Genomic DNA, 144,179 nt, shown 5'->3' with positions numbered 1-144,179 from the left:
CATGGATCAGTAGCCTCTGGTGGAATGCCACCTGTTTTACACGGTACTAAACAATTATCATTTTTCTTGTGCCACGTCACTAAAAAAAATTGGAAACACTGCCTAAAACAGATGCCATAAAAGTCCATTGTAAGAATTGATGGCCATTTAAGTAAGACCTTTTTCAGCTACTTCCTTATTAAAATTATAAAAGAAGCAAAATATAACCAGAGACATTGAAATAAAGAACAAATTGATAGTAACCAGGGGGAGAGGACAATGAGAGAAAAAGGGGGAAAGGTCATCAAGGAACATGTATAAAGGACACATGGACAAAGCCAAAGGGGGCTAGGATTGAAGGTGGGAGGTGGGGATGGGTAGGCAGCAGGGAATGGTGAGGGGAAAATGGAGACAACTGTACTTGAACAACAATACAAAAACTTTATAAGAGAAGTAGTTGAATTTTCAAGTCTTTAAGTGATATTTAGATGTCTCCCAAACCTGAAAGGAAATTAAGTAACCTTAAATTTAAATATGAATTTGGATTAAGTTCAGCTACAAGTAACTTAGAGTCTCCAAGAGAGTGGTTTAAACAGTCAGTTCATTATTATCCCCTGTGGTGGCTTCATCATCATCAAAGATCCCGCTTCTTTCAGCTTTTGCTATTACATTGCTAAAGGTGAGTCTCAGCTCAGGGAAGGAGAGCCAGCACGTCCACAAACCAAAGAGCAGGATGGAGGAGAAGAAAGGTGTGTCCTTTCCCTTTTAGGGAGACTTCCCAGAAGACACCAACCTATTTCCATTGAGGTCTCATTGTGAGGAACTTAATCACAATGCAAGGATGGCTATAAATGAGGGAGAACCCATCCAAACCCCAGAATTTATTTATAAAAAATTGTATATTTAATCTTATATGTTTAAACTTCAATCACCTTCAAAGTACTCTCCATTTGTTACAGTACACCTATTGAGACTTTTCCCCATGGCTCAAAACAGTTTTTGAACTCGTCTATTTTGATATCTTTTAGTGCTTCTGCTGTTTTTTTGTTTCACTTCTTCCACATTGGCAAAATGTTCCCCTTTGAGGACTTTTTTCATCCGGAGAAACAAACAAAAAAAATTGTTCCAGGTGAGACTGGTTGAATAGGGAGAGTGGGACATGGGAGTCATTCTGGTTTTTGGGCAAAAACTCCTGAACATTCAGCACCACGTGGGCAGGTGCACTTGTAAATCACCCATCATGATATGGGCAAACCCATTGATAAAGTCTTCCAAAAAAAAAAAATCACTGAAGCCGAATACAGCCTCTCCCAATAATGTCGGCTGGTACATTGATACAGATGGGTTCCTAGAACACTCACCTAGAGAGGGAAGCCAGTACTACAAGGGGCCTGCCCTCCAGAAGATAATTCTCGTTGGTTTTTACGGGGTACCCCCTTGTATTGTGGTCTTTTAGCTAGAGGGCACTATGTCCAGCTTCAAATAGGAATTGTGTTAATCCGAGAAGAATGTGTAATTGCTGTGTGAACAGCAGTCTTTACATCTTTTAGTAACTGCCATGTAATTCATTTCAAACAAAATCAACCTGTCAACTAGTTATTTTATACACATTGCTATAAATGCTGACATAAGCATTAAGGAAGACCAATTAGCAAACTCATTATTTGAAGTCTTGATTATACATTGTTAGATTTAATAATTCATGATTAGGGCAGTGTAGCTAGGGGGTAAAAACTCAGATTCTAAAGCACATTGCCTGACTTCCATTAGTTAGTAGTGTGATCTTGGGAAAATTGCTTAAGTGGTTTGTGCCTTTGTTTTCTTTTCCATAAGGTGGAGATAAAAGTAATAATACCTATCTAATACGATTTGGGGGGGATAAGTGAGTTAATACCTGTAACATACTTAGAATAGTGTCTGGCATGTAATAAGTGCACAACAAATGTTAGCTATTCTTATATCTTTTACTTAAAACTTTTTCCTTTAACATCATAGGTAGTTGTGACAATCTCTCTATTAAGAATTTCCAGGTAAGCAATATTTTCCTGGTTTTGCACTTGTAGATACTTAAGAATGCTGATCCCTGGAATTAAACCATAAGACTTTTACTTGAGCTAATAAATGTTATGTACCATACTAGCATTATGAAAGGAAAAGGACTTAGACACTGGTAAAAACGGAAAAATAACTGGCTTGTCTCTTTTTTCCCTCCCTTTCTCCCACTTCTTCCTTCTAATAGGTTGTAATGAGGACATTACACCCCGCCCGCCACACCCAGGTCTGACAGTCTCCTGTGGCCCCAGGCCTGAACAGACTCTCGTTATTTCTACCCCCAGCTCGGAGCCTGCCTCGCCCAACCAGACTCCTTCCCAGTCATGCTCCCTGATCATTTCTGGCTACTCAAAATTATAAACTGCCCAGATTGGTCCAAAAATACCATTTACATGTATTTCCTTATTATTTTATTTTTTTAATCAAGATTTCCCTCAAACATCTCCACAAATATGAGGATCTATTTCCTTTTAAGAAAAGTAATATTTAAGTGAAATTTTGATGGTTACTTGCACTAACACTATAGCTAAAACACTCTCACTTTTTAAATAATAAAAATTGTATTAAGGCAGTCTTAGAAAAAAATTTCCACTTACATATAGCTTTCACCTCTGGACCTGAGGCAACTGCTTCAGTTGCTGCCATTTCCTTTTTAGAGAGCAGGAGGAAATAAGGTATGAAGAGCCTGTGCCTCATCACTTTTCTGTGCAAAATAGGGAAGCTGCACACATTCCTTATGCTCACATTCTACTGGTGAGAACCAAGTCATATGGCAATACCTGGATTCCAGGGAGGTTGGGAAATGTGGTCCATAGCTGGGTGTTCCTGTGCAGCTTAAACTGGATGTGGTTTCTGTTACAAAAAGGAAAAGGGGAGAACAAATATGGAGTGTGTCAGCAGTTTGTCACACAAATGTGTCACATAGCTGCAATATAGAAAACAAAATTTTATTTTGCTTTTTTATTAACATTGTATCAAAAGGTTTTTTCGTGTTACTACATAGTCTTCATAATTATAAACTTTCATAATTATGCTTTATAATAACTCACTGAATATATAATCAATAAATTCTTTAGCTCTTCCTACTGTCAAAGATGTAGATTCTTTCCAGTTGCACACTATTATAAACAATGTCTCAATAGATCTTTTCATGAGTACAATTTTTTTTCATCTTCTTGGGATGATTCTCTTAGGATAAATTCCCAGAACTAGAATTCTTAGGTCAAAGGGTATGTGAACAGTTTATGATTCTTAATGTTTTTATTCCAAATTGGTTTCTGAGAAGGCAATACCAATTTGTTCCCAAAGAAAATATGCACATTTTTTCTATGAATGTGGAGAGGGAGACATATCCACACATCCTTGTGGGTAGAATAGTTTGTTTTCAGGGTCTTGCTGTAACGATGGGAGACAATACAAGACTTGGGTTTGAATCTCTTATTTTGCCATTCCCTAGCTATCTCAGAGGCAGGTACTTACTCACCCTGTGACTCAGATGTCTTATTTTAAACTTAAGAATAAAAGTATTTCCCTCATGAGGTTATTTAGCAATCATTAAAGCTGCTGACAAATATTTTCTTTTATCATCTTCTATGCACATGTTAAAAAATGTAATTCCCTGCTCCCTTGAAGATAGATGTGGCCATGTGACTTGCTTTAGCCAGTGAAATGGGAGCAAAGTAACATGTCATCTCCAGGTATAAAGGATTTAAAAAAATCTGTGTGTGATTTGTTATATTCTCTTTTTTTCCTTTGCCATGTGACCAGAAGTATCCTAGATCACCCCAGCTCTTTAAATGAGTCCTAGCATAAGGATAACACAGAGTGGAGTCCCAAGCCAACCAATGATGAACATGTAAATTGAGAAAAATAAATACATCTTTGGATTGTTTTTTTAAAGCCACTGAGACTTTGGTATTATTTGTTACCTCAACATAACCTAGCGTACCTTGACAGCGGCAGGTATTCTCAGGATTAATAAAACAATATGCTTAAGACATTGGATCAATGGTAGAGCTTCAACATATGCCATTTATGATAAGAATTACTATGATTCATTCAGTGCCCTGCATATGCCAGGAACTTTATGAACTTCACATTTGTTCCTGTAACAAAACCTTTATTTTCTTAAACTTGTTGCAAGATAAACAGAAAATATGTCAAAGGTACAGTGGCTTGCTACTCAAGCCCCTGCTAGTTCCCCCAGAAGAAACCTCATGAACTCAAGTAGCTTTTACATTTTTCTTGGCTTGATTATATACCTGAGAGCAATTAAGATTTATACGCTTATGAAAAAAAAATGGTTTCAAAATTGGAGTGAAATGAGTCAGAATTGAATGCGTTAGATGAGATTAAATAAATTCTCAAACCCATCCTTTACTATCTCTTTCTTTTAACAGTTTTTTATTAAGATATAATTCACATACCATACAATTCAACAGCTTTTAGTATATTCAGAGTTGTGTACCCATCACCTAACCAATTTTATAATGTTTTCATTACCTCAAAAAATAAAATTCCACACCCTATAGCTGTCACCCCAACCTTCCCATCCCCTCCCCCACCCTACCACAGCCCTAGGCAACCACTCATTCACTTTCTGGACTCTGCCTCATTTCCCAGAATGTCAGTTTCCCACCACCTTAAACAAATGGTTCTTCCTCTCTCCCAGTCCAGCCCCACCACCAACCCTGTAAACTTTGTTCAATTATTTTTAATTCAAAGCTCAAATTCATAAGTATCTGATGTAATAAAATACATTTTTAATAAAAATTTTTACTTTACTAAATTCAGAATTACTTTGCCGTGTAATACTAAAGGTTAAAAAAAAACCAGTTTAACTTTTTTGAGCTCTCATTTGTTCATGACCTGATCATGCAGTCTGAGATGCATTCAAAATCTTTTCTTTTTTCATGTTCTCTTGTAAGCCATTTCACAACTTGTTAGTACCTCTAACTCATTGTATAAAATAGTCAAACAGATGAGATTAAATTAAATTACTCTCTTACATGAATCTGGTTTCCAAAATGTGTTGGTTAAGAGAAAGGCAGAAATTGAAATTAATGGTCAGAAAGAGCATTAATGATCATCTGTGAGTTTTAGTGACCTATATTCACAATTACTATGAAGAGTTTCTGATTTATTTTTTATAATGCTCATCGCCATGAAAAATTATTGGCAATTTGTTTAATCAGGTTGTATTTGTTACCATGGAACTCAAATTATCTGAATCATGTGGCTGGAAATAATGATTTCTAGAACTAGCCTGAACTTCCAAGGCTTGTTGATGGGAGGTAGTCCAGATGTTGACAGATTTTACTGATATTAAATAAAACAGGAAGCAACAAAATGCAGTTAAGCATTAAGAGGATGGGAAATATGGAAGAGAATTGTTGCCTAGGAGGAAAGAATGAATGAAACATGTGAATGCTAACACACCCCTAAAGACTGTATTTCTATAGCATACTGAATTGAGGGTGAATTAACTAATTTATGGGGGGGGGTCTGGTTCTAGTCTCCACTTGTGCTGTGCTGGCTTGTTTTCTGTGTGTTTTGGATACGGGTGGTGACAGCAACCTGTTAGGCTCTGGTAAAACCCAGTCCAAAGAGATGTGAAGCCTGGACATGTGAGGTTGAATAAGCACATCCTAGAGCCATAATATATATTAACATTGTTGGGCAGTTATGGCAACGGAGAAACAGTGCTGATGAACAAGAATGCTTCAAGGGTAATGGCTTTAGAAAAAAATAGGCACTTTCTAGGTAGACATGACATATCCTTTAAACTTTATTCATTGTGCTTTGCAAATTCTAATTTTGCCCTAATTATAACGCCTTCTTCTCATGAAGCTTATCTTCAGCAAATGTCTATTCAGCAACTACAAAATTATGCATAAATTGTGGGGCTAGGAATGGTGAGAAATACCATAAAGAGATGACAGGATTCCTAGCCTTGAGATTCTGTGGAAAAGCTCAGACTGTGTTTGGGAATCAATGAGTCCAGTTCATAGACTACTACCTTGGTGGGAAAATGGAAGACAGAATTGAAAAGGAGTATAGGACTCAAATTAGTAGGTTCTTGAATGCCATGTTTATGTATTAGGACTTTATTCTTTGGAAAGCAGGGAATCACTATTCTTTTTTTCTTTTTAACGTAAAAAGGAAGTGATCAAAGCTGTTTCTGGCTATTTATTCACATATTCATTTTTGTCCCATTGAAATAATCCTTTTTCAATGGTCAATTTTCAGTGAAGAAAAACACTATCTTACTTGTTTAATGTCCAATGCAATGTGGTAGGCTATGCTTAAATTTAGTTCATGTAAATAGCAGCTGTTATTAAAAATTCATGTGTTCTTAGTGCAGAAAGGAAAAAGAACTCCCCATTGTTCTTAATATTTATTTAGCTAAACTACCATCTGCCTCACCAAAGAAAAATAAGAAACCCAGGTAACTGTGGCAGATCATTTGCCCAAGAAGACCACTTTCAAATTCTTGCAAAGCTATTGGTGCTATCATGGAGTATGGAAACACTATAAACTGGTTATCTTCTGTATTTCATTGATTCAGCATTTTTTTACAGGTTATGTCTGTAAATAGATTCCAGGGGGATTAGCAAGTATTTAAATTATCTAAGGTTCTAGTTAAATGCAATCAATCTTACTGCTCTCTTTCATTGTCCTTTATATCCTCTATAGGATCTCCTAGCCCTGAGTAATTTGTCACCATGGGCAGGATGTGAGGGACACCACCACAGGCACCCTGCTGTCAGGGCATCTGAAGAAAGGAGGGGGAGATCTACAACAGTCAGAGGGAAGCAGGAATAATGTTGGCTAATGTGGGGCCTACATTGGTTCCTCCAGGAATTTAAAAGGGAGGGTGGGGGGACAAGAGTTTTTATAGTTTCCAGAAATAGGACTGACTGCCAACTTCTTTCCATCCTCCGTCTTAGCCTAGCTGTGGGTGAAGAACAGGCAGGCACATGCAGGCTGACTTCTTTCCTGCTTGTGACAGCCCCAGATTACAAATGTACAGAACAGGATTACAGTGCCAGCATTCCCAGGCCCAGGGAGCAAAGTGGGGCGGGCTGGGATGAGGTGAAGGAAAACCATACAATAAGATGGAGATAATGAGAAGAGGAAGTAGGGGTGGTAGATATGCTTTTACCGTAACATGAGAAGGCTGAGTGGAGGAGAGGATGAGGGCAGGAGACAGAAAGCCTTGTGCTGCCTTGGTGTACATCCGAGAGCTATGTGGGTGTGTTTGCAGAGGAAGTTGTGGGGGCATGTGTGTGTGCAGAATGTACATTAGGGAGGGGTTTTATTGATGCAGGAGTGGGAGGGTGTGTGCGGTAGGGTGTGGAGTGCGGGGGTGGAGAGAAAAAAGAGTGCATAGGGAGGGAGGAATTTCATGGAGTGCCAGGAACACCCATTTCACAAAGGAAAATTGTCAGCTGCCAGAGAATCAAATCTCCTTTGTGGGAACGTTTCAGCTCCCCATGGTGGATTCTGGCTGTAGATCCTACCCCAGGATGGTTGCCAGATGTTTGACCCATGAAGGGAGGAACACAATTTCTGGATTTTTACCACACCCTCATCCATGATCTTTCCCAGGAACTGCTGTTTTTGCTTGTGTATGTCACAGCACTGGTCACAGAGTAGCATTTCTTGGCAGACAGTCTAGAGAAAAGAACTGTAAATTACAGAGAAAGAAATCCTTTCCAGTCTTGGTTTCTTCATGTGCTTTTTGATGGCCTTTGGAACTCTACTATAATATTTCTATGTCTTGGTTTCCAATTTTCCTAGTAACAAAAAAGAATATACTAATTAGCTAAGGGAAATAATGGTATAGAATTAATAACTGCAATGAATAAATAATTATAAAGACCAATGGGTGACAAATTTGAAACCAGTATGAGAAGAAAGTTCTACAAATTAGAACTGTTCAAAACTAGAAAAGATTGATGTAGGAGGAAGTATGTGTCATGTCTTTAGAAGTACTGAAAGAGAAGGAAGATGTCCAGTTGTCGGATGTTTAGGGAGAATTCCAGCAGCAAATAAGAGGTGTACTTCAAACACCCTGAATAATTAAGCAAAAACTCTGAAATGTTATGATTGTAGGATGATACAGTGCTTTAAGCAATATAGAATGATTTCAAATATTAAAGTACTACATTAAACATGAAATAATCAAGGTGTTAAATGATCAACTAACAAAGAATGTCTTGTATAATTAGCCTATTCTTAGACAGGCTGTATGTATAGCACATAAATGTAGATAGAACTTGAGGCTCAAGTATTCCACAGGAACCCTGAAACAAACTAAATATAGGGAAGAAGGCTATGCTATGTACCAGGGAGAAGTATTCAATAAAAACAGGCTAGGACTCATCAGTCATTCCTGAATAGTCTCTATTTCTATAAGCAATCAATTTCAACTTTGTATAGTAACTAAAGAATCCTACAAGTTATCTCTTCAGTGATAAAACTTCTAGATATTTATAGACCACCAAGTTCAGCTATACCAGATGCTTGTTTGAGAAATGGTACAGCTGTCCTCAGAGCTTCCTTAACTTTGCAAGTACTGTTGATGAGTCTCCTCACACATTAATGTGCATTTTAATCATCAGGGGACCTATTAAAATGCAGAGTCTGATTTAGCAGGTCTGGGGTGATGTCTAAGATTCTATATTTCTAGAGAAGCTGATGATGCTTTTCCATAGGCCACTCAAAGAAGCAAGGCTGTAGATGAAAGCACTTAGGGAATTCTAGGTACTCATCTATTTGCCTGGGCAAGGGCTCACACTGGGGATAAGATTCAATACTGTGCAATTTATGGAATCACATAATTAGTAGCAAGACAGGAGAGGAGCTTTGATATGCCATCTAAAAAAGAATTTGGCTCTTTTCATTGGTGTATGTGAGGGAATACGAAATCTGTGTGGGCTGGATTGGGGTCTCCTTAGGGTGACGATAACATGATCCATTAGGATAAATGTCAGGGACTTCTTGGGAATTCCAGACTACACTGTCAAGTAGATGAAGTTTGTTTTAGTGCCCTCTTACCTTGTCTCTCCCTTCTTAGAACAAACCTTTCCCTAGGAGGAAATTTTGATCTTTTCTCTCAAGACTTTGACCTCAACTAATTGTCTTAATGTCTCTGAGGAATCAGATAGCAAAGAATTTAAGATGTGATCTTTCCCAAGAAACTCGTTAAGACTCTAGACTTTCAAGACACAAAAGGATAAAGCTCTATCAGCAAAGTGTCAGACCTTATGACAGGTATAAAAGTATACTTTGATAGGAAGGCTTGCTTAAAGTGCCTTTTGCTTCATCTGAAGACTGACCTTACCCACAATAAAAGGAGTAAGAAGTGGCAGTGTTGTGAAGAGTCCTAAGAAAGGTTTCAGTCTCATTCTAACTCATCAGGATTGAGAGGGTATAGGATGAAAGTGTTGGTCCAAAGGAAAGACATTTGAGGACATACGTTAGCTAAGGTTGTTAACTATTCTCTGAATGGTTATTTATTTATTTCACATCAATGAATCAGAAATAATTGGATTCCACTCTATCTCCTACCTTAAAATAGACAGTAGCAAATGTTGTACCATACATTTTAAACCATAATAGAAATGTAAGAATTATTTGCTGTAACTTTCCACAACTTAGCTCTCCAGTTGTTCCGTCCATCTGAAACACAACTAAAAGCCAAGAATTATGCAAAAAGTTCCCTGAGTAGATAACATAGATGTCAATAAGTTTATATGCCATAGCTCATATGAGATAAGGTTTTGGTGGTTGTATAACTTACATCTCTCTCTTAATGTCAGTAATGCATTACCAAAAATCAGATTCTGCACACACACAAAAAAGCTGACTAGAAGCTTTTTCTTTATTTTAAATGGGAAAATTTATAATGTGTTACACATCAGCCCTAAACCACCAAGAACTTCTTAACAAAAACATAGAAAGATATATACATGTAAGTTATAAGCTACATGTTATGATGTAAAATGACTAAACAGTGTTTGCAGATCAAAGAATTGACACAGTTCTTAATAGCTACTTTTTATGCTGTGATGTCTCTCTTAGTACCAGTGATGGAGAAACTTACCTTTGTTGACAATGTCAACTTTTTAAAGTGTGTGCACATGATTCTGACTTTCTACCAATTATATTCATTTTCCTACATAATGTTTAAAATTTTTCCTATTGAGTTTTGAAAATGTAAATTTATGTTTTTCATATAAAAACATTAGTCAAAATGATATATCAAGAAAAATATGTGTTCTGTGAAGTTGGGTATCAAAATGAGAAATGTTCTACAAGAAAAATGTTAACTGGGGAGGTGTTTGTGGCACATGTCTAATGGTGTGCTGGAGCCTCTTGTATTGATTCACAAGAGCCAACAGTTAAAATTTCAGGAATTTAGGAAGCTAGTTGATGTCACACTGATAACCTGAAATTGTCCATGATGGGAGTATTTACAGCAAAAAAATAGGCAAATGCTAGAAATCAGGGACTCCTCCCTCTCCCGAGAAAGTTTACCAGCATACCACAGAGTATTCCTATACTGTATTTCATCAAATCTAAGATGTCATTGGTTGTTGGAGGGATCATAGTGTTATAGTAAGAATATGCTAGGCCAATATCTCAGATGAATATAGATGCTAAAGTCCTCAACAAAATAGTGGCAATCCAGATTCAGAAATACATTAAAAAGGTCATATACCATGATTAAATGGGATTTATCCCAGGGATAAAAGGATGGTACAATATTCACCGGTCAATAAATATAATAAACCACATAAACAAAATGAAGGACAAAACTTAAATGATCAACAGATGCTGAAAAAGTATTTGATAAAATCTAGCACCCATTTATGATAAAAACACTCAGCAAAATGGAAATAGAAGGACCATACCTCAACATAATAAAAGCCATATACAAGAAACCTACAGCCAACATTATACTCAATGGGCAAAAACTAAAAGCTTCCCCTTAAAAAGTCATAGGTGGAGAGTAGGATGACAGCTAGTGGTGGGCAGGGGGAGGTTAGGGGGTGGAGAGATTGAGCAAAAAGGAAAAAGGACTCATGGACATGGACAAAAATGTGGTGATTGCTGAACGTAGGGGAGTATAACAGGACTAAAAGGTAATGCTATACCAGCCCTGGCTGGTGTAGCTTAGTGGATTGAGCACAGGCTGTGAACCAAAGGGTCTCTGGTTCAATTCCTAGTCAGGGCATGTGCCTGGGTTGCAGGCCAGGTACCCAGTAGGGACCACGTGAGAGGCAACCCCACACTGATGTTTTTCTCACTCTCTTTTTCCTTCCCTTCCCCTCTCTCTAAAAATAAATAAATAAAATCTTTTAAAATAAATAAATAAATAAAATGACAATCCCCCCACCTTGCACTCCCTCTAAAAAAATAAAATAAATAAAAGGTAATGCAAAAAAAAAAAAAAACCCGATAAAAATTTAAAAAAAAAAAAGCTTTTCCCTTAAGATCAGGAACAAGATAAGTGTGTCCACTTTCACCAGTCTTATTCAACATACTACTGGAAGTTCCAGCCACAGTGATCAGACAAGAAAAAGAGATCAAAGGCATCCAAACTGGAAAGGAGGGAGCAAAATGGTCATCATTCTCAGGCAACATGATAGTGTACATAGAAAACCCTATAGTCTCCACCAAAAAACTACTTGACCTAATAAGTGAATTTGGCAAAATAGAGGATATAAAGTCAATATTCAGAAATTGATGGCATTTTTATACACCAACAATGAAATATCAGGAAAAGAAAATAGAAAAAATTCCATTTACTATAGCAACAAGAAAAATAAAGTACATAGGAATAATTTAACCAAAAAGGTAAAAGATCTGTACTTAGAAAACTACAGAACATTGAAGAAAGAAATTAAGGAAGGCACAAACAAATGGAAGCACATACAGTATTCATGGACTGGAGGAATTAACATCATTAAAATGTCCATACTACCCAAAGCAATCTATAGATTCAATGCAATTCTTATTAAAACACCAATAGCATATTTCACAGATCTACAACATATATTTCAAAAATTTATATGGAACCAGAAAAAACCTCAAATAGCTACAGTAATCTTGAGAAAAAAGACCAAAGTAAGAGGGATCAGAATACACAATCTCAAACTATACTACAAGGCCACTGTAATCAAAATAGTCTGGTACCGGCATAAGAACAGACACATAGGTCAATGGGACAAAACAGGGAGCCCAGAAATAAACCCAAGTCTCTATGGTCAATTGATATTTGACAAAGGGGGCATGAGCATATACATGTATATATATACATCCAAAGATAATGTATATATATACACACACACACACACACACACAAATTAGTATATAAAGATAGCCTCTTCACTCCATTGTGTTGGGAGAACTGAATGGGTACATGCAAAAAAAAAAAGAAAGAAACTCAATCACCAATGTATACAATACACCAGAATAAACTCAAATGGATACAAGACTTAAATATAAGTTGGGACACCATAAAAGTCCTGGAGGAAAACATAGGCAGGAAAATTTCAGATATGCCACAAAGCAATATTTTTGCCAATATATCTCCTAGGGTAAGGGAAATAAAGGGAAAAAAATAAACAAATGGGACTACATCAAACTAAAAACTTCTTCATGGCTAAGGAAACTGTCATCAAACTGAAAAGGGAACCGACCTTATGGAAAAACATATTTGCCAATGATACATCAGACAAGGGTTTGATCTCCAAAATATATAAAGAACTTTATATGACTCAAAACCAGGAAGACAAACAATCCAATTAAAAAATGCACAAAGGACCTGAACAGATATTTCTCCAAGGAGGACATAAAGAGGGCCCAGAGACATATGAAAAGATGTTCAGCATCACTAGCTATCAGAAATGCAAAATTAAAACCACAATGAGATATCACCTCATACCTGGCAAAATGACCATCATTAATAAATCAACAAATAACGAATGCTGGTGAGGATACAGAGAAAAGGGAACCCTAGTGCACTGTTGGTGGTAATACAGACTGGTGCAGCCACTGTGGAAAACAGCATGGAATTTCCTCAAAAGACTAAAAATGGAACTGTCTTTTGACCCAGCAATTCCACTGCTGTGAATATACTCTAAAACCCCCAAATAACCATTTCAAAAGCACTTATGCACCCCTTTGTTCATAGCCGCACTGTCTACAGTAGCCACATGCTGGAAGCAATCTAAGTGCCCATCCGTAAACGAGTGGATCAAAAAGCTATGGTACATTGACACAATGGAATACTACACAGCAGAAGGAAAGAAGGAGCTCCTACTACCTTTTGCGAAAGCATGGATGAAACTGGAGAGTATTATGCTAAGTGAAACAAGCCTGTTGGTGAAAGACAAATACCATATGATCTCATCTATAAGAGGAATCTAGTGAACAAAATAAACTAACAAACAAAATAAACTAACAAACAAAAGAGAACCACAGGCATGCAAACATGGAGCATACTGAAAGTGACCAGAAGGCAGAAGGGGGATAAGGGTGGAAATAAGGGGAAGGGACTAGGCTAAGAACACGAATGAATGACCCACAGACACAGGCAACAGTGTGGGAATCGATTGTGGGAGTGAGGGGCAGGATGGATGGAGGAAGGCCAAGGGGGAAAAATTGGAACAATGTAATGGAATAACAATAAAAAATGATTTTAAAAAAGAAAAAAATACTAAAAAAAGGAATATGCTAGACTTATGTCCCAGTAAAAACAACCTCTAAACAGTGGCTTACTCAACAGAAATTTATTTCATGCTACAATGAGGGTCACATGGGACCTCTAGCACTACTTAATTACTCAGGGGCCATATGCTGATAAAGGCTCCATCATCTGTATAAGAGGCTTCAGGGTTTACTGTCGTGAGAGAAAAGTATGTGGAGGTCAAGACCTAGTTTTCCTATGCTTTGATCCAGGTATAATACAAATCACTTTCCATCCACACCCCTCTGGCCAGAACCAGTCACATGGCAGTGAGCACCACTGTTCCGTCACATACACTATTATTTTATAAGGAAGAAAATAAACCCGCTATCAATTAAACTGTGACTTAAGGCTTTCTTATAACATAGAATGAGTTATTGAGACACAGATTTTAAAAATATCATTTATCACTCTTTTGCACACCAAAGAAGGTAAATTAATCAAAACAAATTGGTTAGTGTATTTTCTAAAACTTCTGCACATTTAGAGGCTGGTTCTTCTAAATCACCTTCATATTCAGAGTCACTGGTATCTGTGGTTGTCTACACACATTGCCATCAAAAACTCAAATAAGAGTACTCCATTATTGTCTATAAGACTTTCTTCCAAACCACTGACATCCAATGTGCAAGTTTTAATTCTGCAGCTTTATGGATCCCACTAGAAGGTGTTCCTGGAAAGTTTTCAGATAACAACAGATTTATACTCCTACCTCAAATATCCTCTACTGATTTATTGTCTGGAACAGTGCAGTCACCCATCAGGCCCTGATGGGAACAACCAAGTCACTCTATTTTCAGTGAGCTTTTTGGCTTTTTTTTTTTTTGGCACTGCATATTATGCACCTCACTTTAAAATCCACAGCAAACTGAGATTTTCCAAAGCCCATAATCTTGATGGAAGAGGTGTTTTTTTTTCTTTCTTCCAGTTAATCTGGTTAACCTGCAAATGTCCCAAGAGTACCTTTTCTCAGCGCCATGAATTCATCTTTCTGTGAGGAGCAGGTCATATTCATATCTATTGGCAGGACAGCAGCTTGGAAGGCTCACCATTATTATGGAGAACCCTCAACTGAGGTTTGTGGGAATAACTATAGGTTTCTGACTTCTTCTAACACCTTCAGCTAGAGCACCTGTTGTAAGATTTGCTGCCAGAGGTTAACCTGGGCAATGCCCATTTGCTCAAGCTTTTTTATCAGTAAGTCTCAGCAAGTCTCGCCTAGTTATGTCACGCTGCTTGAATGATTCACTGTAGATTTGATACTGATCTACAGCTATTCTCTCAGAGCTTCCCTAATGCACACATAACTTTCTTGGCCTAGGTACTCCTCCTGCCCTGCATTCCCCCCCACCTCGCACTTTCGCCTCACTATTTTGCACTCATCTGCTCCAGGACCACCAGCTTGCTGCAGTCATGCAACGAGAGCAGCAAGCCTGTTTTTTAATGGACTAATTTCTCAGAGATACAGGCAGCTATGTCATGAGTGATTGTGAAAAGCCATAGATTCTAAGGTTTCAGAGAGATTGAGATCTAAAAAGTTTTGGAATCTGTTAAATATCATACTCTCCAAAAGGCGAGCTTGGACTGAAACTTAGCCTCAAAGATTTTTGAAAACTTAATGGGCAGAGGGAGAGAAAAAAGGCCAGTGATTTAAAAGCTATAGGCAGTTTTTTTCCTCCCTAGAGATGGCAGCTAGAATTCACCTTCATAACAGATTGTTCTTTTATTTTGGGAAAATCATTAGAATGAGTCATTTAGGTGTTTAAACATAAGCAAAGGCCTTGTTCTGAACTAGTGATTTTCAGTTTGGGTGACTCTGAGATGATAAACATCTCTGTATTGTAACTCAACAACAAATGCCTGTTTTGTAATCTGCAGAATTACCTCTCTGCACTTTGTATTTCCCTTAGATAAATATTATTTTCTTCTAGGTATAAATTTAGATTTAATTGTGCCTGAAAAGTATCACTTATTCATTTGGACATTTGTGTGCATTCCTGTTGAGAAGGAAAATCTGGACATTGCATGAAAAACGGGCAGGCAAGATTTGCCTGTCACACCAGCAGACAAAACACATGAACAGAACTCGGTTTGGTAGGGACTAACCAGGCATGGACTGTCAGTGTCTGTGGGCTATGTAAGGTGGAATAATCTAGAATCCATTGCTGTTGGACTGGTATGTTTTGATGCATTATCTTACTGGGAACCATGCGACCAATTCATGACTCTGCTGGTCTGTCACTTTAGGAAAAGTAGTAAGATGTTGGCACCAATAAATGATTATTATAGAAGTGGGCCTTGGATTGGAGGGAGGAGATATCTCTCTCCCCTCTCTGGAGCCTGACCATGGGCTTGTGCTTGGAATTCTGGATACTTTTGGCCTGTTCCTGTAGATAGATTAGGGTGGACAGGAGTGGAAACTAAACAGGCATGTTCTTATGGAGGGTCTGAGGGTCTCAGAATGGGTCTGACCCTCCCTGGGTTCAGGGTGAGCTCATTTGGGAGCCAAAGCCAGCAGCAGTACTACAATGTACTTCTTTTCTGTTTTTATCCAATCTTCAGTTAAGCTTGTTAAAAGTGTGGCTTGGTTTCAGGGGGCTGTCATGAATAAAGAGAAGGTCTATTTCACAGCCAGGATGACATGACACAGAAGAGAGTAAGTAGGGTGCTTTCCTCTGAAGTCAGAGGTAGGAGCAATGTATTAGGAGTAAAAGGGTTTTATTCTGCAAGCCCACTCACATTAGTGAAAACAAACCTGAAGAACAGGGTAGAAGACCAAAAGTTTTATTTGTAGTAGGCACAAATACTGAAAGCAATGAAGAAAACAAACCACCACAGCTCCCTAGGACCACATTATATTCAAATAGTGCCACACATCTCAGCTGATGCCCAGGGTCTAGGGCATCACTCTCCTACAGCCCAGTACAATAATGTGTGTTCGCCATGACAACTCCAAGTTTTCAAAATTTGGAAAACTCAGTTTAAAGTCACATAAAAGTTTATATTACCATGGAGGAAGATTTTTATGTAATTTGTTAATGTAAGGAAAACACTTGTGATACAGTAGCTTAAGCCTCAGTCATTTGGAAAACCTTGGTATTGTGGATTTTGATTTCCCCAAGAAACCTGGATAGACAGACATGGGCCTGTTCAATTGATGGCATTTGCACTACAGGACACTTTGAAGAGAAACATGGTCTTCCCTGAAAACATTTGGAGACATTCCCTGTGTGTTTCTAACAATGCTCTAGCAGCTCATATGAATCTAACAAGCATGAATTTATCTAAGTCTTTCTTTACCCTATTTATATTTGTGGACTACGCAACATCTTGAGGATAATGAGTTCCATATGTTTACTACCCACTGTATAAAGTAATGCCATCTTTTATTTATCTTTAAACCACTTTCAGAGAATTTCAATGGGTGCCCTTGAGATTTTGCATTCCAGGATTTGAGGATGTTCTCACTCCAGGGCTGCAGCTAGCACAGACCGGGTTTCTGTAGATAAGAAAGCACCCCTCTGGGGGCTCAATTAAGGAATGGGTGCTCCTCTCTCTTTTGGGCAGATGCAACATTGTGCCAGGTACACAACTCAGTGAACAGAGCACAGCTAGACTTAAGTCCAGCATGGCCCCCTCCTCTGCCCACTCCTCCTCACCATGCTGTTGGCCAGGTGCCCTTGCAGGGTACAGCTGGTACAATAGGTCTCATTGTACAGCAGTCCTGGGTCTCATCACACACGTCCTTTAAAGATTTTACTGATTTTGATAATATTCTCTCTCAGATACCATCTTTCTAAGGGATCTATCTTAGCCTTCCTTTTTATTCTTAATCTATGACTGCTGACCCTTCTCTGCCCTTCCTGAGGTCTCAGGCTGACAGCCCAGACACTTTCTGCCCTCTCCTCAGGACCCTCTGCATCCAGCAATGCTTAGGAGGCTGTAGGGCTTTGGAGCAGCTACAAGACATAGGCCAGAGGAACAACTCTATAATGGATTCCACTTTCAGGGGTTTAAATGGATAATTCAGAGATCACCATCTTATAATCATAGTTTAACTTGATTTTCCCTAGACTCAAACTGTCATCTTGTTCCCTATGCAGAGAGTTTTTGACAGAGAGTTTTTGGATACTTTTGTAAGCTTGTTGAGGTCTTTCTTCATTTTATCTTCATCAGCTATGAACTGTATCACCTGGACCTGTCACCTTCCAGATTTCATTTTGTATTTCCTTTTGAAAAATATGTCTTAATCCTAAATCATACAAGAACCATAGCAGTAATATAAGGATAACAAACTCTTAAATAATTCAACCTTTTAAAAACTACCAAAGACCATGAGTTTATTCCCCTCTTCTTTTAAAAAAAATCTTTAAGCCTATTTCCTTTTTAGATACACTCACCTAGCACAGTGTCTGACACTTGTTTGATACTCAGTGAAAGAAGGAGTGACCAGATTCCTCCTAAAGTCACTTGTGTTTTGGTTTCATTTGTTGTTATATAGAAGCAGTCTCAGCCGTAAATGTTTGCAAGGCCCTCATTCTCCTTGTTCTGCTCAGTGAGCACTGGAACTGTATGATGCATGAGTCATGTGTTAACCCTTCTAGTAGGCTGGACACAGCACTTAGTCAGCCAGCCAGTTTTGATTGTTTAACTTTCCTTCATCCTACGTCTTTGTCCCCATATTTAAAATATATCGAACATTGCTCGAAACAAAATTTCAATTTCATTTATAGCCATAGATAAAATGCTTATATATTTTTCTTTTTTCTACCATAGTAGAGGTTTTCGGGGGGAGAAATGTTTTATGTCAACCTTAAATAATAGAGGCTTTTATCCTAAGCATTTTCTCTTTAATGGATAATTCCATATTCAAATTATTTAATTAAAATTTAAAAATTATTATAAAAAATTTTAAACACACAAAAAATAGACTCAATAGTAAAAGGAACCTGCAGATACCCACCATCCTGTTTCAAAAGTTTTCAACAACTCCCAAATTTAACCTAGTTTTTTGTTTGTTTTTACCGTGCTTTGACTTCTGTTGCCCCTCCATGCCTGAAATTTTCAGGCCCTTCCTCCTCTTAAGGGAGTTTTTAATTTTAACTTCTTCTGGAAGGTTGCAATTGTATTTATGTAATTATAAGTTCCCAACGCCTCTATTTATTATCTACAGAGTGATGTGAACTGCAGATTTAATTCCTAGTCACTGAGGATTTGAGTGCTAGTCCCATGTTGTTTGTTGCCAGGTATTTCTTTACACTAACAGAAATGATTCTTTTTTAAAAAAGATTTTATTTATTTATTTTTAGAGAGGGAAGGGAGGGAGAGAGAGAGAGAGAAACATCAATGTGCGGTTGCTGGGGGTCATGGCCTGCAACCCAGGAATGTATCCTGACTGGGAATCGAACCTGCAACACTTTGGTTCGCAGCCCGTGCTCAATTTACTGAGCTATGCCAGCCAGGGCAGAAATGATTCTTTAAAAAATGAAAAAATATAAAAAGAAATAATTCTTCGTGTATCTTCTATATTTCTAGACAGCCCTGTGAGCAACTCAATGACTTGCCTTTTGCTCCTTTAAAAGGGTATCTATGCAGCCAAGAGACTTGAAAGTGACAGGTAGTGACTCTCTCTTTGGAGCACACAGCAGGGGTATTTATTGACCATTATAAAAAGATTCTGGCTCTCTGAGCTCAAGGTTCCTGTCTCTGATCCTATTCTCTTCACCCAGGGGGAACTGGGACTTGAGGAACTGATATAAAAATGCCAGTGCTCTGGCTGTTGCGAGTGCTGTGATAAACTTAATCTCTGATCTAGTAGTCTCGGGTTTCCTACCAGCATCCATGAAACTATGGCAGGATAACTTACTGGTTTGAAAGGCAGGTAAATGCCAGATCCTTCACAGTTCTTGACAGTTTTGGCGATGCTCTTGGGATGTTGACAAAGACATGGTTTTTTGGAAGAGGAAGGATGACTGCCTTACATGCCGTTTAACAAGATTTGAGGGAAGTCCATGGGGATCAATAGTGATTGATTAAATTGTGTGGCTGACTGGGAAATAAATGTTTCATTTTTTAAAAGATTGTATTTATTTATTTTTAGAGAGAGGAAGGGAGGGAGAAAGAGAGGGAGGGAAACATTAATGTGTGGTTGCCTCTCACACCCCCCTCACAGGGGACCTGGCCCACAACCCAGCTAGGTGTCCTGACTGGGAATCAAACCAGCGACTCTTTGGTTTGCAGGCCAGCACTCAGTCCACTGAGCCACACCAGCCAGGGCTAAATGTTTTACTTTTGTTTATATGTTTGTTTTTTACTTTATTGCCTGTTAATGAAAAGGAATTGGGAAGGTAGCTGGAAGGAAGTAGTTTTAGTGAGAGTTGCCTGAGCAGAGCCCCTGCTTATTGTGAAGTCTCTAGGTGAGGAACTTCCTCCCCAGCCAAGGGGTCAACCTCAAATATGTCTATTGTAACGGCTGATACTAAGATTCATCCCAAGTGGGCAGGAAGTTCCATACTCATTCACTCAAGTTACAGAGACATACCCACAGTGAGAATAAAAGGATGGAAATTTGCTACCACTATGGATAAAAAGCAGACTAGTCATTAGAGCTTTGGCTGGTCTCTTGGGAGATGAGGGGTTGGGTTGTATTATATGCTTCTTAAAGAAGAATGTCAACAGCTGGGCTAGCTTACAGCTCAAACTCTCCTGTAATCTATAATGCCAGCTTTAGATCCATTTGGAGATGACAGTGGATCCTGGCTGCTACAAGGGAGCACTGACCTCTTTCCTGAGAAGGTTCTTCTGAAGAGAAAAACTATGGGAAACTGCATATGTGACACTGACTAGGATCCAGGCCCTTCCTACTTTGGACTGGGTTTACAATGCTGATGAATGAGAATGAGAAAATGATTGCTCTCTACCCCTTCCAACTTCCACCACATTAAGGAGAAACAGGGGTGGAGGCCGAGATTTCCCTATCCTCGAGGAATATCAAAGGTCATACACATTTATCTTAGTGAGACACATCCATCTTGGAGTGAATCAAAACTTTTATGGTTCTGGTGGATATGGGAGCCCAATTCACTATCCTACCTGGATGTGTGAAAGGAAAAGGTGTGAAGATTCAGCTAACGGAGTTTGGGCAAGGTTCACAGTGGAGGAAGGAATCTAGACTGACTCGGTGAGCCAATTCAATATACTGTTGTTGCTGCTTCTACATCTTAATGCTCATAAGAATTGCTTGTAATTCCCTGTGCCATAAGTACCAGAGAGGATTCTCCCCAAATGAGAAGAGAAGCACATAGAGAATGCTAATGGGAGACATAAACAATTTTAGTGACGTCCAGGAACTTTAAGTACCCCTGGAGAGCACTAAAAACATACTGGAGGCCTTCAAGCACCAGTGGTATGTGTGCCATCAGTCTGTAAATGGATTTAACCGCAGCCACAACACCTGGCACAGCTAGTGCTAATGGGAGCAACAACGGAATTTAGTTGCCAGTGTGTGCATGTCATCATTTAGTGACTGCCTCTGCCCTCTGAATCCATAGCTTTAATTGTGTAAATAATATCCTGTTAGTTGGCAGATCAGAAGCCTCAGTTCAACTACTATGACTGCAGAATTATCACATCTCTATTATCAGAGGTGCTGATGACCCTGACAAAATTCAGGAGTCTGGTGCCCAAGTAAAGTTTTTCAAAACTATGTGGATAGATTCACAACATTCAATTTCTCTGGCAGTCAAGGAAAAATTGCTGTCTCTTTGATCCTCTACCACCAAACAGGAGGCCCATCTTGGACACTTTGAGTATCAGAGACAGTATGTGCCTCACTTAGTATTCCATTTGGCTCTTTATATGGGCTAAAGTGCAAATCAGCACCCTGTGCGTGGGCCCAAACCAACAGGCTGCCCTGGAAATGTCCAGAAAGTTACAACACACCCTCTGAATGTGGGGCCTGAGACTCTGATGACCCCCTCTAAACTACAAGTCTCTGATTTTGTTGACTGGAAGCAGCCTCCAGCCAGAGGTGTGCCTTGCGTTTTGGACTCATTACTTCCCTGATGCAGCTACTAGGAACACTCCTTCTGAAACCTGGCTATTAGCTTGCTACTGAGCTCTTATCAAAACTGAATGCCTGACCCATGAAAGCCTTGTGACTATCATATGTGATGTTTTTATTTTTGGGGGGAGTTGACTCAGATTCGATGGCTAACAAAGGGGATGGTCCCAAAAAGCTTCACTTGTCAATGAAAGCGATACATTCCGGAAACTACCAGATTGGCCTTAGCAGCATCTAGGCTATACATGTAAAAGTGGTACCTACTCCTTCGGGAGAAATCCATCTCCCACTATGCCAACTGAAGCAATAGCACTGACTCTATACTGTCCTCAGCTCACAGCAGTTTCCCTAAGTGCCTGGGCCTGATTATTCTGTTCAGCTGAAACCTGGTAGTATTAACTGGGCTGCTATGGCTGTTCAACTTTAGTGCCAGTGATGAAGTTGCTTCAAAGATGAAAACAAAAACAAAAACAAAAACAAAAATGAAGTTGCTCCACTCAGTGGACAGAACTGAAGACTGCTCTCAGAGCTCTGTCCTTGAAGAACCTGGTTATATTTTTTACTGATTCTTGAGCTGTTGCCACTGGTCCACCTATGTGGCCTGCCACTTAGAAACTTCAAACTGGAAGATTGAAGATACTCCTCTTTAGGGCTACGAACTGTGGAAATAAATTGTGGCTGCTAATAGAACTATCTGGAACAGCCAATGCTAATAGTCAGTTCTCTGATAAGACTGACAGGTTTCAAGTTACTGATTAAGTCTGCACTGCCCAGATTTCTATCATCCTGTGTGAATCTATCACCACATCGGATCTGGAAACATATCTGCCATCATAGATTGGGCACAAAGTAAAGGCCTCTATGTTTCTGATATACAGGCTACTGCTGCCTGGCAGACCTGCAACTCCTGCCCAAAGTTGACCCACTTGTCCTTCAATGAGGGACAACATCTCTTGGGGCACTGCCTGCACCCACTCTTGACACATGGACTACATTTGCCCTTTGATTCCCTCCCAGGTTTACCCACGGAGCTTCACTGTTGGTAATTTTCCAGGTTATGGTGTTTTGTTCCAGTCTGACCAGCCAACTGTGGCCACAACATTGTGGCCTTCGAAACTAGTCCATGTCAAGTTTTTAGCTGTCTGGACCATTTGTAGTTTGACAATGGTGTGCCTTTTATCAAAAGCTACTTAACAATAGGCTGAGAATCAAGGTACTTGATGGACTTTCCATGCTCCCTGCCATCCATGGACATCTGGTACTGCTGAGCACTGAAGTGGCCTCCTCCATAACTGACTCAATAACCGCCAACTCTACCTCCCCCTCTTCCTCCTTGTTCATATACCTCAGTAAGACAATTTGATAAATGAATGCAACTCTCCCCAGAAGGCAGTCATTTTCTCTCAGCTGCTTCCTGGATAATCATTAGGATGCAAGGGGTAGGAAGTGTTTTAATTAGAAAATTTATGACTCTGCTCTCACCATTCCCAGGCATGATGCTTTTACTCTTTTACTAATGGCAACCCCAGACCAGCCTGGTTGATTTACCAACTATTGCTGTAAGTAATAAACTATCCTTTGTCATTGATTTATTTTAGTTTTTTTATTTCTTCTACCACAATACATGGAACTATGGTGGTTTAATTTATTAGCTTTCATGTACCATACTTGCATATACCATACATGCAAGCTAATATCAGACTCTTCACAGTTCTTGACACCATCCCCACACTGAACAATGGTGTGGACTGCAACACAACAAGCACAGCATTGAGCTCTACAACAGTGAGGTTTAGTTTTCATCTTTCTGCCTAGTGGTATCAGACTGATGGTGAGCACTCTGTTATCTGCTCTATGGACTCAGCAAGATTATACTAAGGACATTCTGACAAAAAATGGAAATGAGTAGAATCCAGGCACTATTTGTTCCCTCTGTACTGCCATGCAGGGTAAGAAACTATGTTTTCTTTGCCCATTGCCATCACACTGTTAAGGTCCAGAGTGTGATCACCTATAGGAAAGTGTGGCCCTTAATGACCTCTTCTCAGTGGCGAAACAAAGGATCTAATTACAGTACAGATTGTATGTGGCTCGAATCAGGGTTGCCTAATTGATTCTAATATTGTTGCTGATAGCGATGAATATGTTTAAAGAACTTGTGGTGTAAGTGCCTCTTATATTTACTATTGTGGTTTAGCCTCCATGTGGTGAGATTACAGTTCGGGAGGTTCCTGATACTGCAGGGATAATGCTAGCGCACAGTGTGTGCACGTGCACTCGTGCACATGTGCTGCCTTTCAGGGTCTTTTAATGTGTTCAAACTTGGGCAGAATGAAAGAGCTGTTTTCTCATTTACTAACAAGGGTTTCTGAGGTTACCATAAAGCATGACCTCAAAAGGCCTTTGTTTATGTTAGTCAGTGTGTGACAGTTCTGATACACAATGCTTCACATCTCTTCACATACAGGTGATAGTGCTGCTCATGGAAACTTCATGAGGCGGCGGCGGGGGGCGGGGGGCTGGAGACTGAAGACAGTTCAAACATAGACCTGGAATTGGTTATGGGCAATTGGACTATGACACATTACTGCTGTTAGGGAATTTGTGGATTGTTCAGTAAACAGTTATCGAGTGCCTACTATCAGCAGGTCTTGTTCTAGACACTGAGAGTACACAGATACTACACTGTTTGTCCATGAAAAGCTGGAAGTCTAGTGGGGGTAACCATGAATAGGCCTGTAAATCAACAATTACTCTAATGTGGACATGCATACAAAATATTAAATGGAAATGCAGAGGAGGAAATGACTAATCCTACCTGGATTAAAAAAGAAAACTGAGAAGGGAAAGTGGTTTGGGGGTTCACTACTGTGTTCAGGGCAGCATTCTCTGTGCTATGAGGCTTAGATCTTTCCAGAGGTACAGGCAGAAGAGTGGGCTTTGCAGTCACATAGCCTTGGGTTTAAATTTCAGCTAACTATGAATAACCACTTAGTTATGTGACTGAGTAGGGAATTCAAACTCTGTTAAATGTGGTTTCTTTATTGTTAGAATAGGAATGATGGTATTACCACGCTGAGGTATAAGGATCAAAGAAAATAACCAATCAAAACTGTATATATAACAGGTACTCCATAAGTGTAAGTCTCTTGTCCCCCTACCCTTCTCTCCCATCCCTATACTGAGTGATCTAGAAAAGTCAAGTTACTAGTTTTCTGGTAATGATCGTTTGTTCATTCTTCAGGGATTCATAGCAGATTTCAGAGTATTCTGGAATTTGAAAGTCAAATAATTGAGTGTAGGAACAGGAGAAACTAACAACAGCGACAACATAATTTTTTTACCAGTTGCTTTACATACATACTCTTTTTTTAATTCTCAAAAAACCCCTGTAAGGGATGTAGTGTTTCCTCCGTATTAAAGATGATTTTCTTACCTACTATAATGCTTAGTATTATTTAATTTACTTTGGGGTGTGTGTGTGTGCTGCCCTTAATAACCTTGAGAGAGGCTTTTTAGAAAAATTAGCACCAAAATTTAGGTACAGATATATGTTCCAAGACCCCTAGTGAATGCCTCAAACTGGACCCTCTACATGTATACAAGAGGGACCCCCCAAAACCAGAATTATCTTCTGGAGTGTGAGTCCCTTGTAGTACAGGCTTCCCCCACTAGGAGAATGTTCTAGGAACCCGTCTGTATCAGTGTACCAGCTGGCATTGTTGTGAGAGGCTGTGTTCAGCTTCAGTGAACTTTTTTGAAGACTCAACGCATTTGCCCATTTCATGATGGGTGATTTACGAGTGCATCTTCCCACACCACACTGAGTGTTCAGCAGTTCTTGATCAAAAAGGGCATGACTCCCATGTGCCACCCTCCTTATTCACCCAATCTCACCCCAGTGACTTTTTTTGTTTCCCGAGATGAAAAAATTCCTCAAAGGGAAACATTTTGCCGATGTGGAAGAGGTGAAACAAAAAATGGTATAAGTACCAAAAGGCATCAAAATTGATAAGTTCAAACACTGTTCTAAAGAGGGGAAAAAATGTGTATTGCATCAAATGAAGAGTAGCTTGAAGGTGACTAAAGTTTAAACATGTAAGAATAAATACACAATTTTTTATAAATAAATTCTGTTTTTTTGAGTCCCTCCTCATATTATGTTTTTTCTATAAATAAATACCTATGATAAAATTTAATTTATAAATTAGGCACAGTAAGATATAAAAAACAATATAGTAAAATAGAAAAAATATAACTGTACTGTAATAAAAGTTAAGTGAATGTGGTCTTTCCCTCTCTCAAAATATTTCATTCTACAGTACTCACCTTTCTTCTTGTGGTGATGTGAGATGATAAAATGATATAATGACTTACTAAGTTCATAACTTCCACCTTTTCACTTAAAATAAGCACTTTATAAATTCTTTCTTTAGCATGTTCGAGTGGCCAGCATACCTACTCTTGTGCTTTGAGGCCATTATTAAGTAAAAGAAGGGCTGCTTGGACCCAAGCACTGTGATACGGGAGACAGCTGACCTGAAACCAAGATAGCTTCTGTCGGGAGTTACACAGCGTGGCTACTCTGGACAAAGCAAGGATTCATGCCTTGGGTGGGCTGGAGCAAGACTCGCAAGATTTCATCACCACTCAAAATGGCATGCAATCTAAAACGTGTGAACTATTTATTTCTGGAATTTTTCATTTATTAATTTTGGGCCACAGATGATTGAAACTGCTGCAAGAGAAACTGTGAATAAGGGGGAATTACTGTACCCAGCTCATTTTCACGTCAGGTGTTTCCTTCCCTTGCTGTTCCTTCTGCTAAAGGGCATGTCCTCACAAAGCCGCCTCCTTTGAATATTCAGGCTTCAACCCAATGTGACCTCTTCAGCAAGGCCTTCTATGACCACTCTAGCTAAAGCAGCCCCATCCTCCCAGTGACCATCTGTTAATTACTCAAAAATATTTCTTTTATGCTATGCATCATAACAACTGTTATTTCCTACTTATTTACACTTTTATAGTATACAAGCTCCTGGAGACAGAAACACTGTCTTGCTCCCCGCTGTCTCCAGAGCTCCTAGTAGGCAGCTGTGAACACAGAGCAGGTAGTCTGTGGATCTCTGTTAGCTGCCAGGCTTGATCTCTGTAAAACAGTCAAAGCATTTTACCTAGGTAGTCAATAAATATTTATTGGCTAGAACTAGCTACAAGTTTTAGTGACTCAGAGGGATAAGGGGTGCCATTTGAAAAGGCTTTACATAAACATTCTGTGTTTAAATAGTATTTTTCTGAATATCAAAGACAAAGCAAGCTTTATAAAAAATACAGATTAACTACAAAGTAAAGTCCTGCCACTGATAGAAAACCATTGTTAACATCTTGGTAAAAATTCATATAGCCTTTTCTCTTGTATGCATGCACACATAATTTTTAAAAATTGATATCATACCATATATAAATTTCAATAGAAAACTTGCCAAGTATACTTGCCAGGAAATAATGCTTAAAGTTTAAAGATAAACATTAAGATAAATTAAATTATGAGCTTCACTTATATACTTCAGGTGGTGATTACAGGAAACAAAGAATAAGGTTTGCATACACATCTGTAGGCAGGTGCACTTATGCCCCATGCCAGGGGATTTCTGCAAAGCAAAGAAAAAAAGAATTCTCTAGAAAAGTTCCTAAAGCCTGAGATGCTTCCTATTTTTAGCTCTAACTCTCCTTCCTTTCTGTAGAAAAGCTTTGATTGTCTTTTATCTTTTCTAGGAAAAGATGGTATCACTGGAAGAAAACTACTCAGCCATCCATGCATTTTTACCTTTACCATGAACTTGTATTAACACAAACTCCCCTGATAGAACTCCAGAACTATGGCTATGCTATCAGAATATCATGGGTGCTGTCTTTCTGGGAGGTGAGGGGAACAACTCAATTTGGAAATCTGGCATACAAATGTATATGAATATACAAATGACATTTATAGATCCAAATATACCCATCCACCCATGAATATATACAGTTGGCATCAAGTCACTAAGCATAAAAACGTTGTGGGTGTTTACAACATTTTTTAAAAAGGCATTATTTGCATTAAAATATGTTTTTTAATTTCAAAAATAGTCTGTGAAATGAATTAGAAAAGTTGGGTTAAACAGTAAGGGGAGAAAAAGAAAGCAGTGGAAAAAATGGAAAAAGTATGCATATAAATATCACAGTCCTTTGTGTTTTCAGTCTTTTATATATGTGAAACAAGGTGAACATAGTTTTTCCAGTTCTGACTTTGCTCGGCTCCCCTATATCAGTTTGGCCAAGTCACTTCCCCTCCCGAAGCTTTCATGTCTTCATCGCCAAAATAAAGTCAGAGAAAAAAACAGTAGGAAGCCAGCACTAGTATGCCACATACCCCCACTAAGCAGTTTATAACGTCCCACCCAGCTCTGGCTTTCTATAGTTATTACTGTTTAAAAATATATTAATTGTGTTGTTTTATACAGATTAATGTATGGAACATTGCTGGTTTTTCTTTCTGCCTTTTTGTTTGTTTGAAGGACGTTGGTAGGTGGCTTTGCTTAGACTGTGCCTTACTGACTTAAAATGTCTTGTGTGATATCTACCAACATGACTGGAATATCTGGTATCTATGAGTTGTACTTTGAAAGCCTCGAATGCTGGCTGAAGTTTTAGTTGAACCAAAACCCCCTCACGTGGGTGTACCATGGTTGGTCACTGTTCATAAAAAGAGGTGGTGACCTGCCTCAAAAAGACTGCAGAGACATGGAAATAATGAACAAACTGACAGTGACTACAGGGGGGAGGGAGATAATGGAGAAAGAAGGGGAAGGGCCAAGTCAAGGAACATGTGTAAAGGACCCACGGACAAGGCAAGGGCACAGGGGAGGGCTGAATATAAGAGGTGGGGGGTGGGTAGGGAGGGGGAGAGTAATGGGGGGGAAATGGGGATAACTGTAATTGAACAACAATAAAAAAAAGACGGGTAAAGAATACAGTCATTTCAAACTGTGGTCAGAGAGATAGGGGACTGGGTGGGGAAATAGAAGTAAGTGTACTGCATGGTTTTGAAGAGAGTAAAGGTACTTGCCATAAGTGGTCAATGATATGTGAAAATAAAGTTATGCTGAAGTCCCCTAAATCTTGTGAATGCTAAATAAAGACTCCAATACTATCCACAAAACAGCTCTCTGGAAAGGAAATGCATTACTTGACAATGTCCTGTTGTCTTGACCAAGGGATTGGAGGGTGCGAAGAAAAAAAACACATCTAACTGAAAGGGATGAAATAAAAAATGCCCACATATAGCCATTGTTAAATATACGGTTAAAACTTTCAGGACAGAAGGAAAAAGTCGTGGAGGTGCCCTGTACAGGAGTAAAGAATCCTAGCCTAAGACACAGCCACATGCTTCCTTTAGAACTTTTACTTGAGGAATTGGGGTGGAACAAAGAATAAAAATAATTCATTGTGAATTTTCTTCCCATCTAATTTGAATGTTGAATTTCATTATTGGAACTGATGATCTGTAAGACTGCCAGTTTCTGAGGGATTCAAAGGTCTTTTAGAGTTCCAGTATGGATATATTCTACTTGCGTGCCAGTACTGTGCACCTACACACACACCTGCCCATTTACACCTCCAGGCCAGTCTTCCTCCCTCCTTCCTTCCCTCCCTTCCTTCAAAAATTGATTTTAGACAGAGAGAGTAAGAGAGAGAGAGAGAAACACCAATTTATTGTTCCACCTATTTATGCATTGATTAGTTGATTCTTGTATGTGCCTTGACCAGGGAGCAAACCCGCAATCTCAGTGTATCAGTGTATCACCTCAGTGGAAGATGCTCTGACCAACTAAGCTATCCAGCCAGAGCTCCAGGCCAGTGTTTCTCTCTAAACTATTGATATTTTGGCCCAGATAATTCTTACTGTGGAGCTGTGCTGGGCATTGTAGGATGATTACCAGCATCCTTGTTCTCTACCTTGCAGAAGCCAATAGCACTTCCCTTTCTCCCTATGTCACCCCTCCCCTCTGGTCGTGACAACCAACTATATTTCTAAATATTGCCAAATGTGTCTTGGGGGACAAAAATCTTCCTTGGTTGAAAAATCACTGTTTTGGGCTGTGATGAGGACCTTTAGTGAGAGAGGAAGAGAAGACTCAGAAAGAGTAAGGATAATGGGCTTTCTCAGGATTCAGATATTTATTCTCAAAATTATTCTATTTATGGAAGTTATCCAAAGATGCTTAGAAGCATTTTTAGTAAACTGATTTTTATTCCAAGCAAGCCAATCTTACAAATAATATTTTAAACTGTAACTTATAACTGCTTTTCTACAGAATGTTTTAATGGATTAAAGATTTGTCTTGAAGAATGCTATTCATTGATTCTTTTCATAACTTGTGGCACTGCTGGCCTTCCACTTGGAATAGCATCAAGTGATGCTTTGCTTTTCCCCCAAAACATTGCAAACTACTTTGATAAACTGCTGAAAATCCAGTTTAGTAGGATAAGTTATTTTTTACTGTGGTTCTCAAATGAAAGAATCCACCTTATCTACTAGCTAGAAGAGCGACTATTTTTCATCTAAATGTAACTGAGGCATAGTTACCTAGATCCATTTTACCATGTTGTCACACAGACTTAAAATATCTTGCTACCAGCAGAGTTGTAGTTTGTATACAACAATGACCTTATTGAATAACCTTACGATCAAACTTCATACCTTAAGAATTACTAGAAATTAATCTGAAGCCTAAGGACACACCTTATCCACATCTTAGCTTTATTTGTATTTTGCTGCCCCCAAATACTGCACTACATTACAAATGGTAAGGTTTGCTTGTTTGTTTTTTTGGTGGTAGCACTCCAGGTCCCCGCCTTCTACAATTTGTTTCAACGATCATTTATTGAACACTGACTGTGGGCATGGGTTTATGCCATTTTAAGCAGATTTAATTTGCACAGTAAAATGAGATGCTTTTTCTTATAAAACCATGCTATGATGAATGTTTTCCCCATTATGTTGATATTAGTGAAGATTAACACAAAAGTTATTGTTTTCTCCATTTATAAGTGCAGGATAGAAATCAAGAAATGGAAGAGAAGAAATCTACAAAAGTTAGGCTGGATGTTTATAAAGCCAAACACCTACCATTTTAAGATTAAAGCATGTGGTGAGAAGTCTGTTTCCTATTGCTTTACTACTTGTTATCAAGCAGACACAGAAACAGAAGCTCTTGGGCTCCACTTTCATTTTCACCTGGATAGGTTGCAAGCCCAGAAAAATATCACAGGTAAAACTCCTGAAACCTCTTTAATTTCAGATCGGTTCTGGATAAATATGTATTCTTTCTGGCCTACAAATGATTTGCCGTATTTTCATATCTACCATTGATTTATTAGTAATATGTTAAATATCAGTAAATAGAAATAGCATAAATATGGATGATGCACTTAAATTTAAAAAAATTTTGACTTTAATTATTACAAACTTCCTTTTAGATTCTGTGTCTGTTATGTTAGGTGCCTGGCCTCTAATCCGGTGTTGATTTACTTGGCTGTGTAGGAGTTATATAAAATTATCCAACTGATATAAGCCAGGTGTTCACAGCTCTTTATGCCTCAGGGCCTACATGGGAAGCTTTCCAAGAGTAGGTGTATGTGACCTATAGCAAGCATGACAAAGATGGCACATGGGCCTATTTTCAGCGTCCCTTAAGCAAGTTGTCTCCACAAACTCACCCACCTCCTTGAAGCTCCTGCACCCCGCAATCCCAGTCACGTCTCCTCTCCCTAATCGCACAGGAGAACTGTCTTTGGTAAGAGTCAGCTCTGTGGCCCATTCCTACACCAATACAGAGTTTGCAGAAGAAAGACAGCCTTCACACTCTTCCATTGAAGAGCGCCATCCAGCTGCTGCCGTGTGAGTCAGCTCCGCCACTTCTAGCTGGTCCCAGGGGTGCCAAGCACCCAGAGCCTTATAAAATTACTTACTGAAGGTTTCTACCCTCAGCTCTACATGCCACAGAAAGCAATACATTTGCTATCTTTAGCAAGCAGTGTTATTTAAAAAATATTCTCTTTTGCTCTTCTTCTCATTTCTTTCTTTTTATATGATTTCTAATTCTTGTCTCTTGGTTATTCATTTATCAGAGGGCAAAGAAATAGGTTAAAAAGTGACTACAAGATGTTGGTGAAGGAAAGAATGCTCACTAGAGATGGGTACAAGAGAAGGATTATCAGCATTAGTCTTGGAATGAGGCTGGTGCTGCCAGAATACAAATTATTTGTTTGGCATTGGAATGTGTGGCAGCAATCACGGATCCAACAAACAGTAGCAACGCGTTCCCTTGCTCTGACAGCCAGAATTCCTGCCTTCCTGTAACTCACAGCTCTAGTGTCTTCCTGTGGAGGCTTCTCTCCTGAGGAGCTGAGGAGGTACTAACAATTGTTGTGGGTTGAATTGTACCCTGCACCCCCAACCTGCCAAAATTCATATGTTTAAATCCCAACACCCAGGATCTCAGAATATGACCTTATTTGGAAATAGGATCATTAAGATGAGGTCATGCTGAAGTGGGGTGCGCCTGCAATCCAACGTGACTGGTGTCCTAAGGAAAAGGGAAATATGGACATAGTCACACACACAAGAAGAATGCCACATGAAGACTGCAGCTATGCTGCCACAAGGCAAGGACTATCCATGTTCACATCTCCCCTACCCTTTTTGTTCCTTCCTCTTATCAAGATAGAAAAAGACCTCATTGTAATCACTTTTATTTGTAAGTTAATCAACTGATTATAATTTGGAATTAGTGAATTTCACTTGATTTTTTTCTGTATTATAAGATGGAACAATGTGTTACGCTCTGAAATCCCGGTATGAATAAGCAGATACCAATGGTCCTTCCGTCCTACTGTAGGTGCCTCCTTCCTTCTCTACCTCCCTAGAGTCTTTCCTCCTCAGGAAGTGGAGGGGAAAGGGGCATAGATAGGATCACCCTGAAGACCAATCCTAATGGTACAAAGATTTTAATCCTGTAAGAATGACTAGAGGGGGTCAAATAGAAAGGGCAGTCATGGTCTTCATCCTGTCCCAAAGCCTATTTCTGGAACCTAAACAAAGCTATAGATCTTGACAATCCATTTCTCTACAGATGATAAGCCCATATTGCCTTAACCCAGGCACACTTTAGGCAACTAGTCTCTTCCCTGGTCTCTTTTTCTTTCTTTTGAATGCTGTATAGTCCCCTCTGCCAACCCTTTCCACCTATGAGCTTTAACAAAAATGACTATGAACCAACTCAGTTAGTCTAGTACTGTTTGCAAACATTATTGCTAATCTGAATACAACCCTGTAAAACAGGTCAGTATTGTTTCAATTTTACACGTGAGATTCAGAAAGGCTAGGTAACATCCTCAAGGTCACACAGCACTAAGTAACCAAATCAGGAAGGTTGAGTTTCTTTAACGCCAAAGTCCACGTCAACTGTACCACTCTGCCTCCTAGGTATGTTTTAATGTCATCTGGCAGTCTGGAATCCATTTTTTAAAATATGGCTAATGTTTTTACTCTGCAGCCTCCCTAACCTGACATTTTGCATCATATTATCATATCACCTATATTAATTCTGCCTCCATCTGAATGTCCCTTGCGCACTTCGCATTCTATGAAATCAAAACTGAATACAAAACTGCTATACTCTGGTCTTTAATTCAACTAAATCAGTTGCTTAAACTAGAAAACTGGGATTCTTGACTTTTTCCTTTTTCTCCCCCTTTTTTTAATTGGTCATGGAGCCCTAAATTCTCATTTTCATTTCTAACTGTTCTCTCATTCAAACTTTCATGTTGCCATTGGAATAATTCTTTTTCTAAAATATACATCTAATCATGTTACTCTCTTCTAAACTCACAGGATAAGGTCAGAATTACTTAGGATAATATAGACCATCCCTTACAATCTGTCCCTATTCCCAACCCACCATTCCCTGCTACCACCCTGACTCCCTGGCTCATTCCCAACCCACTAAGTCCTTTGAGTCTATGCCTCTGTACTTGCTCAACTTTTTTTTCCAATGTGGTCATCTCCTAGTCACACAACAAAACTGATTTCAAATGTCAATGTCAAATGTATACCCAGATTATAAGAACATGTACCGTTGTGCTGGGAGTGTCTGTTGATAGTGTACCTCTTGCCCCCACTAGAGTGAAAACTCTATATTTGGCAAAAATCTGGTATCTTCTCTGCTTGGAACTCAGACACCTTGCACTGTTTCTGGCACATGATAGATCCTCAATAAGTATTACTGGGCTGAATTTAATTGGAGTGTATATTAGGAACAAGGGTCTTATGGTGGTCACCTTCCAGCCTTGTGTTTGTTATTTAAATACCTACTCACAAGTAAGCGGAGGGCTGAGCAAAGTAGGCAAGATTTCACAGTATGTCTTTTTGGTGTGTGACCTCTTCTTTTAGCTCCTTTTTCCTATCAGTAATAGCCCCTCTCCTGATTTTAGAATCTCACTGATCTCCTATATTTTTTATCTGTTCATTTTCCCAAAATGGGAAATTAGGAAGAAGCTGGAATTATCAGCTGTATTCCTACTGAAACTTCAGATCTGCTACATACTAGCTGGGATCCTGGGCAAGTTCTTAACCTGTCTGAAATTGTCTCCTCATTTTTAACACGGAGATGGTAGGGCCTGCCTCCTATGGTTGCCATGGAGATTCAATAAGAAACTTAGTCTAAGTAAAACATTAGTGCACTCCTAGGCACATAATAATGGTTCAACTAATGATAAAAGAAAACTGCCTTGGCACTTTCCCCAAAAAGGCATACAAATGACCGACAGATATATGAAAAGATGCTCAACTTCACTAGCTGTTACAGAAATGCAAATCAAAACTACAATGAGATACCACCTCACACCTGTTAGAATGACTATTATCAATAAGACAAGTAATAAGAAGTGTAGAAGAGGTTGTAGAGAAAAAGGAAACCTCATTCACTGCTGGTGTGCATGTAAACTGGTACAGCCACTATGGAAAACAGTATGGAGATTCCTCAAAAAATTAAGAATAGGGTTACAATATGAACCAGCAACCCCTCTTCTGGGTATCTACTCAAAAAATTTTGAAAACATTTGTTTGTAAAAATATATGCATCCCTATGTTCATTGCAGCATTATTCACAGTGGCCAAGAAGTGGAAACAAAGTTTCCACTCAGAAGATCTTGGATAAAGAAGATGCGGTACACATATACAATGGAATACTACTCAGCTGTAAGAAAAGATGAAATACTGCCATTTGCAACAACATGAATGGATCTTGAGAATATCATGCTAAGCAAAATAAGTTATATGAAAAATATCAAGAACCATATGGTTTCACTCATATATGGGATATAAAACTGAAAGCAGTAAATAAACAAGACAAACAAACAAAAACTCATAGACACAGACCATAGTATGATGATTACCAGAGGAAAGGCAAAGTGGTAAAGGGCAAAGGAGATCAGATATAAGGTGATGGAAGGAAATTTGACTTTGAATGGTAAATACACAATGTAATACACAGATGACGTTTTATAAAATTGTATACTTGAAATCTATATAATTTTATTAACCAGTGTCACCCCAATAAATTATATTTAATACAGAAAAAAGAAAACTGCCTTATTTATAATGATATACTAGTCCTTCCGAATGCATTTACTTAAAAAATTTGCTATTTAAGTGTGGACTGAATGATCTCTTATCAAAGAAACCTATTTGTTTATGGTAACTTATATCTTCCTTGGTGCCTTGCATTACACCTGGGAACACAGGAAGAAAGACGATCCCAGCAATTGGGAGTGGGATTTCCTGCCTCTGTGATAAGGTCAGCAGTGTAGGGGCTTCACACGAAGCATTTCCAGAGTCCAGAGGAAGGGAGCTGGCACAGCCTAGTAATGGATGCCAAGGGCACATTTCTCAAAGAAGGCATCCACTAGGGCTGGAAACAGTCAGAGAAGGGCAATCTTGTCAGAGGAAACACCAGCAACGGAAAAGGGGTCAGACAGGGTTTGACAGGAGAGGATAAATGACAAGTCATTTGGTTCAGCCGTAGCTTGGGTGTGTGTAGGAGGGGGATGAATCAGAATGATAAGGCTAGCTAGGAAAGATAAGCAGGTGCACAAATCCTCAAGGGCAACAGCAAGTGGGAAGGGAAGATGTGGGCTGGGGTTCCTCTAGCCCAGTAAATCTCAACTGTGTTTGCATTTTGGAATCACCTAAAGCTTTTAAAAATCTACCAGAGTTGGGCCTCTAAACAATTACAAACAAATCACTACACTGGAACCAAAGTATCATTTAAAAAAAAAAACAACAACTCTCAAAATGTTTCCAATCCGCAGCTGAAATTGAGAACTGCTATAATCTAGCCCCTGAAATCAATCACAAGCCAAATTTGAGTGTGAAGGTAATTTAATGTACAAAGGGAAACTGAAAGCACATCTGATCCTACCCCTATAGTTTCTTCACTAATTAATTTCTTGTGGTAAAATATACATAACATAAAATTGATCATTTTAACCTTTTCAAGTGTACAATTCAGTGGCATTAAGTACACTCACATTATCATGCAACCACCTTCGCTACCCATCTCCAGGACTTTTTCATTATCCCAAAATGAAACTCTGCACCCATTAAACACTAATTCCCCATTCCTCCCTCCCTCCAGCCTCTGGTGGCCACCACTCTACTTTCTGTCTCCATGGACTTGAGACTTACTCAGGTAAGTGGCACCATACAGTATTTGTCTTTCTGTGACTGGCTTATTTTACCTGATATAATGTCCTCTAGGTTTATCCATGTTGTAGTCAGAATTTTCTTCCTTTTTAATGTGGTAACCACATTACCACATTTTGATCCATTCACCTGTTGACATACTTTTCGGTTGTTTCCACCTTTTGACTAGTGTGAGCAATTCTGCTATGAACGTGGGTATACAAATATCTGTTTGAGTGTCTGTTTTCAATTCTTTTGGGTATATATCAGAAGTGGAATTGCTGGCTCATATTGTAATTCTATTTTAATTATTTTTGGAAAAACTTCCATACTCTTTTCCATAGAGGCTGAACCATTTTACACTCCCACCAGGAGTGCACAAGGGTTCCAATTCCTGCACATCTTCAGCAATGCTTGTTATTTTCTAGTTTTTTGTTTCAGTTTTTACAATAGCTATCTTAATGAGTATGAAGTGGTAACTCACTGTGGTTCTGATTTGCACTTTCCTAATAATCAGTGATGTTAAGTATCTTTTTATGTGCCTATGGCCACCTATGTATCTTCTTTAAATAAATGGTTAAGACATTTGCCCATTTTTAAATCTGCCTTTTGATGTTAGTTCTTCATGTATTCTAGACAGTAATCCTTTATCAGATATATGGTTTGCAAATATTTTCCTCCCATTTCATAGGTTGGCTTTTTACTCTGCTGATAGTGTTCTTTGATTCATAAATATTTTTAATTTGATAAAGTTCAATTCATCTATTTTTTTCTTTTACCTGTGTTATTGATGTCATAACCTCTGTGTTTTATAGATACCCACACTCAGTCCTGAGGGTTGGGCTCCCAGGGATCAGACTGAGCTGGAGCCTGGGGATAGAGTGTATCATTAGGCAGTGCTCTTGGCATCGCCACCTGCGCAAGGGAAGGGAAAGAAGGATGGGCAGAGGGAGACATTGGGCTGTGACAAAGTCTCAAGGAAAGCCTCAATGTTGTTCACAGTGAATGCTGAAGCTGAGATGGATTTTCAGAGATGTTCTTTATTGGCGCTAAAGGAATAGTCTTCATATTTGACCAGTCATTGAATACAGGGAGAGGCTACAAGAAGAGGCTGTGACTGAGGGCAAGAGAGCTAGCTCTCTTCAGTCCTGGGAATTCTAAAGAAGGCTGATGGCTGACGCCTTTTGGCCACTAGCACTCCTGGCATCTGGAAGGATGAGGGATTCCATCCAGGAAAGGGAGTTGGGTGACATATATCATGCACTACTGTCTGAAAGAGGTCTCGTCTTGCTGATCTTGTTTTCCTAGTGCTGGGGTGCTCCTGGCGTTTTCTATAATTTACAAAGGAATCTATGGTCTCAGGGATCCTTAGGCTATTCTCACTAGGCCCCTCTGCTCCCTTCCATTCTACACCCTCCATTTTAGCATTCCTGGTCTCTCTCTTCCCCACCTGCAACACAGTAACATTACTGTTGCGCATTCTGTGGAAGATGGCAGTTTAATGTCATGACCATGAGTTCCTACCACCTCGAGCCTTTCATCACCCAAGACCCAACAAGCAGGAATGGGAGCAGAAAGCAGTTGCTCAAATCCTGGAGTATAGGTGGGTAGGATGAGGGGACAGCAGAACGATGCTGGGATAAAATACTTAGGCACAGAGAACCCCCAGCCTGGAGCCCAGGCTCAGGTACTGAGGGGCTGATACTGAATCACATAAGCATGTACATGAGGATAAAGTTGAGAAGAAAAAAGGTGATCATCAAATAGTACTTGGCATTAGGGATATAACTGAACACTGACCTTAGTTATAGATGTTGAGGAAATGGAAAAATGAGAAGTGATACAAAGTTAATATACCCAATTTTATGCAGTACAATAAATAATTCAGTACATAATAAAATGTGTTAAAACTGAAATGTGAAGATTACATCTTATTTTGAGTTGTATTTGATTAGAATAGTAAACTCATACATAAATACGGGGCTTCTTAAGTTGTGGTTTACACAGCACGGAGGTCTGCCCACACCCCCAAAACTCGCAGCAGTGCCCTTTTCGGGATCCTTCCCAGAGCTCGTCTTGGCTCTCACAGATAAAGACCCCATGGGCAGAGTTCCTAGCCCTAAATTCTGAGGCTTCTGATAAAAATTTCTCCTTAACAACCTTATCTGTGTACTATAATTAAGTTTTGTGGCATTTTTCCTAAAAACAATTTTTAGAGTATTTAAATATTGGATTTACAAACATTCGTAAACATCTGAGTGTTTAGGTAACCCACTCCCCTTAAAATTTAAAGTCCACTACCCAGGGCCTTTATGTCATCTGAACTCAGTAATCTTTTCCTTTCTGAGAAGAATTCCTGAGAAAGTATCTCTATTTGAGTGTGGTTTAGGGCAATCCCGATGAAAGAACAAGAGATGGGTTTCATGCTCTTCAGTTCCCTTCCTAGTCCTTTAGTTTTAAAGACACCAGAGTTTACCCTACTCCCACTCTACAGCACCCCACCTCACCCCCGCCGCAAACTAAATTACGCCTATTAGAGAGATTAGGGATATACACTGATTGAAAAACATTTCACCTGCACAGAATTTCCGTTCGACCCCTATTTAGTTTCTCAGTGTCATTTCCATTTCTTTTTCTGACCCTGTTTGTACTTGCTACATCCTGAGACTGAGAGGACATAATGTTTCTCTGGGGAAATTTACTCGGAATAAACCTCCAAATACAAATACTCTGGAAAATAACTAGATTATACATTTTTCAAAAACAAGTTTTTCTATTTCCTTTAGGCTAGAGCCTCATTTCTCTTAGGACAGCCACGTGGGAATCAAATGATTTCTTTGGCTGCAGCACGCTGCTCTTTATCCTCATCACTATGACTATTGCTATTAAGTTTTTAGCCTACATTTCCATGACTCAATATTGGAAATGGTTTTTAGAGTTTCATGATCATCTCCTTAATTGTTTCTGTCTTTTAGGCTTTTACTGTGACACTACTGTCCTTTCTTTAAACTATCTGAAAATTGAGACTTAAATTTTATTATCAAGTAACTAAATGGAAAAATCCCTCTCCTGGGATTCTTAGGGAGGCCATGTGAGAAGCCTCAGAGGAGATGCTGTCTTATCAGGGAGCTGGGCCAGAAGTCCAGCATCACAGAGCTGGACCAGCAGCCCAGACCTAAGCAGGCTCTCCACTTTGCTCACAGCTTCTCAGTGTGATAATCATCAAGGCTTTAGCAAAAGCATCCTGCCTTTCTTCCACTTTGTCTTTGTTTGCTTTAGTGTGGCCCAAATTACATACCAAGTCTCATCTCCTTTTGCCTACCAATTCTTCACCTTATGCCAGGTTCTTTAGTTCTCACCATCAGTTTCTAAAAGTTCCCAGACTCTCCAGGCTAGCAGGGAGCGCTACACATCCATATTTCACAGGGATCAATGGCACTTCATGAGAAACACCCAAATTCCCCAATGAGACCAGAAAAATGTACAGTACTGTTGTCAGTTTTCATGTGTCCCATCCCTTCTCTTTTCACCATCTCTCCTTCCCCCACTTCTACCAAGCAGAAGTTATCAGATAGGGATAAATGATGCCATCTTTAGAGAAAGAAGATAATTTCCAATTACCTGACTTCTAACTTACTCTGTGATTAGATTATGGTTTCACCTAAAAGCAGAGGAAGATTTTTTTTGTTCCTTTAAAGTTTTCTTAAAGACATATTTTCATTTTTACCAATAACTTTATTCCCTTTTTAAAATACTTTATTTATTTTAGAAAGATGGGGAAGGGAGGGAGAAAGAGAGGGAGTGAAACATCAATGTGTGGTTGCCTCTAGCACACCCCATACTGGGGATATGGTCTGCAACCCAGACATGTACCCTGACTGGGAATCAAACCGGTGATGCTTTGGTTCACAGGCCTGCACTCAATCCACTGAGCTACACCAGCCAGGGCTTAAAGTTTTTTTTTTTTATTCCTATAATTCTTACCTAAGATGTTGGGCACTGAAGGAATGGAAATAAGGAATGGAAATAAGCAAGAATAATCTCTTCTATTAGAGGTAGCAAAGCTGGTCCTCAATTCAAAGAGTAAAATTGGTCTTGCTATTAAAACTTATAGAAACCCTTTTGTTTCCTGGGCTCTGAAAGCACAGGAGGTAGACCTTAATGATTTTTTTTAATGTTATGGTTTGCTTTTCATATTGTAATTATCATACATAAATTATGCAGGCTGAGCAGAAACAAACCTGAAGTGTGTACAGATTCATTTCCAGAAAACAGGAGACACGTGGTGTTTCTATTCTGCCATTTAAGGGAGAGGTTCATATGGTAGTCAAAGTTAGTACTTACTGGTCCCTAGGCATTACATGGAGCTAAAGGCAAAGAGCTAAACGTTGAGAGTGGGAGATGAATACTGGCCATAGGGGGAAATGGCAAGCTAAGAGACAACAGAAAATTGGAGAATAGTCATCAAAGCCACTTAATTAATTCTGCCATACTATGTCTTCCCTGGCTGGGACAGTTTTTACCTGGCTGGCTAGTCCTGCATTGGCTCTTGGGCATCCTAAGCTTCCTAAAGGTACCACCTAGCACCTAGCAGCTCTCATACTGTAAAACTGATAGTGCTGCATCTTATGCTTCCTAAAGGTACCACCTAGCACCTAGCAGCTCTCATACTGTAAAACTGATAGTGCTGAATCATCTCATCATCATCATCAGGATCACCACCAAATCAGCAGAGTTTTTTCCCCCAGGATGTGGATCAAGTCCTAATTTCCCAGATTTCTGGAGAACTAAATTCTCAGTGGACCTGACAATGTATTTTCTTCTTAGAAGTTTATGGAGATGGTTTTCTGGAGTTGACACCTTTACTGACTTCCTGCAGCTTGTTTTATATAACATTTGCGGCATGTGTGCTATTGAAATGTATGGACAAAGGTATTGCATCCTACAATCATAAGGATAGTATGGAAAGAAGCTATTATATTTACCTGCCTCAATCAATTGTTTGTTCTCATGTGGTGAAAGATAAGGAAGCATGCTTAGGGGGTAGGAAAAGAGATATAGAAAAATTCCTTCTGCAACATGCAGCCTTTTCCAGAAAACAAAATACATAACCTGTTTCTAGTGGGCATTGTTTTTAGCTGTAATTACAATACTGAAAAGGACATGAAATCCTAAGAGTACTTTCAGTTCTCATTAGTTGTAACAATTCAGCCTTGCCCATCAATGGCACTTAAAGAAAGCCATACAGGATACTTCATCAACCTGATAAAAGACATCTACAAAAAACCCCACAAAATCATACATGATGGAGAAATGCTAGATGATTTCCTCTTAAGATCAGAAAAAAGACAAGGATATTCACTCTTGCCACTTCCATTCAACACTGTACTGGAAGCTTTAGGCAGAGCAATTAGGCAAGAAAAAGAAATAGAAGGCATCCATTTGGAAGGAAAAAAAGCAAAGCTATCTCTATTTGTAGCTGACATGATCTAGCATATAGAAAAATCCTAAGGAATCTACTAAAAATATTAGAACAAACAAAGTCAAAGGTTGCAAAATACAAGATCAACATATAAATATCAATATATTTCTATACACTAGCAACAAAGAATGTGAAATTGAAGCTAAGAAAACAACATCATTTACAGCAGCATCAAAAGAATTAGAACAGGAATAAATATAAGAAAATAAGTAAAAAATTTGTTTGTACACTGAAAACTCTAAGACATCATTGAACGAAATTAAACAAGAGCTAAATACATAGAAAGACACCCCAGGCTCATGAATTGGAAGACTTGTTGTTAAAATTGTGGTACTCCTTAAATTCATCTACAGATTCAATGGAATACATATCAAAATTTCAGCTGGCTTTTTCCCCAGAAATTACTTCATGCTTCCCTATTTTAAAACTTACTATAAAGCTACAGTAATCGAGACAGTGTGGTAATGGCATAAGGATAGACATATAGATCAATGGAATAGAATTACAAGTCCAGAAATAAGCTTACATTTATGGTCAATTTATTTTTTACAAGGGAGCCAGCCAATACAATTCAAGTGGACAACTAGATATCTCCATGCAAAAGAATGAAGTTGGGTCCTGACCTTGCATTATATCAAATAATTGATGGGTGCTCACCGGCCAGCAGTAACAGTGGAATGCCGTGGATGGCTCATCAACACGCGAGAAAAACATACACAGAGACAACCAAGTCCTGTGGGGAAGTAGGAACAAAATGGCCACTCTCTCTGGTGGGGAAAGTGTGCCGTTCTCCCACTGGAGAGGCTTTTTATTGGTTTTGTTTGCATAAGAATTCAGGTAAAGATCCTTACTCATTGCTAGGAAGTAAGGATCAAACAATAGGTAACAAGGAAGTCTGAGGGCCTATTTTGAGTCAGGGTCAAAGAGCTGTAAAAAACTTTAAGGAACAAACTTACTTCTTCCCTGGACCCTCATCATTCAACTGAGAGCATTCTAAACAAAGCAGGTTTCACAGGATTTTACATATTCTTTCTTAGGCCTAATCACCTGGGGAACCCACCCTTTTCAGCACAGAGCTGCACCACCCTGTCATTGTTTCAGGCTTAGGTGGAGCAAGGGAACTAAGGCAACCAAGAGATAAGGAGATTTTCTCCCAGACAATGAGGACTCAGGCTACATCAAAGCCAAGGGGCGAGGGTCCATCACCCCCTTTTGCTGTAGCCCCCAAAGTCCTTTCTTGGGAGCCTGCCACATGATCGTGCCTGTCTTAGGTCGTTACCCCCTTGGGGAATCTTACCCATCATTGGCTAACCGACCAAGCATTGGGGGTCAGTTATGAATGAAGCAGCAGAAGCAGCGCTCCTGCCTGGGAGATCAGCTTTTGTCTCCTTGCTGGCTTATGGTCCAAGGCCACTCCCTCAGCTTTAGCCTTGTTGGGGTTACAGCTTCTGATACCAGGCAGGGCGGTTCCCAACAAATAATTAATTGAAAATGGATCAAATGCCTAAATGGAAGAGTTGAAAATTATGAAACTCTTAGAAGAAAACTTAGGAGTAAACCTTTGTGACCTTTGATTAGGCAATGATTTCCTAGATATGTCACCTAAAGCACAAGCAATAATAACAAAAGAAAATAAGTAAGACATCGTCAAAATTAAAAATTTTTGTGCTTCATTTCAGAAAAGTGAAAAATAGCCCATAGAATGGAACAAAACATTTGTAAATCACATATCTGATAAGGGATTTGTACCAGAATATATAAGGAATTCTTAAAATTCAATAGTAAAAAGAAAAATAACCCAATTAAAAATAAGCAAAGAACTTACATATTTCTTTAAAGAAGATATACAAATCACCAACAATCATGAAAACCTACTCAACATCATTAGTCATTAGAAAAATGCAAATCAAAACAATGAGATATCACTTTACCACTAGGATGGCTATCATAAACAATTTGGACAAAAATGGACAAAGATATAAAGAAATTTAACTCTTATTCTTTGTTGGCAGGAATGAAAATGATGCAGTTGCTTTGGAAGACAGTTTCACTTCCTCAAAAAGTTAATCACAGAGTACCATATAACCTAGCAATTCTAGTCGTAGGTATCCATCCAAGAGAATTGAAAATGTATGTCCACACAAAACTCATACATGAATATTCATAGCAGCATTATTCATAATAGCTAAAAGGTAGAAAGAACCCAAATGTCCACCAACTGATGAACGGTCAAACAAAATACGGTATGTATATCTATACAACAGAATATTATTTGGCTATAAAAAGAATGGGAATGAATGAACCTTGTGAGTATTATGCCAACTGAAAGAAGTCAGACACCGAAGTACACATATTCCATGATTCAATTTACATAAAATAGCCAGAATTGGCAAATAAATAGAGACAGAAAGTAGATAAGTAGTTGCCAGGGGCTTAGGGAGGGGAAATGGGGAATGAATGCTAATGGGTTTCTTTCTGGAGTGATGAAAATATTGTGAAATTTATGCTGATGGTTGTACAACCTTGTGAATACACTAAAAACATGGGATTACGTGTGTTGAAAAAGTAAATTTTTGACATGTGAATTACATCTCAATAAACCTGTTATTTCAAAAAAAGACAGGAAGGAAGGAAAATAAAGACAACTGTACAAAAACTAATCTGTGTTGGTTTTGGTCACCATCGGTTTCAATGCTGTCAGGTATTTGCATTTATTAGCTTGTGTGTAGTTGTGCCTTTTTCTTTTCTTTCCTCCTTTTTTAATTTTGAGGCTTCAATCCAAGTCATCCAGCCAAATAGATTCTCAAACATGTGTTCCCATCATATCTGAGTTCATAGCCAAATGATCCAAATTCAGATAGGAAATCATAACCAAATTCATTTTTGTCATAGATTAACAGACAGGGAGCCTTTAGAGACCCAAACACTTCTCTTTTCAAACATGGTGACATATGTATAATTATTAAATTGCTGATCGGTCTCCTTTAGCACCAGGTTAGCATCCTAAAAATAAGAATTAATTTAAAAGTTAGAATGGATAACAAATGTAATGAAACACACAGAGACATTCAAATGTACCCTGAGGAATGCCCTTTTATATTATCATATTAAGAGTATGTTAAAAAAGGAGCTGTACCTGTGGGTGAGTAATGATTTTAGGTAATTAGCCAGCATCCTTCTTTTGAATTGCTCAGAACGCTTCATAGCATTTACTTCAGCAATTGTCACAACATCTTTGTGGGTGTCAAGCATTGTGCTAACTGTACAGTACCACACCAGTCAGACAACCAAGGGACAGTTATCACGTGAAGTCTAGAGCACAGGTAGGTGTGAAACCAGATGGTCCATCTAACAATGCTTCATCTGACCAAAGTAACATCTTCTTGGACCAATAGCCTCTGTAATGAAGACGGTTTTGAGTTCCCATTATTCTGGATTTCCCAAGTGCATCTGCCATATCCTAAACAGATGGTCAGTATCACATAATATGACTATTTTTAATGGTAATAGGAATCACATGGCTAACACTTCCTTAAAAAAACTGGATTAGATACTGAAAATTGGAACTTGGTATTTTTTTTCATCTGATTTCCTGTTTTATTTCCAGGAATGCATAGGAATTGTGATAGCCTATAAAGAGTTTTTTTTATTGTTCAATTACAGTTGTCCCACCATTTTCCCTGTTGCTCTCCCCTTTCCCCCACTCCACATTTCACAGTCAATGAATTAATAGCTTCACTTGTTATATGGCATACAATTTGAGAACTAGAGGAGGACTTACAAGATAAGAAATGCTTTATTTAGATAGCAGAACTAGAGAGGCTAAAAGCATAGCCAGTTTCACTTATATGGTATTTTAGGCCTTAGTTTCCTCACTTATAAAATGAAAGTTTGGACTAACTAATCTTTGGTTCTCACGCAGCTACTGGATTTGGTGATTGTGATATTTTTCCTGATCAACTCAAAGCTTGGGCAGGGACATCCATGTGGGGTCAGTATCCATCGTATTTACCAGTATAATCCCCATGCCTAGCACAGAGCCTGGAAAAGAGGATGTGCTCAAAAATATTTTTTCATAAATAAAAGTCTACAATATTTTGCTTTATAATGTTTTCTTTGATATTTCTTTAAGACACTATAGTAGAACTTAAAATTCTCATATTGCCCCCTCCCAGGAATATATCTGTTTTATTGGTAATGTGCTTTTATTCTTCCAGATTTCTTTCATTCCCAATGTACTCTGACTGGTCATTCAAAAAAGGATATCATTAAGCTTTGAAGATTTCCAAATACCTCTGGAGAGGGAATTTCTACAAGTGTTCACAAGTTTCTATTTTAAAAGGTTATTTATATCTTCAGTACTTTTGACAGTTAATTGAATTCATGATACATCAACACTTACTTCATTGTTTTTCCTTTACAAGTTCTTTTTAAAAAAAATTTGAACATCTTCTCTGGTTTCATTTCTCTAATATCCATTAGTTACCAGTGCTTACTCTAGTCTTTCTATTGCCAATATTCCTCTGGAAAACTTAGAGGGATGACCTATTTATCCTTGATTTTTGTTTCTAAAGATGCACAACCAAAGAAAAGGAACTCCTTCTTATAAAATGCATATGTTTTAAGGGCATCTGTCTCTTGTCTTTAACTTGACAAAAATGAAAAAATAAGTTACATGTTTCCTTCACACATTTAAAAGCCAGAAATAGATTTAGACGTACACTTTTCGATCCACATGACAACCCATTAAGCACAGTGAAATAGACTGCTGCAAGCAAGGATGGCCACCGCCACCCACCCTCACGCTTTTCCTCCTCTGCTGGGACCCTGTTGCTCCCAGCCACTGGAAGCCCCACCAGCTGCTCCCCTGGCAGCTGCGGTACCTCTGGGGCTGCTGTGCTATCTCGTGTTTCTGGGTGCCATTAAAATCATAGTAGCACTGTGTGACTTTGGACTGGCTCCTTGATACCACTTAATTTCTGCACATTATTTACTCTGTTTTAAACTCTTCATACTTTACTCACTGGAAGGGCTTGACAAGATACTGGGACCAGCAGATACAGCTGCAATCTCCTGGGCATCTTCAGTCTTCTCTTAAAGCAAAGGTCAAGAGAAGTGTCCTAGGTGCCCAGAGAGATGGACCTGATGGGGGAGGTCTGTCTTTTACTACTCTTCACCCTTCAAGGAAGGAACCCTCCAATGCTTCTGTGAATATAGAGTCCACTGTTACAATTATGGTTTCACTAGCATGTACTATATACAGGGTGGGGCAAGAATGAACTCTGTTACACATACTCACAACTGTATACCTACTTTTGCCCCACCCTGTATATATACACAATATACATTTTTCTTTAAAAAACAGAAAATCAGTTTTGCAATGCCTGTTACCCTCGTCTTTGTTATCACACAACATATCGAGTGAAGGCTATCCCCCTGGCCTGAGTTGGACAGATTAGAGTCTCTCTCACAGAAGTCTGGAACTGAGTCAGAAATGCTCACCTCACTCAGTCTGTCCCAGTTTCTCCGACAGAAAAGATGTGCACTGGGCAGCTGTGGGTAAGCAGTGTTTGGAGTTGTGCCCCTTGAGGCAGTGAAAATATCCACAGAAAGAAGGGAAGAAAAATAAATGTACAGAGAGAAAAACAGAGAGGAGGAAGAGAGCATGCTTCCTGGCTCCCTACTACAGGCTTTCTGGCTTTTGGTTCTAGTCCCTCAGGAGACTGGGCTGCATCCATCTGCCCTTGGCCTGAAGTTTATTTTTCTTATATGCAATGAAAAGTCTTTCCTAAAACATTGACTTCACAAATTTCCTGATAACAAGCACAATTATAAACCTTTTATCAAGTTCAATTATCCAAACTCCCAAAAATCTGAACTACAATAAAAGAACCGAAAAGTAATCATACAACATTCCCAAAAGTAGAAGGCATGTTTTTGATCCAGAATGATGCAGAGCATCACTCCTGGCTGTGCCCAACCCTGCCAACTATCCCCTCTTAAAAAAAAAAAAAGCAATTCATCAAATATCTATTGGGCAGCTTCTGTATGCTCTGTACTAGGTCAAATGCTTAAGGTTTGAAAGCCATCAAGAACGTCTCCCTTCCCTCCTAGGAGCTTTCTATCTATTGGGGAAATTCAATAAGTAGTAGAGTGGACGTATTTGCCTGAGGTATGCCGGTGAAAGAATTCAGCCTTCTTTAACATCACTCTCAATAAAAACCTGAAGGTTAGTTAAGAAATGATAATATTACTTGGAACATTTTATTTGTTTAATATTTCAAAAGGCTAAGCATGAACATCAACTATACCATATCTCAAGAATTTTAAAAGTATAACTAACTTAAATTCTTTCAAAGATGTTGAATGAATGTTGCAGAGTTCTAGATGAGGACAAAACAGTGTCTTCTAAGACACTTACGTAGCCAACCAGATGATTTATATACACACCTGAACTTTCCTCCACTGGTTGTGTGGAATCGGTCATACAACTTTGATATGGTCATGTTGAATTTTTAACCAGGTTCTCTATGCTGAGAATATAGCAAAGTCCTTTTTGTCAAGGAAACAAGACTTATTGAGATAGTCAGAGGTCAGTTATAATAAAAATTTGATTTTATAAAATTAATGCAAGGAAATCTATATACTAATAATTTACTACTTTTATAATAATTATGCATCAAAGATTTATGTTGTGTTTTAAAGTTAACTTGGTATTTGGCATAGGACTTATAAAAGTAATTTCTATCTGAATATATACTAACACATTTACTTTAAAAATTTGGATGATACAAACCAATATTGTATGACCTGATCCATAAAACTGTTTTATTGGTATAGTCATAACTTTTATTTTTATAATTAATTTCTTAGATCCTTAGGTTCTCCCCAAATTGTCTGAACACCCCAGGGTTTTAGTCCAAAGGACAAGGTATGTTTCCAATGCCAGGTCTAGAGGGAACTGATCTAGAAAGAAAAGGTCTAGACCCTTTCACTAGGCACAGTCCATGCTGTGGTAATGCCCTTTGTGGTTTTGGCCCCTGCCCAGCCAGAGGAGCCCCTGTCCTGGGGTTTGCAGTTAGAACTCTCTTGAAGTCCCTCACGTACTCAGCAAGAGTCACCATTGTCCTCTAACACACAGTATTGAGCCAAGGTGGCTGGGTCCCAAGGAGCTTCCCGCTTAGCGGTGTGATGTTCTTCCTCCAAGAATCTAGGCCCTTATGTTCATGCCAGAACACCAACTTAGGTTTGCTCATTCCTGAAGATAATTTTATTTTAGGGATTCATTGCTCTTCTCTGATAATGGGCTTTGGTTAGGCTACCCTGATAAATCTCAAAAACAGTAGGGTTAAATATTTGTCCTTGCCTTTATAGACGGTTAGAGCTCCATACCCAAAATATACAACTATTTCATCGGGAATTAATTTTGTAATCACTGTAGTATGTGGTAATATGTGATCACTGTAGAAAACATTGAATACTACAAAGAAAAAAATTGAAGTAACCCCAACCATAGATAGCTGCTGCTAATGTTTCATAGAAGGATTCTTGTCCTAACTTACTTCCCCAGCTCCTCCTGCACTGCTCTCCCATACTCACCCTTGACACAACAATTTGGACAAGCTGTTGCTCTCTGAAAAAACCCTACTTTCTCTGTCCATTGTATTTCCTTTTCCTGAAATACTTTCTTCACTATATTTTCCTGTTGCTATCTACCTCTTTTAAGGTCCAGATTGAATATACTTCTCATTTAAAGGTGAAGTTATAAACTCATCCTCTGGTGGAAGCTCTACCTACTCTGACTACAATCTGAAACTCTCTAATGAAAATACTATATTATCATGCCCCTGTATTGTTCATATTTTTGCAGTAGTCTCAACTCCCTGACTACTTGCAGCCTTGACAGTAATTCTTAATTGAAAGAAAGAATTTTGTTTTACTCAACTTTTCATCCTCCATGTCAACTGGTGCAATGCCTTTCTTGCAAACAGTATGTACTAAGTAACTATTTGTTGAAAAATATGCATATACACCAGCAATAGAAGGAGCAAATATCAATTTAACCCAGTCAAATTCTTTAAAATCAAAATAATGAGTATCAAGTGCCTATTACATGTAAGACATCAGGTATTTATTATTTCAAACTTTCCTTTAATTTATTTGGGAAAAGTTCAGACATGAAAAATTATAAACAATATAATAAATACCCATACACTCACTATCTATATTAAGAAAGAAGACATTGCCAACATAATTAAAGCCCTGTGAGGTCTATCCTGAATACATCTCTTTCCCTTTCCACCATTGTGAGTCAAATCCTGAACTTGGGATCGATTCTTTCCAAGTGTTTATTTTATATTTTAACTATATGACATATATATTTATACTGTATTTGCTGAATTATTTAAGAATAGTCAATTCTGCTATAGAAAATAAGAGAAAAAAGTATATAGGGAAAAGACTGAAACTAAGAATCAAAACAAATAGCTTGTGAGACAGGCAAAATTCATAAAATATGTTAAATAAGTAAGTTGGTAACATCTGAAATGTGTTAGACATAGATAAAATAGAGTATTTGTGTAATGAACATAATTAGAAAAGGATGAAAAGAGCAAGAGACACCTAGAAGTCATGATATACTAAACATACGAGGTTGTGAATGATCCAATACTCATGACACACCAAAGATACACGAGGCATACAAGGCAGTTACTAATTATGAGGTCTTACTTGGGCCAACTATTGGCTCCTCATCCTCTGCATGAGGAATGCAAAATAAAATCCATAGATGTTCACCTGGGCTCATGGGTAAGCTATAGTTATCAGCCAGATGCACTTTTTCCCCAAGCCTATAGAGTAACTGTGTTTTGATTCTAGGTACCTCCTACGTGTTGGACCACTTTGCTCAAATCTCAATTCTGGCCCTTGAAAGCATACCCTTATCAAGGAAGAGAAAGACGGGACTGAGGATTCAGGCAGTGTCATTTTCCCACCCTGTATACACCCTATCTTAAATGTGTTAACCTATCCCATCTCTTTTACCTTGCTTCTTGTGTGTTTTCAATTGATTTAATAAACCATGCAATAAGCACATTGTTTGGGTCCATAAGCTCTTCTGTTACGGGATCTGTTGGATAGCCTGCCTGTTATTATACTTACAGGCCTCTGTTGCAGCAAGGTAATTTCCCATACAACAACAGTATTTACAAGTTTTTAACCTGTATAAAAATGGCATCATATTGTACATGTTCATCTGCAACATGCTTTTTTTTTGTCAATATCACATTTGTTGTAAGATTCTTTCATGGAAGTTATGTAGATTTTTAAAATTTATTTTCATGGCTATATCCACTGTATGAATTATCACAATTTATTTATCTTCTCTTGATCTAATGTAGGCTCTTTCCAATTTTTTTCATTATTCCAATCAATGCTGCTGTGAATATTCTTGTGCGTATCTCCTGGGGCACATGTAAGAGAGTATACCTAGGAGTGCAATTTCAGGGTCAAAGGGTATGTACACTTTTAACTTGACTAAATATTATCAAACTGCTCTTCAAAATGATTGCACCAATTTATATTCTTACTAGAAGAAGTACACGAGTCCCTATGTTCTTAATTCTAGCCAACACTTTGTGTTGTCAGACTTTAAAAGTTTTGCCGATCTGATGAATATGCATAGATGTACTCTAGTTACAAAGAAGTTAATGACCATGGCAATTAAAAAACCTCATGGCATTTCTTCAGTACTTCAGTTATGAGGGAAAACTCTGTGGTAAGTCTGTGTTAGATTTTTGGACTTTCCCATTCCATGCTTAAAGCCAACAAGGAATTTCCTCTTTCTCTTTTCGACTCTGTGAACACTGAAGGAAAAACAACTTTGCAACAAAATCTGTCATTTTCCCCCCATAGGAATTAGGGTTTGGAAGAATACCATGCTGGTTACTTTATGTCACAAAAATATCCCTCTGATTATAAAGGGGCACGAGAAAGAATTTAGCTGTATCCATGCAAATCTGTTATCACTAAGCACATGGCATGCTGATGGTGGGTCAGTAGCTGAATGACTCTTACTCATAGGCTAGAAATGCACTCATTTAAAAAATTCTAGAAAGTTGTTCCTTGCCCCAGAATATCTACCCCAGGGGCTTGTTCCATGCCTTAAATTCAACTATTAGAAGTTAATGTACTAGGGTCAAATTTTTCATATTTAAGAAATCTTTGAAAGAAAATACATCTCAAAAATACATTTAGTACTTATAAATCATTAGTGCCTTATTTGTTGCATCTCTTTCAAAAATTGCAAAGGGAATGGGACATTGGACACGTGAAAGTGATCAGGTATAAGATGAAGGCCATCCTCAACTTCCTCTCCCTCATCCAGCACATTCAGACAGGTAAACCTTTTGTTCTTAATTCCTTGCTTAAACCTTTTGTGTAACTAACTCCCCAAGGGCCCTAGCAGTGTTCTCAGAGTTTGGTCTAGGAGTTCTTTGTGGCTTCTGATCCTCTAAGGTAATTGTTTAAAAATGCAGATTCCTTAGCCCTAGACCAGGCTTTCTCAACCCAAATTTCTGAGTATGATTTAAAAACAACAACAACAAAACAAACCCCACCTTGTTTTTTACAACTGAGAAGCAAAACGTAAAGAAAAGTAGTGAAAACATAAATACGCAGTACAGTAAGTTCTTAGAAAGTGAACATCCCTATAACCACAGCCTAGGATGAGAAAGTGAGCCTTGTCAGCCCTTCAGAAGCCCTTTCCAATCGCCCCCCTCTTCCCTCACTGTAACTACTTTCTGATGGCTAACATTACCAGCACGATTCTTACAATCTCTGGAGATGGGAACCACACTGACAGGATAAAAATCTATACTGCTTAGAGTGTAAGTGAGGCCACTGCATAACCTGGTCTTTGCAACCTCGACTTCTGCCTCTGCTCTCCTCACATTTCATTCTCAAGTCATTTGGAACCAGTTATGTTTCATTTTACAATTATTGCCCTAATTCACTGCTCACGCTTCATACTGTTGCACTGCATCTGTACTTGCTGCATAGTGCCCTTAGTTTGTGAGTCTTTCTATTAAAGTCGTCTTTCAAGACCTGTCCAATTATCATTTTCTTCTAAGTGTCACAACTTTCACCCTTTGCCCCCATCCAAGGCAAAGCCATCAGTCTTTCCATTGTGTGGCTAAGAACATCTTATAATGTGGAACAAGTGTTCTTTGACATGTCTGTTCTCCTTTCTAAACCAGAAATCAGGGCAGAGATTTCTTTCTTTCAAATTCTCTTGCATATATAGGCTTAGCCTGTGTCCCTCAGCAGGTGCTTACTTGTTGAACAAACAAATAATCTCCAGTATGCACATCTTTGGAAAAGTGGCACACTGCAACATTAACACCTCAGGTAGATTCAGATCAGATCATGTTCTTCCTTGTCAGGAAACAAACTCAGACATTAGGAGAATGCTGGGTGCCTGAAAGGGAGGTGAAAGCAAGCAAAGGAAGTGGGATGGAAAATAAAGGGGGAGGTGGGGAGCCAGAGTGATACTGTCCAGAGACCTGGGGGCCCTTCAGAGAAAGGAACAACGGGACTGTCCCAGGCAGCACTGGAGGAGTTGCCTCGCTTAAGGCCTTCCTTCTTTCTCGGATAGGACCTCTAGTTTGTCAGACCACTGTGCTCTGTGGGAAGCCTAGACTGTTCCGTCTTCACATCTTTTCCTGCCTCTAAGTATCCCCAGACTGCCCATCTGCTTCTGAGTGCCCGTTCTTGCTGGAGAAATGCCACCTTATAGGAACCTGCCTATTTCTTGACCTTAGCATATACAAGGAAGGTGGAGCGTTCAGTTCTTCAAGACTCCTACCCATCCATAATATGTGTGAGTAGGAGTGGAGGGCGACAACGGGACACACAGAAGGGCCTTGTGTAACGGCCCTGGTGCTCAGAGGATCTGGATCATAAGCATCTGGGCAGTCTGCCACGGGAACCTTCGCAGTAATGTAAATAGTCCTTACTCAAATGAACGTTGACTGTTAGGCAAACTGAGAGGTTGGAAGAACGGGAATGAGAAGAATGACTCAAAATGGATATAATCCAGAAAAGATACTGTAAAACAAAATTAAAATCTATGAAAAAGTATTCTGAGAGAGAGGCACTGTTGTTGGTTTAATCCCGAGGATGGGGATAGGGGTGGCTTTGAGTCTGGAGGTGATCAAGGCCAGCCTGGAGCCCACACTCTTGGGAGGTGGCTATGCTTGTGAAATGAACAAAGAGCAGAACCCTGCAAGCTGCAGCCTTGGGGACAGTGGGCTCTTCTGTCTTCCACTAAGGAACCACAGCAGCCTGCAAACCCTGCAGGGTCTGCAGCAGCACTGGACAAGTACTACATCTGATAAGCCCAGTTTGCAGCAGCAAAACAGGGGCAGTGAGAAACAGTAACATCAGGACTGTCCTGGCACAATTCTGTCACTGGTTGTGGAAGCTGAAAGAACTAATGCCAACCTGAATTACAAAGGCTTGGGACTGCCTAAGTCCCTGGAGTAGGGGTCTCTTCAAGAAGATACAAGTGGAAGCATGCTTGAATGGTTAATCAGACAAATAAATGACCACAACAAGTTGGAGCAAACTTCATCTTATCTGATGGGTGACAGACTCTCGAGGCACGTGGGTTATACAAGACTGGTTACATACTAAGGCCTCAATTTGTTTGCTGGGTAAGTTCCTGATTTTTTTGTCCTCTTCAAACAAGTAGGTAAATATAGTATAATTTTACATTTTTTCATTGTAAACCACTTTTGAAGTAAGATCTTTGTTAAAAACAACATTTAAAAATTTCTCCATTTTCGGCTCTGGCTGGTGTAGTTCAGTGGATTGAGTGCGGGCTGCGAACCAAAGCATTGCAGGTTCGATTCCCAGTCAGGGCACATGCCTGTGTTGCAGGCCATGGCCCCCAGCAACTGCACATTGATGGTTCTCTCTCTCTTTTTCTCTCTCCCTTCCCTCTCTAAAAATAAATAAATAAAATCTTTAAAAAGAAGGCTTCCTTTAGAAAAATATCAAAAAAATAAACCCCATATTAGAGTTATACATTTAAAAAAATTTTCCCCATTTTCAAAATAATGCATGTTTGTTGAAATTTTTGAAAATTAAAAAGCATAAAAAATAAATATTATCTATAGTACCATCAGCCAGAGATAATCTCTGTTATCATTTGGTAAATTCCTGCCATATATATGTAGGTAGAGAGATTATAGATTATAGATTGTTATGATCTATTTTGACCAATATTGTATCATGAGCATTTCCCAATACTATTAAATATTAACTAAATATATTCCATTATAAGGATGGGCTATAACTCAACAAAATCATTATTTTGAATGTTTTGATTTTTCAATTTTATAAATAAAGTTGTGATAAATATCCTCTTCTTAAATGTTTATAAACTTAGAATAAATCCTACAAGTAAATGTGCTGGATCAAATCATGTAAACACTTTGAAACTTGTGGTTCAACTTGCAAAACTGCCCTTGTAAAGGTCATTTACCTTTTCACCAGCACTTTGTATAACAGTAATTTGCATAATAGGAAAATTTGGGAACTTTTATTCAAGAAACATATTTTATAGTTGGAAAGCAATCTCACTCTGTCACTATTAGAGATTGTTCTTATTGTAAAACATTAAAAAAGATAGCAATAGATTTAAAATGAAGAAATCAAGGTCCTTAAAAAATTTTGACTACCATATATTACTGCCAATCCTGGGCTAGTTGAAGAGTTACAAAATCTAAATCTGGGTAAGCACAAAAATATAATTTAAACTGTAAACATGTTACTTGGCAATTAAATATAAACAGAATCATGTTTGATTTACTTTTGTTTGAATAGTCTTAAATCTCTTATTGTCCTTTCAAAGTGTCTGGTCTTAGAAGGCAGTCAGTGTGACTATTAGCTCAACTCATAAACATACTCAATTTCTTTATATCTTTCTTTCTCTTAATCCTCAGGACATGTTTATTGATTTTTTAGAGAGAGAGGAAGGGGCAGGGGAGAGAGAGACATTGATATGAGAAAGAAATATTGATTGGTTGACTCTCATACGTGCACTGACTAGGGACCAAACCCACAATGTTTTGGGGTATGGGGATGATGTTCCAACCAACTGAGCCACCTGGCTAGAGCAATTTCTTTGTATTTTAACTAGCATGATGAAAGTACTTGCTAGGTAACCATGGAAAGAAATGGGTTTTTTTGAACATGTTGTGCTTTTCTTTCCTTTTTCTGATATATACCTATACCTGTTCCATAAACCACTTCTTCCAAGCTAACCAAAATATATATGTATACAGGCTCTCTTCAAGTGAAGAGCAGGGTGACTGCTGTTTCCCTATGCATTCTTCCTGCAGATCTGTCCCAACTATTCCATCCCATTGTTGCCATCTGTCCCAGGTTAAGAGCAAACTTTTATGGCTTAGAGGAATTTATGTGAAGATGATCTCTTCTCTGTCTCTTTTTTCCTCTTCAGGAAAGTCATGTACTTCAATACTTCTTTGTTTTTTTACTTCCACCATAATTATTATGACCATTGCCACCAGCTTCTCACAAATGCAGTTATTTTCATCCTTTCCTCTCTCTCCATTTTCTTCCAACTTTTGTCCATTTATTTCAAGAAAGGCTTTCTTCTTTCCACGCTTTCTTTCTATTTCCTTGCTCTTTTCATGAGATAGAAAAAGCCCCACAGCTTGGCTGACAGACCATATATCTTTGTCAAAGAAACAAAATCTTTTATACACCCTCATGTGGAATGCTTAAAAGGGGTACTCTAGCTGGTGGGTTCTCTGCCTGCAGAGTGTAGATCTAGAGAAGGAGAAACACTGAGACAAGAAGGGAGAGTGAGCACAGACTTGCTACCAGTCTCAGTGAATTGGGCATAATAAGAGAGCAAAAGCTAATCAAGGGATCGTGAGGAGCAAGAAAGCTAAGAATGACGTCTGCAAATGGAAGATGGTTTGGATAAATTCCAGAGACTGGGAGCGGAGTATTTTTTTTTTTTTTACCTACTCTCCATTCTGCCTGTTTAATTGGCTGAGAATTATAAATGGCCAGTGTGTCTTAGTACATTCAGGCTAACAAAATATCATAGACTGGATGCCTTAACAACAAATATTTATTTCCCTCAGTCTGGAACCTCAGGAGTCCAAGGTCAGGAACTAGCAGATGATTCAGTGTGTAATGCAAGCCTGCTTCCTGGTTCATGGATGGCTGTCTTCTCACTGTGTCCTCACATGTTTAAAGGGACAAGAGGGCTCTCTGGGGTCTCTTTTATAGGGGCACTAATCCCACTCAGAAGGGTGTCACCCTCATGACCTAATCACTTCCCAAAGACATATGGATTTCAACATAAGAATTTTGGAGGGATGCAAACACCCAGTCCCTAATGGCCAGGAGTGAGTGGACAATAATCAGTGTTGCTGAGACCTGAAAGTGTTACAGAACAGTTCATTATACAACTCCTGCGCGGTGGATGCCAGAGAAAGGGGAAGAGAAGAGAAAGGGCAGCTGAATTGTAACCATTACTGCCAGACGGAAGGGATAGAGGAGGAAGAAAAACAAGGCTCTAATCCTAAAAATATGTCTGGAAATTCTCTTTAGAAAGTCTTTCAAAAGTTTCCATTTATATCCCAGTTTTAAACATAGCTTTTAAAAATAAGCCCAAAATTTCTCTTCATTCAAGTAAATATTTGGTTGTATTTACTGGCTAATATTATATTTTCTGCTCTTTATATTAGCAATGTATAATATAGATTTACTTATCTGTAGGAATCAGTCCCAGGATTAGGTGACTTCTAGTATCTCACCTAGTTCCCCCAAAGTCTATAATACTATCTTCTCACTTGCATTTTATAAGCACTTGAAGCCCATTCTAGGAATCTAATGATCTCATTTCTTTTTCCAGCTGGGATTGATATTACAAGTTCAAAGTAATCAACTTATAAATAAATAAACTATTGGAAACTAAACTTGTAATATGTGGAATTTCTGCAAAGTATTTGAATTATATTTTGAATGTACAAAGGAGGTTGAATGAACTAGGTGAACTTTGTAATCCTTTATATCTTAAAAAATTCTATAGTATCTTGTAACAAAAAGCAGTGCATAAAGATTTTCTTATTTTTTAGAAAAGCGGGTATTTTTAAATCGTGGCTCTTAAAATGATAAGTTATCATATATATTCCTATTTATCTTACTTTTAAGAAAGTTGTTTATAATTTCCATATATTTTAAAACATTCAAATCTCCACACATTAAAAATATATTTAATCTACAGTATACATCTAAAGTTTTAAATTTCATATTGCAAAATGTGAGAAATTTAAATTATATTTCTGGTAATATGAATATTGCATATGACTCAATTAATTGTAGGGCCACCACCACATACAGCATAAAATTTGTTAAATATAGAAGTGTTCTTAGGCAATAATAGAGCAGGAGAATAGAATTATATTGTCTTAGATCTTGTAGGTCATAAACCATGTTATTCTTTCTCTCCTCTAAGAACATTTTAAATCTATTATGAGTTCTTTTGTTTGAATCACTGAAGCATTTCAAAGTAAGAAGTCTTCCTGAAAGTAAAAATTAATGCTCTTTCAGTGAAATTTTCACTCAACTGTCAGAACCACTACTAACTTTCTACATTATTGTTTTTACTAAAAATTTTTTTTAGTTCCACAATGTGGAAATGTTTTTTTAATTTAAAAAATTCCGTGTTTTTGCAAATGCACTAATAATTGAACGATTTTTAACAATATTTTTAAAAAGTATTATTAAATATATATTTATTGAATTCAAGAGAATTTTAAGTATAAGAGATACTTACAGGATGGAATGAAATATGGAATAGACACCATCGTTGTTCTTACAGATGGAGTGATTTCCCTTTGCAAACCTCTAGGGCCTGGTAGTGGGAGAAGATCATGTGTATGTGCTTGTGGGTGTTGGAGGAATGGAGCAGTGCTTAGGGATGGGATGAGTGTCAAAGGGGAGGTGATGTTTAGTGGTGGGATGGATGACAAAAGTGGTAAGGAGATAAACAGGAATCTGAGTTGTTGTCTCAGATATAGGTGAATGCCTCAGTTCTCTTTTTGAGCAGCCACATTGAATTAAGTGTTGTCATATATACATACAGAATTGGATGCCTAAAAGCTTAACATTTTATCTTCATTTTCCTTTTTCCCGCCACCTGCCTCAGCATGAAAGGGCAATGAAGGCAATGGAAAGCGGGCCAAAAATGCCATTCTTAATGTGGGAAAAATATACTATCTACACGTGCCTAGAAAACGAGGAGAGGTTTCATTGTTTAACTGCAGAAATAACCAGTTGTAAGGCAGAAGAAAAAGTATGTGCCCTGATACATTTCCTTTTCAGCCTCATGTTCAGTATTGGACAGACTACACCACTCAGGAAGAGGACTTAATGTTGTTTCTTCCAACTCTGGAAACAGTTCTATTGGGAGGCTCAATTAGTCCAGGTAAAACTATTCATTTCATGATTTGTGAATCACTGATTGTGTATTTTTGCGGAAGGAAGTTATTTTTCTCTAGCTGTTCAGAACCAACAATGTTTGCAAAACATCAGGATTCCAGAGAACTAGAAGAATTTTGCAGATTCCACTGCCTGAAAATTTACTGACCTGTATCTTTTCAAGAAATTGTTTTTATTTAATAGAAACCTAAGATAACTCTCTTTAGCAGAACAAGGTCCGCAGCTGCAAAATCGTGACAATTAGACTAAGACAAACTTCAAGTAGTGATTTCTTCAGCTGAAGAATTCCAGGAAGCAAACATGCTTATTCAATTGCAATATCAACACAACTACCTCAGACAAAACCTTTTACGAACACTGGAGAAATGTTTAATTATATTGAATATATACTCCATTGTGCCATCATTCATTTCTATAACATGTTTGCAAAGAAAGAAAAGAAAAAGGTTCAGTACTTTAATAAGGTCTTTTCCTTTCAATGTTATCATCCCATCCATTGCGCCAACATAAAGATGTGGTATGAGGAATTTCCCATCTCAAAGAGTGCCTTGTATCCCGATCAGGAAAGTAGGCATACTCTGGGAGGCCAGCCAGGATGTGGGCATGGCCTCCTATAAAAGTGGATTTTTATATGTACACCAAAACGGGATTCTACCTGTACTTGCACTAGTTTCATATTTACTAACTGCTCTCTGTCTTTCAAGAACTCAATGATAAAATTAGGGGAATTCTTTCATTTTCCCAATTTTGCTAAGGAAGTAAAAATACTATAACAAATTTCCAATTTTTTTGGCAATTGTGTAAGTACATTTTTGGAGGTGTTTTAACACTTTCTTTGGTCTGGGGGGGCTCTGGGATGGGAGTAAAAAACAGAAAAGTGTACTTGAACAATTAAAGTAAAAAAAATATATTAAAAAAAAAGTTCACACAAGCCAAACTAAAAAATTCTCTAGTGTGCCTTGGGAACTCCATTGCAACACACCCCAGAACTGTTCTAGCGCTGTCGGATTTCTACACCATGAAAATAGAAAATACTAACCAGTAAAATAACTGGCAGGTTTGCGGGAGGGTTGATATGGTTGGAATTACATTACCAACAAGCAGGACACTTGTCATAGCTGTACTTCGGGTTTGTCGGTTCCCATTCCTCCTCTCCACACCCACTCGCAAAGCCAGGGCAGTGGTGGGGAGGGGGCAAGATGGACCAGGCAGAGATTCTCTTTGAACTGCCGGTTTTCCACCGAGCTCCGCGCACCTGCCGCCCCCACCCGAGCGGTCGCAGTTTCCCGCCGGCGGTCTGGGCAGGGGGCGCATCTGGCCCACCAGCCTCCCGACTACAGGGGTGAGGATGGCGGTGAACCCCGCGTCCAGATTAGTGGGCCGAGCACTCATTTTTTAAAAGTCTCTCTCCCGGGGGAGAAGGATTTGGCCAAGTGTGCTCTTTGAAATACTATATTGGGAACCTCACACATTAATTTTTTTTTAATTGCAAACCTTCCCAGTTCACTCGGCAGCTGGAGAGCAGGCCCGAGGCGGCGTCCCCTCCCTCCTGCCACCCCCGTTTCCCTCCTTCCCTCACCCTCCCTTCGCCCGGAGCCCTACTCGCGGGAGCCGCCCCCTCCCGGTCGCCCACTTGGTTCCTCCCAGCTGCCGTGTGAATGGGCCGCCCTCCGGATTCCGCGGAGGGGGAGGCGGGAAGAAGCCGTGCCCGGCCCCGGCGGCCGCCCGCCGCCCCCGCCCCGTGGCGGCCCACGCCGGCATCTGCGTCACTCGGCCGCGCGTGGGCGGGAGCCGGAGCGGCGAATGTAGCAAGAGCGGAATCTCCCCATGTGACAGCGCGCGGGGGGTGGAGGCGGCGGAGGCGGGCGGGGGAGGGGGCGGTGCGGCGCGCCGGGGGAGGGAGGAGAGGGAGTACGCGGCGGGGGAGCCGCCGCCTCCGCCCGCGCTCCCGAGAACGGAGGAGCTGCAGCCACCGCTACCGCGACCGAGCGAGCGCCGTCGGGGCTGGCGGGCGGGAAGAAGCGGCGGGTCGGAACTAGGGGGGGGAGCAGGAGAGCGTGCCCACCACCTTCCCTTCCCCCCTCGATGGGCGCGGGGGCGTCCGGGCCGCCGCTGCAGTCTGTGGAGGGAGAGCCGGGGGCCGTCACTTCGGAGTTGGGGTTGAGCAGCCTTCGGGGGAGAGCGCGCCAAGACCGCTGGCCGAGTACGTACCAACTCGCTGTCTGCCTAGTGCAGGACGCGTTTGTGCTCGTGCAGCCGCGGGCGAACTTGGGGCGGCGGAGGCGCCGCGCGGGCAATTGGGGGGTGGACGAGGCGGACGTCCAGGGGAGTGGGCCTAGCGCGGCCGCCGCCAGAAGGAGAGGGTGTTATCGGGCTTGTGTGGGTGATTCCCGGACAAATTCGGTGCGCGGGGGCAGCGAGAAGAGGACGAGCAAGGCAGCGGGCCTGACTTGTGAGGTCCCTGTGCAAGAAAGCCGGGGGTGCCGAGTCCTTTCTAACCCAGCTGGGGTCATCGCGTGGAGCAATGGTGGGGTTGCGTGGTAGGTGCGCGCGTGTACCTTGCCACGGGGCAGAATCTTTTTGTTGGTTTGTTTACTTTATAAAAGTGTTAACTTGCAGTCTTAATTTTCGTCCTGGGTAGCCTCTTTTTCTGCGAATGGAATGTACAGTAGTTTTCTTTTTTAAAGCGGAAGGAGAGTTTTGCTTGGAAGTGGCTTGCAGAAACTTGGCATGGAGGTGCAGGGAAGCGAGACGCTCATTGTGCTAAGGCAGAGTGTGGAATTTGCAAGCACACGTGGGACATAGAAGCCTTGGATGCAGAGATGTGTGACCTTATTCGTGGACAAACATTGCAAGTGCTCTTCAGTATTTATGGTCTGCAACCCCAGGGTTCACAGAGCTTAAGATGTGAAAGGACACTTGCAGTAAGCCTAAATAAGGTCTTAGGGAAAAGGATATTTAAGTAGGAATATGTATTTATAGGGTCCGCAGAGTAAGTTTTGCAGCTGGTGATCTGGAGGAATCCCTGACTTGCGTATACTTACCTCTCGCTCCATGAGATCTTGGAAGCATACAAAATTTGGGGGTAGCTGTCAATTTAAAATTTCATCCGTAAGAGTTAACCTGTCACTATCAGTTCGTTTGCTAGTGATGTGTCTGCAAACTTGCAAACTTAAGGAGTGCAAAGATCAGAAGCTGAAAGGGAAATTCTCAGATCTTGTTTTAAAATATTTTGGCAGTTTTAATAGGTAATATTAGATTGCATAGGAACAGAAGAACGGAATTTAAAATAGATTAGTCACGTAGGAAATGCTAGGCTGTTTTGTTGGAAAAGTGTGCATGCAGCGAATTTCCTTCTTAGATTTTCACTTTGAAAATTTCTCCCTGTAAAACATAGCAAATTATGACGTGTGGGTTTTAAGGAGAAACACTGGAAGAGAGAGGATGCTTGGGATTTACTTGTTGGAGGCTGATAGCTTCCTGAAGACTCAAAAGCTTCTAATCTTATCTAATCTAAGTGCCAATAAAGTGGCTCTTAGGTTCAAGGGTATTCTTTTCCCTCCATTTTCGGTATAAATTGATATTTAATATGGTCCTTTCATTAAGTTTTAAAAATTATGTCCTTACAGTTGACATGCATATAAGGGTTTTCTTGAGAATTTATAGATGTCTGACAACGTCACCCTTCTTTATTCCTGTTTGGGTGTTAGATACTGGAAAATGAGGTCTTGAAAGAATAATTTCAAGGAACCATTGGAACGTTTCTTGTTTTAATTTTAGTATTTTCAGCATCTTGCACAAAAGTTAATATGCCATCTTGGTAGTAGAAAAATTTTGTTCTCTTTGGCTCTGATGATTTCCTTTTAAATGTGAATATTAATAATAGGAATAATAAACACAGTGAGGTTTTGTAGCTTTTTATTTCAGTCTGCCTCCTGATTAAAATGACAAAATCCTTAGGAAAACTATAACTGATACAAGGAAATATAGTGAGTGCATATGTCTCATAATTGGGTTTATTTAATAAATACATCCTTGTATTTCAGAATTATTAATAAAATTGAATAATCTCAGCTAAATTAATTTAAAAATTTCTTTTTTTGTGACTAGTAAATTGCTCTATAGGGAAGTTAATGGATTTTCATTCTTGTTTAGAGAATCATTTAAAGTGTTAGATATTTTCTTTTAATCTTTAAGATAATATTAGTTATTAAAGATTTTGGGGGTTTGCACTGTGGATTCTTTGAAAGAAGAAATTACATGTATTACAAAGTGAGGGAGACCTTTGAAGACTTTATTGCATAAACTTTAAATATTTAAAGCCAAAGGTGGTTGGATGAAAGTAGAAGTATGTCAGGTTTTTGTGTCTGTTGACCTGGACTCTGTCCTAAGATTTAGGCGTCATCTGTTCCATTGTAATAAGTCTGTTTTTGTTGGTGCTGTTTGTGTGCATTATTGGAAATGAAATCTCTGTAGAAATAACCTTTAATTGTGAAGCTCTATTCTGGATACCATAGAGCCATAATATATTTTGTTATTTTCATGGAAATGACCATTTTATATGTTTTACACAGTTTAAGATCTTGCTAATGTATAAGCAACTTGTGTACGTATATTTCATTCTGGAGTTTATTAAATATATTAAGGAATAAGTCATACTCACTCATGCATAATATAAGTTTGCTAGCCCCTTTGTTTGGATTTTATCTTACCTGCTTCTTTCATTCTTTTTTAATACAATGAAGAACTGTACAGTTATGTTAAATGCAAATTTCTGATCTGGCGTGTTCAATAACTAGTACAATAGAATATCCTCTGTTAAACTTAATGATGGAACAAGTGGGAAATTAGAGAAGTTGATGTTGGGGAAAAAATAGTAATCCTCATATTGTCAGAATTCTCACAGCTAAAAAATAACCATTAAGTTTTCAATTAGTTTGTCATTTCTCAACACATTGTATTTAGGGGGCTGCACATTAATTTACACAGTATGTTAATTTTATCATTTTTAAAGAAAAATTTCTAAAAACAATAAAATTTATATATACTGCATGTGTACTACATAATCAGAGAGCACTTAATGTTTGATGAGTGACTTGACTGTTGGTTGATTGAAGAATTTCCAGCCATATTAAATAATGCTGGTTTTTACCTTTTGGTATTATAGTTAAGTTAGTGTATAGTTACTGTTTAATTGCAAAATAAATCTGATTTACTTTTTTCTAACTTTGATAAGTTTAAACTTACACTTTCATTAAAATTTTAAGGAGTCATAAGAATTTTTTTCTAGTGTCATTCATAATTCAGAAAAGGATCATCAATAGAGGAAAACATTGTAAGTTTCCCAAATTACCATTAATTCATTAGAAGCTAATGTTTAATTCATAGCTATGACAGTAATAAGATGCAAAAATATTTTTTAAAGATTTTTATTTATTGATTTTAGAGAGAAAGGAAAGAAGAAAGAGTCATTGATTTGTTATTCCATTTATTTATGCATTTATTGATAGATTTTTGTATGTGTCCTGACTGGAATTGAACCTGCATCCTTGGCCTGTTGGGGCAACACTGTAACTAACTGAACTACCCAGCCAGGGCTAATAAAGTCCAAAAAAATATCACTGAATTCTTACTAATAAATGTTCCTGGATAACTCTTTTGGTACTTGAAACACAAACACTGGAGTTTAATACCTAGGCCAACCCTGCAATCTTAAGTAACTGATGATGTAACTGAACTACATTTAATTATTTTAGCTTGAGTTTTGGGACTAGGACAGAAGTGAGAAGAATTCACTTCCTAGGCTTAAGGCTCATCCTTCCCTAAGCCAATTTCTTTTTTATAAACCTTTTCAATTTCAACCTTCAAGTGTACCCATTACACCCTTCTCCCAAGGCCTTTAAGCTACCGTCTTCCAAACCTGGTGGTACTTGAGGCTTAAATATACTCAGTGCCCTCAGATTTCCTATTTCCTTCCTTGCTGTTTTCCATCTGTCTTTTCATTCCATTAGTGTGCACCGGATCTCATGTAGATGTGAAGAAGAAAACAGTCTGGTGGAACTAATTCACCTTAATATGTAAATGACTCATAAGCTAACTCTTCACAAGTTTTTTTCCCATTTTCAATAAGTGTGTAAGAGGTTGCTGTTAACTAGACAATTTTAAAGTAAAAATTTCAGGCTGCGTTGGGAGGAAGGAATTTATAGTTTTCTGTGTAAGCCAGATCTTACCAGAATTTTTGCCCCATGTTTCTTCCTACTCCTGGAAGGGTGTCTCTTTGGAATGCTATTGATTTCCTAAGGGTGTATACATACATTATGTGAGTATGTGAATAGATATATGAAATACCTATATTTATATTTCCTACAACATGGGGAGGAGGATTTAAGACTAGTGATAATAAGTCCCCTTGACTGGAACGATCATTTATAATATTGATAATTTTTATTTGAGGATAAAATGCTTATGCTGCATTTTAACTTCTAGAAATACTGGTTGGGGCTGGACCAACACATGATGTATATTATAACACTCCCATGTGTAGTGCTTGTATTTGAGAGAGCATCCTTTGATCTATTGGAAAAATATCTATGTTATGGGAACTCATCGGATAGCCTTGTAAGAAAGGTGAAGTAATGAGGATGAGAGAATGAAGAGGACTGTAGGTAAAGTAGCGGGATGTGCGGTTATTAAGTTGGTAATGCACTGGAACACCAACAGAAGGCATCCCTTTTGGAATATGAAAGGAGGCTGTTGATCAGATTCTGACTCAAATGTTGAGTTTCATATGCGAACAACCTTTGTGAAAATGTCATTGAACACTGTGCAATGAATAGAGGGGGATAGAGGGGGATAAAAGATGAATGAGACCTAGTCCCTATCCTCAGGGAGCTTATAACCTAACAATAACTGCTGCTTAGTCCTTGAACCACAGGGAAGCACTTAATATGGCTGTGGAAAACAAAACTTCCCTGATGTTGCCCAGGCTGGGATGTGAGGACAGAGGCCCTCAGTGGTCTTTAGGGAAAAGAATTATTTTTCTTCCGTCCCTCCTCAGTCTGTTCCAAGCTTCAGCCTGCAGTGTGGCCCCACAACTCTCAAAACTCTTGAATAACTATTGACTTATCACTGGCTTCTCTCTCTAATCTCTCTGCAGCTTGACATTCCTAAAATGCTTTTTACCTATTTTCCCTTTGCAATTTTTTTATAAAACTTTAATTTCAAAGTTAAATTAGATCTCTTTTCTACTGTCTTTCTGTATTCTCCTTTGATGATAGCATCCACTCCCAAGCTTCAACTATCACCTCTATCAGGCTTAACTTCCAAATTGCTAAATGTAGCTTGGATCCATAGTTCATGGGCCAGGGGCCATGAGTTACTCAAAGTGTTCTGAAATTCAGATGCACACCAAGCACTGGCTATGAAGTAAGATGCCTCTCAGCATGTCTGTTTAGTAAATGAAAAGTAAATACATAGTTTATGATTTAATGAAATATAAAGTCATTTAAAAGTGTAACCAGATTCATAGTACTAGTCATATGTATTCTCAATCAACAAATAGTAAAAGCGAAACTATCAATAAATATTTGCAATTTTTTTGATTTAAAGTGATCTTCATACATGATGAAAAGTTTGAGAACTGTTAGCCCAAATCATTTTTATGATAATTCAGCATGTCAGGTACCAACTGGGGATTATGAAAATCTCAAAATTGATAAGTCCAAAAGCAAGTATGTTTATCTCATTTTCTTACCTTGTTCCAGATTCCCAAATTTATTCTTCCCAACTTTCTTGTTTCTTTTAGTTGCACCATTGCTCTTCCAGTTTCTTGAATTAATGAAAGTAGGGATTTCATCTTTGTGTTTTGCTCTTCCTTCCTCAAATCTACATGTTCTTAAGTCACATTACAGCCCTTTTTCTTTCTCTGCTTCCAAAGCACCTAATTCTGGTTTTCACTGCTTCTATCCCAACTTTGAAGCAGCCCCTTAAAACAGCTTCCTGACCTTCAATGCATCCCTCTCTGCAGAGCCAACTTTAATTTCCTTAAGTACAGGTGTGGCTCTTTAATCACCTGTGCAAATTTCCCCACTGCATAAATAGGCATCCCAGTCCCACACCTACCTTTCCACCTTTCTCTCTGGTCCCTATCGTGCTTCTATGCTCCTATCAAACAGATGCACTGGCGTTCCTCAAATGTGCCTGCTGCGTCCCTGACCCCCTCTCGCGGACATCCTTCTGTCCTCATATCTGCATGGCTTTTTCCAAAAAAGCCTCTCCCATGCTGCTGGCCATAGGTGTTATTTTACCTTCTCTGAACCCCACAATATGTTCTTGCCCTCTCATTTTTTTTTCACCTATTCAAATATGCCAGTTACTAAGCCAGTCCTGGGAATACAGAGGAAAGATGGTTCTTCATGGAGAATCCCTTAAGAGGGAGGAGACACAAGGAAGCAGCCCCTTAAAACACTATTGTAAAGACTATGCTAAGTGTTACACAGGAGGAGTCATGGAATAGCCAAATAGATTTATTGTACTACTATTATAGCTATGTGTGTATAATGTGCTAGGATTCTTTTATATTTACTTCAGATGGAGAGGTGCAGCTAAAATAAAAGCTCTCTCTTGATTTATTTGACCTTCATGTTGAAGCATGATTAGAGTTTGTAAAAACAAAACCTCATTTTATAAAAAAAAATTTTTTTAAATTAAATCCAGTTAATATATGAAGTGGTGGGTGTTTAAATGATCACAACATGCTTTTGTAGGAAACAAACACTAAGAGTGGGCCTTTAGAAAGTCTCCTCAGACTCTAATAGTTCACCTACTTATATATCTTGACTTTGGAAATGTACACTTGGTCCTGTCAGTCCTTACAGAGATGCTATAATCACAACTACTTCTTCTTCACCATGAGTGTTTACTAGGGGGCTGTCCTTTATGGTAAAGATGAGAAAGGATAAACAGTTGAAAGTTAATATTTTAAAAAATCATTGCCTTAACTCAGAAGAATAAAACCAAAGTTTGGGTCTTGAGTTCTCCTTTTAAGTTTTAAAAATTTGTCTAACATGTATTTTTTCTTATTGCTTATAAAAAGATTCGAAAATTCTATTTGTATAGATTTTTTCATATAGTCTTTCCTCTATTTCATAATTTGGGGGAGTACATATGATGAGATAATTGATGATAGCATAAACCATGCATAGTTACAGTCCTCTAATAAAAAAGATTTTGTGTGTGTGTGCATGTGTCATAGGTGTGTATATGCTATTTTTTTATATGCTCTTGAGTTTGTAGCCTGTGGAGCTATTACATTAGATGTGTGATGGGAAAGTAAGTTTCTTATACTTTAGACACTTTCTAGAAGCCTTTCTCTTTGGTATAATGGAGAAAAACAATTTAACTTGTGTCTGTAACTCTTGAGAGCTGTGTTTCTGTGGGGTAGTTTCCAGCTGGGTGGTACTCTCTCTCACTGGAGTCTCCTGTGGGCAGTTTAGAAGATGCAAGTGTGTTTTTGTCTAGAGGACTGAGGTGATATGAACATGAAGGTGGACTTAACCTAGATGATCACAGAACATATAGGAGTTTGCAGTGCTAAATAGGAATCTTCTAGTGTGGTTTGCCAAATTTGCCAAATCATGGGAGCTTTGTGAGATGCAGCTCAGAAACCTGGAAAGTATTATTTCAAAAGCACCCCAAGTGATTTCCTGGGTGTTTGTAGAATCTACTGGGTCCCAATTCCATTTATTTTATGTCTCTTGGAAAGGCATCAGTTCACCTGGCAATACACTTTTAAAATAAAAAGTCTGAAGATTCGAGGGGGTGACTAGTTGATCAAAGCAGATTGTGGTTAACACATAGGTTCCAGGAGATGGGGTTTCCCAGGAGTCACTCCTTAGGGTGGTAAGGAGATGCATTCTCCTTGGATAGGATGACTCAGATTAGAATTTTATGTAGCATTCTGATTGATGGCATAAAGCAAAAGTCCAGATTTGGTCTCTTCAGGCCTTCAGGGATGTTCACAATATTCCCCTGCTTGCCTTATCTTCCCGTTAATGATTGCTCCATACTATTTTGAATTGAGAGTGGAGCTTCTGTTTTCCTCTGATGTATGTATTTTTTTGGCCTTCTGTAATTTTCTCCATAGAGGGCTACAGGGTCCTTTTAATCCTAAGAGGATGCATTATTACACATTTGTTTCTCTTAAATGGAAGTACTTGGCCAACTCCTTGTATGTGGGAGGTCTCCAGGCAACTGAATAACTTTTAAAGGCTGCTAAGAGGTCAAGACATACTTGGCTAGGTCTTGTTCTTTCTCTTTAAAGGCAGGCTTCTCTGTCTCGCTTGGGCTCTAAAATGTTTCTTCGTGGCTATATCTTAGGCTCTCTGTTGCTTCTTTGGAGGGTTTACTCACTCTCCCTCATTTCATCCTGTATCTCTAACCCTTACACACACTTGGACTCCAGTCCTGTGCCATAAAGTGCAATGTGTTTGAAAGGGAATCCATCATCCTGATTTTTCTATATCCCCAATGCCTGTCACAGTTGTAGACTCTCACACATGTATTCCAATCCTGTTACTCTTTTGTTCCTGGGACTGTAGAAAGTGTAACCATTTACTCTCCTTCATCACTTATACCTAAATGATCACCAAATCTTGTCATTTATTTGTTTGAATTTTTCCTGCCTCTTTTTATCTTGTTTCCTAATATACTACCTTCTAGCTTTTCACTTCCAATTCATGCTGAAAGCTCTCTTCCTCTGCCTGTCAGACTTAATGTTGCTATTTTTTTTTTCTTTATAAAAAGGGAATAGCTATATCTATCTTGCAGGGCTGTGACAAGGATTAGACATAATATAATATAAAGTGTTTATCATTATTATCTGGCACAAAATAAGTATTCAGCGAATGGTGTAATAATATCCTTCTTACCTCCTTCTCAATTTGATTATCCCTCACTTCACCTCTGTGTCCACACCTTGGAAGCAGCGAATAGTCAAAAATATGGGCTATAAAGCCCTGTGAGCCTTGCTTTGAGTCCCTAGACTTCTGCTTAACTAGTTGTGAGATCTCAGGCAAATTACTTCTTATCTTGGAGCCTTTATATTTTTCTCTTTAAAATGGAAACAATTATACTGACCATTGGGATTGTTAGGACAGAAAAATGAGATATTTGTGTTCAGAGAGCATGCTTCCTTAATAGTTGCTGCACAAATGCTTGTTTCTGTCCTTCCCATATTTCATTCTTTTTAAAAAAAATATTTATTATTTTTAGAGAGAGGGGAAGGGAGGGAGGAAGGGAGAGAAGAAACAGCAATGTGAGAGAGAATTTCTATTGGTTGCTTCTTGCACATGCCCCCAATGAGGACTGAACCATAACCCAGGCATGTTCCCTGACTGGGAATCAACCAGCAACCCCTCGATTGGCAGAAGGACACTGAACCAACTAAGCCACACCAGTCGGGGCCCATACTGTGTTCTTAAATTCTGTAGTGTCTAACAAATACTGGGTTTAAGAAGTTTGGAGCAAGTGTGATGAGCATTTTCTCTCTTCTTTTTGCAGGTTAAACACATCCACAGTAATGGCTGCGGCCTTACCCAGGACCCTGGGGGAGTTGCAGCTATATAGAATATTACAAAAAGCCAATCTGCTCTCTTATTTTGATGCCTTTATCCAACAAGGTGGTGATGATGTCCAGCAACTCTGTGAAGCTGGAGAAGAGGAATTCTTGGAAATCATGGCCCTTGTGGGCATGGCTAGCAAGCCCCTTCATGTTAGAAGGCTACAGAAGGCGTTGAGAGACTGGGTTACAAACCCTGGCCTTTTCAATCAGCCGCTGACTTCCCTGCCTGTTAGTAGCATACCCATCTATAAGTTACCAGAGGGATCACCAACGTGGCTGGGAATATCCTGTAACAGTTATGAAAGGAATAGCAATGCCCGGGAACCTCATGTAAAAGTCCCCAAGTGTGCTGCCATCACCTGTGTGCAGAGCTTGGGACAGGGGAAATCAGATATGGGGAGCTTAGCTCTGCAGGGTGTTGGTGAGTCCAGACTCTGGCAAAGCCACCATGCCACTGAGAGCGAGCACAGCCTCTCCCCAGCAGATCTCGGCTCTCCAGCTTCCCCAAAAGAAACCAGTGAGGCACTGGATGCTGCAGCCGCACTCTCTGTAGCCGAGTGTGTGGAGCGAATGGCCTCTACGCTGCCAAAAAGTGACTTGAATGAAGTGAAAGAGCTGCTAAAAACCAACAAGAAGTTGGCCAAAATGATTGGTCACATCTTTGAGATGAGTGATGATGATCCACACAAAGAGGAGGAAATTCGAAAATATAGTGCAATATATGGCAGGTTTGACTCAAAGAGAAAGGATGGGAAACATCTCACGCTTCACGAGGTAAAAAGATCATGTTTTTCTCTGTATGTAGCATGTTGTGTTCCTAGGAGAAAAGTTTGGTAAGCATTTGCAGCAGAGGAGACATACTCCTTGAAAACAGTATTAAAAACATTTAGGTCTTCATAAAATATAACTCTTTTATGAAAATAGACCATATTTATTATGTTAGGGTGTTTTTATGTTGAACTTTGGAACTACAGAGTAGGATGGCTTAGAAAAATTTAAACAGTGAAGGCATAAAGTCTTTGCCTTTACAAGACTGTTTTTTAATTAAGACATCAAAAGGGATTTTAAGTGTTTTATCATTTAAAAAACATTTTTGTAGAAATTTTCTAGGAAAAAAAAAAGGTGTAGTAATAACCAGAACTTAAAGTAATTTTCAGCTAGCATAGAATACAAAATTACATTAGGTGAATGTTGGAAGAATGAATTATAACTTTGTTTTCATTTATATGGGTTTATATTGTTTTGGTTTGACATTTGGCATTTAAATATCTTATTGTTTTATCTTCAGTGCTTGTCCCAGAAGTATTCTGCTTAAGTGTGAGAATGCATGTATACATAGCATTTCATTTACTCCCTTTCTGTTGTCTGTTTGGCCAACACAACATTTTTAAGATTTAACTCAAGCATAAGCTTATCTCTCTTCTGATATGTTTTTTTCTGAATTAGAATAACCTTTGCATTTTTATCCCTGCATATACTACGTTGCAGTACCTTTAATTTCAGCACTTTATTGTACTTATTTGTATACTAGTCTGTCTCAGTATATTGGGTCTCTTCAATGCAGAGATAATATCTCACTCATTTTATATCCTCTGAGCCTAACACACCCAACAAATGCTTGAAAAATAAGTGCATTTTCAAAACTTAAAAAGGGTATTTCATAGCTGAATTTTTATTAGCCATTTATTTTTTAGAAGAAAGAAATAAGCTGTGTGAAAAAAATGTCCAGTTGGACACAGAATTTCATTTTAGAAACATGAGATCTTTCCCCCAGACTTATACTTTAACACCAAAAGAGAATATATACTTATTGTAAAATATTTATTTTTTGTATTATATTTATTTATTGTAAAGTAACTGTATTCATTTATTGCAAAAGGATATAAAGTGATTGAATCTGTAAACTTTTGGGTGCTTTTCTTTACATATACAAATATGGGATCATGTTTGCACACTCTTCTCCAAATTCCTTTCTTTTTAAAAATTAACAGTAAACACATAGTATGATATACTATTAGACATATTTTTAAAGTATATTTTATTGATTATGCTATTACAGTTGTCTCATATTTTTCTCCCTTTTATCCCTTTCCTCCCTGCAACCTCCTCCTTCTAGCATTGCCCCCCTTAGTTGATGACCATGGGTTGTACATATAAGTCCTTTGGCTTCTCCATTTCCTATACTGTTCTTAACCTTCCCCTGTCTATTTTGTAACCATGAATTATGCTTCTTATTCCCTGTACCTTTTTCCCCATTCTTCTCTCTTCCCCTCCCCACTGATAACCCTCCATGTGATCTCCATTTTTGTCATTCTGTTCCTGTTCTAGTTGTTTGCTTAGTTTGTCTTTGTTTTTTATTAGGTTCAGTTGTTGGTAATTTTAAGTTTGTTGTCATTTTACTGTTCATAGTTTTGATCTTCTTCTTTTTCTTAGATAAATCCCTTTAACATTTCACAGAGTATGGGCTTGGTGAGGATGAATTCCTTTAACTTGACCTTATCTGAGAAGCACTTTATCTGCCCTTTCATTCTAAATGATAGCTTTGCTGGATAGAGCAATCTTGGATGTAGGTCCTTGCCTTTCATGACTTTGAATACTTCTTTTCAGCCCCTTTTTACCTGTCAGGTCTCTTTTGAGAAATCAGCTCAGAGTCTTATGGGAACTCCTTTGTAGGTAACTGTCTCCTTTTCTCTTACTGGTTTTAAGATGCTCTCCTTATCTCTAATCTTGGGTAATTTAATTATGATGTTTCTTGGTGTGTTCCCTTTTGGGCTCAACTTCTTTGGCATTCTCTGAGCTCCTTGGTCTTGTACGTCTAGTTCCTTCACCAGATTGGGGAAGTTTTCCTTCATTATTTGTTCAAATAAGTTTCCAGCTTCTTGCTATTCCTCTTCTGGCACCCCTATTCCTCTTCTGGCAACCCCAATTTGGAAGTTGTCCCAGAGGTCCTAAAACTTTCTGGAGTTTTTCTGGAGTTTCTGTTCTTTCACTTGGGCCATATTTCTTTGTCTCGGGGCACTGTTTATGTTGTAAGAGGCAGAGCCTTAGGTATTCACCAGGATGGGGCAACTCACTTGGCTGTGTTATGGCGCTGACTGTGGGGGAGGGGTCCAAGATGGAACAGTACCACTTGCTCAGCTCTTGCCCACTTTCAGTTACTTCCTTCACTTCCCACAAGTGTATTGTGCCCTTTCAAATTCCCAGGTGGGTGGGCTTGGGTATGGTCTAGGATCCACTGGGTCTCCTCCAACAGACTCTCCTGTGAGGCTGGGAGTTTCACCTACTGCAGCAACCCCCACAGATTTTTACAGCCAGAGGTTCTGAGGCTTTAATTTCCCATACTGGAACCCTGGGTTGTATGGTCTGTCTCACTCCCCAGCTGTACCTCCCAGCTTATCCACACGCAAATGTGGGACCACTCGCTCTGCCAGCTGCTGCTTTGTCATGTGTCCGCTCTGCCCAGGCTTCCCATCTCCACCCCTCCTACCAGTTTAGATGAATGTTTCTTCTTTAACTCTTTGGTTATCAGACTTCCATACAGTTCCATTTTTTGTCAGTTCTGGTTGTTTTTTGTTTTTAAATTGGTTGTTATCCTTCTCTTGGTTTTGCAAGGAAGCAAAGCATCCTGGCCAGAAAACCTATTAGATATTTTTTAAGTCAATACACATAGCGCTAACATCTTTATGAGTCGCACTGTACTCCATTATTTATCTTAACCATTCACCTTTTGATATTATATAGGTTGTTTCCTTTTTATATTAAATACGATGATGATTGAACATTATACATGTGCACCTTTACAGACTTCTGCATATTTTTCTATAGGTTTCAATATGTAAGATTATGGGATCAAAGGATATGTATATTTAATATTTTAGTACATACTCCTAAATTGCCTTCTAAAAGCTGCAACAATTTACACTTCCACTATCATTATATGCAAGTGTCCGTTTCTCCACTTTGCTATTTTGCTAATATTGTGTTTATCATTCTTTTTAAGTGTTTTTTATTTTTTCAGTTACAGCTTACATGCAAAAGTATTTTGTATTAGTTTCAGTGTACAGCATAGTGATTAGATAATCATATACTTTACAAAGTGTTTCCTTGCTATTTCCTTAGCAATAGTACATAGTACTGTTCTGGCACTACATATTTCCTGGCACCATGTGTAGTTATTACAATATTATTGACTATTATTGTTTTTAGTCTTTGCCAGTCTTCATATCTTTTCATATAACAGATTCAATTTTATGTTTATATTCTTTGTTTTAATGTTGAGATTTTTGTCTTACCTTTAAAAATATTGGTTGGTATGAACTTTTTATATTCTAAGGATATTAACCTTTTGTCTTATGTTGTAAATATTTTCCCAGATTCTCATTTGTCCTTTGGACTTTCAGACTGCCATGTGGAAGTTTAATTTTATGTCTTATATGAGTTTATCAGTCTAGTTCTTCAATCTTTCACCAGTATAGAGTTATTTTAATTAATTTAGCTAAATAATATAGTTTAATGTCTGGAAAGGAAGTGCCACTTTAATAGTCTTGTATTGCAGCCTCTGTTTTTTTTAGGTAATCTTATGCATTTCTCCTTCCCAATGAAATTTTTTTAATGTGCTTGTTAAATTTCCCCAAAATTTCTGCTGGTATTTTCATTAGAAATGCCTTACAAGTAGAGATTAATTTGGAAAAAATTGACATTTTACAATAATGAAAACTCCCATACAGTAACATAGGGTATGTACGGTAGTTAGTTACTTAGATCTTTTATATTCCTGGGTAATTTTTTAAGTTCTTTATTTATATGGGTTTTACACCTTTCTTGTTAGGTCATGTACTACGTAGTATATATATGTATGTTAAATGTCTGTATAATGTATATGTAAATTTATTTTTTAATATAGGATATGCAGATACATAAGGTTGTTATAAATAAATTGTTGTATATGAATGTTTCCCACATTTTAAAAAAATTTCTCACACTGCCTGACTTTTGTATATTAATCATGTTTGCAACAAGTTTACTATCTGACTTTTTTAAATAAATGAGTTTAGGTACGAGTGTACACTGGAGCTTAAGATCATAGAATTGGTTAGCAAAATTACTTAAGTGCAGTGAATCAGTGATTTGATCTTTTTTGGGCATATCCTTTTACAATTGTTATGTATTATTGTTGCCATACAACATCTGACTCATGAGAACTTGTGAGTGGAGCTAGAAAATACACTTAGTGGTATAATTCAGATATACTTGGATACTTTCACTACCTATGAACCAATAAAAGAATCTACTAAAAGGCTATCAGCAATAGAAAACAAAGGGCATAACATGTTGGCAGTTTCATTTCATGCTTTAATCCAGTTTTCATATAATTTTTAATTGCTTTTTTTGTTTATGCTATTACAGTTATCTCCACTTTTTCTCCCTTTGCCCACCTCCACCAACCCCTGCCCCAGGCAATCCCAATATTGTTTATGTGTCCATGGGTCAGGCGTATATAAAACATAGCAAATGAAACACAAAGTTTAGTTACAAGACATGTATTTTTATCAAAACAAAAGTATGATAAAAATTACTTTAATAAACCCACTTGACCTCACATTATTTTAAAAAATTGTAATGTACTTAAAAAAATTCGTAACAAATTATTTCATACTTGGCTTTTGCTTAGAGGCTCTTTGCTTCTTTGGGTAAATAGGTACAGATAGTATTTAAGTAATGAAACCATTGTGATTTTCCCAAAAGAAGGGAATACTTAAAATGAATGCTAGTAGGCTGAGATGTGGGGCTGGGGCTTTGGAAAATGTGGCTTGTGTTTTTGAAACTTATAGCATTTGTTATTTGTAACTCAAGTATGTGAATCTGGTCCAATAATATAGTTCAGGAGAGAAGATTATAAATCAGGATTGTTTTTCAAAGTAGTAACCATTCAAAAACGTAGCAGAAGTTAAGAAATCCTTAGGGAATTAAAAGTACTATTAAATGTACCTTTTAGATATTATGGTAATTTCACATTTTTTTACTTGACTATTTAAAATGAGAGAGATTTTTTTAGTTTTTCTAAATTCCTAAGATTAATGAATATTACTGGTTTGTCCTCAATTTCCAAATAAGGAAATATATGACTTACTAATTAACTGTTGGTAGTATTTCTGAGAGGCTTTTTTTTAAAATATATAAACCCCATGGACATTGTTCTTTTAATCTTTCAAGACATAGAGCTGTATGTAGGTCACTAGTGGATGAAAGATGTAGGAGCTTATCTATATCTGAAAAGATTTTTTTCAACTCTCACAGTTACGGAATAAATTATTGTTATAAATACTTTTTTATAAGCTAAAGAATCAGTGCTGGTCTTAGGAACTGGCTAGGGATGGCCTGGTTTAGAGGAGTCAGATCTTGAAGATAGTATGAGGGGCTGAGGCTTAGAACCACACTAATTGTTGGTGTGGGACGGGGACTAAGGCACAAATCCAGAAGCAGTACTAGAAAGAATTCTGGGCAGGCATTGTTCCATCTATCGAAAGATGTGTTAGCAGATATGTGGTAAATTAAACAGTCAGATCTTAAATCAATGAATGAATGAAAAACAAACTACAATTTAAGAATAGCAAAGCAATAGAGAATGTAGGAACTCGTAATATTCAGGAACATAAATAAGTAGAAAACTTGGCATAATAGAATGTTTGTCAGCATATAACAGCTTCCAGCCAAGGCAGCTCTAGAACTCAAAGATAGGAAGAGGAAGAGGGGCAAGTGTATAGATCGAGTCAATAGGTAAATTGTAGACCTAGTAGAACTTCTGCAGGAATTGGAGTGGTCAGCACATTATCGAGATAAGGATGATAATGTCAAGTTTATAAGGTCAGTTTCCATTGTAGTGTTGAGAAGTCAAGGCTTAGTGTTTCAGAGGAGTTCAACAGCCTTAGTTGTGAGAGAGGAAGAATGCTGAATCTGGGAACCCCATAGACCTGAACCCATTTATTAGTAAGTTATGATGCCTTATTCTGAACTCACAGCTTAGAATGGATAGATTTCAGCATCTAATACTTAAACACAAATGTTGGTCATTTCCTTTTGATCATTTCAAAAAATGAATTATAGGACTTTTAGGGTAGTCTGTTTCTTTTTTATTTTATTGTAATTTCTTAAAAGATTTTCTTTATTTATTTTTAGAGAGTGGGGAAGGGAAGGAGAAAGAGAGGAAGAGAAACATCAATGAATGGTTACTTTTTGCACACCCCCAGTTGGGGACCTGACCCACAACCCAGCCATGTGCCCTGCCTGGGGAACAAACTGGCAACTGTTTGCAGGTTGGCATTCAGTCCACTGAGCCACACCAGCCATGGTGGTAGTCTGTTTGTTTTTGAGTCACTTTTGTTAAGTCACATTTTTCTAGGAATATGTTCATCTAAGTTTTTAAACTTACTAGCATAAAGTTGTTTATAGTTTTTAAGCTCTAATATTATTTTTATAGTTAAATCCATTTTCCCCTCATCAGTTTTGCCAGAGGTGTATCAATTTCATTAATCTTTTTAGGGAGCTGCAAACTAGAGCCTGTGGCCAAATCTGGCCTGCCTCCTGATTTTGTAGATAAACATACATTGGAGCACAGCCGTACCCATTTGTTTATCTCTGTGATTGCTTGTGAGCTCTGATGTCAGAGCTCAGTAGTGGTAGCATAGACTCTGTTGGCCTGTAAAGGTAAAATATTTTCTGCCTGATCTTTTGCAGAAGAAAACTTTCTAATTCCTAATCCTTTTGAAGAAGCACCTTTTGGTTTAGTTGATATTCTTAGTTGTGCTGTGTGTGTGTGTTCTCTTTTCTTAGTTTATTTTATTGTCCTTTTCTCATTTAAGCTGATTGCTTAGTTCATGAATGCTTGTTCTCTAATATAAAAAATTAAGGCTCTAAATTCTCACTGTGTATTGAATTAGCATTCAAAGTCTTAATACAAAGTTATCTTATTATTTTTCAATTCTGATTATTTCTCTTTATAATTTATTTGCTGACTCTTGAGTTATTTAGAAGTGGTTTTTTTTTTCATTTTTCAGATATAAGGGTTTTGTCCTTAATTATTTTTCCTAATGATTTCTAACTGAATTACATTATAGTCAGAGAACATAGCTTGCATATTGCTAACTCTTTAATATTTGTTGAGATTTTAGTTATGGTCCAGTATGTGGTGAGTGTTTTTTATATGTGTTTCTGCAGTTGTGGTGGAAGAGTATTCTGTGTATGTCTGTTCCAACAAGCTTATTAACTCTGTTTTTCAAATTATCTAATCTTTTTTTTTTTACTTGTTCTATCAGTAACTGAGAGTTGTGTGTTAAAATCACCTACTATGCTCTGGCTGGTGTGGCTCTGGACTGAGTGCTGGCCTGCAAACCAAAGGGTTGCCAGTTTGACTTCCAGTCAGGACACATGCCTGGGTTGTAGGCCAGGTCCCTAGTTGGGGGCACGTGAGAGGCAACCACACAGTGATGTTTCTCTCCCTTTCTCCTTCCCTTCCCCTCTCTCTAAAAACAAACAAACAAACAAACAAATAATCTTTAAAAAATTAAAAATATAAAATCACTTATTGTAATTGTGGAGTTATCTGTTTCTCTTCATATTAAGCAATAACCTTATATATTACTCTTTAATAATCTATTTTGCTTTAAAAACCTATTTTCTTTGATATTAGTAAAAATACAAGTGCTTTCTTTTTGTTAGTAATTTATTTATTTATTTATTTTTTAGAGAGAGGGGAAGGGAGCAAGAAAAAGAGGGAAACATCAATGTGTAGTTGCCTCTCACATGCCCCCTACTGGGGACCTGGCCCACAACACAGCCATGTGTCCTGACTGGGAATTGAACCTGCAACCCTTTGGTTCACAGGCCAGCATTCAATCCACTGAGCCACACCAGCCAGGGCCCAGTCTTACATTCTTTGTCTTTTAACTAGAATATTTAGTTCATTTACATTTATTATAGTGACTAATATTCTGAATTTATTTCCATTTGTTTTGTATTTCTTCCTGTTTTCAACTTTTTATATCTCAAATTGATCATCTGGAATAAATTTATTTTCAGCCTGAGGTGCATCATATAGAATTTTCTTAATGAAGTTCTACAACTGGCAAGTTCTGTCCTTCTCCACCCCACTAGAAAATATTTTGCTCCGATTTTTTTACCCTGATTCTTATTTTAAGCTGTTTTCATGGAAAATGTTGTATGTACGCAAAGTAGAAAGAATAATACAATAAATTCCCATGTTGCCATCACCTAGCTTAAAAATTATCAACCTTTCATATATACCCAATAATTTTAAATAATAGTTAGATATAGAAACTTGATTATGTTATTTTACAGAAGAATATATCATATGCAGATCTTGCTCTGTATTTTCTTTTTTCCCTTTTATTGAATTTATTGGGGTGATACTGGTTAACAAAATTATACAGGTTTCAGGTGCACAGTTCTATAACATATCATATGTCCTCTGTATTGTGTGTTCACCACCCCAAGTTAAGTATCTTTCATCACCATTTATCCCCTCTATAATCTCACCACCTTCCACTTCCCCCTGGCAATTACCACACTTATGTCTGTGCCCATGAGCTTCCTCTCTCCCTCTCCCCCATTTCTCCCTCTCTTCTCTCTTCTATCTCTCTTTTTCTCCTCAACCCCTCCAACAATCAGTTCCTCCTAGGACTGTTCACTGTGTCCCATAGATTTTGGGTTGTTGTGTTCTCACTTTTATTTATTTAAAGGTATCTTTTGGTTTCTTCCTTGATCTCATTGTTAACCCATTCATTGTTTAGTAACAAGTTATTTAGCCTCCATGCCTTCCTGTGATTTTCCTGTTGTTTTTTCTTGTTATTGATTTCTAGTTTCATATAATTATAGTCAGAGAAGATGCTTGATATGATTTCAGTCATATTAAATTTATTAAGACTTGTTTTGTGTCCTAAGATGTGGTCTCTTCTAGAAAATATTCCATATGCACTTGAATGTATATTCTGCTGCTTAGGAGTGAAATGCTTTAAAGATATCTATTAAATTCATTTGCTGTAGTGTATCATTTAAGGCTGCTGTCTCCTTGTTGATTTTCTGTTTGGAAGATCTATCCATTAATATTGATGGGGTGTTAAGACCCCCTACTGTGACTGTATTACTGTCAATCTCTCCCTTATGTCCATCAAGATTTGCTTTCCTTATTTAGGTGCTGCTATGCGGGATGCATAAATGTTTACAAGGGTTATATCCTCTTGTTGGAATGCTTCCTTTATCATTATGTAGTGTCCTTTGTCTCTTACTGTAGCCGTTTTTTAAAAAGTCTATTTTGTCAGCCGTAAGTATTGCTACCCACCTTTTTCCCCCTTTCCACTTGCATGGAATATCTTTTTCCATTCTTTTAATTTTAGTCTGTGTGTATCTTTTATTCTGAGGTGATTCCCTTGTAGACAGCATATATATGGATCTTGTTTTCTTATGCATTTAGGTAACCTGTGTCTTTTGATTGGAACATTTAAGCCGTTTACATTTAAAGTGATTATTCATAGGTATGTCTTTATTGCGATTTTTTTCTTTTAACTGTGTTCCTTTGTTGTTGTCATTGTCTTCTTCTTCCTTGTTCTTCTTCTTCCTTCTCCTCCTTGGTCCTTTAACATTTCTTGTAATAGTGGTTTGGTGGCAATAAATCCCCAAAGCTGTTTATTTCTCCTTCAGTTTTAAATGAGCCTTGCTGGGTAAAGTAGCCTTGGTTGTAGGTCCTTGCTTTTCAGCACTTTGAATATTTCATGCCAGTTCCCTGTGGCCTGAAGTATTTCTGTTGAGAAATCAGTTGATAGTCTTATGGGAGCTCCCTTGTAGGTAATGGTCTGTTTTTCTCTTGTGGCTTTTCAGAGTTTCTCTTTGTTGACAACAATGCAGTGATGGTGTGGGGGGTGTTATGGATGGAGGTGGAAGAGAGTATAGGCAGGGTAGATGGTAATGGAAAAGATAAAATAAAAAATAAATAACTGCTAAGTTTGAAATATGAAAAAAATTCTCTTTTTGTTTTTAACCTTTGCCATTTTAATTATGATATGTCTTGGTTTGGGTTCTTTGGATCCATTTTGTTTGCAACTCTGTGCTTCCTGGACTTGTGTGTCTTTTTCCTTTACCAATGTAGGGAAGTTTTTGGTCATTATTTCTTTAAATAGGTTCTTCATCCCTTGCTCTCTTTCTTCTCCTTTTGGTATCCTTGTAATGTGGATGTTGTTATGCTTCATGATGTCTCAAAAGTCCCTTAAACTATCCTCATTTTTTAAAAAATCTTTTTCCTTTTTGCTGATTGGGTGTTTTCTTCTACCTTGTCTTCCAAATCACTGATTTGATTCTTTGCTTCATCCAACCTACTGTTTATTCCTTCCAGTGTATTCTTCATTTCAGATAGTGTATTCTTCATTTCCGACTGTTCTTTTTTATGGTGTCTATGTCTTTTTTTTTTCATGTTGTTGAGCATCCTTATAACCATTACTTTGAACTCTATATCTGATAAATTATATTTCTCCATTCAGTTTAGCTCTTTTTCTAGAGATTTCTGCTTTTTTTAAAAAAAAATTTGGGTCTTGTTTCTTTGTCTCCCCATTTTGGCTGCTGCTTTGTGTTTGTTTTTATGTATTAGATAGGTGTGCTATGACTCTTAGTCTTTGTGGGTGGCCTTATGTAGTAGGTGTCCTATAGGGTCCAGTGGTGCAGTCTTCTTGATCACCTTAGCCTGGTGGTCCAGAAATGTCTGTTGAGTGGGTTATGTGGGCCTTCCTGTTGTAATTGAGTCTTGATTGCCGTTGGCATGTTCGTGCATGGGATTGACCCTTAGGCTGGCTGGCTGTGAGGTTCATCCCCATCCGCAGCATATGAGCTGCTATGCAGGTAGGTGCTGACCACACCAAGTGGAATTTGCCTCAGCAGGGTTTGGTGCCTGCTGAGATCTCCCTTTGGATATATTTCTTGTGAAGCTAACTGAATCCTACTTTGATGTCTGAAGCTGGGTTTGTTGGTTCTGAGCCTCTCGGGAGGGCCTCTGATGCAGACCAATGTAAGATGCTGCCTGTGACGGGCCCTCAGCAACCTGTTAGAACTACAAGCAATCCACAGTGTGGCTGCCTCTGCTGGGCCTTGGTGTGCATGGAAAGTATCAAGGTGCACACCAAGCCCAACCTTTATTAGCACCAGCCCTGAGGACAAAAGTCCTAAGGTACCTTGAGATCTGCCTTGGCCTACGTCTGACTTCTGGCTACCTGTTTGGCTTAGCCACTGAACGAACCTCTGGCTATACTCGCCAGCAGGGCATAAACTCCACAGGGTGGGGCAAGAGGGAATCCAGAGGGTGGGCCTGTTGCTTTCCCCCAGCCTAATGCCACATGGAGGGGAATTCTCCATCCAAGAAAGATGACGTCTGCAATATAGGAGAGGGACTCAGCGTGGGGATCCTGACTGCTGTTCCTGCATCTCCCTTCCCAGAGCCACAAATACCAGTTTCTCTTTGTGTCTCTAGTCTGCTCTGCCCTTCCTTTGCTGGAGCCCAGGGTCTGGCTTCAAACAAAATTTTGCATGATGGTCCTTTTAAGAAGGTGTTGGTGTCTCTAGCAGACTCTCATCTCTTTCTGGTGGGCAGAAACTGTTTATTTTCACAGCCTGATGTTGTGTGGTCACCTCTTCCTGGCTCTGGTGCCCTGGGCTATGGAGCCCGGCTTGGGGTTTAGACCCCACGCTTCTCAAGGGGAACTCCCCACAGCTGAGATATCCCTCTGGCTGCTGCCTGTGGGAGTGGATCCAGCCCTTGTGTCTCTGCCCTTCCTACCAGTGTCAACATGGTTTCTTCTGGAAATCCCTGATTATAAGACTTCTCTTCAGCTAGTCTTCAGTTGTTATTCAGGATGGTTCTTTTACAATTTAGTTGTAATTCCAGTTTGGTCCTGGGGGGGCTCGAGGGAAGGTTTCACCTACTGCACTGCTATCTTGGATCTTTTGTCCTGATTCTTGATTGATAATTACTCTGGGTATCAAATTCTATATTGTCATTTATTTTTCCTTGGCAATTGAAGATACCATTTCCTTGGCTTTTGTCTTTCATTGTTGTGTTTAAAAGTCAGTGGTTATCTGATTATTGTCTGCTTTTGAAATTCCGTTTGTCTTTGCCCCAGCTTCCTCTCTCTGATTTCTCAATTTTTCTTGGTATTTTTTTTTTACTGTATTACTCTTTAGTCATGTTTTCAACTTTTATTTCTGTAAGTGAAGTCTTTGATGTCTGACTTTGTTATCTGTTGTTTCTGCTGGTTTTTACTTTTGATGCTTTTTGTTTCTTTGGATGTTTTATGATTTCCATCTATGATCTCATTTTTCTTGGAACTGTGGGACTGTTTTGAGGCCTAGGAAGAAAAGGTATTCTCCTAGAGGTTATTTGCATTTGCTTCTACCAGGTACCTGTATTATATACACCGTGCAACTCTGGGACCCTGTAAAAATAAAATCTCAGACTACTTAGTGTGAATTAGGGCTAAAAATATAAGGGCTAATTTGGGTTATGAAACCTCTTGAGAGTATCTTCTGTTCTCTCCCACTCAGTGGGAAAGACAAGGTTCAAGACAGGTGGTTTCCCTTGCATTGCTCCTGGAGGTAGAGGTGTATTTCTAAGTCAGCCTTACACTGGGCATATAACGCTTTGGGATTTTAGCTTTACAGAGGAGAGAGGTCTTAGACCCCTCACTTTTGGTGGATCCTGGGTGTTTCTTCTCACTACCTTCCCTCCACACTCACTTTTCCTCTCACTACTCTCCCTCCGCTCTCACCAGCCACACTAGGCTGTGAAGGTTGAAGCTCAAGTTCATCTGGTTTAGCAACTGTCCTTATGTATTCCTTTGAGATGCTCTCTTCATTCATTTTGAATAGTCCTCAATAGTCCTTACTGTTTTACTGACTCATTGATGTATTTAAAATAAGGTTTTCCCCTCTACTTTGTCCAAAAATTGTAGTTGTTATCTGTGAGAGGGACCAGTCAGGTACCGATACCACCCCGTGCTGGAAATGAAAGTCCTGATTATCTTTTGAGCCTCCCTGTCACACAACATTCACATAAGCGTCTTCATGCTGACAGTAATGAACCCAAAGTCCCGATCATTTGATTGTTAAAAGTTACCATTTTAGCTACCAGTAAAGAGACTTTTTAAGTCTAGTTATGATGATAGAAAGCAAACTTTTAAGAATTTTTTTACATGAAGCTATGAATGGAATTTTGGTATTTTTAGCCACGAAAAGAGGAAGTGGAGGAAGTAAGTAAACCAGTTAGGGAGAATATCTTATTTTATACTTTTAACAAAATTAGAAACTTAGAATTAAAAAAAGCCCCAGCATGGTGACACAGTGAACAACCATTGTTTTTCAGTATTTTATTATTGTTTGAAAAATGTAATGGTTTTTAAAAAGTATTTATTATCATTTTAAAAAAGATAATGGCTGTTGATTTAATTACTAGTGACTGGGAGCATGTAATCTAGAAAACATTGACAAAAAATACATTTTTGATAGGAAAGGTTGATGATTGGCTTCTTACTATAACTTGGGGTAAGCTATTTATTCCTCTGGCCTGTTTTTCTACCAGGAAGCTCCCTGAGGGCCTGAACAGTTCAGTCTACTTTTTTTGTCTTTTGGAGCCTGAATTCAGTAACAAAGAATGCGTTGTGTTGTTTTCCTTGGTAGGATGATGGAAGGAATACTAGAACAGTTTTTAGTCTCTGTTGAAAAGTTATTTTCTGTGGTTGTGCATAAGCTCCTACTGAAATGTTATCAAATAGTATTTAAATCAGCCTCACTCTGGACATTAAACGACCCCCCATTTTTCTTAGAAGTACTTATTGAGCATCCAATTAATGCCAGATGTTAATGTAAACAAGCCAAGTTTCTGCCCTGATACATGGCACAAGTAAAGAATACATGGCACAAATTTTCTACTACTTTTCCGAGTAGTGGAAAAGGCAGATTACAAATCGTTATTCACATTTGTGTTTCTGTGTACACAGAGAAATATTGGAATCACATAGATTAAATGATATATTAAGTCATTTTTGATGGAAAGATTGCATGCTGTATTTACTGTCTTCTTTTGCTTCTCTGTATTTTTTTTAACTTAAGAAAAATTATTGTTAATAAAGTGGGATACCTGAGTCAGGAAAAACAGTAAATGCCTGATTTCTTACAAAAAAACACACAAGAACTATTACTAACAACAAATTTGCGTCCAATGTGTCTCCTTGTTTACTTCTTGTTAGAGTTTTTCCAAGGTAGTGATATCCCTGTTGGGCCCTGAGAAAACTGAGACATCTGCCATCACACTCCTTTTTTTTTTTTTTTCCGCCATCAGTCATGTTTTGAATGAGCATGTTTCTTGCTTTTTTCTTTTAATCCTCACCCCAAGAATGTGTTTTTATTGATTTTAGAGAGAGAGAAAGAAAAACATCGATGTGAGAGAGAAACATCCGTTCGTTGGCTCCTGCACATTCCCCTATTGAATTCACAACCTAGTTATATGTCCTGACTGGGAACTGAACTTGTGACCTTTTGGTGTATGGGACAATACTCAAACCAACTGACCCACCTGGCCAGGGCAAGAATTTGTGCTTTTTTAAAAAAAGTCTTGGCTGTTCTATATCTATTTAAATTGACAAAATTATATGTGTGGGGGGGAAATGTTCTAGTTTATTAAACAATTATGACATTTTTGGGTAACATTTACTATTTTAGATTTTAGTACAGGGTGTTTGGTCAACTAGCATCTCTATATTGGCAATATTTAACTCTTACGTGAAAAAATAGAATTAGATGACTCTTAAGAGATTCAGTGACTCTAAGACCTTGTTTTTCCAATATAGCCTAATTTGTAATAACCATTCTTACTAAGTGTTTTGGTAACTATTTTAACTAAAATCATTTAACTTTTACTCCTTGAGGAATTTTCGTGTCAATTTACATTGAAAAAAAAAATCTACCAGACCATGTATACTCACTTTTAGTTAGGGAAATACTACCACCATATCACGTAGTTAAATCCCTTGTTTTTTTTTTTTTAATAAGAAAAATGAGATGCAGGACATTTTTTACTTTTTATTTTGTTTTGCTTATTTTCTATAAACTCTCATGCCTAAACAAAAATAATTAAAGCATATATTGCCCTGGCCAGTGTGGCTCACTTGGTTGAAGTATTGTCTCATAAACTGCAAAGTCACAGGTTCAATTCCCAGTCAGAGCACATGCCCAGGTTGCAGATTCAGTCCCCAGTGAAGGCATGTGTGAGAAGCCCCCGGTCAATGTTTCTCGCACTGATGTTTTTCTCCCTCCCTCTCTTTCCCTTCCCCTCTCTCGAAAATCAGTAAGCATGTCCTTGGATGAGGATAAAAATACATACATACATACATACATGATATAAATAAATAAAACTAAGATGACTATTTTGATTAGTTTGAATTCTGGGAGATGGCAGATAACTTGATTTTCTTTTGAAATTATGCATTAAGACTAGGAGTAAAAACCATCATGATTTTTATTAATTATAACTTCAATATATAATGATAGGACTTTTTTATATTCTTCAGTGAAATATTTTATATATTGATGAAATAAAAGTGTTTATAATTTTTAAAACTTTATTTTGCTATGCAGCTCACTGTTAATGAAGCGGCTGCTCAGCTCTGTGTGAAGGATAATGGCCTCCTGACAAGAAGAGATGAACTTTTTGCCTTGGCTAGGCAGATTTCTCGAGAAGTCACTTATAAATATACTTACAGAACCACCAAGTAAGTTTGACTAATTGGCAGTGCTTTTGCATTACTTGATAGAAGTAGAACTTGAAATACCATCCACTGATAATATATAAGCATGTCTGAAAAAAGTGTGATTATAATTTTCTAAAGTTAAACAGTAAAGTGGCTTTTCAAAACATTATTGCTAAAGTGTTGTTTTATTTAATTCTCTTTTTCTTTAAAAAATAATTTTGTAACACTATAATATTCTGGTGGGGTTTTAGACAGTCTCTCATGCAGATGCTTTGGTTTTGGGTATGATGATAGGGTAGTCAGCATTTATAGACATATTTGTACACCACTAACTACATGAAATTGAACTTTGAGGAAGCAAATTAGTTCCTTTTATAGGTGTTTGCAGTGTAATGAGATTAACTAAATAGATAAAAATACTCCACTGACCAGTATTTAATGGAAAATTGGAAGATAATTTTATTACTGGCAAGTGGAATATGGAACATGTGTTTGAAATTTTTAAAAAACTTCATGTTAAAAGGCAATGATAGTTTTAAAATTTAATGTAAACACACCATATTACTCTTCATCTTCTCCTCACTTGTACCCCAAGCATTATCTGTAGTTTCAGACCATTCTGATTATGTTCACTTGGTTCCACGTGGGCCCTTATTTCCAATGTACCGTCGTTTGTGCACGCCACAGCTTCTCTCAGTAGATGCAGATGACCATTTGCATTAGAATGACTGAACCTGTGTTGAAAAGCCACACACTGAGCACCTTCCCAGTCCTAATAAATCACAGTCTCTGGGGATGGAACCTTGGAATTCAAACTTTCACAAGCATCCCACATGATTCTTGTGCACATTCAAGTTTGAAAACAACCCTTATAGGCATTTGCTGTCATCACCATTATTTTTCTCATAGCTGTTTCATTTTTTACCCTACTTAAGAGCTCACGTATTTACAAACTGACAAGTAAAAATATACAGACCAAATAAACAGGGTAAGCATATACAGCAATATTATAGGATTGTTTCTAAGGTTTGTTTTTTTTTTTAGAGTTGGATAATCAAGAGCTAATTTAATGATTTTTCATTTTTTTATACAAAATTGTTCTTCAGGGTGCTTTATTTAAATAATTTTAATCAAAGTCATATGTGCACATCATTTAAGAAGTCACATAGTACACGAGGCTTATAATGAAACTCAGCAGTTCCCCTTCTCCACCCCTTTTCCCTTCCCCCTTTTTAATGCAGCATCTCAGAGGCAACTACTATCAACAGTTTTTAGCTGTTTCTTGTAGTATTTACATATTTTTTAATTAAATATACTTTAAAATACATAATTTAGAAGGCAAAACTAAGTAGGTAGTACAAAAACTTGCACTCCCATTCTTGTCTCATTTAACCTTGCACCTGCAAAGAAATATAGTTTCTCATTTTTCACCTTTCTTAAAAATCAGTAGATAGCATGTGTCTACATTATTCTGTGTTTTGCTTTTATTTTAACATGTCTTGGAGCTCTTGCTATAAGTATTAGTGTATATACATCTTCCTTATTATTTTTTACAATTGCATGGTATTATACTGATGTATCATGATTCTATTAACTAGTCCCCTATTGATGGATTCTTGAGTTTTCTAGTCTTTGTCATTATAAATAATATCACAATAAATACCATTATGCATATCTTATTTTGTTGGTTCCGAGATACACATTTTTCACATTTTAACATCTTTTATATGAAGATGTAACTTACAATTGATGGCTTGCCATCGTTTAATGGTTAGTAGTAGTTCATATATGTTAGGTACCTCTGTGCGATAGATTCCCAGCAGAGAGATCTCTAGGTCAAGGGGAAATGCACCTATAATTTCAGTAGATTGATAAAATACATTTTAATCTCATGTGGCTTCAGGTATTCATCTTAAATGGCCATTGTTGTCATTTTTGTCCTAAATCCATAAAGGGATATTATAGAATACAGTCCTCCTTGATTTTTTTTCCTTTTTCATTATGTAATAATCATTATATATTTATTACTTTCTATATGGGGAGTTCTTGGTAGTGGTCTTTTAAAATATATAATATAATTGTGTATGTATTTTTAATGTTAATTTAGACATGAAAAGTCTAGTTTTTATTATTTCATCGTTCATTATACATGTCTTATTTTTGGTGTCAGGGTTTCGGGGTTATGTTTTGGTGGAAGTTTACAGATTGACCTGGAATAAAATTTCTTTCTCAAGTTTTTCTCTCTTTCTCTCATTTCCTTCAGGTCAAAATGTGGAGAAAGAGATGAATTATCTCCAAAGAGAATTAAAGTGGAGGTATGATTATATATTTTCTTACATTAATAATGTTTGCTTTAGTAGTTCACAATAAAAAAAGGATGGTCCCATAAACTAGTGAAAAATATAAATTGTAGAATCTTAAAAAACAGAACTTTTTTTGCTTTGAAGTATCTATAGTAATTTGAACTAGGATACTAAGGAAATTCATAGAAGAAAACAGTTATAAGATTCATGTCTAGTCAGTTTACCTAAGGTTCATTTGTAAATCGGTATTTTTTACAGATTTAAAACTGTGCTGGTTAAACTATTTTTTAAATATTCTTTCAAATTTAATCATCTTGTCAAATATTTTTAGAGGAACTAAGATTTAATTTCTTTACATTCTCTCTGAAGGAAATTACAATTTAGTAGGTGCAAATTATGGAGACTTCCCTGTAATTAAAGCCCCTTTCAGAGGTCATGGTTGAAGCTGTCCTGATTTTCAGCCTGCCAGTGGTAAGGTGGGAGTTGAGTAAGAAAAATGTGCTTTTCCTAGGGCTCTCAGAACTATAGGACAGTTTCAGAACTACTGTTCCTTAATTTGCATTGAATACAGTAGTCCCCCTACCCCAGCTTTATTTTCGCTTTCCACAGTTTCAGTTACCTGTGGTCTCAGTTACCCCCAGTCAACTGCAGTCCAAAAAGATTAAATGGAAAAATCCAGAAATAAACAATTTGTATGTTTTAAATTCTGTAACATTCTGAGTAGCATGATGGAGTCTTGCTCTGTCCCACTTAAGACATGAAACATCCCTTTGTCCAGTGTATCCATGCTGTGTATACTGTCTGCCCAGTAGTCACTTAGTAACTGTCTAGATTATTAGATTGACTATTGCTATATGACAGTCCTCATATTCAAGTAACCCTTATTTTACTTCATAATGGCCCCCAAGTGCAAGAGTAGTGATGCTGACATTCAGATAGGCCAGAGAGAAGCCACTTTAAAGCTATGAAGTGCTTCCTTTAAGTGAAAAGGTGAAAGTTCTTGACCTACTAAGGAAAGAAAAAAAGTATGCTGATGTTGCTAGGATCTACAGTAAGAATGGATTTTTGTATCTGTGAAATTGTCGGGTAGGAAAAAGAAATTTACATTAATTTTGCTGTTGTACCTCAAGGTATAAAAGTTATGGCCACAGGAAGTGATAAGGGCTTAGATAAGATGGAAAAGACATTAAATTTATGGGCAGAAGACATGAACAGAAAATGTGTTTCAGCTGATGGCAGTGTGTTGTGCCAGAAAGCACTGAGCCTATACGAAGACTTCAGTAAGGGAGCCCCTAAAATGAGTGACACCAGGCCATTTACTGCAAGTAAGGGATGGTTACAGAAATTCAGGAATAGGTTCAGGCTGAAAAAATGTAAAAATTAATATATAGAGAGAGCACATTCACATAACTTTTATTATAGTATGTTGTTATAATTGACCTTTGTAAATTATTAGTTATTGTTCTCTTACTTGGTCTAAATTATAAATTAAACTTTATTATAGATATGTATGTATAGGAAAAAACATTGTACATATAAGGTTCAGTACTATCTGCGTATTTAGGCATCCACTGGGGGTCTTGGAGTGTATTCCTTGTGAATATAGGGGCACTTTCAGAGGTCAGTGTGTGGCAGAATAGATATTTTGAAGTTAGGTGGCACTTTTCTTTTTTTCTTGGGTAGGAGATAGGGGTCAGTACTCTGAGCCACCTGTTATTTAATTTCAAGTTAAAGAAAATAAGCTATGTTTGACCATCTTAAATATCCATCATCAAATTATTCTTACAAAGCTTCTGTTTATATGGAACAGTATTTCATTTATACCAAAGTCACAGTTATCTTTTAAAAACATAAATCCCCTTCTTAAAATCTACACTTTCTCCTGCGGCATCTAAAACCCTACATGATCCAACTCTGGCTTGCATCTCTGACCTCATCTGATACCACATTTCCCCATTCTTCTTCTTTTTTTTTTTTTTAATTCTCATCTAAGGATATTTTTATTGATTTTAAAGAGAGAGAGAAGCACACTGATTTGGTTGCCTTCTGTATGCACCCTCACCAGGGATTGAACCCACAACCTAGCTATGTGCCCTGAACAAGAATTGAACCCGCAACCTTTCGGTGTAAGGAGGCAATGCTCCAACAAACTGAGCCACCTGGCCAGGGCATATTGTGCTATCGTTACTGTGTCCCAGCTACATGGACCAATTTTCTGTATCTGTAACATGCTAAACTCATTTGTGCCTCAGCACTCACTGTTATTCTTACCTAGATCTTGAGATTTTCATATGGTTTCAGTTCCCTCTAACTTCAGTGTCTCCCTTTGTAAAAGGGACACCCTTACCCCAAAATCACATTTAGGCTCATACTCATGGTTTGTTTAGTTTGTTTTGCTAACACCAGTATCTGGAACTATTATATATTTGTTTTTAATTTATTATCAGTCTGCCTCATTAAATGTGAATAGAAGTTTTTATCTGTTTATCTACTATTTCATACTGAATTTATAATAATGATTACACTTAATAGGCACTTAATAAAATCTGTTGTATGAAGTAAAGAGTGTCTGTGAATAAGCATATTTGACTTCTAAAATCTTTAGCCTAAACCAGTGGTTCTCAAAGAAGAATTCTGTCTGAAAGGGGGCGCATTTTTTTAAAAATGTGATTATGTTTGTAATCAACCTCACTGTTAACTCTGGAGTAAGGGTTAAGATGGGTTGCCTTGGATACCACTCAAAAAGTTTTTTGAAATTATCTAAAAGGCCATTGAAAATTTATCTCAACTAGTGAAACAGTTTTATCTTATTGCACCCAAGATAACAAGTAAGAGAGGCTCCCTGTGGACATAGCTGTTAGTGCCTCTTCCCCTGAAAGGAAAGGCAGGTAAACTCAGAAACTGCTAAGAAGGCATGTGCCATTGGAGGATTTCGAGGAAGGAAGGAAGCTACAAAACCTACCCAGTGGCCAGTAAAGGTAGTCAGTCAGTCAGCTGTTACGCTAGAAATTATGTCCACATCTTCCTGCTGGTCCTTAATATGATCAAGATTCGGGCTGCTCTCACATTGAAACTCCACTTTCCTTTTTGTCTAGCTTCAGAGATCACTATTGAACATTGAAGTTTGAGATCACAAATCTCATGGACTGTTGGAACTCTAGTTCTTCTTGTTAGACTGTATTGATAAGTCTTTCTGACTTCTGAATGGTCCTGATCTGAAATTAAAGCAAAATTGTTTTTTGTATCCAGTTACAGTATTTTGAGTTTCTTTTTAATAGCTTGGAGTATTGGGTTAGAGCATTAGATGAGGCCTTTCTATTCCTTTAAATATATTCCACTAGAGGTAATGGAATTAGAGATCTAAATGGTAAGTTTATTGTTTTACTGGAATTCACAAAGCTCTTTGAACAGTTCTGAATTTAGAATTAAGATAATCAGTGGTTCCTTTCTGTGAATAACAGTTCTAACCCTTTCTAAATAAAACAAGTGACTAATCAATCCCAAGCTTTTTTAAATGCTCTTGTAGACACTAAACTCTTCATTTTGTTTCCCAGAACTAAATAGGGACTTTAGCTTTGAAGTTAGGATAGTAGTTTACTTTTTTTGTTGATTTTTAATTTCGTTTTATTTTTACTTCGTTTTTTTTTAAAGGAACTTATGTATTTCAGGGCATAAGTATCTCTTCATAGTGTATGTGTGTTACATATATGTGTATACCTACATATTATATAGTGATTCTTTGTAAAATATACAATATTGGCATAAATCATTGTCTAAATTATTTTGTGTACTCTTAAGTAAAATTTGAGATACTACAGCTATTCATTTGGTTTTGGAAACTGAAATGGAGGTAGTTAGTATTAGCAGTAGAGGGTTACTACTATTTCCTTAAGACTTTTTATAACACATTAGTGCTTTGCTTATGTCTACCTTTTGTGTGGCCCCTGGGGAGGGGGAGAATTTCTGGCATGAGAAGAGATTTGGGGAGGTTCTATTGAGATACACTTTGAGCTGGGGTTTAAAAAGAAGGGTAGGATTTCAGAAGGTGGTACGAATGTGGGCTGGAGGGTGGAGGGGCATTGCAAAGATACACTAGCATGGGCAAAGACAGAGAGGTAAGAAAACTATGTGTGTTTCAAGAACATTGAGACCAGTTTGTCCAGCATGTGAGTAACACAAAGGACTTCATAAGTAAAATGAGAAAGACTGTAGAATTTTTTGAATTTACTTATTTCTCTTATTTCATTTGAGTATTTCTTTTGTGATTCTTAGCTTATTAATTCTCTATTAAAAGAAAATAATAAGGTAAGCTTAGCTCTCTGTAAAGCATAACCAGGTACTAATTACTAGACTGAAATTAATGAGACACCTTTTTTTCTCTTTTCATCTTTATTTTTCCAAAATCCTTGACAGTGACATAGGATCATACATGCCAAATTGCCGGGGTTTTTGTTTTTTTTTTTTTCATTTTAAAAACATAATTTTTACAGTGAACAAAAAGAAATGTAATGCCCAGTAGATAAAATAGAAATGACATCAAAACAGACATGTAAGGGAAAGAAAAACACTTTCTTCCATGTCATTATCAGTACATATGATACAGTAATAAAATTTGTGCTTCGTTAAGCTCAGTAAGATGTTTTCTTGTTGCTAAATGCTTTATTTTCCTGATCACTTTCTGAAGGGTTGGATGGAATGAAGTTTTAAAATCCTTGTCTGATTTTTCTTATTATGTGGTAGGTTGTTCCCCTTAGGGATAGTTAGCTATTTATTTGGTGGTTGTGGTGGTGGTTGTTTAATCGGTGTACCTGTTGTGTTAAAGTACTCAGAATAATCTGTTGTCCTGAAATACTGCTTCCTACTGCATATTAGACATTTTAAAAATTGGATCTTGAACTTTATAATTCCTAGAGCGTATGAGATAGACACAAAGGAAAAAAAGCCTGCTAGCTTGGGGAAGCCTTAGGGTAACCCATCACTTGGAATGAGGCCTCTAACGAAAGTGCTTCTTCAGCCTTCTGTGTCAGTGAGCGAGGTTTGGGAATATTTCTGCCCAGGCTAGATGAATAGCTTGTCCACTTGGGATGTCTACCCTCTGTGTGAGTCCACTTTCAGCTAAAATGGATGTGGATTATGTTTATTCTTTTTTGTCAGAGACCTCAGATTTGTAAAAATATTTTGTAATTGTAAAAATAACTGCTGAGGCCATTGTAACAATAATAACTGCTTTTTATTGAATCCTTTATATGTCTGTCCCTCTAGGGGAAATTCATTATCACATGCCTTCTTGTCTACTCTATATGGAGGCTTTATGATTTCCATTTTACAGCCAAGGAGAGACCCAGAAAGGCTCAGTAACTTGTCCAAGTTGCCATATTGCTATCTAGTAGCAGAACCAGGAGCTTCAAATCTACGTCTGACTCCTAAACTTCAAATTAATACAACCTTCCTGGGTGCTAATGGACATTCACAAAGCACCTTAGGTGTGAAAAACGCTATTGGGATTGTACTTTTCTTCCTACTAGTGTGGTTTAAAGGGCAAAATGTGCTGGACACTGGTAATCTTTGAAGAAGGGGGAAAGAGTGGCAGTTACCATTTTCTTATCCAAGGAAACTTATCCAGTAAACAATAAGGCTTGAGTAGAAAACTTACCAATATAAATTATACTATAAACAATATAAACTTAATATAAATGATAAAAACAATATAAATATGACATCATTTGGCATACTAATTGTTTTAAATGAGGAAAATCTGTTAAGAAGATAAACAGTAAATAAAAAACATTAGTTTGATTTATTTATATTGTACCTATGACAGAAAGTATTTAAGAGAGTTTGACAACTAGTTAAAGGAGATGAAAAATCAAATGCCAAAGGCCCTGGCACTCTTGCTTTCTCCTCACTTTTTTGAAACATTATTTAAAAGTAGATTTAGTTGATAACCGTTTTCATTAAGAGTAAGTATACTGTGTTCCATGAAACAAACCCTGTTATTACCTTTAATGTTACAAGTAGTAGTATCTCAGAAGGAGAGGAAGAATCTGTAAAACAACCAGTCTCAGGACTGGTGACGGTAGCTGACCAGGCGGGCTGTTAACTGTTCATATCTCCTCTGTAAATGTTCTTCTTTCACTGAAATTGCTGGAGACTAGGCAAAGAGATGGGAGGTGACAGAATTCTTGAACCTGTGTGGGCTGGAGGGCAAAGCAATCAGAGATAAGTGGATGAAAGAAATGAAGTTTGTTAATAGAGACCAGAAAGTCAGAGAATTGGGGTTTGAAGAAGAAAGACTTAGAGGAAACATCTGCTAGCAGTTCCCGTGGGGTGGGGGTAGGAGCATGAGGAAGGTGGGGGAGGAGGGTCAGAATCCACCTACACTGTTACTAAGCTTGTTGAAAAGAAAGCCGGTCTAATTTGATGTAGATTCTTCCCCTCTGGATCAGAAAAACAGAAGCATTACAATCTGCTATTCATATAGAAAGTGTGAGTAGAAAAAAGGAAAACGCACGTGTGAGACTGAGAACATCTGCTGGAACAAGTCATTTTAAAGACAGCTAAGCAGTAACTTTAAAGCTGTTTGCTCGTATTTGGTGGGAAGGTTGAGGAGGAGTAGGGATGGAGACCAATGGGATGAGAGTAATTAGGTCACAAATAGCATCCCTCTCTGTATCTTTTATTTTCTCAGTTCTCAGACTCAGAGTCTTGCCAGTAAGGGAACACTGTGATTAATGGCAGCCGCCAAGAATATGACATGAAGATAAATTGTTCGTAGCATAGTGCAGCTGGTTCCTGGGAAAAAACACTTGAGACACATAACAAAAGTCCTGTACCAAACATAATGTGAAAGAGACCATTTCTTGGTAATATTCTCACTTTCCTCACTTTTATGTATTTCTAAGTCATATATTTTGGGTTCCTAAAACCTACTTTATATGTCATGAAGTGATAGCTACTCAATCCTGTAGTTTTCCCATCCACAGTGAACTATCAGAGACTGTGGGAGAAAATCAGAATGACTAATGTGCTCAGTTGCAAGGACCACTGATTACTTACTGTTATTTATTACTTATTTTGTGCCTTTATTTCTCTTTGTTAATGAGGAAGCAGTGTCCATTTTCCAAAAACTTTCAAATATGTAGAGTTTGACATCCCCCCTTCCAGTTTTTCTGTGTTTTTGTGCTTGAATAATCCTGCCGGTGGTGCCACCATGTATTTTCGTATAGCAATGTATACTTTTCAAAGATTTAACCATTTGCATTTCTTCATTTAATCTGCACAAATCTCCATTGGGCAGATAACACAGAATGTTTCATCTCCATTTAAAAATTGGGGACACTGGAAATAATGAGGTTACCTTTTTTGCCTGAGATCACACATTTAGTTCCTAACGTAAGACTAGATCACTCCTTTCTCATTCTGAGATATCAGAGGTTCTGGCTTAGCTGCCCTCCACTCAGGGCACAAGCCTCCTTCCTGGTCCTGAGTTTCTTATTCTAATGAGTGTTACCACCAAACTCCTGGTTGCTAAAGCCCTATCTCAGGAATTCGTGTATTTCTCTGTCCGAGACCTAGGTCACCATTTTCAGTCTCCAATTGCAGCCTTCTGACCAGTTCCCTACCACCATCCTTGAACCACCCCTAATCCATTGTCTCCATCACATCAGATTGGGTTGGACTTGCTAAAATGTAGACCTAGTTAGTTTCTTCCTTGAGACCTTCCATGTCTTCACTTTTCATTTAAGATAAAACTAAAATTCTTAACATGGTTTACAAGGCCTCACAAACTTTGGCCCTGTGTATGTATCCAGCTGCTTCTCTCACCACTCCCTCTTTCTCAGTGTATTCCCTGTGTTACCTATATTAATCATTTTTTTAGCTTCTCTGGTGTATCCTGTACTTTTGCCTTCAGGCCTCTTTCATTACTGCTCTTCTACCCTGGAGACACTCTCTCTCTTTCAAGTCTCAGACTAGGTGTCACACCCTCTAGCCTTCATGAAACAGTGCCCTCTGCTCTGCTCCGGATCTCTTTGTCTGTCTCCCCCTCTAGACTGTATTTGTCAGCAGGGCAGGAGTATCATATCCCCAGCCTTGATTGAGTACAAAGTGTAGAATCTGTTAGGCAAACAAGATGTTTTTGTTGAATGAATAAACAGGTGTTTCCAGTTTTCCATTGTTCTTTTCACTAAAACAGTTCCTCAAGAATATAGTCAATATTCTCTTGGTGGTTTTAGTGTTAAATCCCTATTTCCTACTCATCCTCTAAGATGTCTATGTGTTATAAATATCCCTAAAATTTATCTACTCATATTTCCCCAGTATCATAGAAATACAGTAAGTAACATAGCATGCTATCTATTTTACTCTGGTTAAATCTTATGGTTTTTAGGAGGACCTTAATAAATATCAGTAGCAAACTTTTAGTGGATAATTTCTATGTGCTAAGACATCATGCTAAGTGTTTTGTCATGAATTTTTTTGTTTTCTTAAAATGGTTCTATAGTTAGCTGAGTATTGTTTTTATCTCCATTTTATAGACGGGGAAACAGACACAGAAAGAGGAAGTATTCTTTCCAGTATCACAGCAAATAAGTGGTACAATTAGACTTTAAACTCACAGAGTTAAACCAGTTGAGTTTATGGAAAGCACACTGTAAGAGAAATGCTTCTATTTACTGTTGTGAGTTTCATAAAGGGTGGTAACTCTAGGAATTTATGGTTTGAGCACAGGATTGGAAGTCCATGTCTGTAGCTGTAAAATGAGGGAAACCTGGTGTTTTGTGGTGGGGATTAAATGAGATAATATGTGTAATATACAGAACATAGTCAGGAACTGCTACATTCTAGGTGCCAGAAAAAATGATAGCTGCCTTTATTCTTGCTTTCTAAGTCTACTAGCTTACCTTGCTGAACTTTAGAACTTGAAGGAGAGGTTGCTAAAGAGAAAGTTAGATTTTTAGGTCTAAGTAAGTCCTTAGGAGAAAAATTAAATGACTAAGAAAAATTAAATGACTTAGATTTAGACTATACACTTATATAAAGTTCATTCTAGCCTAGTTCATGATTATTTTCTATATATTCCTTTAAGCCAAGTGTCCTTGATCACATGTAACAACCTAAAAAGGTGACTATTTTCAATACTTTAAACATGCTGATTGTGGGTATTAACCCACCATAAAGCTACATATGACTGTGTCAATATGTCATATTTATTTGCTCTCTTCTCCATTTCATGGCTTTGAATTTAAAAATAGCAAATTATTCCTTAGGAAATAAGTTTTGGTAGGTGAAATATTTGAAAACATGAGGCCGATAGTGGGGAAGTAATTTTTTAAAGAGACCCTGATGGGGAAAAGTTTTTGAACCAGTATATCATATTTCGAAGAAGAGAAAAACTTTGTTATTACATCTTTTTCTGTTGTTATTGTAAGAACTTTGGTTTTTAATGCTTCACCCTTTGGTATAAATATATAGCTTGTCAAACAAAGGGAGAAATGTTTTAGAAGTTAATGGCAGTTTCTGTGAGGTAGTTTTCAGTGAAGTTATTAAGACCATGCCACCATGATGTTTTGTAGTCATACATTGCATGTGGAACAGCAAACAATAAAAAATTTAAAAAAAAAACATGAAGAAAGTCATAGGTAGATTGGTACTAATAGATATAAAGTATTGTATAAAATAGATATAATTTAAATTGGAGGACTGTCCAGGAGTAGAGTGCCCCGAACAGGCTCTGTTTAATATAAAAATTTAGTATGTATAGATACACTTACTTGGCAGTTATTATATGCTAAAGGCACTATTTCACTTACTAATCTATCTCTTTTGGTCCTCACAACAACCCTAACAGATAGGTTTTCTTATCCTTATTTTTCATGAGGAAACTGAAGTTTAAAAGGGTTAAGTTACTCATTCTGTTTACAGAGCTGCTGAAGTGGTAGAAGTGGAACGTGAATGCAGGTCTTTCTAATTCCAAAGCTCTGTTGTCTGTCTTATGCAGTGGTAAAGGAGAAATGACAAGTCAACATAGACAAATTCTTCAGAAATTTAGGTTGAGATTACTGGGTACCACCTTAAAGAAAATTTACTTTGGATCTTTACCACATTATGTATAACAAGATAAATCCCAGATGGGTTAGAGAGTTAAATTTAAAAAACAAAACAAACAACAAAATAAAGACTTAGAAAAACTAGAGGGTAAATTTGAATACTTACCAAATCTCTAAAGCAGAATGCTTTCCTAAACTCTATAGCAATAGAAGAAATCACAAAATAAAATTTAAAAAAAAATTCTGAATATCAAAACAAAAATATAAACTGGCAAAAATGAACAGAACAACAACACCCAGTGCTGGCCAGGAGAACTATCATATATTACTTATGGTATAACAAACCAGTTAACGCCCTTGTAGACAGTATGTGAAAGACATAAAAATGTTCATCTCTGTGCAGTAATTCTACTTCTGGGAATCACTTGTATTGGATAATCTAAACTATGTGAAATGCTTTTCCCATGAAAATATTTTTGTAGTGTTTTTCAAACCAAAAGTAAGGAAAAGAATCTAAATGTCCAGTATGAAGGTAGTGATTAAATAGTCAAATCATTAGATGAAATGCTATATAACCACTATTATCAATGATCATGAATTCTGCCTTTCAGTATAAAACAGTGTGGCTCTATAAGTCCTTTTACCTTTTTCATACATGTTTTTACTCAGGTTACAACAATAGAATATGGTAGTTGTACCATAAAAGACTAAAGTGAAATATTTACATTAAAATCTTAATCATGATTACTCTGGTAGTAGGATTAAGGTGGTTTTCTTTGCTTTATTTCCTGAGTTGTTGATTATATGTTTATTTTATTTACAAACTCTGAGTAAAAAGGACTTATTCTTTGATCTGCAGGACGGGTTTGCAGATTTCCAGGACTCCGTGCAGACTCTTTTCCAGCAGGCCAAAGCCAAGAGTGAAGAACTCGCTGCTCTTAGTTCACAGGTAATGTAAACCACCAGTTAACATTTCATAATAATATCTGTAGGATGAAAAATAAATGGCTGCTTAAACTAGCTTCAGTTTTAAGCATCCAAGGAGTGAATTTTATATCTGGTTGTTCTTAAAGTGTCATCTGATCCACAGCTGTATCAACAAGATGGCAATAACAACTTGATTTGATTTGGTTTATGAACAGAATCTTTTTGAACAGAATCTGATACAGTGATACTTATTTATTCTTTGTAGTTTTGTAGGAAGTAAAATAGCTTCTCTACCAAAGAAAATTCAAAAGAAGTAATTTGATACCAGGAAAACAGCCCACATGTTGACCATGTCTGTGTGAAATACAACTCTGAGATAGTATGAGTTTTCAATAAAATATTAATTGTCAGATCAACTTTGTAGCTTTCATTACAACATTTCAATTAGTGTATAATAAAAATTGTTAATATGTAGCTCTAGGTACTTTTGCTGTTATTTCATTGTGTATACTGAAATAAAAATTTCAATGACTTTTAAAAAGTCATTTCTCCAAGCATCACTTTTAGAAAACACTGTAAGTTTTATTCATGTTAATCTTCTCCCTAGTGGCTGCTTTTGGTCAAATTTAGTAGTTCCAAGTTGGTTTTTTTTTTTCATGTTAAGAGAATGAAAAATACATTTCCCACTCAGAAGTCTTATTTTGTCAGTTAATTAGTAACACATTCAAATGAATTGAAGTTATTGTTTCTTTTGATCTGGTTTATGAGCATTCAGAAAAATAGCATAAATATAAGCTTCTATCCTATTCTATAAATTAACATATTTCACTTAATTGATTTTTACTATTGTGAATCAGGATGGTTTGTAAGTGATTTTCTGTAGCAACTTCCTTGTATTACTCTTTTGTATAGCATGGTAATGATTCATAGCTACATTTCAAATATTATTCTTTGGCAAAATATCACCAATACACTGCTTTGAATACCACATATAAGTAATTTAGAATAGTACATAAAGAAGGAACTTAAAAAACACATGCAGAAATAAATTTATATTTTAGCCAGCTAATTGTGTGTTTTAAAACATGTCTTTTTTATGATTGGTTGAAAATATTGCCATTTTGTTCCATGGTGAAGGTGAAGATCCTAGTGGGCACTGATGTTTTTCTGCATAATTTGCATTGTTTAATATTTGTGGAAGGTGTGTTTGTCTTCTTCTGGACAGCCATTTTACACCTCTTCTCCCCCAGTATACTGTCATTATATCAGCATCTGTGTAGTGCCAAATCCTAAAATAAAAATGCCAAGCCTCCCTGTGTGTTAGAAGCAGCTTATAGCAGATGTTGCTGTGGCAATAAGGTTCCTTTTTCAAAAAGCTCTTTCATCCCTAACTGGTGTGGCTCAGTGGGCTGGGCTTTGTCCTGCAAACTGAAAGGTTGCTGGCTAGATTCCTGGTCAAGGCACGTGCCTGGGTTTTGGGCCAGGTCCTTGATTAGGGGCGTGTGAGAGGCAAACGATCCATGTTTCTCTCCCTCTCTTTCTCCTTCTCTTCCCCTCTCTCTAAAACTAAATAAATAAAATATTCTAAAAAAATCTTTCAGAGGACTCAGTCCTTTGGAAAACAGCTCAGGTTATTTTGCTTTTGAACTGAAATGGAATTCTCTCTGGGATTAAGCAAAAAGACTTTTTCTTTTGCACAAAATCTAACATTTTATGTGATGATATAGACATCTATGCATATTTATGAAATGTGTGTACCACATGAAGTGTGAACTAATTTTAATGAATCCTAAATATATTTGCTGGAGTCTGAAATTGGCATCTTTAAACCATTAAAAAATCTGGATTGTTTTAGTTACTGACTTTATTTTTGCTTTACTTACTAGCAGCCTGATAAGGTAATGGCAAAGCAGATGGAGTTCCTTTGCACCCAAGCTGGCTATGAGAGACTGCAGCATGCTGAGAGAAGACTATCTACGGGACTTTACAGGCAAAGCTCGGAAGAGCACAGCCCTAATGGCTTGACTTCTGATAACTCTGATGGACAAGGTGAATCTCTTAGAAAGACCTACTACACCTTTAGAGCCGCTTTTGTGTGCACTTCAAAGAGAAACAAGAATTGCTGGTTTTAAAATCTTGATATTTTCAGTGAATTATGTTATAGGTTCTCTATCAAAATTAGTTTTCAAATTGTCCCTTTTTCAAAAAGGGAAGGAATTCACCATGCAAATTTAATTTTTAAAGTTTTTTTAAACCTTATTCTTAAGTAATAGCTGGCATATACAGTTGATATGTATTTTGTAAAGGGTGGGTGGGAATGGGAGATGTAAATAGTGCAGTTGTTCCTGGGTATGGATATAGGAGCTAGAGGATTGGTTCCAGAACCCCCTGTGGATACCAAAATCTGGATGCTTAAGACCCTTATAAAAACAGCATAGTATTTGCATATAACCTCGAATGTCCTCCTGTGTACTTTGGATCATCTCTAGCTTACTTATAGTACTTAATACAATGTAAATGCTGTACAAATAGTTGTTACACTCTATTGTTTAGAGATAATGACAAAAGAAAAAGTGTTGTACGTGTTCAGTACAGGTGCAGTCATCATAGGCCTAACTACATACTACATGTCAGCAACAAAATAACATTTTATCCCCAAATATTTTTGATATGCAGTTGGTCTGCAGATACAGAACCCATAGATAAAGAGAGCTGATTGTACTTAGCATTTTTCTCAAAGAAATGGATTCTGTGGGAGATCTTTTTTAAAAGATTTTTTAGAAGATTTGGCCCGGGCTGCCATAGCTCACTGGATTGAACACGGGCTGCGAACCAAAGTGTCGCAGGTTCAATTCCCAGCCAGGGCACATGCCTGGGTTGCAGGCCATAACCCCCAGCAACCGCACATTGATGTTTCTCTCTCTCTCTCTATCTCTCTCCCTTCCCTCTCTAAAAATAAATAAATAAAATCTTTAAAAAAAAAAGATTTTTTAGAAGATCTAAACTTCCTATTTTTTTAGCCTTCAAAAAACAGATTTGTCTGTGAAATTTATAATATTTGGTTCCTAAGAGAATATGGTGACTGCTTCCCAAAGTATTATGCCAAGCACAGAGATTTTAAGAGAGTATAAGAATGGAAAGACCTGAAAAAATGTTGTCTACTTTCAGGCTTCACATTGTCCAGTACTCCCTGTGAAAATATTTTGCGTGGTATGCTCTTTGGAAATTGTCCTCTTAAACTCTTAGGTTTAGAAACTATGATTTATGAGTATTTTTACTATTTTAAAATTTATTTCATTTTTTCTTTATTCACACATGAAGAAAATCTCAAGTCATGGTCATTCACTCACTCTACAATTTTTTTTCAGTACCACCTATGTGCCAGGCATGCTTCTAGGCACTGAAGATGCAGCAGTGAACAAGATAATACCCCTGCCCACTTGGAGGTCCTACTCTAGTGGAGGGAGATGTGCAGTATATAAGTATAGAAATATATCCTCTAGTTTGAAATAGCAATAAGTGTTTGAAGAAAACCTAGTTTTGTAGGACCTTTTTTAATGTATTCTTGTTATACTTTCTAGAGAGTAGTTATTATTGTCAGAAAAATAAGATCTCTTTTTAAGTAAGAATACCATATTAAGCATTCACCAACTGTAGAGTAAAATATTATACATGTCAGCAGATCAGACTAGTGGAGGAGAACATTCTTCCTTTTTAAAATGTTACAGAAACTTTTTAGTTGAGGTTTTGTTTAACTTGTTCAGTTATCCTGGACAGTTGAGACTTAACAGTTAGGAAGCAAAAGCATTAATGAAAGATTTTGATGACTAATTTGTAACACCAGGATAATTCAGTGTGGGGTGGCATTTTGCTAAGTGTGATGCATTTAGGTTTATGACAGAATATGCTTTGGTATTTAAAGCATTTTTACCGTATCTGTGATAATTCTGTTTTTTCATGGATTTACAATAGGTCTTGTTATATTTTTAATAATAGGCAATTGGCTTGAAGCCATCTCTGTTCCTCTAGTATTTGTTATTATGTGGTTCATGACATGCCTTGGTAAAATGGTTGCACCAGTAAAAAAATACCTTATGGAGGGGATGTATTATATGCCAAAGTTGGAGTGCTTACTCAAAATCTCGGTGTTTTGTTTAGTTTATGGAGAGCTCTTAAAAATGCCCTGGCAGGACTGTACACCTTAGGGCTAACATGAATTGCCATTTTCCTCCTATATTATTTCATAAAATATTTCTCTAATTATTACTTAAATTCTGCAGTGCCTGTTGACTTTCTTTACTATTTTCTTAAGAAGTGTTGAGGCAATTTGTGGGAATAATATTTAAGAAAAACCATGGTGTGTTTTTAATAGTATTCATACGGCTTTTTCTCCCCTTTTCATTAGGAGAGAGACCTTTGAATCTCCGAATGCCTAATATACAGAACAGACAACCCCATCATTTTGTGGTGGATGGGGAGCTGAATAGACTTTACTCCAGCGAGGCCAAGTCCCACTCATCAGGTGAGAATGTGGGATATGATTAGAGTGAGAAAAACTTGAATAAACATCATTAAGTCCTATTCTTCTTCCTCCCACTGTTTCCTCCCACCCCCAAGAAAGATCATTCCTAACAGTGTTGTTACTAGTCAGTTTTCCTCCCCTTGGAAGAAATAATAGATTGGCATAATAATAGCTGGTCTTTTTGAGAACCTGGTATTCCAAAGTGTTGACAGGGAAAATCTCAGGAAGGTTGAGATTATTTTGATTAGCTCTTCATGAATGGTGACTTTTATACAAATTTTAAACCAAATAATAAATGGATGGTTTGAGTTATGTAACTGTCTTTTTTTCCCGGCCTTTCATAACATGAAATTGATGGATTACATGTTTGCTCTCATGCTGAGAAACCCTTGTATTTCAGAATCTAAATATGTCATGCATATGCATTTTGGAGATGATGTTCATAGTTCAGAAATAAACCAAACTTCATAAAAGTATCAGTTGTTCCTTATTATAGTTAGATGTTTACATATTTTTATCCAAGTAAAGTGAGTTAGGTTAAACAAAGTTAAATTGTTGGAAACCAACACCATTTGAAAGAATCTGGTATCATTCAGTCTTCAAGTTAAAATAAAATTAGGAGTCACTTAAAGTCAGTTGCTTCTTCTGTAAAATAGAAATAATTTCACCCTCATAGTGTAGTGATGAGGATTAGACAAGATGATGTATATGAATTGTCTGGCTGTTAGGAATTCAGTAAGTGGTAGCTACTATTTTTATTACTCTTCTTTGCTGAATTTAACATCCATTTCTGTATAGGGAGAGTAAATTTATAAATTGAACTGCTTAATTTCAGATAAGATATTAGTATTGGTTACCTTTCTAGAATGTTTTTCAAAGTGCATGTGTGTGTGTATACATGTATCCCCCAGCACTAGTACCTCACATAAATATGATATTTTACCATCATTCGGTAGTGTTTATGTGAGATTGAAATAACTATACAGGCACAACTCCAAGGAATGATTCCTTACACAGTAGAATTTTCATTCTTTTATTCCTCTTTCTCACACCTTAATGTTCCATGGCTAGAGAAACTTTTAAAAATAGTTCTGGCCCTGGCTGGTGTAGCTCAGTGGATTGAATGCTGGCTGTGAACCCCAGAGGGTTGCCAATTTGATTTCCAGTCAGGGCACATGCCTGGGTTGTGGGCCAGGCCCCTAGTATGGGGTGAGTGAGAGGCAACCACACATTTTTGTTCAACCACACACTGATGTTTCTCTCCCTCTCTTTCTCCTTCTCTTCCCCTCTCTCTAATGATAAATAAATAAAATCTGAAAAAAGTTCCATGTTTAAACATGTAAGATGTTTTTCTATGTCATTTTGTTTGTTGGTCATAAATATTTGACTAGTAACTTTGTTGTATATCAGTGACTGGTTTTATTTTATATATGTTATTTATCATATTGGACCAAGCATTAAATAAAAATATGTTCTATATGCTAATTGCTTTATGTGCATTTCATGACATAACTCACATCACCCTATAAAGATACTATACCCAGTTTATAGATGAAGACATTAATGCTTAGAGAGGTGTGTAATTGCCCAGAGATAGATACAGCTAGTAATTGGCAGAGCTGGAATTTAAATACAGAATCCAAGCTCTTAACCAAAACTCTCTAACATTTTTATGTGGTATTGCAGAATTATGAATAATTGATACTATTTGCTGTGGAGTTTGGGGGTTTGTTTTATAAGTTTGTTTGAATTTGTTTTTTGTGATCTACTGATTTAAAGTATCAATACACTTTGTATTTCTGTTTTTATGCAGAGAGCCTTGGGATTTTAAAAGACTACCCTCACTCAGCTTTTACTTTAGAAAAGAAAGTCATTAAAACAGAGCCTGAAGATTCAAGATAGCTGTGATTTTCGCACTATTCTTTGGAAATGGCATCAGTTTTAAGGATAATGCTCCATCATAGAAATAAGCCTTAATAACCAATGTTGCCTCATTCAGCTCAAACAGATTTCATAGCCAAAGCCTAAGGACTAATACAGTGGTCTGTGGAAACCAGGAAGACAGAACAATAGCCACAAAGGAAAAAAATTTAAAGAATGTTGTAACAAAAATATTGACCATTCACATTCCTGTGTAAGTCATTTTATGTGGAAAGGCTTACAAATTAATATTGTAAGCATTTATTATTTAAGAATGTACAATGTGTTTGTGTAATTTATAGAAGTAAAATCTAGATGTTGGGACCTGTTTGGTCCAGTAGATGTGGATAGTTTATTTTACTTGAAATTTCACTGTCTACTTTAAGTGTATTTAGCATAAGTATTATTATATGTCAGAGTTTAGAATCTTTGCAGTCATAAAAAAGAAAGTTTAAGTAATGTAGTTATTGGCAAGGTTGCAAGTGACTTTGGAAGAATGGAATTTAGCAAACACTCAGTTTAAACCAAGGAAAATAATATGGATTTAATATTTGATGAAATTGATTTTGTTTAATAGAAAATATATCCTTTATAGTAGTAAAATATTCTTACTGGCTTAATTGGGTACATGTACACAATTAGTAAATATTAGAGTAAAGTTAAAAAGGTGAGAAACACAGTAAAAAATCTTTCTTACCTAGTTGACCCAGATTGCATTATATGATAGCTACTTAAGATGTAGCAAAAATAGGGAGCTATTACTTGGACAGAGAACTTGAAACAAGTGGACTGATGTGTAAAAGCCTTGACTTAAACATTGCCATTTCAGAATGTGTTAAGTAGATTAAGATTAGTAAATTAACCCTAAATGTGATAAAGATGGTGACTGTTAACAAAGACTGTAATATATAATAAAGTGAATACCGTTTTATATCCAGAAATTCTTCTCTACATACTGGAATCAGAAACTAAATTGCTCTCCCTAGGGAATGTCTTCCCGCCCAAACCTTCACAAGTGTGGACAATCACTACATCCGCATTTGCAGCATATTTCCATGGTGGTTTACTTGACATATATTCTTTATTTATTTTATAATTTCCTTTTTGTACACCTTTCAGATTTGTGAATGCAGATTTTTTTAAAAATTCATTTTCACTTGAAAATACATTTTAATTCCCCCTATTTAATGGGCTATGTGCATATATGTGGGGGTGTGCTTAAATGTTAATAGTGTACGTGCATACTTACGAGAATTTCCCATTAGAATCCATAGTAAAAAAATAAAGTGTTATTACCAATTTGTATTTTTTCTGTTGGTTTAAGAGGAGAAGATATTTACAGCTTTACCTAATTCCTCCAGACTCATCTAAACCCAGATGTTGCTGAGAAGAGCATATTGATTTGGAATATGCGGGGTTTTTGTTCTCAGTTCTGCTCTAGGTCATAACTGTTTAAAAATATTAAGTCATAATCTGTTATACTAAAATTCATCAGCCAAATATTAGATGAAATGTCTGTACTGTAGTCTCTAATCACTATCACATATATGATTGCTTTTTCATTTTGGTTTGTAGAATAGCTTTACAGTAGGAACACCGGTAAACAACTTCTATACTATTACAAGGCTTTTTTCCCTTCCTAAATGTTTTCATTGTACCATAGTGTTTTGCCCCCAAAGAAGCTTTTTATGGATCTTGCAACTTTGTTGCTAGCTTGAGGTTGATTATTGTGGTTGTATTGTTCAATGTGTGTAGAAATAGTATGAATATGATTTAAATAGATTGTTCAGTTTTTAATATTAGCCATAGAACTGGTTAGTATCTCAGTAGTTTCATGAAACGTTTCCTGTATTCTAACCTATTTTGAGAAATTTTGTGGGTTTTTTAGAATTGTGTCTTATAGTTCCAGTTTGGAGATTTTAATATGCAACAATTTTTAAAGATGCTGTAATTGTCCAACTAATATTTATCCATCTTTTATGGCCCCACAAACTGCATCTTTAAATCTATAAATGTTTCCTTAAGCATCGTACTTTTCTGGTCTTTCAAGCTTAGTGATAAGAGGGAAGCACAAGAAAAATTTCAGTAGAATACAGTTTTTATTTTGTAAACACTAATGTATTAAATTTGCTATACATTGAAGCAAATAATATATATTTTTATTTGAATTGTATATATGAATTGGATGTTATAACAGGTTGATTTTTTTCATTGTGTTAGAGGTATTTTCACTGAACAAGGTCAATTGGTTACCTCAGTATTACAGCCAATATAGTACAAGGGACCATTTCTTCCTCAGTCTGTGTTGTATTTTATTACGTGAAGTCTGCGTTTCTGTGACTCTTAAAGCTGTGGTGAGGTGGGACGAGTGCACTTGCTTCCTGTGGCAATAAAAATTTTCTGTGCCTCACACATTTACGTTTATAGAACTTTCTACATAGCACTTTCCACAGTAGATGATGTTAGCTACTTTGCCGCCTCCTTTGAGTACTTGGTCTGGGCTTGGGATTTAGGGACCAGAGGCTTATGTCTTAAGTCAAGACTAAATATTATTGCCAGCTGTCTTCATACCTGGAAAGATATTTGGTAAACAGGTACTCAGTGGATTCTGGTCTATCAGAGAGTTTAGTTTGTTCTAACAAGTTCACAAAAACATTGTAAAAACTATATCTAACCAACTAAGCATTTAATAAATAAAATGTTGGGATTTAACATTTATAGTATACTAATGTTTAACATGTTCATGTGCTTTGGCTTCAGTATATTAAGTTAATTATATGAAATTGGACTAACCTGTCACTGAAAATTAGCCAAAGCTTTGCAACAAAGTTTTTTTTTCCTCACTTGAGAACATTCTCACTGATTTTTAGAGGGGATGGGAGGGAGGGGGAAACATTGACAGGTTGCCTCTCATACGTGTGTACATTCCACAACTGGGCTGAACCTGCAACCTAGGCATGTGCCCTGATTGGGAATTGAACCTATGACCTTTCAGCTGGTTGGATGATGCAACCAGCTGAGCCACACTGGCCAGGGCTGCAGTGAAGTTTTAACTGATGAACTTACAAGATTCATGAAGAGCTTCAATGTGTCAAGCACTATGCTAGTTGATGTGAGGGTGAAGGCCACAGAAGAAATACGACGTGATCCTTTCCCTTTGGGAACCCAATACCTAGTTGAATTGAAACTAATACCACTCAGATGAAAATACAAGTTTTTGTGTGTTACACACTTGAGATGAATAAGGAGCTGACATTTAAGTGCATTCAATGTTACAGGTGAAAGCAAGCCCGTTTAATGAGACTCAGAAGAGATTGACCTTAACAGAGTACTTAACAGAAAGCGGTAGGATGTTATATAAAGCCATAGTGGTAGTGTGTTTCAGTTTGAGGCCACTTTTTAAAGAAAATAATTACCATTTTATTTTGAAGCTGAATGTCAGATCATCTTGGTAGTAATTCTTTTGACAGTCCATGGAATATGTCAAAAGACAGGAGAAAAAAATGGGCTTTTTCCTGTTCTTGATCAGTAAAACCACTTGGGTAAAAGCTTTAGAATTTAATGATTACACAGCTATTAGCAGCTAGTATATCTTTACAATTATACTTGATGGTATTTAAGACTTAAAACCTAATTGCATATGCATGGAATTTCCTAACATGGTTTGCTATTGACACAATACCTATTTTGTTTATGACTACTTAATACTGCACTGAGTCTTCAAAAGAAAATGAACCAAGGTAATTAACCTAATGAAACTAGGAAGTTGGTCTCTTACGGGAAATGAATTCAGTTAATAAATAGCTGAAGTTAGGACTGAGCAAATGTTCTGTGTTTTTACAGTTTGAAATATATGACCAAACGTGGTAGCTGCTATTTAAATAAAAACCACCTTATGGTCCAGCTGTGTGCATGGGTGGTGTTTCAGGGAATCCAAGTTTGTTTATTCGTTATTATGTGTGGGTGTCCTCATAAGTGAAATTCTCAAGTGGGCCTTCAAAGTTAATAAAAAAAAAGATCTAAACTCCAGAAACCTTGCTATTAACTATAGGACCCTGCAAGATGATTCTTATTTTACGTAGAAGTGATCAAAACCTAAATGGGTGGGCTAAGGCTTTTAAGTTCATTTTTTTGAGTATGCAACAAACAATTGCATTCTTTTTTTTTTAAGATTTTAATTATTTATTTTTAGAGAGGGAAGGGAAGGGAGAGAGAAAGAGAGAGAAACATCAATGTGCAGTTGCTGGGGGCCATGGCCTGCAACCCAGGCATGTGCCCTGACTGGGAATCGAACCTATAATGCCTGGTTCGCAGCCCGCGCTCAATCCACTGAGCTATGCCAGCCAGGGCAACAGTTGCATTAAAACTTCTTTCCTAGCATTTGTTTCTACCGACCTGTGAAAATTAAAAAAAAAAAAACCAAAAAAACCCTAAAGGTGTTTTTTTATTTTTTTGTTCAGAAAAAGATAGAAATTTTTTTTAAGTTCAACTTACAAATCTTTATAAGTTTAGCAAATTTTATCCACTTTTATGGGAACTGTGAATAATGATTGGTTGCATTTACAAAATTAGTTAATTGAACTCCTTTATTCTTTCATATTCTTGTGTTTTAAGGGCCAAAAATTTTTAATTAAAACATCCTGTTGAGTTCTGGGTCTCCTAGTTGTGTCTACTTGGTCACAGTTTCCAGGGTTATTTGATAGCTAAATAATCTACTTACAAAGTATCACTTCAATATTATTAAAGGTCTAGTTTTTACCAGTCCTTCAATTAAAGGAAATTTTATGACATTTTTGTAACAATTGGATAAAACTCTCAAACAATGAACACTGGAAATGAATCACATAAAGTACTAATCTTAGTTTTATGTCAACATCCATATGAGATGTTTAGCTATGATCCTTCTTTGTTTTATTGCCTGATTCAAAACACTTCAGTGAGAAATTGCGTGTGTTTAATTTTTTTTATTGTACACTTGCTGTCTATAAGCTTTTCAATGTTATATCTCAAAAGAATTGACTTAGTCTCAGAGAAATGGAGTTAAGTGAGTGCTGCCATTAAAGTTGCAAAATGCAGATTAGGTACATTTATCTCTCAAGGTGGTACTGCCACACAAATGGTAAAATCAACCCAAGTATTTTTCTCATCGACAAATTTTGCGAATTTCCTGGTAATCTAAACAATTTGGTAATAAACCCAGGCTAGTTTTACTGTGGGTGAGCAGCAGTGACGGTGTAAGTTAGATTGTGCTTCATATTTACACATTCTGAAACCTTATGAGTCATCTGTGCATTAGAAGTTTGCACCTCATAAATTTATGTTGAAGTACCATGTTCAACACCTACACACAAACCTAAACTAGTAAGGCCATCCCCTTATAACTGTCACAGACACCCTCTGCTGACAGGTCACTGGGGCTCAAGTACGTAGGAAGATATTTAAGTAGCGCATACGTAGGTGGAATCTTACCGGTAACTAGCTCAGCAGAAGCATTTTATAATTTTCTGAGACTACCTACCAGCCCCAACTGTGAACTGTTAAACCAAACATCTGTGGCCTAGCCCCATACCCCGCTATTTATTGTCCTTCCCAGAAGACAAAGTGATTTGTTTGGTACCATATTCTTACACTATAAGCCCTCCAGATCTCATCATTTTAGTTATGTTTCCAAAAAAAGTACAGTGGGCCCTTGAACAACATGGGTTTGAACTATGTGGGTCTACTAATACACAGATTTTTTTCCCCAATAAACTCTGTAAATGTATTTTATGATTTTAACATTTTTTTCTCTAGCTTACCTTATTGTAAGAACACAGTATATAACTCATGTAACACAAAATATGTGTTAATCAACTGTATGTTATCAATTAAGGCTTCCAGTTAGCAGTCAGCTATTAGTAGTTAAGTTTTTGAAGAGTCCAAAGTTATATGTGGATTTTTTAATATGGGGGTTGGCACCCCTAAACCCCATGTTCGAGGGCTGTACACCCTTCCACCCTTAGGTCCCTGGTAGCACTGTGTAAAGGATGTTTTCCACCAACAGTTAAAATGGACTAGATTATCCTTTTCCTTCCTGATTTCAGCCAGTTATTCTATCATCAGAAAGAATATGCCCAATATATTGAATGAATTACCTTTGCATTTATTGGCTAACTCTGAAATTAGACCACATCTTTCTGATTTTTATTAATGAGAAGACAAAACAGCTCATATAATGGGTAGATATCATAGATGTAGCCAGGTACTTTGTGTAATTAAAAGGCAATTTATACTTAAAAAATAGCACTTCAAAGAGAAATAATTTTGAGGTTATCTAATTTATTCAAAGAAGAAAAATATATTCAAAAGAAAAGAGAAGGATCTCATTTCCCAAGACTTTAAACACAATAGTTTATGATAGTTAAAAGGAGAAATAACTCTTCTATTTTTCCCTTATTAAAAAGACAAGAACTAATTCTTTGTAAAGCAAATGATCTCAAACTGAGGCTTATACTCTTTTTAAAAAAAAGATTTTTTAATTTATTTGTAGAGAGAAGGGAAGGGAGGGAGAAAGAGGTAGAAAAACATCAATGTGAGATGGGTTGCTTGACCACACCTCAACCAGGGACCAAGCCTGCAGCCCAGGCATGTGCCCTGACAGGGAATCAAACCAGTGACCTTTCACTTCCTGGGAAGATGCCCAACCAACTGAGCCACACCAGACAGGGTGAACTGAAGCTTATACTCTTAATCTAGTGTAATTGTAGGAGTGCTATATATCAAACTTACATTACCTAGCACTACACCAACTGCTATACATTTCATCCTCTCTGCAACTCCAAAAGGTAATTATCACCCCCCATTTTGCAGGTGAGAACACAGAGGTCTTGAGTTAGGTAACAAGTTATCATATACCTAATAAGTATAATAGTAATGGGCCAGTCCACTTGTTTGATGCCAAAGTCCACTTGCACCCTATCCTGTCAAATTTCCTTTGAACCCCGTGGGCAGCAATGTGTAAACATTGTACACTTTAACACAGTTAACTCTTTAAAATGCAGATAAATCCTAACTATACTCACATATGGAAACAACTAGGCTATATATGAGTATTCATCAGCTGGTTAGTTGTTAGTGGTATCTAGATGCCCGCAGAAGCTTCCTAAAGGAAGTAAATGTCAAGCCATTCTAAGGGCAGGTCTTCAAGCAGAGACGTGAAAGGATGTTGTCCTGCTTTGGGACTAGCACATATGAAAGGCCCAAGTAAGACAACAGAAAAATCACACTTAGGTACCACTGGGAAATTTAATGGACTAGAGCAGAGAATTCAAGTAAGAAAATAAGATAAAACATCCAAAAAACAATGCCCACTAAATAAAATCTTTTGAAACTCATTCAGAGTTCTCATTTAATTTGGGAAGCAATTAAAAGCTTTTGAGAAGGGGAGTGAAGCAGTCTGAAAATGTCTGTAACACAAGGACAAAGTAATACAAATTATCAAACAGCAAGCACCGATGAGGATGTGGAGAAAGGGGAACCCTTTCACATGGTTGGTGGGAATGCAGACTGGTACAGCCACTGTGGAAGGCAGTATGGAGTTACCTCAAAAAATTAAAAATGGATCTGCCTTTTGACCCAATGATCCCACTTCTGGGAATATATGCAAAGAAACCCAAAACACTAATTGAAAAGAACATAAGCACCCCTATGTTATAGCAGCATTATTTACAATCGCCAAGACCTGGAAGCAGCCCAAGTGTTCATCAGTAGATGAGTGTATAAAACAACTATGGGACATTTACTCAATGGAATACTACTCAGCCATAAAAATAAAGTTTTACCCTTTGTGACAGTATGGATGGACCTGAAGAACATTATTCTAAGTGAAATAAGCCAGTCAGAGAAAGATAAATACCGCATGATTTCACTCATGTGGAATCTAAGGAACAAAGTAAACAAGTGAAATAGAGACAGAGTCATAGAAAACAGGGTAACAGCTAGTGGGGAGGGGCTGGAGGAGGAGGGGTTGAGCACAAAGGAAAAAGGACTCATGGACATGGACAACAGTGTGGTGATTGAGGGGGATTGGGGAGTATAAGGGGACTAAATGGTAATTGAAAAATATAATAAATTTTTAAAATCTGGAAATAAAAAATAATACAAATTGGATCCTTAATATAAGGTGTTCCAAGGAGCTCCCAAAAGGTTTGATTCTGGTCTGGCATGTGGAAGAAGCAGCTGGGATGCTATTGCAGTGTCTAGCCTTCAGGTGGTCAAACTGAACTTGAGCTGTGAGAATAACCACCAAGGGGAACAAGAATGAAGGCTATCCAATCATTCAATAATTCATTCATTAAGTAAATGTTTGTCATGCCACCTGCTTAAAAATATCCAGGTACAATGTTTGGAACTGTAGATACAAAGATATCATCCCTGTCCTTGAGGGACACTCGCTCTCTAACAGAAGACAGCGATTGCTGATGATGAGTGGCAGGACTTGATAACAGATTAAAATAAATGTCTGATTCATGATGAAGAAACATATTGACCAATTACATAAAAATTATCCATGGTTGTCATACCTGGGAAAATAAGGGAATACTAGCATCACTTTCTAAAAGAACGTGAGGAAAGAGTTTGGTATTCAATAATACTTTATTTTAGACAAGTTAGTGTGCAGGTGATAATTGTTTCTGCTTTGGTTTCTGTTCTTAATGAGAAAGGAAAATTCAGACTGTACATTAGAAAAATATAGGTCACCTCCAGCTCCTTTTTGTAGGTCAATGTGAGGGCTCCAATGAGACAGTCATGGGAGGGCCAAGGAAGAAGCAGCATGTAAGCACTGATAGCTTTAGAAATACTCAAAATCAAATGTAATTATTGTACTTTATCTGTTTCTTAAATTGAGCGTCTTTTTAAGATAAAGAAATGTGTTGTTTTTTAAATCTTTTTTAAAATTTTGTTGTTCAAGTAGTTTTCTGTCTTTTACTTACATCCCAGTAATACATTTTTTTAAATCAAGGGTTTTCTAATACCAAAAAAAAATTATCATCACTAACATTTTTAAGGGTCATGTAAGGACCAGGTGACCATAGAACAAATCAAAGTATGATTCCTGAACTTGAACCATAAAACAGACAACATTATTCTGAACAAATGCAAAGAATAAGAGAAAGAATTACCAACTGTGCCTGTCACCCAGACCTATTCTCTGCTTTCATTCAAGGGTGTGAATACAGTAAGTGGGTATCTTTGCAGGCCATCTTGGAGGCTTCCTTCCACAGTGAGTGGGGACCATGAGCTCTGTTTGACATGCTGAATTGGAGAGGCCTTCAGTTTATCTTAGTGGAGCTATGTAGGATTTCCTTGGAAACAAAGCCTGGAGCTCACAGGTTTGGGAGTTATTGGTTTTCATAAACCAATAATGCCATGGGAGTGAATGAGAATGGTTAAAAATAGAAGATAATTAAAGATAGCCTCCTGGAGAATATTAACTTAGAGCATGCAAAATGACAAGAGCCACCAAATCTACTAAGAAAGGGCAGTTAGGTAGGAGAGAAAAAGTGACATCCTGGAAGCCACTAGGTAGAGGTCATCAGTAATGTCAGATTAGATAAGAGTCCAGTGGGATGGGAACAGACTGTTGGATTGGATTTTAAGGAATTCATTGTTAACCTTTAAGAGAGTGCTATCAAACACACTAACTGGGAAGAATAATTAGTGTGCTTTTAAAATGCAACTTGGTAAAGTAAAACACAACGTGCTAGTTCAATAGAGTATGAAAATTAGTAGTGGATCTGATATAAACCATCTTTTATTCAAATCAAAGGGTTGCTTCCTTCTTGATAAATACCACATCCCTTGTTCATCATAGGAGGTTAAATAGTTTTACTTACTGCCCTGTATTGTAAAACACAGGGTCTGGCAGGAGTAATGCCTGCTTGAGTGTGGTTGGTAAGATAATAATATGGGTGTAATAATTCATAGTTTTAATTTGAACATTTCACCTAAAATGTCATGTGGTGTGCTTGAGTGTGATATTTTTATGTTATAGAATTACATGCTTTTGATTTTGTAATAAAAAAGGGGCATTATTTGTGCTGGTCCCTGTACTAACGTTTCTTGGCCCACAATGCCAAGCCACCATCAAAAACATAGGCTGTTTACAATAACCTTGTTTTCTTTGTTTTAAAACACTTCATTTATTTGATCACTGCTCATTTGCCATTTTTATGGCTTCAAAAATAGCAAAAATCGAGAACGAAGAGAATGTTTAAAACAAAACAATAACAACTTACTAATGAATATGTTTTCTAAAAGATCTGAAATATGTTTTAATCTCTGAAATGTACTTGTTTCCTTCATGCTATGGGAAGGGCAGTTATGATTAGAACACTCTTGTAGCTGTGGTTCACCCTAAAACTATTCTCCCTAATCTCACAGAAATGATGACTTCTGATGACTTTAATTCCATGAAAATAAACTTGATACATCTGTTCTTTGCTTCCGCCACCAAAGGGAGTGAATATACATAACCGACAAGGAAAATGCACCCTGGCAGTTTGGGGAGACAGGGCCTACCCAAACTCAAAGAATGTAGGACTTGGGAGTAAACAGCTATAAAAATGAAAATTTTATTCGCCTACAATTCTTGAGCTAAAGTACAAGGTAATTAACTTTTATAAAAAACCTCTAAGTTAGGGAAATTAGGCTAATTAGCCTCATTCTTTGTAATCTGCTGTTCTTAACTTCATAAAAGTAGCTTTTAAAATGCACTTCATTCTGTCAAAACCTCTCACAAGATGTCCATTTTATGTTTGTTTGTCTGCAGACGGAATTCAAATGAGGTAAATGTTACCACATGGTCTGTGACACACACATACAGATGGAAGGATCTAAGGAAACTTTTCTATTGAAAGAGTATAGAACGTTGAGATTACCTGCTCAAGTCCCAAAATGAGCGCAGGCCCAGCTGTGAAGAGGCTTGTTCATGGTCTCACAGCCAGTAAGTGACAGAGCCAGGGTGAGACCCCAGGTCCCTTTCTCCCTAGCCCAGTGCACCACCCCACCTCACCACTAGGTGAGATTTTTTATTACATCCCCAAACAATTAGTGGTTAGAGAAAATTCAGGGAACATGACTTTGAGTCCTGGCTCATCTACCATTTATTTGACTGCCACCAACAAATCACTTGGTATCTCCAGGTCTATAGCTGCATGTCCCTTATCCAGAGAAGTATACTTTGGTAGTTCAAAGGTATACGCTATAGATCAAAAGACCAGGGGTCAAAAAGCCCCATTTTATAACTTGTTTTATCTTCAAATATGAGACCTCTAAGTAAGTCATTAAAGCTTTTTGACTTTCAGTTTTCTCACTTGTAAAACATGAATCATGAGATGATCCCCAAATCCCAGGATGAAGGTGGGATTATGGCATGTAAAAGACATAAAGCTGCTCTAAAATAGTCACAGACTTTTGTGAGATACAGATACTACCTTATCAAATTCCATGAGTATCCCCAAGAATCATGAAGTTATTCTTACAATGTTTAAGTTATGGCTAATAGTTGCTGTGAAAGAAATGCTTGGAATCTGCTATTTTTCTTTCTGTTAATGAACATGCTTTACTTACTTGTTACAATCCTACTTACAAAAAAAAAAAAGGCTTTTATTTGAGCACTCAGGAGGTGCTGTCCTGCAGCAAAAGAACACTAGGTAAGGTTCAGGACACCTGGATTCCAGTCCTTGGCTCTGCCCTTGTCTTTATGTGTGACATACTGGGTCACATCTTTGCTGTGCCTTAATGTCCTCATGTGTACAAGAGGTTGGGCTTTCACTGGTTGGTAAATTTTTGTGTCATGTGCCATTTTGATAATCTGATAAATTCCATCAATCCTCTCTTCATAATACACACAGGTCTCAACTTCTGCATCAACTTCAGTGGACTCACAGCCTCACCCAATATAAAACGGACTAAGAAGCTCTAGGTTAAGAAGCTCTAACCTCATTGATCCCTTCCAGCTTTAATCATCTAGGAAAACTGCAACCAAGCTGTCTATATCTATTTTGGACAAAGATGGCACTCCATTTTCAGTTAGCTTTTTTATTCATCGGTGTTCAATCTGAACTCTACAGATGGTACTGATTTTCTGACACAGTGTCACCCCACAAATAGTTGAAATTTGTGAGTAAAGGATCTGATGTTCTCAATATTATTTAGAACGAGAACTCCTAAATATGTCATCCATATCTTAGGCATAGATAATTTTTAGCTCTCACATCTAGGCCTGCAACTAAAATAAAACAGCATTTTGTAAAACAAATTCTTAAACCACTATTCATATTAAAAAACAAATTTAAGAAATTGAAACACTTTTCTCTGCTTGGAAAGATACATGGAAAGGGAAAAAAATAAACTTGGATTATGTTCTTTTGCTCTGATATTACCTGTTTTGAAAATCAGATGAGTGGGTGACAAGCTACATACTCTATCAATTGTATAGGGACTGACCCCTACAGTGAGTTCTTGGTTGACTGGATTAGAGCCCATTCAAATCAGTTTAAGCACACAGGGAAGTTTTTTGGAAGAATACAAGAATTATCTCACAGGTAGGAAGTCCTACCCAGGGTAGGAATTAGCACAGCTGCAGCTAGAACTGGGAGCCCAAGAAGCTCAGAATTCAGAAGCAAAGACTCTTCTTTTCAGTTGTGAGAGGCTGAATGCGTCCTCATTGCCCCTTCCCTGTGCACTTCTGCTCTACTAACAACCAGCAGTGTCTGCTTCAGGATGCTCATGGCTGCCTGGCTTAGCCTGACAATGACTTTCTGGCCAGACCCAACTAACACTGATGGGAGTCTCCAAAAGCCCAATTCCAGGTTCCCTACTGGGAGAATTCGATTGCTCCAGCCTGGGGCAGGAATTCGTTCTGATGAGCCGTGAGAAGTTGGGCCATGTTACTACCTACTCAGTAGGAACCAGAGGAGCAAAATTCTCAAGAAGGGCACTTTCAGAGTTTCCCTAAAAAGAGAGTGTTGGAGAGTAGCATTGAAAATAACAGGGAAAGACAATGACTTCCATCCCTATTAGGTGACAGACCTCAGATCAAGGGCATCTGGTGGCCAACTGAGGATGCAGTACTAATACCTGCTCCCAAGATGCAGTCTCATCCTGGCACTCCTCAGTGCTCTCAGAAAGCCTTTATCTGGAGATGTTCCTAGCCCAGCGACTACCAGTTAGCATTTTGTTCATGTCTCTTTCCAGATGGGTACCAACACTAAAGATTTTATGTTGTATCCACATTCTGAAATCTTCAACAGGAAAATGTTAATTACAGAGTTGCAATAAATAACACAGACTTGCATAATAATGTTATGGGACAATTTAATCACCTACTAATGTTAATCTTGATAGTGTTTTTTAAAAGATACTTGGGAAAATATAGATTAGCTTTGAAACTATAAAACTATATTAATTAGCACTGTTTTGGTTGCTAAATATATAAACTCACTTGAGCTAGCTTAAGAAAAATTAAAATTTTTATTTTAAAAACAGTGATATATAAGTATATGAGGATAAAAGGGCAGCTCTAGTTTGGCAAACACTGGGAAACTAAGGCGTATCAGGAGCACAGATAGTCCTCTCATCACTGTCTTCTCTACTTCTCTTTGTGAGTGCTCTTCATTATTTTCCCCACCAACTGGCTTTTACCTGCTGCCTAACTCACAGGGTGGGGTATGACTGCCAACAATAGGGAGTTTATCCATGTAGTGAGGTGTTTTCTTGAGTTATGAAGTGTGTGTGTGTGTGTGTTGTGCTTCTTTCTGCTCCACCAGAGCCAACCACATTGACCAAAAGAGAATTAAGAAGGATTCAGCTGGTATTTAAAGACAAAGAGTCAATATTTATTTATTTATTTATTTACAAAATGGCTTTTTTGTAAGAGGCTACCAAAAACAATAGTTCTGGGAGCCACAGCTTTTGTTGTTGTTTCAGTAGGACTTTACTTTTTTTTAGAGATGTTCAGAGCAAAATGAAGGGGAAGGTACAGAGATTCCCTATGTATTCACTGCCCCCACACATCCACAGAAGCCAAAGCTTTTGATTTGAATGAGGTAGGTTTTGTTGAGATAAAAAAAAAAAAAGGATTGTGAGAAGTGAAGAGCAAGACCTTGAAGGAAGCGAGGCATAGAATTTATGTCCTAACAGCAATACTTTGAAAAGAGACTGGAAAAAGACCCTGACTATAACCATCCCCTCCCCGGGGAGAAGGAAATCGAGGTCACTGGAGCCTGGGATAGGGGACAAAGATGTTGCGGGAGCCCCGTGGACAGAGGCAGTGTTGGCCTAGAGAGACTCTGAGTACCTTATTCACCAGAACTGGGAGCCACATGGGGGAGCCCAACCAGGCCTGTAGACCATGAGTCACTGCTAGAGTGAGCCCATACTAGTCCTGTTTTGGGGTGGGCCAAGGAGCCACAGTTAGCTTAACTTTGCTACCTTGCTACCTGTAGATGCCCTTTCACTGTCAGCAGCTACTATATCACATCGCCTTGGCCCATCCAACAGAAGGGGGCCTTCCAGACTCAGGAATTTGAGGATCCCTATCTGATCTGTCCAATGAGGATAATGGGCTTTTTCAACAGAGCAGGATGTTCCTAAACCTTTCACCATAGAGAGTGGGCCCTGACCTCAGAAGAGGGCAGTGGTAGTAGGGAGAGGATGCTGTTGTCTCTGTACTGAGATGCTGCTGGACGGTGGGGAATCTGACCTTGCCAAAGGGTCCAGTTTACATAGATTGCTGCTCTCTACCTCCAATTCCAATTCAAAATTCCCAGGGAAGGGACTCTGATTGGCTTAGCCTGGGTCAGGTGTCCACTCAAATTTAACCAGCTGTGGAAAGGGGGGTGTAGTTCATCTACTCAACAGATTTAGGTGGGGGAATGTTGTGAACTGGGCAGACACTCCAAAGTGCTTTCACATGAAACTCTTTATGCAATTATAACTCTTAGTATCAGATCATGATACATCTTAGCTTTCAGTCTTATACATTTAATCTTCTATGAACTCTTATGTAACCTTGAGCACAATATTTCTGTGTCCCAGTTTTTTCACATAAACTACAAAGATACTAGTAAAAATATCTCTAAGTTTTCTTATATGTTTTTATTAAGGTTCTATGATTCTTTTTATATCACCATAGCTGTAGATGGCTATAGACTGATCATTCAGACAGCTGGTGTTGAAACATCAAATTCTGTGCTAAAATAACCAATACTTTCTAACATACAGACACACCGTACACCTCCTCACTCCTCGCACAGCATGCCACCACCCATACTGCCCACCCTCAGCACCCAGCAGATGTTTGTATGCCAGAGGTTGCTTGTTTCCATTCTTCAGGATTATACTCCATGTCTTGAAACTATGAGGACATTTCGTAAGTTGGACTGGCTGAGGTGGAAGGAAGAGAAGGCTGGACAAGGAGGGCAGAAGAAATTGTTTCCTCCAAATCCCTTGAACTGGTTTGGGGTTCCCTATGCGGTCAGGGGTTAGAGGCTGAAGCTGAGCGAGTTAGTCACAGAGACTTTGAGTACCGGCACAGTGATTTAGGAGCCCAAATGACAAGTGTGGTTGGAAGAATGGCTGTGACACCCCAAGGACTATAAATTACAAGAGTAGACCCTTTACCTTGGACAAGGATTCTGGAGATCCCATAGGCTGGTGGCCACAGTGAGCCTTTTCAAGCAGCCTTATGAGGAGCAGATATAATGAAGCAGGAGCTGAACTAAAAGAAGTAGAAGAAATCCCAGGGTGCATGCCAGACAGTGCTAGTGCAGTTTGGGGACACATTTGAGTCATTTTGTCTGAGAGCCCATGTCCTACAGTGTCTCAAATGGTGGCTAAAGTTCATTAGCCTTGTCTCCAGATTTTATGCAGTGAATTGTGTCTCCCTAAAAATTCATATGTTGAAGTTTTAACCTCTCAGTATTTCAGAATCAAACAGTATTTGAAAGTAGGGTCTTTAAGGAGGTAGTTAAGTTAAAATGAGGTCTTATGGGTGGGCCCTAGTTCAATATCACTTTTGACCTTGTAAGAAGAGGGACTTTAGACACAGACATGTACAGAAGGAGACAATGTGAAGACATAGGGAGAAAATGCCCATCGACAAGCCAAGGAGAGGGGCCTTGGACAGATCCTTCCCTTACAGCCTCAGAAGGAACCAACCCTTAGATCTTGGACTTGTTAAATGTGCTGTTTAATTTACTGAATTTGTGATACTTCATTACAGCAGCCCTGGAAAACTAACAAGACAGAATATTGTTTTCCAAAGGAAATTTCTTGATCTCTGCATTTTATGTATTTCCTAATACTACAGACGAAAACACTCACGGAATTGTGACTGTGGTTTCTTAGGAACAAGAATAAGATATTGGTATTATTCCTGTAAATCTAAGCACGTAGCTGGAGAACAGAAAAGAAAACTGTACCTTCAGCTCAGCTAGTGACGATGGCCTCACAGTAGTAGTGAAATGGCCACATTTTCAAGTGATTTCATAACCATGTTCTCTGAAACAAACCAACTGACTGTTTAAACATTGAATCCTGCAGGATTTCTCACAAAAGGGATTATTTTAAACTCAGAGCTGGTTTAAAAGATAACTAGCTTGTTAAGTGTCATAGGACACCAATCTATAGTAATTTATGTTGCCACACTGGAACAAACTGGGAATATTGTGCTGGTTCTTTAACTCCTTGTATAATAGGCCAAAGGTAAGTTGTCTCGCTCCTTCGGTGTTCTTGAGTAGAAAAACCAAATAACAATCTCTGGTGAATATCTTGCCACATACAAATGAAGTTGCACACACAGTTCTAATTGAAAACCAACCATGAGATTAGCTGATAGTCTTCTGAAGTCTCAACCAGCTAAAATTATAACACCAAAATATGTTGGTAGGAAGGCATGGTGCTGTTTACTAGGAATAAATTATTTGTTTTGTTGTCTAACTTTTGAGCCACTAATAGGACTCCCAAGAAGTTTCCTACTTCAAAAGACTGCAAAAGAAAACTGAAGGGGGGGGCAAAAATACTATAAAAATGTGGGAACTTTTGGTCACATATTTCAGTCTTGACTTTAAGCTATAGGAGTAAATCTCTAAATGAGTATATCTTTACCTTGAGTCTGTAAGTTTTTCTGCAGAATATATTTCATTTTCTGATTGTAATGTGGAAAAATCAAATAGAATGGTGTTAGGTGTCTGCTAGGTCACATAATTGTTTTTAATATTCTAAAACTGAAAGCCAACTGAAATTGGAACAGTGGGGTTTTTTTTCAAATGAATCAAACTTCAATACGTTCAGCAAAATAAAATTTGACTGGTACACTTGACAGGAATGATGGAAAAACTGTGAAATGTGAAAATGTTATGTCATGTAATAAACCGACTCTTTTGAATATAAGGAGATATACAACTTCTGTTAGGAAAATCAATTTATCCCCATTCCTACTAAGTACAAGTAGAACATACTTAAAGAATATTGGTGTGAACTGAAGATTACATTTGTTGGGCTCTGCTTATATGTATTGTCTTCCTATTTAGTTGGAAGAAATTTCTAGGTAGGAAAAACTCATTCTTTCTCTTTCCCTGTTCAAATTACATGATGCAAATATTTTTAACTTATAAGCTTCCGTAGAACATGCTGTTTCCTTCAATGTGTGCTCAAGGAAAACTTGAAGGGGAGACAATTGAAAGCCAATTACTCTTACTTCTGAATGGTCCCAACATTTTTCTCTTCCCTTGGATTTGAAACCTGAGACATCTTTGGAAATTATTGTTCTCTATTCTTTATATTCAATCAGATACCAAGTCCTATTAACTCTTCATTTGTACCTTCTCACACATGTATCCATTTCTTTCTAGTCTCACTGTCACCCCTTTGTTCAGTCTTGTATCTCATGTAATTTCAACCTTTATTTTCTTTATCCTCTGATCCATTCTGTGTATTGTTTCCAGAGTAATTCCCATCAACAGCACTATTCTCATTCATTGCCCTCCTAGAAGTAAAACACAATACAGCGAACCAATTCTATGACTCTCTATTGCTAATAAAATAAAACCCAAATTCCTCAGGCAAGCATTTTTTTTTAGGTTAAGTCAGTATCATTAAGAGTTTTCTCCCTGTCCGGATACCAGTACCCCTGGCTCAACAGAAAAAGCAAAGTATATGCTTTGGCTTAGAGGACCCTCTTACTACTTCAGACCTTCTGTCCTATGTCCCATCACCATATTTCTTGTTGCTCCTTCAGATTGACACTGAGTTTGTATTGAGTTTCTCCCCAAACGGTGTGTCTGGGATCCAGCTCCATGTAGTACAGCCAATGATGTCCTCTGACCAATCTGACTCAGCTGGGGAGCAACACCCTGGCATTTACCAGCTGGGAAAGGGACATCAAATAGCCTTTAATGTTCTTTTCAATATGGCCTCCACATATAAATTTTGCCTCCTCTTTCTGTGAAAATGATTTATTTCAGCAGAGTCTACCCAGGGTACCCTAAATCTCTACTCACCCATCCTAAGCCCCCAACTATGAGAGTCCAAAGGAAAATTTTCCTTATCAGAATCCCTATTACTTATCAACAGAGAATGAAGAGGCCACTCCTATTTTGTTTTAGGAAGTTCTCTGCTAATATATGGATTCAATCATCTGGGAATCAGTGTGACCATCTCTGTGCTGCATGATGTTCTCTGTTTCTGTGGATATTGGGTCTCTTTATCATTCCTAATAATCTATTTGGGGGCAAAGTACCCTCTAGCTCTATCTCTGCCTGACCCTTTGGCCTTCCAGTTTCTACTTGACTAAACGAATAGAGCCTCATTCAATTACGTGAAGTGTGGTGTTTTTTCCCCATGGAAGTGTCAGATTGCAGGATAGTAGGGCAGTGTGAGAGAAACACTGACTCTATCCAACTCATTCCCTTGTTCCACCGAAGGAAAGACCCTTCTGAGTGTGGGTTTTAAAGAGCAGATGGCTTCTGCAAATCCTCCTTCGGTCCTTTTTCTCCCTCCATCATCCCTTACCCACCTTTAATAGGCCCATCCTCTCTTTAGGGAAATTCTGAAATTCCTTCCACATGAGAAAAAGGAAAAAGCTCTGTTTAGAGAAATCTTTTTGGGTCTTGAAAACTTAAGATCCTCAGGCTTTCATAAGGTGTTCTTTGGGGCACCAATACTGATTCAGTCAGCTCTTGAGAATGACAAGATCCAGACCTTTAAATGAGGGTGGAAATGACTGTTCCAACTCCGGTCTCCTGACCATGAGAACTGCAATGGATTTCCCTATTGGTTACCTAGCAAGTAATCACATCTCACCAACGTAAGCATTACTTTCTGTCTAAGATGGCACAGCCTAAAGTCACACCAAAGAAAGGATATTTTTTTCCTGTTACTGTAACAGGGAGGGTCTGGCCAGGTTGCTGGGCAGAGGGGAGGGATCCCTGAGATGGTGCTTGAGAGCCCAAGCCCCTGAGAAGGGAGGGGCCAGGAAGTGCGGAAGGTGGCAGGATTGAAATTGCAACTGAAACCTCGTGACTGACAGACTTCCACACCCCCAGAGAACAGTAAACAACTAACGTGGTTCATGACACAGCTTGCACACAGCACGCACAGTCTGAAAAGGTCACAACACAAGTATATTGTGAAGGTGAACAAGTCGATACCCCTGCCCCACGCAGAGGTGCTGTTCCCCTAAGCGTGGCTAGAAAACCCTCCTACTGGCTCCCAGATTATGGCGGCCTGAGGAGGGACAGAGATGTTACGCAGGCCAACATGTACGAGTCTAACCCATGGAATTAACTAGAAAAGTTGGATGTTCCCACAGTGCGCAGGATTTTACTACGAAGATTTAAATGGAGGGCCCTTTTTGGGTTCCCCTCATTCACCTACCTAGTCAGGAGCCAGCTTGCAGAGGCTGAGTCCTGTGCACGTGCAAGGGACACACACCTCGCCTGTGGCAGCCCATGGAATGCTGCGCAGCACCACACAGAATGGGTCCCAGAATGCTCCAATTCTCTTGCTCTGAGAGCAGCACACAGATGCATGGGTCAGGAACATTCGCCAGCTCCAGGGGCATGAGCAGCCTTGGAAGCCAGGCCCCTGTGCATGGAGCCTCTCACACAACCAGCTGCAGAGATCTGGCACTCAGTCCTGGGAGAGGGAAGAAGCTGTGGTGAGGCAATGACGTTGCTGGCCCCACAAGGGCACACTCCAGGGAGAGAGAGCGCCTAGAGTTGGAGAGCCAGAGACCCGCTCAGGTAATAGCTTCGGGTCCCAGAAGGGCAGATAAGAATGGAGGGGGTGTCTGGACACTGGCTGCGTGCGGTTCTGGGGCCGGTTGACTGCTATCTGTGTTTTGCAGAACAGATTGGAGTGAAGCTGGGAGTCTCCAGTTCCTCAAAATTGGGCAACTTTTAATAAAAACTTTTTTCCCTCCCCACCAATTTTTGTGTTATGCTTGTATTTGGCGGCAGATGGTCAAATCCCATTTTGTTCGGTAACATTAGCATGGCTTTTTTCTTACCGTTTTTTTAAAAAAGGAACCTGATATTTTTTATGCTAAGAAACACTTGTTTCTTTGCTGGACCATCTTGAAGACTTGAGCTACCATACCCACTGTCAAAAAGAGGTGGCTCAGGCTTCAATCAGATTCTTAGGTTTCAAGGTTCCCTGTGACAGAATGGGGACAGGGATATTCTAGTTTATCCCATCTCTCAGTGTTGTGCTTATATAGCGATTGCACAGCTTCTTCACAACGTATTTGTAGGAGATAAATGTGAACTTTGCAGTATATACACGGATAAAGGAGACAATCTGAATTCAAGGGTTGTAGAAGCTAATGGCTGATATAAGCATGTCAGCAACTAGTTATGATACACAAAATAAAATAAATACTTTAATAGGTTCAAAATGAGGATGGAGAGGTGTTGATTTTAGCTGGGGAAGGTTGATTTTGATCAGAAAATTTTCTTGGAAGTGTTGTCACTTAATATCCTTCAATGTGTATAGGGTTTTGATAATTGGACAATGGCATTAGGGTGAGATGAAATAACATAAAAAGGCCTAGAGTGTTACAGAATATGGCATTGTGGGGGGAATAGAATGGGTAAAGATTCCAGCTAGGAATTTCTAACTGTATAAGCAATAAAAATGCATTTCTAGTTTTTGGGAAGAAAAATATTTTGATCTAACTTGTGGTTAAGGACTATAACTCTATGTCAGTGAGACGGCTGGATTAGAAAGGTACACATCAAATACTTAAGAGGCTGGTTTGGACATATCATCCTTTTTTTATTCCATCTGCAGCTAACAGAAATTCAGTCTTATTATTTCTTACACCTTATAAATTTTTTTCCTGTTACTTAGGGTCTGTGTCTCCCCACCTGTGCCATTAACCATTTTTTTGTTATGCCTGGTAATCCATGAAGAGGGTCACAATCCCTTTTTGTACTGTGTTACACTAGAAATAACATTGAACACATAGATAACTGATTATAGCTATAAAAGAAAAACCACTAAAGCAAATGTAAAATGTGCTACTACCACTTTAAAATTTAGTTTTATTATCCATGTTGGTTATTATGCATGTTTGAGGATCCATAAAATTGATTTTCTACCCACTGGGTAATAAATGGGCTATTTAAAACCATAGGCCCACAAACAAATCCCCTGAGGTGCAAGAGCACATTTCCCTACTGATAATCATCCACAATTAGAGCAGATTCTTTCAGATACATAAATTAAAGCAATAAAATAACTATAAATAGTAGTGCTTGTTCAGGCTGAAGGAACTGAGCTGTAAACTACAAACCCTTGCCCAAAATAACTTTGTTCTGTAGATGCAAGCGCTGATAAGAATAGGCTATGGAATCACCAGATGGGAAGAAATCTTAGTCTAGTGCAAATTTTTTTTCCAAACCAGATTGGATCAAGCCTTCCAGAGGGACAAGAATCTGTCTTGCTTTGAGAATTCACATCAAGGGATATCCACAGATTAGACTGAAAAAGAATTGAGAGTGCCTGGGCTGTCCCTTACTGACTGGTCACACCTACACAGTAACCCTTTCCTGGGAGATGAGAAGTGGACAAAGGCTGGTGGATCTCACATGCTGTGGCTAGTACTCAGGGCAGAACGTATCTTCTTCTTATCTGTGGTTGAGATAGTTGAGGCTAGGTGGTAATACTAGAGAACTCAGCTCTGAAGAGGCTTCTGACATGCTAAATTTGAAATTGGGATGCCATTCGGGGAGGAGACCAAAGATGAAGGTATGCAAACGAATTAGAGCAAAGAATAAAAAATCAAGGAACCAGAAGGGCTTGAGTGGATGGGCTGGGTTCCTTTAAAAGATTTTTTTCTGTGTCTATGAGATTTTTTTATTAATTCCTTCACCCAATACACCTACCCCTCTCATTTTTTTCTTTCTTGATGAGTCTACTTGAAAGTTTGTCAATCTTGTTTATCTTTTCAGAGAACCAGCTCTTGGTTTCATTTATCTCTTGTACTTTTTTTGTTTTAGACCCTTTATTTCTGCTCTGATCTTTATTATTTCCTTTCTTCTACTCACTTTGGGCTATTTTTGTTGCTGTTGTTCTTTTTCTGGTTCCTTTAAGTGTAAAGTTAGATTGTTTATTTGAGATTTTTCTTGTTTCTTGAGGTAGGTCTATAATGCTATGAATGTCCCTCTTAGGACTGCTTTCTTGTGTCCCATAGATTTTGGGTTGCTGTGTTTTCATTTTCATTTGTTTCAAGGTATCTTTTGATTTTTTCTTTGATCTCTTTGTTAACCCATTCATTGTTTAGTAACATTATTTCCCACCAGGTCTCTGTATGTCTGGGTGAACCATACCTCCATTCATGAATATTAAGTACAGATACTTCTTCCTCAGAGCAAATGTTTTTTAACAATAATTGCTTAAAGCAAAATAGACTAATTAAGGAACATGGTTTGCATAACACAGCTTTCTCTTTTTTTAAAATTGTTGTTCAAGTACAGTTTTCTACCATTTACTCCCATCCTAGCCCCCGCCAGCCCTCCCCACCTCCCTCCCATTTCCACCCCGCCCTTGTTTTTGTCCATGTGTCCTTTATCTTACTTGTTCCTGCAAACCCTTCCCCCCTTCTCCCCTGAAATTCCCTCCACTCTCCCCTCTGGTCACTGTCAGCCTGTTACAGCTTTCTCTTGACTACAATAATCACAATCAAGAAGAACTAGTACCAAAATAAGAAAAATGAGAATGATATGGCTCACACAGACTAAGAATACATTGCGGCATTGTGTGGCTGGCTGTTCATTTAACTCTGCTTTCTTTAATTTATCTCGTGCCAATTTTGTGTTTTGTTTGCAATAACAATGATGGTGATACGAATTGTGTATAAGAGACTCTCTAGATCCTAACCCTATCTCTCATGGTAATTATAACATTTTTTGATAATGTGGGCTTTCCATAAGAGTATAATTTTTGCTATGACAAAATAGATATTTTCACTTAAATTGCTTTAAATTTAATACTATTCATTTCAACTATATAGAAAATGACAAGTGCATCTGGAAAGACATACCCTCAAAGACTTTATAATCCAGTTGATGAGACCTGCCTATTTCTCCAGCTATTCAATCAGCCACAATTTCCTCAAGAGGTTAACTTTTAAAAAATATTATGTTTTAGAATAATCAAGCCTTAGAGATAAAAAAACAGAAATAATTTGTTCCAATTATCCTCTATTGTACTTTTGGAATAATAGTAACAACCTGAGAGAAACTCTGGAGCAAAGGTAATGCTGGGGCCACTGAGAGCTTGAGCAGGAATTGCTAATATTGAGTAAGATTTGGGCAAGGAGATCCTCCAGGGCATTTCAGAGATGGAGTCAGAATGGGGAAGAGCCTCCTTGCTCATTTCATCTGGTGCTACAGAGAAGTCAATCTTGCCTATACTGAAGATTTGATTATACTGAAGTTAGGATTATCAGCAAAAATATGTTTACCAACTTCATGTGTAAACACCATTTCTTTCAATGATGTGCTTTGGAACCTAAATTGCTATATATCTATTTGAGAAATGTGTCAATACAATTCTGGTGGCTTAAATAGTTCATGAGGAAGTACAGCATACAAATCTTCATGGTAGCTGGTAGAAGGGTTTTATATCAGTGAATTGTGTTAGAAAAGTAGAAGAATGTTAGATTTTGATCTCAGAATCTCAACTGTCTCAACTGTAATGGACTATATTCAGGCATAATTTTTAATGAGACAGTTGATATTTACTTATTTTTTAAGCTCTTCAGTAGTCTTCAGGTTTCTCAAAATGAAACCCTGGTAAGCTAATCTAATCATTCCTTATTAATTAAAAATCAATCAATATTCCTGTTGTCTCACTATAACCCGAGGATATTTTATATAAAACTCTACAAAGATAGAACAACTATGAGAAAAACTAATTTAATCTGTCTTCCTTTAAAAGATAATACTAATTTTATTAATTTAATCTTTTGACATTTTAAAACATGAATCATCAAAATTTTATTATAAAATGATATACCCACATTATATTTTTAAAATGTACAAACTAGAGACAAAGGAAATTAATTCTAATCCCACCGGCCTAAGGCAACTGCTTGCATGTTGGTGTGATTTTTAAATTTCATAGTTCTTTTCTTATGCATATTTTTAAAAAGCTGAATATATTATGAGTATAGAATGTCTTTTTTTAGCCTCTTTCAATGTATAAGAATTAGGAATTTAATCTCAACTGTACTGTTAAAGAAAATAAGACTAGAAAGAGATGTATAAAAAGGAAAAGAACAAAAATGATGGATGAAAGCTTCCTTCAGCCCTAAATTTGTTGAATTTTTTTCCAAAAGTCTTATCCCGTTCTCAAATATTGTGCAAATGAGCATAAATATCTTAGCTTGGGCTGCTATAACAAAATGCCAAGGAGTGTGTGGCTTAAGCAACAAACATATATTTCTCACAGTTCTGGAGGCTGGAAGTCCATCCAAATCAAGATGCCAACAGATTCCAAGTCTGGTGAAAGCCCGCTTCCTGAGTTGCAGACTCACTGCTACCCTCTGCAGTGTGCTCACTGGCTTTTCCTTTGTGCACGTGCATGGACAGAGAGCTCTCTTCCTCTTCTTATAAGGGCACTAATCTCCTTCCTCATGGGGCCCTATCCTCATGACCTCATCTAAACCTAATTAACACTAAAGGCCCCGTCTCTGAATACCACCATTTGGGAGTTAGAGATTCAACATATGAATTGGGGGATGGGGTGGGAGAAACACAAACATTCAGCCCAAAACAACAGGCAAACCATAGTTTATGCAGAGTAAAACCCCATCATTATGCTATATAAGTGGAGTCCAAAAGTTCACTCAAGTAAAATTAAGGGCGAGTGTTATAGCAAGATTAGAGAATGACCTGGATGGTAGGAAACAGTCATTAGTTGCACCACATCTGAACTCAAGTTCTCACAGGGCATGTTATTCCTCTGTTTTGAGAAGATGCTTACAAGGATGGTATAAAAATAGGATCTGAGCCAGTGAAAACAATGACTGTCATCTTCCTTTGTTGGATATCACTGTGAATTTAAGACTGACAGTTTTCATTTTCAATGCCAATTCTCATTGGTTAGTACCAGCAGCCTGGAGTACTGCATTGAGGAGAATGCCAAAGCATGTTTTGGCTCAGGGGAATCCAGTGCCTGATTGAGTAGGACTGTCCAGAATGATTGTGGGTAGGAAGTATGGAGATGTAGATACTGCAAATTGGCCTACCTAGTCTTTAGACATGTTAGTTTTATTACTAATGAGGACATTCAGAGAGATACTTCCAGAGAGGCAAAAGCGGGACGGGGTGGGAGGAAGTTGCCTTGAAAGGATCACCAAAGAGAATCTGAGGGAGTGAACAAAGGTGGTAAACTTCAGGAAGAACTTGATTATTCCAAGGACTCAGAGTAAGCCAATCATTAATGCCCTGAAAATTAATGGAGAACTGGGCTCTCTCTCCAACTTAAAATTAGGGAGCTGTTCAAGAGGAGCTGAGAGAGAAAATGCTTGAGGTCTCTACTGTGGTCATTTGTAAGGGCAGACAAGCTTGCAGAATAAATAACGTATTTTTGGACTATAAGACACGGACCCACCCCTGGCTGGCGTAGCTCAGTGGAATGAGCGCGGGCTGGGAACCAAAGTGTCCCAGGTTCGATTCCCAGCCAGGGTACATTCCTGGGTTGCAGGCCAGAACCCCCAGCAACCGCACATTGATATTTCTCTCTCTCTCTCTCTATCTCCCTCCCTTCCCTCTCTAAAAAATAAATAAATAAATCTAGACACGCCCCCCCCAATTTGGGAGGAATAATGATTGTTAGTGCTGCTGTTGAGTTCTGTTTACATTTACATTGGTGAAATATTATGTTATTTATGTTATTAAATATTTTACCACATTTTTTGCTTCAAAATTTTTTTTCCTATTTCCCTCCTCTAAAACCTAGGTGCATCTAATGGTCCGAAAAATATAGTAACCATCATCAGTGCAACACATCTGTGGGTGGGACAAAACTAGAAAGCAGTGCTTCATTTAAAACAGTAGTTTTTTTAGTAAAAAATTTGTATTAAAGTATAGTTAACATACAATATTATATTAGTTTCATATGCACAATATAGTGATTAGACATTTACATCTCATGATGTGATTACCACAATAAGTCTAGTATACACCTATCACTGTACAGAGTTATTACGCCTTTATTGACTATATCCCCTGTGCTGTATACTACTTCCTCATGGTTGATTATTTTATAACTGGAAGTTTGTACCTCTTATTCCCCTTTCTCTTTTTCACCAATCCCCCTATTAAGCTCTCCTCTGGCAATCATCATGAGTCTGTTTGGTTTAGTTTTATTTGTTCATTGTTTTGTTTTGTTTATATTCCACACATAAATGAAATCATACTGTATTTGTCTTTCTCTGTCTGACCTATTTCACTTAGCATAGTACCCTCTAGGTCCATCTGTGCTGCTTCAAATGGTAGGATTTCTTTTCTTTTTTTTTTTTTTTTATTGCTGGGTAATGTCCCATTGGGTACAAGGGTGGGGCAAAAGTAGGTTTATAGTTGTTCATATGGAAAAAGGCATACAGGTTATGATTATTACAATAGCTTTATTAACTCAAAAGAGTTGGCATTTTGATAGGGATTGCATTGTAGATTGCTTTGGGAAGTACGAACATTTTAATGATGTTAATCCTTCTAATCCACGGACATGGTACATCCTTCCATTTATTTGGGTCTTCTTCAATTTCTTTTATCAACGTGTTAATAATTTCCAGAGTAAATGTCTTTTGGCTCCTTGGTTAAATTTATTCCTAGGTATTTTTTGATGCAATTGTTTTCTTAATTTCCCCTTCTGATAGTTTGCTATTAGTGTATGAAAATGCAACCGATTTCTGTATATTAATTTTGTTTCTGTAAATGAACTCAATTAAAATTGAGGGGAACTCAATTTTAATTGAGTTCATATATTAGTTCTAACAGTTTTGAGGAGTTTTTGTTTATTTAAAATTTTTTTTTATTTATTGATTTTAGAGAGAGAGAAGGGGGAGAGGAAGAGAGAGAGGTAGGTGGAGGGGGAGAGAGAGAGAGAAAGGGAGAGAGAGAGAGAAAGAGAGAGAGAGAGAGAGAGAGAGAGAGGCTGACTTGTTGTTTACTCTTTTCCGTACCCTGACCAGGATAGAACCCACAACCTTGGTGTTTCAGGACAATGCTCTAACCAACAGAACTCTCCAGCTGGGGCTTTGTGGAGTCTTTAGAGTTTTTGCTACATAATGTCATGTCATCTGAAAGTTCTTTCTTTCCAATTTGGATGGCTTTTATTTCTGTATCTTGTCTGTTGTAAAATGGTAGTTATTGATGCTAATTGCATCTTAGGTTCACTTAGGGAGTTTTACAACCCTATTTCTGCCTGGGAATTATCCTAGATGAATTAAAGCATTATTTCCCAGAAAACTAGGGTATTTTACCTCAAAAGCTTCTCAGGAGATTATGGCCCATTGATCTAAAGCAAGAAGAACTAGTATAGGGTATTCCCAGTTAGTGAGGAGGATCAGAAAGACTATTCTGGAAGAGAAGGATCCTGATAAAGGAATTTAAGTCCTCTACTCTCACCTCCAGCTAGTAGTCCACTGACCTCTATCTTGGACCACATCTAAAAGGTCTGAGGTCTGAAAGAGTGGACTTCATTCAACACCTTCTCTACCAAATCTAGAACTGAATGAAGAGGATGCGTCAAAAGTAGGAGTTGGAGGCAGGAGAGAGAAAAGGAAGCATGGAAAAATAGCAAGGAAGGCAGGAGCTTTCCCAGTCTTTAAATGTCTGTAATACTATTCGGGGTCTGATGCTTGAGAGAATCAGGTGAAGGAGATGGATATGCTTAGCTTAAAGAACAAAAGTCATAGGGACCATGATAATTGCCTTCAAATGTTTGAATGGAAAGCTACTATTGCTTGGCCTCCTGATAAAACCAGCCACATGCCAAATTCTAAAGCAAACGATATCCAAAACTCTTGGAATGTAGAAGGAATTAGACTTCTCCAATGTGGTCCAGAGGAGGAATTTGGACTGGGGAATTTAAAGTCCCAAGCATGCAGGTTTGAACTCAATCACAAAAACAGCTTCTATAGACAGTTTACAAGGGTTGAAAGGCTTTAGAGTCTGATGTACTGGTCAAAGTCCTGGATCTATCGCTATTAACTGTGCAGTCTTGAAAATGTACTTAAACTCTCTGAGTTAGTGCCATTATTTCCTCACCAAGAGAATATAGGTAATAAATAATATAGGGGTTTCAGGGTCACATGAAATAATTTATATTAAGGCTCTAATACAATAGCTGGTATTGGGTAGTAACAACACAACATTCTTGGAAAGTTTTCCTGGAATTCAAAGCTAAGGGCAAAGTGTCAAGGAACAAACAATGAATAATAAACAAACAGGGATCAGACATTCCTTTCAGGGCTTATCAAGAAGTGGCTTAAACTGGCTCTGCTTCCCCAACCTTTATCTCTGTCACCTGCTTCCAGTCCCTATAAGCAGACAAGATCCAGGAGGACAGAATGCAGGAAATCACCTGTATCCTTGGGGTGCTGCATTGTGATGAGATGCTTTTCCTGCTCCCTCCTCATTCACTAATTGGGTGTTTTCTTGTACCATAGATGGGCTGGTGTGCCTCTGTCCAATTTGATAAGCAGAAGACAATTAGAAGGGGAAGGCAGAGCAAAGAGGAGGAGTAGAGTGCAGGAACTTCCATGCCGAACATTTAGCTTTTGGTAATGAATATCTGGTTTTACGTACCATGGATCAAAGGAACACTGTGCAAGACAGCCAAGCTTGAGGCTGTTTCACCAGTATCCCTCCCAAGAGGCCTTGGTGTCAGGAAAGTGAATTAAAAAAAATTTTTATTGTTGTCTAAGTACAGTTGTCTCCATTTCCCTCCCACCACTCCACCTTGTTCCACCCTTGATCCTAGCCCCTCTTTGGCTCTGTCCATGTGTCCTTTATACATGTTCCTTGATGATCCTTCCCCTTCTTTCTCCATTATCTTCCTCCTTTCTCCCCTCTGGTTAGTGTCAGTTTGTTCTTTATTTCAGTGTCTGTGGCTGTATTTTGCTTGCTTGTTTTGTTGTTTAGGTTCCACTTATAGGTGAGATCATATGGTATTTGTCTTTCACTGCCTGGCTTCTTTCACTTAGAATAATGTTCTCAGGTGAATTCTGATAACAAGAAATGTTGGATCAAGTGAATCACCAAGGGTAGGAGCAGATGATAGGAATGGTGATGTGGGAGGCCCCCCATGAGGCTTTGAGAAATTCACTTAAGCACCAATGAGGGAGCCAGATTTGGGTGTCTGCCACAGAGGGGGAGCCAACAGCCAGCCATCACTGACCAGAGGGGCTTTTAATAAACACTCCAGGTATGTCTGTCTCTTCTGTTTGTCTTACCCATCTTCACACAGAGAGCAGGAAGTAGAGGAGGGTGCGCTAGGAGCAGGTAAGCCCTTATGCACTCTAAGTCCCTCCAGTGCGGGGACCAGCCAGGGCTGAGAGAGCAGATATGGTCATTGTACTGAAGTGAGATTGAAGTTTTGAGTTAGACTGGACTGGATTAAGCTTTCCATCCCCCAAAGTGGTGGGAACTTCATAGATATGCCTAAGATGTTGTCAGAGAACACATAGGAAGATTGGGAACAGTACAGAGTTGTAAGCAGTGATTGTAGAAAAATAAATTCATTTCACGTTTGACCCTTCTATGAGCTAGGATTGTTTGATAAACCAGATGTAGTAGCTACTATTTTATTAACAACAAATTGGCAACAGGCAAGGAGACTGAATGACACAGCTTTGGGGGAATGCACTGGTCATGAATCACTGTGTGCCTATGTGGGTGGGGTTTCCCCTGGAAGAATTGGAACAACTCACTGCCAGCTGTCCTCCGAAGAGGTCAGTGGTGAGGCAGGAAATCAGAATTCTGGAACGTGGAGTTAGCCTTCCTAGATCTCCCAGGAAGGGTGAGTCCTGAGGCCCTGAGGTACTCTCTGGGGCACATGAGCTGCCAGGGGGAATAGCAGGCTTCCTCCTGGAGGGGAGGGAGCCTGTGGCCAGGTATTGACTCATTCTGGGTTCTCTTTACCATTCATTGCCCCTATACCCTCACTAAGATTCAATTAACATTTTACATATTTTGACTTGTAATGTCCTGAGGGATTATGGAGAAAGGTCTTCAACTACACTTGGGGCAAAGCAGTACAGAGGGGTGTGATTTCTGTCCTACAGCTGCAGCGGTGGTGGCATCGGCCAGCCTTGGGCACTAGTGAAAAGGGCTTTGCCCAGAAGTAATCATCTCACATCAGCCAATTACATCAGAGGTATTTGCCAAAATAGGGTACTTGAGGGACTGGCTGCTGATACACATGACAGGGAACCCTGAGGGAAAATCAAGATTCTCAAGCATAGCAGAGGATACTGTGGATGGGGAGTGCCAACTTATGTCAATGAAACTGGTATAAGTCAAGCCATATAGTTTGAGTTAAGTTATGATTAGAGTTATTCAACACTGGAATGAGCACCTTGTCACTGTAAGTGTTTAAAGGATACATATTTTCCATTTAGAGAGTCTTCTAATGGTGTTCCTATGACATTTATTTATCCAATGTGTATTTATTTTACATTTACTGCATGTAAAGAATTGTGCTAAATGCTTTACTTACAACCCATATTCATAAACAGTTTTATAGATGAGAAAACTGAGACTTAGAAATTAAATAAGTTGCCAAAGGTCTTAACAGCTAATAAGCAGTAGAGATAGGTTGTCTAACTCTAAACACTACCTATACTCACTCCAAAGGTGAGTACACTAGATAGAGTATCCAAATCTAGTGGGGGAGGTTGAAACAATTATAGGATGATTCATTGAGGCACATGACTTAACATGATGGAAGGAGAAGAGTGCAATGGAGAGGGTGAGTTGCCGAGAATGTGTCTTAAATGATGTCTAGGTGTTACAAAAAGGAGGGAGGAATATCATGGCCACCCGGCTGAGAGGAGGCTGACATTCCAGACAGAAGAGCCATCAAAGTGATTCTTATAGTGGGGTACTTCAATAAATATTTTAGTAGGTGAATAATAGCATGGGCAAAGTCATCTAGTCAAGGCACACACGGATTTAGGGGTCAGGAGTGGGGAGACTGCAAGCACACCAGCATGGGATGCAAAAGGAAAGGTAAGGAGTGTCAACAAGATATCACAGGAGGCCATGAGCCAAACTGGAAAAAAAAAAGTAGCAGCTGTGAAAAGTTTGGAGGTTGTTTTCCAAGAGTAAATTTTGGAATCTAAGATTTCTGATGTGAAGCACTTCCAGATGATGAGAAGATGGATGGGGTCACCCAAGGAGTGTTGGCTTAAATAAATGGGTGGTAAAGGTTATTGACGTTCAAAGAACATTCCAACACTTGAAGCTAAGTACTTACCACTCTAAGCATCTGTAATTCTATTAATTACCTGGCTTTTCTTGAAATGAATGTGTTTGTAAAATGCTTTAGTATTATTATACCAAAGCTGGGCGCCTAATTGAAAGTTGCTATTTCACTCAGCTTTCACAAATACACTGCCAGGGCGTTACGACCAAAGCCTGTGATTGTTGTAATAGTACCCAATTAAGCCTTTCAGTTTTGTGAAGTGTGGACAGAGTGTTTATTTGTGACTCTAACACCCCGTAACCTGGTTTTCATGCAATTGATCAAGCTTATATATGTGTTAGCATAAGAAACAGATGGTCTACCTCGCTTTAAGGGTACATGCAAACAGTTTAGCTAGAAGGCTCTGAAAGCTTTATTAGTCACTAGAGGCATCTTTGGTGTTTGTAGAAATCTTGAGAAGTTTGTGCCTGTTCTGTACACTCTGCTTAGATACCTTCCTGGTGTATGAGGCACAGGTAGCAACTATCAATGTAAAAAGACACATCTGAACAAGATTATGTAAACAGAGCACATCTGAGCACTTTAATATGTTTTTACCATTGAGCAAGTGGTTTTGTAGAGGTCATGACTTCTTGCCACATTAATCCCTACTACACCTTACTATTATTCTTTTATTCAAAAAAGCAAAGATCCCAACAATGTATAAAAACATGTTTAAAAGGGTTCACTGCCGAATGTAACCATCACAACTAGAACTTTTACCTCCTCCCCCAAAAGAAGATAGCATATAAATACAAACAGGTAATTTGAGTTAAAGTGAATGAACTAATTTTGATCATCAGTAAAGACACGCTCCTTCTCTATTGCTCCCTGGAAAAGGTCATATTGATCTCAACTCTATAATTTGAGAAAAACATTCTCAGCCTTTAAAAAAATAGCCTCAAGTTTCAACTTGTGGTGAGTTTTTATGGTTGACTTACAAAGGGCTAAAGAGTGAAGGGGAACATGAGAGGTTTAGAATGGAAATGCTGACTGCTTTCTTACTTTAGTGGTGCTGACAAGAATCTACTTTGCTTAAATCTCACAGATGCGAACATGAATCTTGCACTTCTGAGTTTCTTGTGGGGTTATCGATGAGGGAGACAACAGATGTGCTGACTTCACTGGAAATTCCCTGGTTAAAAGACCCTTACTAACATTTTGGAAATTGGGTCTTTGGGCTCTTGTAAGTCTCATTGTGTATCACAGTAATGCATTCCTGACCAATGTAATTTGTGGGAAAAAAGAGAAATGAATCTTCTCCCTTAACCACATGATCACTTAGGAGGAACAAGCCCCTGCCAGTGAGTAGGTGTTTCTCAAATGCTTGCCCACTGTTTAAGAGGAAGGGCATAGCAAAGGCCTCTACACATAGCCTGCTGTTCCCAAGTGTCTTCTGCCTTTAGACTTCTTAGAAAATTGGGATGAAAAGCTTCCATTATTTTTCTTTGTCAGGAAATGATTCATGGCATTTCCATGGTGAACAGAATCTCTCTGATACAGCAGAATATTTAAATTCCCAAAACAGGATTTGATCTTTGCCTACCTCCACAATCTCCTTGTTCATTAAATTTATGTTCTTTAGTCTCTAACTTAGAGACTAAGTTCTAACAAAATAGAACTTTTTAACATATTAATATTTAACATTGAAAATTTTCCAGTCTCCCTGAAGCACATTTGGGGCCTTGGTTCTGCCTTTTAAGAGAGGGATTTGACAATGATGCAGAGGAGACATGTGTGGGTTAGTGGAAAAAATGCTGGAGTTCAGACTCATCACATCTCAGGCCTGTATCTCTTACTTACTGGCAGTGGAACTCTGGCCTCATCCTTGAAGCCTCCATTTCCTCAGTTAGAAGAATTGTAACATGGCCTGCTGAAGCTTACATGAGATCAGAGGATCTAGTATTTGTTCAGAGATCTGAAACATGTCAAGCAAAATAATGCCTGAAAGTCATTGTGTGTAATTCTTTGGAAACTGAACACTTTTGTATTTAATGGATAGAATGCTTCAGTCTGCTACTGGGGCAGATTCCTTGCTCCTGGGCATAGTATTTCACAGCAGAATTTCTCTAAGTGACTAGTGGCGTTGGTTATAGGATTTAGTTGGGGTCAATGGCTGATCAGTAAAGTTCCCCATATGGTCTTCTGAAGAAAAATTAGGGCTGTTCTTAGGGCCCTTAGGTGCCAAGATCCTTTAGAAATATTCTGTCCTATATATCCTACATACTCTCAGAGCTTGTCCTATGTACCTATACACCCTTATTGCTTGAATTTGGACCCCCGTAACTCAAATTTCTGCTATTAGTATTCTAACATCTTCAAAGTGGTTGGATACCATTAGCAAAGAAGCAATGGTGCCATTTATACAACCAACAGCGCTCAATTCATCGTGCCCTCTGAGGTGGATGCTGGGATGAGCTAATCATAGACTGAAATACTCATTGACTTTCTGAGAGGTTGTCCATGGAGGGCTTGATTCCTTCTTCCTTCCCTAGGAATTGCTCTCAGCTGAAAAGAACTCACAATGCCTGGTCAACATGGAGGCAGGAAGGTCTCGCCCCCAGGGCTTGATTTAGGACATCTTTGAAGATCATCAGTTTCCAAGCTCTCAGTGATACTGGCCGAGGCCTTTGTTGCATCTGCTTCATGATCAACTTTTTCTCTGCTCAGTCCTGCTTCCCTTCCTTCTACATAGGTGATATTTCACGTCTGTTGAAAAGAACACAGCATCCTAAGACTGCTATCCTTAGAAATGCCTGCTTACAAGTTTGGCCTGTGGCTGGCATCTGGAAACTTGGGTTTCAGTAGGATTTGTAGCATTCCCAAAATTGATAAGAGCAGCTCATATGAGTGCCTAAATTGTTCATAAAAACAGTGTGGTTTAAGCTTAACACCTGCTTTCCTTCTGGGAGTCTGGAATTTTGGTATGTGGTAGGCCAAGGATACCTACGTGGCTGGCCTCCATTAAACACCATGGGCACTGAATCTCTAATGAACTTCCCTGGCTGACAACATTTCGCACATGTTGCCAGGCAAGTCTTGTGTGACTCCACAGAGAGAAGACTCTTGGAAGCTTGCACCCGATTTTCCCTGGACTTTCTTCCTTGCATCTTTTTCCCTTTGCTGAATTTTAAAATATCCTGTTGCTGTAATGGATTATAACTGTGAGTACTACCATATGCCAAGCCTCTTATTCCTCCTAAGGAATCACCAAACTTCACAATGAACTTCCTGCATGCAAATCTCTGTCATCTTAGAAAGCCTGACTCAAGTCACCCCCTTCCTTGGTGTTAACCCAAGTACTACTCTTCCCTGAAGCTTTATTTCCGTTAATTGTACCACCATTCTTCCAGTCCCTAATTTTACAATCTCAGAATCAAAACCCTCCCGTCCAGCTGGCTGATAGTCCCTCCAAATATATCTCTACAGTGTCTCCCTCCTAACTGTGTCCCCTACATTTTTACCATCGTTATGATCACAATTTAGGCCATCATACTTCCCATCTGGACAAACACTTCAGCTCTCTAATTGTTCTCTTCTCAGTCACACCGATGCATAGTGCTGCCAAGTTAATCTTCCTAATGCAAATTTGGAATAAGTGAGTTTCTAGCTTTAAAGCCAAGCTACGCCAAAACTTCAATTTTTTCTGATTTTAGAATGATGTTAAACTTCTTAGAAAGGTATTTAGAGCATCCATGAACTGGCCTCAACAATGACGTCAGTCTCATTCTCTCCTGTTCAAGGTACTATCCCTTTTAGCCATATGGAGACTCACACTGCCCACTGAACAAGCCTTGTATGTGTGCACCTCTTTTTCTGTGTTTACATTCTTCATCCCTTCTCAAAAGGTCCTGTATCCATCTTCTTTAATCAATATTCTATCGCCATTTTCAATGACAATCTTCTTTTGAGAAGTCTTTTCCACAAAACCTTCCCAATCTGTCTTTTCAAGGTAAAATTTGTCTCATCCTCTGCTTTTTCTACAGCAAAAATGGATTACTGTGTCTCCTACCCCCACCCTTGATGTGTGACTCTGAAAGTAATGACAAGGCTTCCCCTCATTTCTCTTTGATCTCAACCAATAGATTTGGCTATACAAGAACAAGAAGTTCTTAATCGATAGTTTTTATTCCTTATGTGACAGAGAACCATCCATAATTTATAAACTATATGCTCTGGACCAGTAGTCTCCAAATGTTCTGAATTATTTATCCCCAAACAAATTTGAACATTTATCAGCAACTTTATATGGGCTTATTTATATGTTATATACACGTAAATTATACTGACATTTTCCATACATCATAGAACAGACACATGACTAGTAATGTTCAAAGGATGAGATAAAA

At 38.0% G+C, this 144,179-nt stretch overlaps 1 protein-coding gene across 2 annotated transcripts; it reads left to right on the top strand.

The window, feature by feature from the left end:
* Window positions 1-61,566: 61,566 nt before the first annotated feature.
* On the top strand, window positions 61,567-110,219 carry NAB1 (NGFI-A binding protein 1). Of its 2 annotated transcripts, none has more exons than XM_045826132.1 (8): window positions 61,567-61,871; window positions 71,228-72,062; window positions 87,972-88,105; window positions 90,348-90,399; window positions 101,296-101,385; window positions 103,253-103,412; window positions 105,769-105,885; window positions 107,699-110,219. In XM_045826132.1, the coding sequence occupies exons 2-8, from the start codon at window positions 71,247-71,249 to the stop codon at window positions 107,785-107,787; spliced, it is 1,458 nt and encodes a 485-aa protein (XP_045682088.1). In that variant the 5' UTR covers window positions 61,567-61,871; window positions 71,228-71,246; the 3' UTR covers window positions 107,788-110,219. The 2 variants fall into 2 exon arrangements, with proteins under 2 accessions (XP_045682088.1, XP_045682011.1); XM_045826055.1 differs by having other exon boundaries at window positions 103,250-103,412.
* The last annotated feature ends 33,960 nt before the right edge of the window (window positions 110,220-144,179 follow it).

Source organism: Phyllostomus hastatus, unplaced genomic scaffold, assembly GCF_019186645.2.
Source record: "Phyllostomus hastatus isolate PE091 unplaced genomic scaffold, TTU_PhHast_1.1 phas_contig_1, whole genome shotgun sequence".
Lineage (NCBI taxonomy): Eukaryota > Metazoa > Chordata > Mammalia > Chiroptera > Phyllostomidae > Phyllostomus > Phyllostomus hastatus.
This window is presented reverse-complemented; position numbering and strand designations above follow the sequence as displayed.

Coding starts and splice junctions, on each gene's coding strand:
- NAB1 (XM_045826055.1), top strand. CDS start 71,247: ATGGCTGCGGCCTTACCCAGGACCCTGGGGGAGTTGCAGCTATATAGA. Junction 88,106..90,347: donor TATACTTACAGAACCACCAA/GTAAGTTTGACT, acceptor CATTTCCTTCAG/GTCAAAATGTGGAGAAAGAG. Junction 90,400..101,295: donor CAAAGAGAATTAAAGTGGAG/GTATGATTATAT, acceptor TTTGATCTGCAG/GACGGGTTTGCAGATTTCCA.